General features: G+C 38.5%; 4 protein-coding genes across 7 annotated transcripts; 3 read left to right on the top strand and 1 right to left on the bottom strand.

Moving 5' to 3' along the window:
- Positions 1 to 4,335: 4,335 nt before the first annotated feature.
- ACTR6 (actin related protein 6) lies at positions 4,336 to 13,448 on the top strand. 2 transcript variants are annotated; one of them, XM_063396243.1, is made up of 11 exons: positions 4,336 to 4,683; positions 5,490 to 5,607; positions 7,304 to 7,372; positions 8,471 to 8,594; positions 9,364 to 9,499; positions 9,590 to 9,646; positions 10,298 to 10,396; positions 10,576 to 10,654; positions 11,337 to 11,508; positions 12,064 to 12,223; positions 13,028 to 13,448. In XM_063396243.1, exons 1-11 carry the CDS (start codon positions 4,616 to 4,618, stop codon positions 13,155 to 13,157), a joined length of 1,212 nt encoding a protein of 403 aa, XP_063252313.1. In that variant the 5' UTR covers positions 4,336 to 4,615; the 3' UTR covers positions 13,158 to 13,448. The 2 variants fall into 2 exon arrangements, with proteins under 2 accessions (XP_063252313.1, XP_063252314.1); XM_063396244.1 differs by having other exon boundaries at positions 4,344 to 4,683; positions 12,085 to 12,223.
- Positions 13,449 to 16,212: 2,764 nt separating this feature from the next.
- On the bottom strand, positions 16,213 to 27,228 carry DEPDC4 (DEP domain containing 4). 2 transcript variants are annotated; one of them, XM_063396241.1, is made up of 9 exons: positions 27,095 to 27,228; positions 25,702 to 26,128; positions 24,982 to 25,136; positions 24,283 to 24,466; positions 22,889 to 23,115; positions 21,915 to 22,057; positions 21,596 to 21,721; positions 20,325 to 20,403; positions 16,213 to 17,964 (listed from the first exon to the last, which is right to left on the bottom strand). In XM_063396241.1, the coding sequence occupies exons 1-9, from the start codon at positions 27,177 to 27,179 to the stop codon at positions 17,747 to 17,749; spliced, it is 1,644 nt and encodes a 547-aa protein (XP_063252311.1). In that variant the 5' UTR covers positions 27,180 to 27,228; the 3' UTR covers positions 16,213 to 17,746. The 2 variants fall into 2 exon arrangements, with proteins under 2 accessions (XP_063252311.1, XP_063252312.1); XM_063396242.1 differs by having other exon boundaries at positions 24,982 to 25,133.
- Positions 27,229 to 27,246: 18 nt separating this feature from the next.
- On the top strand, positions 27,247 to 63,374 carry SCYL2 (SCY1 like pseudokinase 2). Of its 2 annotated transcripts, XM_063396238.1 has the most exons (18): positions 27,247 to 27,445; positions 31,554 to 31,757; positions 36,177 to 36,334; positions 40,231 to 40,375; positions 41,040 to 41,189; positions 41,811 to 42,032; positions 42,883 to 42,999; positions 44,341 to 44,466; positions 45,965 to 46,141; positions 50,183 to 50,305; positions 51,565 to 51,678; positions 52,125 to 52,257; positions 54,035 to 54,153; positions 54,767 to 54,867; positions 55,415 to 55,481; positions 55,605 to 55,691; positions 56,796 to 56,915; positions 57,493 to 63,374. In XM_063396238.1, exons 2-18 carry the CDS (start codon positions 31,581 to 31,583, stop codon positions 58,141 to 58,143), a joined length of 2,787 nt encoding a protein of 928 aa, XP_063252308.1. In that variant the 5' UTR covers positions 27,247 to 27,445; positions 31,554 to 31,580; the 3' UTR covers positions 58,144 to 63,374. The 2 variants fall into 2 exon arrangements, with proteins under 2 accessions (XP_063252308.1, XP_063252309.1); XM_063396239.1 differs by lacking the exon at positions 55,605 to 55,691.
- Positions 63,375 to 74,535: 11,161 nt separating this feature from the next.
- On the top strand, positions 74,536 to 105,818 carry SLC17A8 (solute carrier family 17 member 8). Its single transcript, XM_063396237.1, has 12 exons — positions 74,536 to 75,040; positions 82,015 to 82,267; positions 84,752 to 84,870; positions 88,232 to 88,346; positions 88,812 to 88,899; positions 90,746 to 90,832; positions 91,570 to 91,709; positions 93,255 to 93,404; positions 95,926 to 96,058; positions 97,308 to 97,418; positions 98,723 to 98,850; positions 99,485 to 105,818. Exons 1-12 carry the CDS (start codon positions 74,940 to 74,942, stop codon positions 99,821 to 99,823), a joined length of 1,764 nt encoding a protein of 587 aa, XP_063252307.1. The 5' UTR covers positions 74,536 to 74,939; the 3' UTR covers positions 99,824 to 105,818.
- Positions 105,819 to 108,125: the final 2,307 nt, after the last annotated feature.

The raw sequence follows: 108,125 nt of genomic DNA, 5'->3' as shown, positions 1-108,125 counted from the left end.
CTTATGTGTTGATGTTCCACCTGCTTGATTGTCACGTTTGCATGATAACCTGGGCTCTGGGCTTCACTCCATGCCTGTCTGCCTTGATCCCTGGCTGGGGGTGATGTGACAGGCCCTGGCTAGCAGGGCCCTACCCTGCTGACCACAGTATCCCTCCTAGCTCCTGGATTCTCTCTCTCCCGGAGCAGCTGGCACTCATGTCACTGGGAAAGAACCCCACTTGTGAGTATATCCAGGATGCTGAAATGATCTCAAAGAAAAAATTTGTCTTATATTTTCCATAGGTATTTTTAGGGCCTATTTGTGAGCACAACAGAATTTGTGAATTCAATGGAACACCTAAGAAGCCATGGATGGAAAGTTTTCCACCACTCAATGACCAGCCTAGCCTTCACCATCACTCAAATACAAGGAGTACAGTTCATTGATGTGAAGTTCAGGATAACAACCCCCTGTCAAAGGTAACTTCTGTAACTTTGCAGTAACTTCTTCCTCGAGGATATCTTTCTTTGGATGCTCTAAACAACCTGGAAATTGTGTACTTGCTGCCATTCATTCTGAGGCTGCTCGTTCCCGCAGACTGGAGCCAAAAAGCACCTGTGCTTTGTAGAGGGTGTGCAGAGTGAGTTTGACTCTCTCACAGTTTCATGTGTTCTTAACTATAAAAACTGGAATGGAGTTGAGAGGAAAAAACCAAAACCAACTGGAGCTCAAGCAACTTTAGAAACATGAAGATCATAGAATTAAAAAAACCCCAAACCATTAAATAAAGTAGTAGGAGATATAGTAAGAGAACAAACTAAATTTGAGCTAAGTTTCAGTGAGTGCTTTGTATCATACAGAATGAGAAATCTGGCATGCCTTCTTATGGGTAATGCAAAAGATAATGGTCTGTCTTCAAATGCAGATGTACAAGGCTTAAGTATCTGACACACCATTATTTAAAGATAGTTGATATATCAAAATATCAATTCTCACTATTGTAAAGGGCAATGTACAAGTGTTAGAAATGAGACGCTTGACACGGCCAATATATCAAGGAGCAATTCAATTTAATAATTAATTAATTAACACGGTAAAGTGTAAGCAAAGACAGCATGCTGGGTACAGCGGTAGGGGTTTTCCCTTCTGACTGCACACTGATTGCTGGACTTGCTGGGATTTTATTTGCTATATTCATACATATTCATAAGCTTTCTCAGCAGTTTCTATTTCTAGTTTTAATGTCACAATTCAATACTTAACAGTCATAAATTTATAGTTTGTCCTGTATAATTCTGTAGGCTATTGTGATCTATTTTGATATGTCAATATTCCAGGATGTACATCCAGGATATGTTTTTCCAGATGGTGGGGTCTAGCTTCCAAATGTGGGGGTCCGGATTCTATTTTCTAGGTCCATCAATCTTCGATAGTGATTTTAGTTTTCCTCTCCAGGAGCCATAAATCAGTGAGCTGAAATCTTTTTCGTGTCCAGGATGTTTTCCCACCTTCTGTGAAAGGCTTGAGCCCTTTTCTTACTTCCTTCTTTTGTCTAAAAAGCCTTTTTATAATCTAAAACTACAGTTAAAAATTCTTTAATACAAAGCAAGCTTCTAAAGTTATAATTAAAAGACACTTATTACAGAATAGCTTGAGACTTATAATAGGTAATTGCAAGCAAAAGATTTATTCAAAAACTTCTTTCTATGCTTTCTTCAGTTGTTCATTAGAACTCATCTTTATCACTGTCCTATGGCTGTGTTCTACAGCTACAATTACACAGATTTTCTTCATTTCCCTGACATGAAACATAACTTTGTATTTCACACAAGGTTTGCTACCACATGGACTTTTGAATGTCCTATTTGTGTGTTCTTGCTGTGTGGCTGACTTTGTCTGTGTTACATACTCTAACAACAACCCCAAGTATTATCAGAAGTGCCATTGGAATATATGGGTGAATGTGTAAACAATCTCAAGAAATGTGTATGAACTGCCCTGAAGTAGCAGTGACAGTAAATACACCAACTTTAGTTCGAAGACATTTGAAATATTTATGTATATCAACCACTTCACATAAATCTATGTGAACTCTTAAAAGCCTGGCACTTGTCCTACACCCTAAAAAAAGAAAAAAAAGAAAAAACTAACTCCAAATCCAACACAAGTCACTGGACGATAACAGATGAAGTATCACAGAGCTGGAGCTAGTATTTAGAAGGGCAAGAGTAATTTACTAAATTCTGGCTTTCACTTTTATTTTCACAAGGCAAAAGTTAGCAATAGATATTAGGACTTTTTGAATCTAAACAATTATTCTAAGAACTTTATATTTGTAAAAGAATAAAGTAAAAGTTATGCAATTTGAAGAGTAGTATTTTATGTTTAACACTGAATACCTAAATAATTTGTTACCATTCTATGTTTTGTGTATTTTGGATTTTAATTACAACCCCAAAATTTACTATGAGTATACCTGTTCATAGGCAAAGAAAGACAACAATCAACAGTGTTCTTTAAAAAGCACCCAGGAGCTCCTGAACTTGAAAAACAGGCTTTTGATAATTCCTGACCTCTTCTCAAGAATCAAATAATGTATCTGCTAGAGTCAGGATTAAGGAAGCTGTCCTTAAGATACACTTCCTTTACAAGCACATTAAGAGGATTTGCCTAAAAGCAGATTGCCATGTGTTCTAATGAACATCCTGGCTCATGGAAACACATTTTATATTTGCTAGGGTGAAGAGTCATCATACAGAGTAGCAGTTATGTATAAGTTAAGGAAAGTCAATTACACACAAATACAAAACTGTAATGCTCTTTCTGTTTTACTGCCATACAAAGGAACTGGTGATGGTAAGTAAAACATGTAAAGAGAGCAAAATTCATCATCAAGACAAGTGCAAGGTGCTGCACCTGAGATGACATACCCACAGAGCCCAGTGCAGGCTCAGACCTGTGTGAAAGTGAAACAGCCTTGTGGAAAAGGGACTGGTGGTCTGGATGGACATCAGGCTGAACTGGACTTAGCAGTGCACCACTGCAGCAAAGAGAGCAAAGCAGATCCTGGGTTGCATCCACAGGGGCATTGCTAGCAGGGACAGAAACTTGATCATCCCACCCTGCTAGGTGCATTCCAGGCCACACCTGGAGTGCTGTGTACAGTTCTGCTCCCAGCAACTCCAAAAAAATTAGTGGACAACTGGAGAGCATCCAAATTAAGCCCATAAAGATGACAAAAGGCTCAAGACCACACCCTGAAGAAAGACTGAAGGACTTTGTTTTTTCTGCCTGGAGAAGCCCAGGGGAACCTTATCACAGTATTGTGATACTTAAAGAGTGGCTACAATAATGGAAGCTGTCTCTTCACAAGAGGACAAAGGGCAACAAGAGTTAAGTTGTACCAGGAGAGCTTTCATCTTGATATAGGGAACTTTTGCACAGTGAGAACAACCAATCACTGCAAAAACCTCTCCTCCGGGAGTTCCCATTGCAGGTTTTCAAGATGGTGTTGGACAGGGTGTTAAGGTTCCCTTTACTATGAAAGGTTGGGGCAGATGATCTTTCAGCACCCTTCCACCTGGTGCTGTCCTATGTTTCTGTGGTTCTATAAAGGTGTGTGCTGTATTACACAGACTTCAGTAAAACAAAAACTGGTCAGGAACAGAGAATTCCAATAGCACTGTTTTCCATACTATTTATAATAGAAGTGTTAATTGTGCATGCTTTGAAAAACGTTCTACATGAGAGAAGGTTGTAGCTAGTTGGGAGTTGGTCTCTTCTGCCTGACAATCAGGGACAGGATGAGAGGACTTAAGTCTTAAACCACACCAGTGGAGCTTTAGGTTGCATACCTGGAAGGACTTTTTCGTTGTTGTTTCACAGAAAGGGTGATTAGACATCGGAATGGCCTGGCCAGGAAGGTGGTGGACTCACCATCCCTGAAGGTGTTGTAAGTAAAGGCTAGGCATGGCTCTTAAGAGCCATGATCTAGTTTACATCGTGTTCAGTCATAGGTTGAACTCTGTGATCGCAAGTCTTTTCCAACCTAACTGATTCTGTGATTCTGTAACAGTAAAATAATGATGATGGAATTCAGAGTTCCCTCCCTTTCCCTTGTGTCACATTCTTACACAGTCCAGGCCCGTGTTGCTGCGCACTTCCCAATGAGCGTGTCACTCATCACCTTTCCCCCGAGGCGCGGGCTTCCCGCACCGCAGCATACCGAGCCCACAGCGTCACCCGAGGCAGTCTGTGACTTTAAACCACGCCCACACCGTGCTCTCTCCCTAACATCCCCGCCTTATCCCCAGCCCTCGGTGCCTCCCCAGCGGCGCTGACAGCGGCCGAGGAAGCGTCTGCGGCCGGGCCGGGCGGGTCCGCAATGCCGCCGCGTCGCCTCCCCGCCCAGCCGTGTCACGAACGCTGCCGGGTCACGCCCGGCCAATGGTTCCGCAGCTCCGCGAGCGTCACCGGCAGGGCGCGCGCCCCGCGGCAGGGGCGGAGCGCTGCCGGCACTCCGCATCCCGCCGGGCCACGCGCGCGCCGCTCCTCCGCTCTATGGTCACCGTAGAGATCCACGGCGGTGGCGGATCAATACTGGGACGGCGGCGGCCGCGGCGCCGTGGGGAACATGGCGACGCTGGTGCTGGATAACGGCGCCTACAACGCCAAGATCGGCTACAGCCACGCGAACGTCAGGTGAGGGGACGGGACAGGGCGGGGCGAGGCGGACGCTGGGCGTCCCCTCACGGCTCCCCAGCCGCCGCTCTCCGCCAGACCCGCGCCCCTCGGCCGCTCACCGGCGCGCAGGCCCGCAGCGCGCCTGCTCTCGCTGCGGAGAGGCCGGGCTGGCCCCGCCCCGCCCCTGCGGCGGCCGCGGCCCCGCCCCTGCGGCGCGCGCCGTGCCGCGCACCGTGCCCTCCGTGTCACAGCGTTCCCGTCCGTGTCACACCGTGCCCTCCGTGTCACAGCGTTCCCGTCCGTGTCACACCGTGCCCTCCGTGTCACAGCGTTCCCCTCCGTGTCACACCGTGCCCCGCTTTGTCACGCTGTGCCCCTCCGTGTCACAGCGTTCCCCTCCGTGTCACACCGTGCCCTCCGTGTCACAGCGTTCCGCTCCGTGTCACACCGTGCCCCGCTTTGTCACGCTGTGCCCCTCCGTGTCACAGCGTTCCTCTCCGTGTCGCACCGTGCCTCAGCGGCCGGGCTGGGGGGAGAGCCCCTGGCGCTCTCCCCGTTGTGCCGGCGGCAGGCGATGGTGGTTGCGGCTCAGCGCACTGTGCAGCGGAGGTGGAGGGGGGTGTTTGGTTTCCCAAAAGGTGCCTCATGTGCGCTGTAGTTGTCAGAAATTAAAGATTTCCCTCATAACTGGCTCCAGTTAATGGACTAAAGCCAAAATGCAGCAGCAAAAATATTATTGAAAGTACACTGTTTATGAAAGTGGCTTAAAGAAAGTGAATGTGTCTCCTACCATGTTTAATAGGAAACTTCCAAATCTTTTCCAGCGTTATTCCCAACTGTCAGTTCAGGTCAAAGACTGCACGCTTGAAAACCTTTACGGCAAATCAACTGGATGAAATTAAGGATCCCTCTGGTCTTTTTTATATTCTTCCCTTTCAGAAAGTAAGTAAGATATCTTCAGTTTAACATTAAAACCAAATCTAAATGGTTCTAAGGAATAGTTTTCATACTGTGTGTCCCAGCTGCAGGGTTATATGTAGTATCATACAGGAATCAGTCAGCAGCATGAAGTTTAACAATCATAGAATTGTTTAGGTTGAAAAAGACCTTTAAGATCATCAAATCCAACAATTAACCCTGCACTGTCCAGCCCATCACTTAGCAACGTCCCTAAGTGCCACATCTGCACATCTTCTAAATACTTCCAGGGATGGTGACTCTGCCAGTTCCCTGGGCAGCCTGTGCCAGTGGGTGACAGCCCTGTTGGTGAGAAAATGTGTCCAATCTAAAATTCTCTGGTGCAACTTAGGGCCATTCCCTCTGGTCCTGTCACTTGTTACCTGGGAGAAGAGACCAACCACCACCTCACTATAACCTCCTTTCAGGTCACTGCAGAAAGTGATAAGGTCCCCCTTGAGCCTCCATTTCTCCAGGCTAGACAGCCTCTCTCAGCTGGTCTTCATAGGATTTGTTTTCTGAACCCTTCACCAGCTTTGTTGCCCTTCTCTGGACTTGCCTCAGTTGCTCAATGTCTTGTTAGGAGTGAGCCAAAACTGAAAGTAAGATTCAAGGGATGGCCTCACCAGGGCCAGGTGCAGGAGGGCAATCCCTGCCCTGGTCCAGCTGGCCACACTATTCCGGATACAGGCCAGGATACTCGGCCTTCTTGGCCACCTGGGCACACACTGGCTCATGCTCAGTAGCTGCCAACCAGCACCCCCAGGTCCTTTTCTACCTGGCAGTTTTCCAGCCCCTCTGCCCCAAGCTCGTAGTGCTGCTTGGGGTTGTTGTTACCCAAGTGCAGGACTCGGCACTTGGCCTTGCTAAACATCCTAAGATTGTCCTCAATCCATCAATCCAGCCCACCCAGAAATCTTTACAGAGCCTTTCTACCCTCCAGCACATCAACAGTCCTACCCAACTTTGTGCTTTCTGTGAACTCGCTGAGGGTACACACCGGATGCCCTTGTCCAGATTGTTGATAACAGGGACCCCAGTACTGGGAAACGCCACTGGTGATGGGATGTAGCACCATTCAGCACCACATTCTGGCCTGGACATCCAGCCAGTCTTTTACCCAGCAAAGAGTTCACCCCTCCAAGGCATGAGCAGCCAGCTCCTCCAGAAGAATGCTGTGGAAAAAATGATGTCACAGGCTTTACTGACTTTACCAAAGTCCAGGTAGACAACATTCACATCCATTCCCTCCTCCGCTCAGTGGGTCACCTTGTCACAGAAGGAGAACAAGCTAATCAAGCTTTAATAAACCCTTGCTGACTGGACCTGATCGCCTATTTGTCCTGTACATGCTGGGTGCTGGCACTCCAGGTAATCTGCTCCCTAACCTTCTCTGGCACTGAGGCAGACTGACAAGCTTCTGCCAGAAAAAATAATGTATACAGAAAACACAATGTACATTGTTTTTGTAGTGCAGTAATCAACATATCAATGGGGAATATTTGTAACATACCTTAATCCTATGTATCATTTATTCCTTAGTCTAAAAATGTAAATTTAGACATTTTAACGCTAATTTTTTTTAATATTATCAGTCTCAATTGCTTGTTGTTTGACTTTTTTTTTAAAGTACAATTTTATATTTTCTAAATAGTTGAAATTTATTTCTAAATTCCTACAGGGTTACTTGGTGAACTGGGATGTTCAGAGACAGGTTTGGGATTATCTCTTTGGAAAAGAAATGTATCAAGTAAGAGCCTTTTCCTAATTACATATTTTGTGTAGATTAAATACTGACTAGTGGAATTCACAAATACTAAGTAGAACACGTGATCTTACTGTTCTCTTTGCGAGTGTCTTCAATTAGAAATCACAGGGATTTAAGTTTTTGCAAACATTTTTGAGTTCTGGTGTAGAATTTTCTACCCAAGAATAACTTAAATGTATAAAATATAAATATCTGATACTTTATTTTTCATATCACACAAATTTGATTTAGCACAGGAAGTGTAGTAAGACTTTTCTTTAATTTTTTTTTCTTTTAAAAATATTATGTTCTCTGGAAATTCTTGAGTTTTTTCTAACACCTGTGTACTGAGAATGAAAGTAATGCCTCAAATTAGTTTAGTCTCTGTACATTTTTATATTAAAAATATAAAGTGCTGGCTTTTGATACGTAAATTTCATTTTAGTTTTGGAACAGTATTCAGTGTAGTCATGGTTTTGAGAATTTGTTTTAATTCTTCCTCACAAGTGAAGGCTACAGAGAGATACAGCTGGTAATGTTTTTAGGGCCATATCCAGTATGATTGAAGTAACCCTATGAAGTCCTGTCTAAAGGAGTGTTTGAGATACTGGTAAACGTGGAAAGCCCAGAATCTTTTGCTAGCCTCAGTAGAGGTCATTGGGAGTTTTGATTCTTCACTGTACAGGACTTTGGTTATTAGACAAGGAATTCTGTGGTGCAAGTGCTGAGCTGTCAAGGAGACTTATTTTTCTGTAGTTGACAGGATTAGTGTAAAGTATTTTACATTCAAGTTGTAGTGTTCCTTTGTGGAGTCTCTTTAAAATGTTGGGTTACAATTTGTAAGGATGGGAACAGAATCAGGATATGTATGAGAGTGTTCCCTTCTATTATGTTTTTTATCCGTTAATTAGGTAAACTTGTATTACTGCTCATGAAGCCTTTAAAAATGCTAAAACATTCTAAGTGTAGCTTCTACAAACAGATATGGCAAATGGTAGTCCTGTCTTCAGATTTACATGATCTTCCACTGCTACAAAACATGGTAAGGGATTATTAATTTCTGTGTTTTATGCAATGACAATCTTAATGTGATTTTCACAGGTGGATTTTGTAGATACCAATATTATTATTACTGAACCTTACTTTAACTTCAGTTCAATACAAGAATCTATGAATGAAATTCTATTTGAAGAATATCAATTTCAAGCAGTTCTTAGAGTAAATGGTGAGTATGTCTCAGTCTAGTTTTGCATTTATGTATTTTGAAGCTTAACCCTTTAAATAAATGAATTAGCAAGCACACATGCACACACATATATATACATAGTAAAAAAATTACTTCCATTGCTTCCTAGCTCTTGAGTAAAAGTAGATTAAACATTTAAAAAAATATTTATTTTACAAATTCCATCTGTACTCTTGTACTACTTCTTAAAGAGTGTCATAGTATATAAATACAGGAAATTTGAGGAGAGTAAGGATGACAGAAATAACAGATGGATTTTGAAACAGGATAGCATTTAAAGAATTCTACCAAAAAATTGCATGAAGTCTTTATCTGATAGCTTTCCTTTTTTAGGGGGTAGGATTGGTTTTTTGTTTGGTTTTGTTATGGGTTAGCAAATAAAATGCAGCATTACAATTACAGAACATATTGTGTCTCACAGTGAATGTGTAAACAACAATACCACCCTTCTGAAAGATAACTGGACATAGGATACTTCTTTAGATAAATTTGATAAGTTTATAGGATGATCAGTGTGATTAGACTTTAGAGGAAATGGAACATGGACTGGAATTCCTGAAAAATAGGGCCATATATAACACTTAATTTTATCCACTGCCAAAATTAATTAATGCACTGGCTGTATCATTATGTATTGAGGTCTTGAAAGTCTGCCAGAGGCATGTAAAATATGAAGCAAGTACACCTTCATATCACTGTAAATTCTAAAAGTTCATATAACAATGGAATTAAATTTTTTGTATTTCAGCTGGAGCTCTTAGTGCACACAGGTATTTCCGGGACAATCCATCTGAGCTGTGTTGTATCATCGTGGACAGCGGATACTCTTTTACCCACATTGTACCTTATTGCAGAAGTAAAAAGAAGAAAGAGGCAATTATCAGGTATACTGCAGTATATATTTTCTAGAAGAACTGTTTGCTGTGCCTGAAGTTAATAATGACAGAATTTCTCATGTTACTCTTTTTCTGTAGGATTAATGTTGGAGGGAAACTCTTGACCAACCATCTAAAAGAGATCATCTCTTACCGGTAAAGCATGCTAATTTTCACTCTGAAACTTGGTATGAAATGAGCTAGAAGTTTATGAAGTTATCTTACTGGTTCTGTGAATTTTAGATCAATTGCTTTTCAAAGGAGAAGGGAATTTTTTGTCTGCTATATTCTGCTAGCTACCATCTTTACCTTAAGATCGAAATGAATACAGTAAAGAATTAGGCTGTTATTTTTCAAAGTACCAGTGCTTTTGAAGTTGTTGAGGTTACCTGTGTCACCACCCAAGTCTTAACATATTTTCTGAGGTCTCTCAATAGATAATCAGTCAGATGACTTGTATCAATACTGTAAATAAAATGCAGTATGATCAACTTTTAATTGGGATTCTTTAGCTTGGAACTTGATCTAGGTAAGGTGTTTGCCAGAGAGCTACTGGCAGGATTACAGCTGTGCTTGTTAGCAAGACAATGGGCAAATGCACATGAATGTATTTACTGAACTGTGAAACAGGACAGTACTGACTTCCAGTAGGCCAGGAATGCTTTTGTAAATGTAATACAAGTTTAGATATTGAGACAGTAGCTTCCTGTGACTGAAATAAATGGTTGTTCCAGTGGAAAACTGGACAGGCAATAGAACACTTAATTACTCTCAAACTTTTGTGGTTTTGGTTTTTGTTATTCACAGGCAGCTACATGTTATGGATGAAACACATGTAATTAATCAAGTGAAAGAAGATGTGTGTTATGTTTCTCAAGACTTTTACAAAGACATGGACATTGCCAAGTATGTATGCAATGGTACTAAATGTAGCAGTTGGTACTTCTGAATAATCTGTTTGTCCAAACAAAACTATACTCTTAATCAGAAAATTTTCCAGTTAAGTTAAAGAAGTCTTGTCAGTATAAAATGGTTGGAATTTAGAACTCCTTCTTTATTCTATTGAATTTTACATTCCTTTTCAGATTGAAAGGAGAGGAAAATACTGTAATGGTAGATTATGTTTTGCCAGACTTCAGCACAATCAAAAAAGGATTTTGTAAGGTAATGACAGTTCTGAAGTGGTTTTTTTTTTGATTGTTCTCCTGCACAAGTGTAGTTCAGAGGCTAAAAATACTCGCTTTTTTCTAATGCTGTATTGTAACATCTTTCTGTGCTATGCATTAATTGGTAAAGTTTTTCCTCAGTAAGTTGGGATGAACAAAAAATACTGTTTTTCTGGCAAAGCATTTTATGTTCTATTATTTAACAGTTTCAGCTTTCTCTGTTTGTGCTCTGTCATATAACTTATCCATATCATTATTAAGTTTTTTTTAGTTAGGAAATGAATTTTTGGTAAGTTTCTCTGAATTACATTTAAACACCCAAATAAGTTGAAAGTTCAAAGTCATATTACAGCAGAGCTTGAAATACCAGTGAAGACAATTTAACGGTTTTATCTCATTTACTGAGCCAGCCTTAGTTTTGAAAGCAGCCCTATATTTTAAGGCCACTCTCGTGCATACCAGTTTTGTTTTGCTTTGGACAAAACTGCAGTTGGCAAGAGCAAAGTCACTGCAGATGTAATACCAGCATATGCATTATTCTCAAAAGATTTGCTGGTAGATAATATGACAATGCCAGCATACATTGCCAACCTCTGCAGGACATGAAATAGATCAGCTGAATATTCTCAGATGTGATTTCTTTTCTTAAGCACTGGGTACTATTCATGTTTTTAATTTAGCCAAGGGAAGAGATGGTGTTAAGTGGAAAATACAAGACTGGTGAACAAATACTTCGTCTAACAAATGAAAGATTTGCAGTTCCAGAAATACTTTTCCATCCTTCGGACATTGGTATTCAAGAGATGGGAATTCCTGAAGCCATTGTTTATTCTATTCAGAATTTACCTGAAGGTATATCCTAAAAGTATTTTGAAAAGGACAGGGGGGTGGGAGAAGGAGGGATGTTGTAATGGCTTTGTTTCGTTTGGTGTGAAACTGACCAAAAGTCAGTAATTTAAGCATCAAAGAGTAAAACCTTTCTGATTGCTGTTTGTCAGAAGTAATACTAAGGCTTTCATTTCATAGATTATGTACAGGTAATTATTGTTATTATTACAAAGAAGACTTTCATAGGTTTTATGATGCCATGTAAGTATGGCAGCATTTAGCCTATTAATGTACTGTTAAAAAGCCTATGTCACTTAGAATCCCTTTTGAAAGGGGAATTTGTTGGCAAAAATGAAATTTAATAACTATAAGAAAACAGTAATTATCAAAACCAAATTCTGAAATCAGGGAGAACACAGGATGACTGATCACCTTCTCATATTTCTGTTTAACTGATATGCTGATTAGATGATAATAACTTTTTTGTATGCATATTTCTTATTTCTATTGAAATTCATAACAAAATTGGAAAAATCACTACGTTAATCTGTAGATGTATGTTCTGTCTCTTCACTACAGATTTACTTAATTATTTTACAGAAATGCAGCCTCATTTCTTCAAGAACATAGTTCTGACTGGGGGAAACACCCTTTTTCCAGGCTTCAGAGATCGGGTTTATTCTGAAGTTCGATGTCTTACTCCAACTGACTATGATGTTTCCGTTGTTCTTCCTGAAAAGTAAGTCTTAAACTACTAAATAGAAGGGACTTTATCTTCCTAGCAGAACAAACAATAAAGTAGGGTTTCTTTTGCTGATTAAGAAGATAGATGGAGTAAAGGCATTAATTTAAATATTAAGTGAACAAAAATTGTGCAAGAAGGATGTTTTAAATCAATGTATTTTCAGACAAACTAAAGAAACTAGAGATCACCTGCTTGCTCTGTACTTTAGCTAATAAAGTTAAGGAAGTGTTTTTAGGGTCAGCCTTTTTACTGTAAACAGATAAATAAGACTGTATTGTCATTAGGTGGGTATGTAATTATGTAAGATTAGAACTTAGTCTTTTACTTAGAATTTTCAGCATCTGAATGATGCCATGTCATTATTAATGTACCACTTCAGGGATTAGGAAGGGGTAACATCTTTGCAGAAGGAGTGAAGATGAAACAAGTATATTTGAATATACAAAAACATTCTACTTTTTAAAAAGTATTATTAAAGAGTATTTTTAAATACTATTAAAGAATTATTATTGGTGCGAACTAAATACAAAGACATATCCATGTCGTTCCCTCTTCACACCTGCCTTCAAAGATGCCCTTTTTTAAAAACCAAGTCAGCTAGCCCTGCTAAAGTTTCAAACTTTGTCTCATAACTTCTCTGGAGCTGGATGGTTTGATTTAGCAATCAAAAATGTAGTTTAAATAGGTATGGCTAAATAAAAGTCTTGGAAATCATCACTGCATATTTCTATTTTAAATAATCTGTGCAATAACAATATATACAGTAACAATAGTAACAATAACATCGTTCATTTTCAGCCCTATTACTTATTCTTGGGAAGGTGGGAAGCTCATTTCTGAAAATGATGATTTTGAAGACATGATAGTAACTAGAGAAGACTATGAAGAACATGGACACAATATCTGTGAAGAGAAATTTGACATATAGGTGGCATAGTTGGATATGTTATTCCATTGATTCACTTAGAATGGAATTCTTTGAACTACAACCTCTTTTCCATCAGCTAGGATTGTGTTTTAGCTTTCCTGTATTGAATTGGGTTGAGAAAAAATCATTTTAAGAGTTCAGAAGTAAAGTTTTACAAGCATAATACTATTAAATAATATGTTCATTGCAATTTCATTGTTTGTATCTTTTCTGATAGCTTCATTGTATTTTTATTGCAGAACACCTCAGTGCATGAGGCAATAAAAGTATCAAATACTTGTACAGGTGCAAGCATGTATGTATGTATGCTAATACATAGTGAGAAGAAATGGGTTGGGTTTTTTCTTCCAAAATAAGTACCATTCTAACTCATGTTATTTCACTAAAAGGGCATTAAATACATCTCAGAAAGAGCCTTTGATGTTGCCTCTCCTGAAAAGAAATATATGAGTTTTAGTTTTGGTTATTTTAGGGAGTAGCTATGAGAGAAATACACTTGGAATGTGGCCACTGCTACTGACAGTATGCTTAGGTTTTGAGAAAAGAGTAATTTGAACAATTCCTTTTTCTAAAGGGTTTTTAATTTAGTATGTTGTGGGGTTTTTTGTTTGGTTTTTGTTTTAAACAATGCCTAAGCAAATAAACTTCCTGCCACTCCTCTCATCTTTCTGAAAAGAAGGTGCCACAAAGGTGAGTAAATCTTGCAGGTGTGACCTGGGTGATGACCCATCTGTGTCCTCTCCATGCATCCTAGATAACACAAATACCCCAGTACTTGTTATTTCTGGCATCAGAAGCTGTGTTACTTGGCCATCAGTCTGTGCAGCACGGCATGCAGGAGGGGGAAGAGCCTGGGCTAAGAGCCACTAGAAGGGTGGGAGGGCCAGGCTAAATGGGAGTGCCCCACTTGGCTTGCTTGCTTGCTGAGACAGAGACAGGCACTCAGACAGGGTGGATAATGGACACTGGACTATCCTGCTGTGTCTCATACTCCCTCTCTCATCTGCCCCAACACAAAACCAATAAATATTTGTAAGCAGTGCACTTACTAGGCTACCTTGCATAAAGGACATCGAAGAGCAGCCAGTGCCTTGGAGTGGGAGATGATCTTCTTGCATATGATCTTTTTTACTTTGGACTGCCAGCTCATGATTGCTTTCCTCTAGTCTCACCTGCTGAAAGGAATGAAAGGGGTACCTTCCTCCTGCTGTTAGTAGCTATGTGAGCCACACAGGAGACAGCTAGGGTATGAAGGCATGAGACCAGCACCTACAAATTGTTGGACCCCGATTGCATGACTTTTTGTAGGATATGAATAAGTCTGGTACACTGTCACTTTGATAGCCACATGGAGAAGCCCTTGTATCCAAGCTCTAGTTTTTTAACTAACTGCTTCATGAAAGTATCAGCATACTGGACTTAAAAGAAACATACATGTTCTCATGAAAGTACTAATGAACTTTTTCATTGGCAGGAGCAAACACGAATGCTCTGTGAATAGAAGCAAGCCTCCTTCGAAGGTGCATCACTTGTGCTTTGATGCTGTACTGAAAAGTATCTCAACTAAACTCTTCACTCTGAGTATTCTCTACTTCAAACAAATACATACTGGCAATTAATTTGATAGTTCTGTGCTAGAAATCATAAACAGAAATGAGAGACAGGTCCCAAGTTTCCCTACCACATGATTCTGTGTCAAATACTGTTAAAAATACATGACAGAACTTTCTGAAGTCAAATTTTTTTTAATTTTGGAATTTAACTGAAAACCATTAGTCTATAGTTCACCAAACCTGTTCTGTTCAGCCGGCCCTTCCTTAGATGTAAAATAACAGGCTTCTGTCAACAGGAGATGAAAGGGGAGTAGATCCTCCTGTCAGGCTATGTGAATAAAACAGAGCTCTCAAGAGCTATTCCTTTCCTTTGCAGAACTAGATCAGTCTTAGCTTCTTGTCCCATTAACTGAAGGGAACCACAGGGCAGCTATGAACTGCTGCTTGGAACACTTCCTTACTGTTTGATACCTGGTTCTACAGCCCCTGAGCTGTCTCTTCCTTACGAGCACACTATGAAATGAAAGATTCATCACTTTTTGTACAATTCTTTATTATATTTAAATTAGCACAAGAAAATTCTAAATCAAGTCACAAAGTGCAAGTTTGTTTTTCAACAACAGTTTTTCCCAAAGCAATTCCCAGCCCACAAATTACCACGTTACCACCTCTCCCTGTTACGAGGTTTAGTATTTTGAGTAAGACACAGTAAAGGCACTGAAGACTGAGAGAGAGAAAAAGAGAGATTAGAGAAAAAAACCACCCCAACTAAAATCTCTTGCTTCTACTACTCAACACCAGAAATAGTTAGTCAGGAAATACTTTCCTGTTTACAAGTCTCAATAACATGTTTCTGTATATCCTCCCTCTTCTGGGAAAATGACCAAAACCCCTCACAGGGCTAGAAAAAGAATGCATGGCCCTGTACCCCTCTGAAAGGGGAAGCTTGGACATTTTTCCTCCTCTAGAAATTATTTATTTCACACTGGTGAGTCACAGTTAAACAGCAAGTGCATAAACAGAGATTCATGGACAGAGATTTCAACTACATTCCCTGACTTCTAATAGGGCCACATAATTTAAATTAGGCTACTTCAAATATACAAGTTAACCTAAGTGTACAGGTAATAGGTTGTATTGTTTATATCTTATAGTGTAATTATTGCAATTTAAAAATAAAACAGCACTTGTTTTAAGAAAGCTTTGGTATCCTGCTGACTTGACTGTGTTTGAAGCATACAGGAGGATGGAGACACCTAAAACAGCACATTCACAACAACAAAAACAATCATGCTTAGAGTGGAGCTAGTCCAGCATTGGGGCCAAGAAAATGATAAGGAACTAGAGGATCTGTCACACAGGGAAGAGGCTAAGAGTGCTGATTGTTTAGCCCTGAGAATGCTTATGGGAGGGACAGAGCCAGACACTTCAGCAGTGACAGTGAAAGGACAAGAGGCAGTGGAAGGAATTCTACCTAAGCATAAGGTGGTTTATTTTGGTTGGGGTTTTTTTTTTTCTTTTTTGTCTGGAGGTAGGGTTTATTTGCTTGTTTTTAAATACTGTGAGACTGATGAAAGTCTGGACCAGACTGATCCAAGAGGCTGTGGCATATCTGTTTTTGGAGATACTCTAAACTCAACTGGAAACGGCCTTGAGCAGCCTGCACTAATAAACTCCAACCCAAGTGGTACGACTTAGAGCAGAGTCCAGTACACTTCCAATACCAAGTCTTTGAGTCTTTGTCCAATACATGACTAAATGTGTGTTGCAAGGATGAAAGAAGCAATGTAACCCCTATCACACTACATCACATATTAATTTATAATAAAAAAAGGCTGAGACAATTGGGTTTGTTTAGCCTGAAAAAGAGAAGGCTTTGGGGTGATGTAATTGTTGCCTTCCTGTATCTTAAGGCAGCCTACAAAGAGACCTGGAGAGAGACTTTTCAAAAGGGCATACATAATGCAGTGACAAGACAAAGGCTTCAAACTGAAAGAGAACAGGTTTAGATTCAATATTAGAAAAAAGTTCTTCCCTGTGAGGATGGTGAGGCACTGGAACATGTTGCCCAGAGAAGTTGTGGATGCCCCATCCCAGAAAGTGTTCAAGGCCAGGTTGGATGGGGCTGTGAGCAACCTGGTCTAGTGAAAAGTGTCCCTGCCCACTGCATGGGGTTTGGTAATACATGATCTTTAAGATTCATTTCAGCCCAAACCATTCTATGATTCCATGATTTAATGATTTGAATCAACAAATCCTTGTTGATGTAGAGTTAACCATCAATGTGTCAAGACAGGCCAATATACTTTCTAGCTTTGCCCTATGAATTCATAAACATTACCAAAGTATTTATGATAAATAACTGCACACTATCAAAATATCCTCATGTTAAAATAAATTACTTAAGTATACTAAGATCTAAAACAAGATAATTATTTCTCCAGTTTCCTCAAAATGAAACTTGTTACTTGAATTAGCAGCAGCTCAGTCTGCCAGAGTGAGGAGGCAGTAACAACAGGCTGTAATTACTGACTGCAAGCACGCACAGCTCCCCTGCCTAATAAACCGTTCCTGCTGAAGAGTCAAAACCCACTGACCTGATTCCAACATTTTTACACACTTTGTACACTTATAATACCCACAGGAGTCATAACCTACAGTTTAAGATGAGATTAAGTTATTATTAATTAAAGATAGAAAAGATTAAAACCCCCTACTGATTATCAACCCAAGCATGGCTCAGAATATAGATATGGCTCAGAAAGCCATGGGGTTGTGGGACAGATGGAAAAAAGTGCAAAATCCTGAACTCAAGGCAGCCCAAGCAGTGTGCTGTTATTACTTACAAGTAATTAAGTATGTTTTGCTTAAAAGATTAATTAGATTTAATGCTTTTTAGCAGCATAGTAATTTTGATAGTTGTAGCTTCCTGAAACTGAAGATGTAAAGATGCAAGAAAAGAACATTTTTTATGCATAAATTTCATGTGCCTCCTCTACTCTTTTAAAAAAAGATTTAAAAAGGCTGTATTGAAGTCTAAACATTTGAAGTAGAAAATTCACATATAGTTTTACAACCACTACAGTAGACAAAAGAATGGTATTTTTGGAATTCTTTGATTAATTTCTTCTTTTGCTTCGCAGGAACAGTAGGGTTATTGTCCATCTCTTGAATCAGTTCTAGAAGATACTGATTGGTTTGTTGCTTTTGATCTTCATATTCTTTAGTTGTAATGCGCTGACAGAAGGTGAAGCCTTTTTAAGAAATCAGAGGTTCAGATTAGGTTTCATGCATCATGTAAAAGCCTTGTAAAAAAATACAATAAGAAACGTACTGATCCTCCAGTTCAGATGTGATTACATCTACAAGCAATATGAAACATACAGCTTTCCATTGAGAATGGATGGAAATCTAAACATTAATTGCAAAAGTAAAGTTGAAAAGCAGTGTTACAAGTACAGTATCATAGAATATTCTGTATTGCAAACAGGTCTGCCAGACAAAGAGCAAATACAGTTCCTACACAGAAACCACAACGAAGAACATTACACAATAAGAATGGCACCTTGCATTTGTCAGGATCCAAAGATTCCCTGTGAGTAAATGAAATCTGTAACAAGGCTCAGTACCTAATGCAAGTGAATAAATACTTTGAAGAAATAGTTGCCTCTAAACTGCACTACAAAACCAGGAACAGAATTTAGAAGGTTCTACATGAGTCAACAGCTGAGTATGGTTTGGGCACCAGAAGCAGAGGCAATGCAAGAGAGATACTTAACTCAGCACAACTTAGCTATAAAAAGGTTGTGAATCTCTGTAGTGAAGGACTGCCTTGCAAGGCCTCAAGCCCCCTCATTGTGCACGTGAGTTCTGGCCTGAGGGAAGACTAACATACTCCACACTTTTTTTTCCTATATATATTAGAGAACAATTTGATTGAACAAGTGTCAGTTGCCTAAAGGGGAAAATTTTCTTACTAATCCTTCTTCACAAACACCATCATCTTTAGGCTTCACATAAAGAGCGGTATTAACCTGAGCTGTCAAGGGTTTTTCACATGGACCTGTCCTTCCCTTCTTCTACAGTAAGTTTGTCAAACATCAATAATTTTTATGGTTGAGTAGGCTCACATGAAGAAAATAAACAGTTCTTTCAAAAGGGAAAGCTTAACAACTGGCAAAGAGATTAACTTTTAAAACGTCAGCATGGATCTTTAGGTCCGTGGTTTCAAGTGTCTTACTAGATTAAAACCAACCCCAGAGTTCTCTTGCTGGTTTTAGTCTTTTTCATTTCCAGCAGACCTAAGGATTACCTTCCTGCAATTGACAGACCCCTTTTCTTATCTGGGTCTCCCAACCTTCCCTCCTGCTCCCACCCAGATTTAAGAAGTTCACCAGCTAAGAATGCTCAATAGCTCCCAGGAAAGTTTTTGGAAAGAAAAGGGAAAGTGGCACCAGAATGAGGCACACAGGAAAATGGGAATATGCCATGCCAGAGAGTTTACAATCAGATCAAACTGACTATCTCAATGAGTAGATGGAACCTATATGCATTTAGAGATTGGAACCCCAAAACTTAGTAGGAAAAATGGAATATGGAGTTTTTACTTCAGTTCCCTGTTCAGTGTGTTGATGGAGATCATACAGGCTCTGAGAATATTACAGACAGGCAGTTCTTTCCCCTGTTGTTTATCTCTGTATTCTTTGGCTTCACAATATGTGATTCTCGGAACACTGAACCAGAAGGAATTTAGACTCATTCCAAAACCCAACACAGATGGTGAAAGATTCTGTACCAAACTACTTCTTGAGCAGCTGCTGTATTAAATATAATATTACACAGCAAAATAACTTAGTGTAATTTGGTTCCCAAGTGGGTTTTTTTCAGTGTTTAATCACACAATGCACTGGCAATACAGGAGTCAAAGAACATAAAGAGTCAGAGAGAAATTCAATTGTTTAAGCCAACCCTTTTAATCAGCGTTGCAAGGTATTTTTGGCAGCAAGGCCAGATGGAATGTTAGCTCAAAAGAAATAACCTGAAAAGCATTAACCCCATATACAGAAGGGTAGTATAACCTAAAAGGAAGACATTTGACACTTGGTAAGCCCTAAGATCTTAATAAACTTTATTCTTACCCAGAAAAAGGAAAGAGTTCTTCAAAACACTTAACAGTCACAACACTAAACAATCAAAGTCTGTGCTCAAGTTATCTACTAGAACTTTGACCTACTGAGTTCTGTGAGAATTTGTAGGTGTCTTGTGGCAAAAATAAAAGAATACTGTTCCTAATTACAAAGTGCTATCAAATTCACAAACCAAATTAGAAGCAAACTTCAGAAAACACATTTTGCACTATTTCCAGAAGTAATTATTTGTTAAAAAATAAATAATGTAATGTATCCAAACTAGATTATTAATAAAATCTTATTGTCCAATATTCAGACCAGTTTTGCAGATAGCATAAAATTTAATATTTAGTGCATTAGCCAGTGATCCCCCTAATGCTTCACTTCTAACAAAGGAAGAGAACAGTCTATGCACAATTATAGCTACGTGATGATAAACCAGTTTGTATACAGTAATTTATATACAAATTTATCCCATCATCTACCTGAATTGATATCTGGATCTTGCCCTTCTAGCAAACTCTCAAGTCTCCTACTTGTTAGTTCCAGAAGAGTTAAAGGAGTCTGAAAATACAACCCAACAAAGAAAACATTACAAAGGCAATACTTCTGTATTTTGATAATCTAAAGCTTTCAGATAACCAATTTAAGAACACATAGTTAAATGCAGAAGAATCTATGCCCACATTTATTTAGGTACATATTCAAAGTCTCTCACAGAATTGCACTAAAACACATAATTTTACTAAGATACATGTGTTTATTTCTGGTATCTCTGGCCAAACAAATAGGAAGCAAAAAGCTCTAGAAGTTGTTTTCCATGGCAAAAAACTGCACAGTAAAACAAGCTGGTTTCAGCTTTCGCACCAGGCTCTCAATTGCAGCTGTTGGGAGGGAACCATCGTCCACTTGCTGTCCCTGTACACAGCTCTGGCCCAACTCCAGTGGGGAATCAAAGCCCCAACCCTCATAGAAATTAAAAAAGGGGGGTTGGCTGTGTACTAACAAATACAAAACCCTCATTAACTAACTAACCACTTAGTGCTTTTAAACTAAACTGAAGCTAATTAAAAAAAAAAACAAACAAAACTTCCATGTCTCAACTTGAAGTCAGAAGTGGAAATTGATGTGTTGTATAAAAATAAAAACCAGTGTTTTACTGAAACCAAATTTCTGTGAAGCTTATTTTTATAGGGCATAGTAAAGTTTCATCTTTTCACATGTGACAATATGATGGAAGATAAATTAAGGAGACTATAAAAAGCCTGCATATTTACACAACTCATCAAGTTTAATAGAAAGGCTACTAGCATTTTGTGGTTCTATTTGTTTCCTTCAGTTTAGAAGTTAACATTCCAAAATACTGAAGGATCTTTTAAAGTTGCCATTTTTCTATAACTCAATGTATGCCAGTGAGCTTCTAAAGAAGAAAGACACTAAGATACACAAATATTTAGTAGGCATTCATTACCAACAAGGTGCCAAAATGACCCTATAAAAATTATTAATATTTTAAATATTTTCTTAATACAAATCATGCAAATGAAGAGAGGATATAATTTATAAAGGATTGCAAAGCTCTCAAAAATCTGTCCTCCACAGTCTGGAATAGCTTCTCACCCTGTTTGGCTTAGTATTAAACTGTAACAAATGGAACATTAAACACAGTTCCTCAGCCTTGTCATACTCCAAAAAAGGCAATTTATGGCATTAAACATTTAAAATTACAAAGCAAATGATGTAAGGAGAACAATACCTTGAAGAGCTCTGAGTGATTGTCCATGAGAAACTGAGTCAGCAGTTCTGCCTGTGGTTTTGACAGTGTCCTGTTTTGTAAGATGAACTTCGTACAAGTCTTGATGATCACAAATCTGTTCTCAAACTAGAAAAAGTAGTACCCAGATTTGGCATTAGATTGACTTGCAGTGTGCTAGCAAAGACTAAGTATAACAGGGTTCTATCAGTGGGAAACAGATGGCACAGGAAGGCAGTAAGCAGAATTTCTAACTGGACAAAAATGTTAGCTTTACTATGAGAAAGTGCTATTTTTCACATTAAGCAGAACAGATACTTACTTGTTTTTGCAATCTGTAGCTCTCAGATTCTGATGCAATGGCTAGGAATGTAAGGAGCCTGTGAAGTTCTTCACTAATATGTGGTGCTAATAATCTAAGATAAAGTTGTAATGCCTCTAGAGCTTGACCTGTTTTTCCTTTTTCTGCCATGGAGTAAAACAGCATATCCAATGTTAGTATTCATTTTCAGAGTCACGAATACTTATTTAAATCCCAATAGTAATCCCACTTTTGGGGGGGTTTCCTTCCAAACAAAATTTCATGTTGTTCCAGTTATTAAAGGATTCTTTTCTCAACCCACAAGTTTTAATTTTTCCTCCCCCACCAGGGGCAGGGTGGCAGCAGGCAGTGAGTGAGCAGCTTTGTAGTACTTAGTTGGCAGCTGAGGTTAAGGTACAACAACCCAATAGGACTGAGGCAGCAGCAAAAAAGCATATTTAAGTAGGATTAATCTTAAACTTGTGTTTAAATGAAACCCTTCTGGTTTATTTGTATGCATATGATGGGAGGGTTCTCAATAGTCCCTTTCATAATTTTAAATAACTTCTATTACTAAAAAAGACCCTACGTCCATAATTTAAAAACCTTATTCTGGTTAACATGAAAAAACTTGATAGCAATGATTTTAGTTTTATGTTATTACTTAGTAGTAGCAATAAGGCAAATTCTGACCTGGGGTAAGTAACTAACAATAAGAGTAGTTACATATTGAAAGAGTCACTCACAGAGGCTGGTGAATCTCTACCTTCCAGATTTTCAAAATTCAGTTGAACTAGGCCCTAAGCAAATTGATTTAACTTAGAAATGTGTCCTTGCCTTGAGCAGATATTAATAGTGATCTGAAGCATTTCCTTCCAACCTAAAAACTGCATCTACAATGGCATTGCAAATGGTGTCATGATTCACTCAATTAACGCTTAGTGACATCCTCTACACAGCTTTCTTCTATACTTTTTGTTCCAGGTTGCTCTTACCTATGAGTTCTATAATTCCTGAATGAATATCAATATCCTGAGTGGCAAGAAGAGAGTCCCTCTTTTGACTGTAATACTTAATTATAACATCAAAAAGAATCTTCTTGTATGTATTCAGACTGCTGGGGTTGTTATTGCTTTGAGGTAACTGCTGACTAACCATCACCAGAAATTGGTCAGGAAAATACTCCAAGCATTCAATTGCAGCATAGAGCCATCTATCAAGCCTGTAAAAGGAAAAGGTAGTTTTAGCGCTTGCTTCAAAATGCTCTACCTATTTTTATTCTTACAGATTCATAGAATATTCTGAGTCAGAGGGAACACACAAGAATCATTGCATCCAACTCCTAAGTAAATGAGATGGAATCAATAACCTTGGTGTAATTAGCACCATGCTCTAAACAACTGAGCTATCTCAGGGTCCATTTAATCCTTTAAATTAAACTGGATAGAAATAACCATGCAGATAGAGTGACATATATGAACCACAACACTGAACTGGTTTATTAAGCTGTTTGTGTAACTTATTTCACTACAGCAGTTCAAGAACCTGCTCAAAATGAGCAACTTCCATGTTTTTCCTGTGCTAAAGGCAATATACCAGAGATAAACCCAGATCAAAACAATCTGCAATCATGCCAGACTGTCACTGACCCTGGGAATTCAGCTAGTATTTAAAAACCAAACACTACCCCACTAGACACATTGAGAACCCACCAGGGCTAACCAGGGTGAAAAAACCTGATCTTTACAGAAGGGAAAAAAAACAGTTATTTTGAAAAAAGAGGAAAATAAAAGTAGGTTGATCCCAGAAGACTACAGAAGCAGTTTATTACATAACCTACTATAAAGGCATGAGTTTTCACAACCATATGTTGTCTCTATGTCTTAACTAAGGAAAGAAAGTGTAACCTAATTATGCACCGAAAATTCAGGTGCATAATTTATTGTTGAAAGAAGCCAGAAGATCATAGGAAAAATCTCAACCATTTTGTATGGAAGAAATATAAAATCATAGAATGTGTGGGGCAGAGGGCAATCACTTTATCTGATTCTGGATGTAAAATAATTTGATCTGAACCAACGACAAGTTGCAAATATTATTTAAGATCCACAGAATCTTATTTTTATCATGGAGAACAAAACCAAAGATTGTGAAGTTGCAAGCTGCAGACAAAAACTGTATTAATTCGGTGCTCAAGTGTCCAACTCTAAAGATATACTTTTTGTGAAATCACTTACCACTTCTGTAAAGAAGTCAATCACACTAATGCCACCCCTGTCTACAATTACACAAGCATAATAATGTCTATTTGTTCACTTAACACAAATCTTTGATCAAGAGTAAAATAAAAACTTTACCAACATATTCAATTCATAGATATATAACTTACTTGGACAAGTTTAAGCTACACGTAACCTCTCTGTCCAGGAAAGTATTTGAGATAATCATGTCTTCTTTGCCAAAACTGTCTGATTTTGTTTTCACTGAAGACACCAAGATATCTTCTAGAAGGGGAACATCAATTAACTGCAGCAGTCGTAGCAGAGTTTGCTGTTTCCAGACATCTTCTATTACTGATACCATAAACAAACAAAAACTCCTCAGAACAAGATCTTATGTAAACAACTAACCTTTGTTTTTACTCAGCTGAGAATCTTTCAAGTGTTCAAAGAAAACACGGTAACACCATAGTGTGAAGTGTGTTGGGTAAGAAGGTAGCAAAATAGGAATGCTAAAAAAAGCATGTCTCTCCCATCATATTAGAATTCAGAATAAATTACTCTAATTAGTAGAAGAGAAAAAAGACAAGTGAAAAGCAAAGGAAGCACATAATAAATATATTCTTAATTTTCCTTTGGAAGTAGTATTTTCATAAATAGCACCATTATGGAAAAATATAACCCTGTTGTGTCTCCTTCTGTTTAGTTACTACAAGCATTAACTCCTTTAACACTCATTTAGATATTTCGTCATTAGTGACAGGTTAAATTTAGGTCTCTGTGGAGCATCGTTTAACAGAAATGAGGCACTCACTCCAAGATACAGTGAAGAACAATGAGGTTTTAAAAAGAAAAAAGTCAATCCTCACCTCCTTTTGAAAGCAGGTGAGTTGGTTCATTAACCATGATCTTTGGAGGTAAAGATGCATGAACATATATTGATTGAAGAAGCTCCTCAACTTTCTTTTTATCAGCTGCCTCCAATGCTAAGGGGTTTGAAAGTGTTGTGCCACACTTTGTTCTGCTTAGGGAAGGAAAAAAAAATAGTTAGATGTATAACAAATATTATTAGAACATATTCGTCTTTTTGGTACTCACTAAATTGCTTTTAAATCAGAACTTTAGAGCTTCTTTATATCTGGAGTCTGTCCTGCTACTAGAATTCCTATTATCCACATCTACTTTGTGGAAAGGGCAAGGATATTGATTCCAAATACTGTTTGATAGTTCCACTTCATTTACCAGCTTTCAGTAACTAGCTCATTCATGCCAATTCTCCGATTTCAGCACAACTGATAGCACAACCAAATTATTCCTAGGCTTATGCTACTGTGCCAGACCCTATTCCAAATAACAAAGGGCAGATCAAAACACTTTACCCAAAAATACCTAGTAGCATCTACAATTTAGCCATGCTGTTTCTCAAATGGTGTCATGATTCACTCAATTAACTGGATAAAACTGGCACAGACTTTTCAGAAGTCTCCCAACACCTGGTTTAGACAGACATAACTTCATGTAAAGGTAACCCTCCTTAACTTATTAAAAAAAAAAGGGGAGAAAAACTAGAACAGTTCAGAGGAACTCACTTGGAACATCTTTTTGTCTTCTGTTTGCAGATTTGCTCAGGAGATAAGCTTTCATTGTCCTTATTCTTTATTGGAAGAAGAGGCTCAAGACTGCTATTTACAAATCTGTAGAGACTAGTGTCCATGTCTTCAAACTCTGTTTCTTTCCCATTTTTGAGTAAGTAAAGCTTGGCTCCAACTGGCTCAAACACTTTGTGATCCATCAGTGCTTGGCATACACGAACCCCCTTGAGCCGAGAAACATCACTGCAGCTTAGGTACATGCTTTGCATGAGATGGCTCAGTACCACATCAACAGCATTGGAGCCAGTGAAACAGTTTCTATATGTTTTCAGGTGTTGTCTACGTCTTTTGATTTCCACTTGATTGTGAAGGGCATGTATAATACTATTCCACAGCTGAGTTGCTTGAAAAGGACCATCGCAGTCTACAAAATATTTATATGAAAGTTTTACAAATTTATAAACCTTTACCTTAATACTTAAAAAAACCTACATTGTGATTTTAGTTTTATATATTTTAAACAAATATTCAGAAATCAGCTGAATTTTACAAAGACAAAGATAATATTTCATTACACAGTCCTTCTTGTAAGCTGACTCACACCCACTGTGGCAGAGTCAAGGGAAGAAAACAAAAATCCACTAAAAACAGGTGAGGAAGGGGGTTTTTTGTCACTGTTATGACCACACACATTGTATGCATGCGCTGTGCACACACATTAAATTATTAAAGAATCTCAAAACAGCCAAAGCTTGCAGGGACCTCTGGGGTCTATCTGGTCCAACCTCCCTGCTCAAACAAGGCCACACAGAGCTGGTCACCCAGAACCAGACAAACCATGTGCAGACAGGTTTGGAATATTATCTCCATAAGTCGAGATGTCCACACACGATATCACAACCTCTCTAAGTACCACTGAAGTGAGTCTGGCTCCATCCTCTTTGCACTCTCTCTTTAGATACTTGCAGAGACACCCCCGAGCCTTCTCTTCTCCCGGCTGAGCAGTCCCAGCGCTCCCAGCCTCACTGAGGGAGTTGCCCAGTTTACCCTCACACATCGCGTCCAGCCAAAACAAGTGTTCGCAGAGCATTAACCACGCCTGCCTCCGGTCGGAACACCCAGCCCAGCCGCACGCCCAGCCCAATGGTGCCCCCCGGTAAACTCGGCTCCAGGGGTACGGCCAGAGGAAGCTCGGCTGCCGAGCCTCCCTAGCCCCGTTCTGCCCGCCGCCCGGCCATCGGCCTCTCCCGCGGCATCGGCAGCCGGGGGTGCCAACACAAACAACGGGCAGGCGCCGGCCCCTCGCAGCCCGCTCTGCTTCCCGGCCCCTCCGACACTGCGGAGGAAAAGCCGCCGCAGCGGAGAGATCGGGATGATGCTCTTCGCCCACCTCGGCGCCGCCCGCTCCCCCGCCGCGGCTGCAGCTCGCTCTGGCTGCGGATCCTCCTGAAACGCGGAGTCAAATAACCCGCCATGGCCGCGGCCGGGCCGCTGGCGGAAACCGGCGGAGCGCATCACTTCCCGCCCGCCGCCCCCGGCCGCGCCCAGCGCCGCCCCTGCGGGTCGGAAGTGAGCCGAGCTCCGGCCGCCCCTGCCCCGCCGCCGAGGCTGCCGCCGTCGCTATGGAGTAGTAGCAGGACGGGGCCCGAGCGAGAGACGGAGCGAGCGTGACAGGTGGCCCGCCGGGCACACAGGGCGACGGGCAGCCGGGCGCTGCGCCGGCAGCTTCCCGTGGGCTCAGGTGAGAGGCCGCGGCCCGGGTCGAGAGCGGCTGCCCGTGGCCTGGTGGCGCGGCGCGGGGCGGGCAGTGCCGGCCGGCCGGCTCCTTGGGGGCGGTGGTCTCGGGTCCCGGGTGCCCATTGCTGGGGGCTGGAGGGGAAGGGCCGCCCCGGATCGCCGCGCGGGCAGGGCCGGGCGGGGACCGTGGCGCTGCCCGAGCCGGCGGATCGCGGGTCACCTGCCGCCTGTGGCCGCGGCGCCGCCCGCCCCCGGCGCGCTGCTCCCGGCTGCCCCGCGGAGCAGCGAGCGCAGGCACCGGCCCTGCGGCGCGGAGCGATGCGAGTCCGCTCTCGCTGTAAATAAGAGTAAATACTTAGCGAGGACCGGCCCGCAGGAGGCTGACCGGGTTTTGTGCAGCGCACGGGCTGGGTTTCTTTCACTTGTCACCAGACGGTAGACAGAACCCTGTTCGTGGATGTCGTTCCGTGAGGTTTTGGTAGAGATTCAGCTCAGTACCGAAATGGTGCGTGATAGTTAAGAAGGTGACGTGCTGCGAGGGCAGTGCTTCATTGCACAGTGCAGTCAGTGCTTCATTGCATTGACCTCCTCGGTAGTTTTGTAACAAATGCAAAAGACTGGTTGTGTCTGGAAAACGCTGGGAGTTTGTCCTTTTGTTTGCTGTGATCAGTTGTTCCAGCACTTGTTTCTGTGGATTGGTCCTGGCTTGAGGCAGGTGGATAGGATGCGGCTGGGTGTGAAGTAGCTGTGCACCAGCCTGCTGGCCTTGGTTGCCAAAGGGGAATCCCAGCTTGTTGTAGTTCAGAATAGTAGTAGTGTATGTTGTACTGCTGTACACTGTGCACCCACAGGCGTACGTCAGATGAAGCTATGAATTAATTTGAGGATAAATTGATGGGTTTGCGTGATGCAGAGGGGTTTTTTTAATATGAGAATTGGAAAATGGTGGACAGTCTTTGTTTTGAATTTCAGCAGCCTGTATTTCAACAATTTGAATGTTTTGCCTCCTTTCTGAGTTTAGTATTGGTTGTTGCTAAGTGATTGTTCTCATCATGCTGCCGTATGATTGCTTATGTACATCAGCATAAAAACTATTACTGATTATGAGGGGCATTCATGAAAAATGCATACTGAACATTCAGAATTTTTTAGGATTAGGTACAGGTTTCATGGACTCAGAACCAGTAGCATTAATATTCTTCATGAAATTCAAATAGAAAGAGTTCTTAAACATTTATTGCATATCCTGTGTTGCTTGTCCAAACACTGTTACACTTCGGATTTTGCATTTGTCTCATGTATTACCTTTTAACTTGAAATGCAGATTTCATAGTGAGTGACTGACTTTATTGCCACTTGGTGATTAATTTTTTTTTTAAATACTAGACCAGTCTTAACTGAACAAACAAGTTTTCCTGCAGTTGAGAACTAGACTTGCATATTTCAAATGTGGTTAACTTGTCATGATTTGTGATATTATAGATACTATCCAAAACAGATATTTTTGGTGGGGCATGGATTTTCTAGGTACATTGTTCCTCTTGACATATATAGATTTTTTACAAAAGTTGGTGATAGCAATTGTTTTTATAAAGCAAAATATACTATTTTAGCTTACATTCAAATTTTGATAAGAGGATTTCTACAAATTTACTGTTAGGTGGATGTAAACTTTAAACCCCATTTGCTTATTGAGAAATAAGTTTCTTGGTACTTCAGAAGCTAAATTAAACAATAGTTTGCCTACTGTCAAGCTGGAGGGGAGCAAGTTGGACAGGGTTTACCAGGTGCGAATTTTAAATTCTAGCATTTCAGATACTGGAATGCTGTTGACATACGCACCTAGTGGCTTTTACAGTCTACTTACTGCAGTTAGTCTGTGACCCACAGCAGAGGGCACTTCTGTTTTAATGAATACTACACCATTTTTCCACCACCTGTGTAGAAAAGCTTCCTTTCACATTTACACAAAGGAATTTGAACATACATGCACATGCATTTTCTTAGTAATATTCTGCAGTTAATTTTGAAAAGTGTTTATTAGCATTGAGAGTCCTAACACAAAACGGTGTTGCATTGGTAATGGAGAAGATTTGATGGCTGAGAGTGAACAAAACAATGGGAAAAGCACATCTTAAACCCAAGTAAATTAGATTTGGGATTATCTTAAACTCATTAGGTTTGATTTCATAGTCTTTTAGCCTATAGAGCTTGCCCGTGGAATAGCTGCTGAATAAAATTGCTAAGAGCTGGGAATGTCTGTAGCTCCTTTTTAGAGTAATTTGTGATCCTTGTTTGTAGCTATTTATCAGGTTAATGAAAAGTTCCTTTATACAGGGACATTAGCCAGTGTCTTCATAGCAGTTTGGTCTAAGCCTGCACAGTTAGGACTTGCACATGTTTTTCCATATAACGAATCATAAAGTTAAAATAATTTCTTGTAATAAGTTTTCAAATATTAAAATAAAATTAATAAAGGAATTCTGTGCTTCCATTATTTATTTCAAGGTATGTTCCCAACAAAACACTAGATACCAAACAAGTTTGTGGTTAAGATTGTTTTGTTGATTTCAGACACCGCTTCTCATATCTAAAACTCACTGTCCCTATAATTGAGAAACTATTCCCCTTAACAAACTCCACCCTTAATACGCTTGTAGTCACATCTGATTCTGCTCCTGAGTTGCCCTGTTGAAGTCGTAAGTACTGTATCTGATTTAGTTTTGAGTATTTGCAAGATTGAGATCTGTGCAGCTGGATTCTTGTATTTTTAGAATATATTTTCTTAAAATTCCTGGTGGGTTTTGTCATTTAGTACCATGAAGTTGTGTTACTTCAGCTGACATGGAAATTGGAGAAATAGCTATGGAGCCATGGCATTAGTGTGCTCCTGCATTTCCCTAGGGTAGAATACTGAAAGTGGGATATAACTGCACCGAGAATCAAGATAGAGCAGCATACCTGCCCTGCATACAGCACTGAACTAAGGTTTGCTTGGGGCTTGGCTGATACTGGTACTGCACTGGAGTGAATTGTTCCATAACACAGGGAACTTTTTAAGAAGTTTTGTTTAGTGTGTTTATTACCTGTTACATTCACAGACCTCTGTTACAGGTCTGACTTTGAAATTGAAACCTAATCAGATTATTTGTCCTGATTTGTTGTGGAATCAAATCTATTGTACCAGGGAGAGAAGGAATGCACGTCCAGGTACCTTCAGAGTGGTTGATTTTGGTTAAGTTTGACTGAAGCATACAGGTATCTTTACACCTTACGTGAAAGAGAGACTGAAGAAATATCCTTGAGTATTGCTTTTGAATATACTGCATAGTACCCGTTCCAGGAAATAATTTCTTCTTGCATTCCCTCTTTTTCTTTGCTTACACTGGATAAGGAAGATGAATGTCTGTCTCTTTTTTTTTCCTGTTTGTTTGCTGCCTTTATTCTTTCTTGTGTATACGTTATCAGAGAAACAACATGTCCATTGTATAAATGGGACACAGGATTCAGAAGTTGTATCTGGCAGAATAAGCAAGTCAGATTTATTATGAAAATATAGAAAACTCTGAAAGCACACACTGTAGGGGAATAGGAAGTAACTTGGAAGCTGCCATAGTCTTTCAGTTCTAAAATTCTAAAGGTGATGTGAAAAAAACTTCCTTGTACAATTTTGGTAAAGCATAAAAAGATAGCTTCTTGTTTCCTTCCCCTGCACTTAATACTGAAGTTTATTAATAGCTGGATCATATAAATGGTAATGTCAGCAATCCAATGGGCAAAATAGTGAATTTTGAATATGTATTTTGAAAAGCATTATGTAGGAAAGAATATGTTTGTTATTTACTTGCTGTCTGTAAATTCACATCCATTATTTTGCTGGCCTGAGGTCTGAAGCAATCCTTCGCTTCAGACAAGTGAGTAGTTCTGTAAGCACTGGAATTAAAGGAGTTTTCCTGCAGATTTGTTTCTCTTTTTGATGGATACTAATACACAAAGTGTGAACCTTTTGTGTCAGGAGGCAGTTTATAAATCCTTCGCATTATTCCATTACTGTTTCCAGGAAGTGGTTGAATTGAGAGGAGTGTGAAACCTTTCTTTTCTTGCCTTTGTAGGATAAGCTGTTGGTGTGGAGTGAAACCATGGAGTCCATGCTGAATAAGCTGAAGAGCACCGTCACAAAGGTGACGGCTGATGTCACCAGTGCAGTCATGGGAAATCCCGTTACCAGGGAATTCGATGTCGGGCGACATATTGCCAGTGGAGGCAATGGTCTTGCTTGGAAGATATTTAATGGAACTAAAAAATCAACAAAGCAGGTGAGTTATCAAGTAAAAAGCGATCTGACAAGAAGGAAGAAGTTTGCTTTAATGTGGATTGGTTCCCCGGTTTGTTGCACCTTGCAACTTATTTTTGGTAACAATTTTAGCTTTTTACAGTTTAAAATAACCATGAAGTACGTCATCATTTGTTGTCAGAAAAAGACACTGTAGTTTTTTGCTCAGCTACCATACAGAAATTGAGCAGTTAGAAATGTTAAATTACAAGATACTGTAACAGGAAGGCGTGGGATAGAGGAGGAGGTTGTGAAGGAAGTTACTTACGCTTTCCCTGTGCTGCTTTCAGATCAGTATGGTTCCCTTTTAGTTTCCTTAAAGTATTAAAGTTTGGAGCTAATACTCAAACTTTTGACTTGAAGTCATATATATAAATGAATCATGGGACTGACTTCAGAAGAAGGTTTGCGAAAAACAGACTTTAAGAATTATTAATACAGAAAACTATTTTGTTACACTGGAGAAAGAGGAGAAGTCTTTTTTTTAAATTCGAGGAGGAAATACAATTTTCAAAATATAAATAGAAGTGTTAATAGATTTTGGTCTTTAGTTAAACGTAATGCTACGTGATGTGAAGGCAGTAAGACAATGCATCAGCTTGCTGCACATGTACCAAAAAGAAATGGTCACCAAGGAATAACTTTGGAAAATATTTATACAATCTGTTAGATCATAGGCAAATAAACAGCAGCAAATAAATAAATATAATACACAGAATAAATAATTTACAAAGAATGTGTGATCTGATTCTGTGTGACTGAGTTTGAATAAGGCTTAATCAGGTACTTTTGCTGTGTTTCCATGCATTTTTTTAGCTGTTGCAGAGCTCTGTGCATCTTTTCTTTACTGACTTTTCCCTAACATATGAGTTGATTGGGGCTTTTTTTTTGGTCTTACTCAGCTGTACAAAGAAGTGATAACATTGGAAGCATGGTAATTTTGATAGGTTTTATACAGTCTCTGTGCCCAGTAAGCATTTGACCTGTAGCAGGTGTATCCTTGAGGTCTGGAGAGTTGTAGCAAGTTTCTTTCTCTCTATAGTTGACAGAATATATGTAACTAGGTTCCTGCTGATCATGTTTTTCAAGCCTTGAATGGGTGTTCTGACCAATAATTTTACAGAGTTTTAGATCAGGCACTCCATGTGGTCCTGCAGTATCTCTGTACACCCTGACTAACATCTGTGCAGTTGTATGCCATCATTAGTAATTAAAAATACAGCAGCAGTTGTACTGCATGGAATTTTAGATGGCTGGTGTTTTGACATGCAGTTACCATTTATTATTAATATTACCAGTTAGGTAACATCATGTCAACATTCACTTTGCCATTGCAAAACAAAACTGCAGCAATAAAGCTTATGGTGTGTTGTATTGCAATATATGTTCTTTAAAGTTATTTTTTATTTCTCTCCTGTGTATCTTCTGAATGTTCATGGGCCTGGCTGTCATTTTCCAGGTGATAGTAGTCACTTCCATGAAGTTGCACATATTTGCTGTATTACAAGTGTTTATATCTAACTTGAAGCTACAACCTTTTTTTTGCAGTGTGTATTGTAGTCAGACAAGCAGGATGTAAGGGTTTAATTACCCCTGTTGCCGTCACTTCACCACAACACAAGTAATAGCTAAAGTCATTGTAGCCAGATAAAACAGCTAAATTTGGAGGTTTTAACATTACAGCAGTAGATCCCATCAGAAATCTTTGTTTTCAGGATTATTTTTGTTCCTATTTTAAGTCAGTGGGCAGTTACAAATATTCCATCTCTGGTGACCATAGATATCTATAACTTTATTCTTCTTTTCCAAGTTCTGCCTGGTTCCTGCCTGAATGTTTACCTGTTTTTTTTTTTTAATATACCTGGTCTTTCCTTGCTTACTGTGTAGGTGACTGAGTAACAACCTAACAGAATGTGAGGAAATTACTTACTGTGTGCATATGTTTGTCTGGTGCTATTTCATAGCTGATTTGCTGCTGTTTGTTTGAAAGATTTATGAGTCACTCTGGTTGTAAATAGGTGTAAAATTTCACAGTGTGTATTTCAGCTCAGATTTATTTACTTAAACTTTATGCACTTACACTTTTCTGGCATAATATGGCACTTGTCTTCTGCTTAGAAAGTGCAGTGATAATTAGATAGGGTAAGGTCCCACAGTACTTGCCAGCTTAGATGTAAAGTTAGCCTAAGTCCCAATAACAAGGCTACAGACAGCCAAGAGGGACCTAATGGCCTTGAGTCAGCTGGTTAAGGATCTGGAGCACAAATTGTTCTCTTCTGCCAGGTGCAGGGAATTAAGACTAAACAGACCATGCAGGATTGCAGCAAGCACCAATAGAACTTACTTGGATCCATCACAAAATACTCAAACCATAGCTGATTTAAATACTCACTTTCTGATTCTTTTCACTTGTCATCAAACAGAATTTTTTTCAGAAGTGCTATCTGAGTTTGAAATTTTGTTATTGGTCATGTACTGCTCAGTGTATATCTTCTATCCCCTGCCATTGCTCTTCTCTGCCTGGTGTTAATGTTTGATCCATCACACTTAAAAGGTGGAGCAGGGAGTCAATATGGATAGAGGCAGGAGAAGTGTACTTATTTGAGTTATTTACAAGTATTCACCTGCTAACAGCTTAATGCAAATAGCTGAAAAACAATTTTTTGTTTACTGGGCTGAATTTCATATTTTGGATAGCCTATTTCTAAAAGTTTATAGGGGTTTTTAAAAATTATGATGTAGCTGTTCATGTGAGTGTTAATTAGAGTAATGGTTATAAAATGTGCAGTAAAAGAGCATAGAGTTCCTCCTGGGACTGAAAAACTGTATAATCATATCATTTTCTACTGCTTTCTAACCTTTGTTATTATTCATAACGCTGTTGTAGCAGCATATAAAAGTCTGTTTCATGATAAATGTTTTAATTCCTTTTTTAATCTGTTGTTACATTTCACATTAACAACTTCCCAGATGGTTGATGTAATCTAATTTTTTATTTTACATCGACCTCTATAATTTCAAAGTTTCATAAAAATTTCTTAATTTTCTCCTGCTCCAGTTGCAGAATTTGGAGAAGATTTCTCTGTTTTTGATGTTTTTGTGACTCACAGGGTTATTGTTTCCCTGAGAATCTCCTTGGGGTTGCTGGTCCCCAAGGTAATAAGGTTTTCCCCCAGGGTTGCTGTTCCCTGGGAGTTTCCTCTGGGTTGCTGTTCCCAGAGGTAATAAGGTTTTCAGTCTTCTCTTCACCCTGAGTGTTTCACACCAGAGGTAGAGACGACAAGCTGAGTCCGCCGGTGCACATTTCCAAGGTTGTTTATTCCTCATTATTTCAGTCCTTTTCAGCTCTGCCAGGCACTTCCCTGGCAGGGTACCTTATCTTAGTTCTTTCTCAGCTCTGCAAGGTGTCTCCGCAGAGCAGGACACGCGGCAGACTGGGCGGATCAGAGAGCCCCGTACCTTATGTACGGTACCCTTGACCCAACCACTGTCCGAGACGTATTTTTTATTTACAAAATTTTACCAATACCTACTACCTATACTAACATGTCAGTTCTACTCTAAGCCAATCTCTAAAACCCAACTCAGCACAAGATGGGGGACGAGAGCAAGAACAAGGAGGACAGGGGCCACTCCCCAATTCCTCCATCTTGTCTCTTCAACCCCATATGCTAAGAATCCTAATCTCTATATTTATATTCTGTAATAAACCATCCACTACCCATTTTAAATTCTTAGGATTTGTGATTCTTCCTGCATGTGAGTGTTCACTCCCATGGACAGGAATCAGAGTCAGTGTCCTCCTGGGATCTGTGTGGGTCTAATTGACCCCCCTGTACAGATCCCAGACCCCCCTGTCTGGTCTCCAAACCCTCCAGGGTGGCCAGAGGGATGTTCTAGACTCCAACAGTGACTTTTTAACACATCATTAAGCAAAACTCTTAATGTTTTATCATGTGAATGGTCTGATCAGATTAATAGACTACTGTGACTATTTTTTCAGATTATACTGGTTTGAGCAGAACACAGAGACAGGATTTGGTTTAATAAAGCAACACTTAATATATACTCAGAATATTTTAACTGTTCCTAGTTGATATAAATGCTTTCATCCACTTAAAATCAAGCTGATTTCTGACTGTGGATCTGCTGCTTTGTCACTGTGTAGATAGGGGTTATAGTTTACACATTACTGTTTCTACAGTACAGGAACATTAGTACCTTAACTCAAAATCGGTATTTCAGAGTTTGTCTACAATAACCTCTCCCATGACTGGGACTACGTAAGAACAATTGTTTGTTTGATTATTGTATTGGTGGGACTGTACTGTTGATTAAAAAACCACATTTGTGTGTAATTGGCTGTATTATATACTGAGTGAATTCTGTTGCTTATTTTCAGGAAGTGGCTGTTTTTGTCTTTGATAAGAAGCTAATAGACAAGTACCAAAAATTTGAAAAAGATCAGATTATTGATTCCTTAAAGCGAGGTGTTCAACAGCTAACTAGGCTTCGACACCCTAGACTGCTTACTGTTCAGCATCCATTAGAAGAATCCAGGTAAGCTGTAGTAAAGTAGAGAACAGTTATTTTTGATCATTGTTTTGTTATTGGATGTAAACTGTCTGGAACATTCAGAACATACATCCATCTAATGCGATTCAAGTTTAGTTTACTTACTCATATGACAAGGTATTCACCTCCGTATTTCCCCTTACCACCTCCCCACCTCCTGCAGTGCTGGTGTGAATCTAATTAATAATCTGTTGCTTGATTGCGGTCCAGTTGCAGCTGTAAGGCCACACACCACTATTACAGCCTGAAAATTTAGTGCTTTAATTCATTTTGCGTTTAAAGAACTGTCTTAAAATAGTTTTCTCTCAAAAACTTATTCAGACATTTTGTTCCATGTATGAGATGTATTTAGTCTATGTGAGATTAGGGGTTTTTGGTAAATTGTATGTGTTGTAGCTAAGTATCTTGGAAAGGCCTTCAAGTACCAGTTGAGGGAGATGAATTCAGCATGTTCTTCTGGTACTTACTTGATTATGAAAGGTTGGTCACTAGGCAGAATAACTCGTTAGTCTTACAGATTTATTGTTCAACTGTAGAGATAATAGCACATTAAAATCTAACAAAAAATTTCAAAGTTTCATGTTAAAATAGGAAGCTGATACTGATACTACCAAAGAAGATCATGGAGGTTTTAGGGGTTTTTCCCCAAATAGGACAGAGGTTGGACTAGATGATTTCCACAAGTGCTTTCTAACCAGAGCCATTCTGTTATCCTAAATGGTAGCCTGATAAATATTCATTAGATAAAGTCCTTCTTTTCTGTGTTATCCTGAATTTTTCCAAATGGCTTCTAGCAGCAAGAATACTGTAGGAATGCTTCTTCATCTTTGTAATGCCGGCTTTGAGACAAGTTTATTTGATTAAATTGCACTTGTGCAATTTGTATTATATTCATATCTCTCTTTCCTCCAGTGCTAAACACATTTCACATTAACTGCGGTTCAAAGCTGTCATTGCACCTGTGTATGTCCCTTACAATGGCCTAAAGAAAATTGATTAGTTAGTTGAAGAGAGTTCTCAGTACTCTACAACAGTAAATAAACTATTACATGCTAAATGGCCTAAGGTCAATCTGAAATTATAGTGTATGCATGTGAATCCCAGAGTATACCTCAGGCTTCTTCTGAAATTGTCACAGTTTTCCAGTTGACTCAGTAACAGTTTCCCTGAACTTTGCCCTTCATAAGAAAAGGCTGATCCACACCTTTAGGAAAGCGTTGGTGGTGTTCTTGGGAAGCATTTAAGCCTTCTGAGTAAAATTAACAGTGTAGTTACATCAGAGTTCTTGTTTGTGAGTTTTGAGTAATGTCTTACACTTTGCTTCTGCTGCTTTGGTTTCCGTACCCAGTACACTCAGCTGCTGGTAGAAATACCAGAAGCACAAAACCTATACAGTTGCTTGCTGTGCCAGAAACTGATGTAACAGTTTTTGGAGGAGATGAATAAAAGAAAGGCTTATGTTGAGTATATGTGGGTGTAACCTTGTGCAAGCATGCTGTAAGATTGCTTTAGTATGTCAGGTCTTTCCAGAGTGATTATTCTTGAAGAAATCTCTTGTGGGCTTCTGGCTAGGCTGTAGCTGATATTTATTTTCTTCTCTTTTTCTTTTTTGTGTTTCCCCAAAGTAACATTCAGTTGTAGTGAACTGCTTGCAGGTCAGCCATTATTCCTTCTTTATGAGGTAAATAGATTCTTGATGTACCTGGAGGGCTGAAGTAGATATGGAAAGAAAGGCCATACCTTTCCTGACCCTAGTGTGTAGATAGTTTTTCCACTATTAACAGAATGGTTCTGCTACAAATTATTGGTATCCAACATAGTTATGTTTATGTACATAGTACATATAATGATGTATGCATAACTCATATAAATGCATAAGATGCATTTATATTAGTAACTCCTTATTTATACGAAATATTTAATGTTAGTATGTTTATTTACAAATGGTTCTGAATTCCATTAACTGGAAAGCAATATTAATTTATATTTAGCTTGTTATTGAAGAAAAGGATAAAAAACCAAATTGTAGGTTAACTCATAATATCATTCCTACCCCTTAAAAACAGTAGTAGTGTGAATTGCCCTGGTAATTTACTAGACGTTGCATTTGTTACATTGTTTCCCTGTAGAAAGGTTGGGGGTTTTTTTTAATGTTTTCATCTTATTACTCTGAATTTCATATTGGTATTATTCAGGAAACTGTTAAAGCATCTGCTGCACTCTATGGCAGACATCAGCTTCTGCAATATTTTGCTGTTTTAATTAGATTTACCACATCCCTCTGATACTGTGGGTTGGGCCCTTTTTTTAATTACCTCTTAAAGTAAAAAATAAACACCATCTTTCTATTCCCTCAAAACAGCAGTAATGAGAGCGTTTGTTATGAAAACCACCAAGTAACTGTTCCCTTGGTATTTTCTATCATCTGTGCCTTAACCATAACAAAATGGATAAGCTCTGTGGTAAAGCTGAAGTCAGACTGAAAATAAAGGACTTTGTCTTTCTATGTTTTCATTTTGATTTGTGTTTATAACAGAAACAAGTTTTATAGCCCTAGTCATATTAATAGAAACATGAAAGGTATGTCATTAACAGAGCGGTAGGGAGGAAACTAAGCCAAAAAATACTGTCAGGTTGGCGGATACTTAGCAGTCAATGTATTTTACTTTTCAGTTGTTTTTCTTTTAGAGAGGCAGTAGATAAAACTAAAATCTGGATGAATAATAAGAGGTTTGCATATTTCAGCAGCCTTATTTTACTTCAAAGGTCAAGCTCATTAATTATTGAAGTACATAAAGAATACCTGGTAGTTTCATGCTGAGATGTGTCTTCTGATGATTTTATGGAGTGATCAAAAAGTTGGGCTCTGTCTTCTTGCCTGTAACTTAATATTCAAATATATATCTTGGTTACTGTTACTCAGTTTCTGTTTTCTGTGTTCATACTGATGCAGTATTTAGTGTTCTCATGAACCAGTGATCCTTAAAACAGGTATGTGTGCTATCATCCATGTAGTGCTTTCTCAAAAAAACCCCCTCTAAAACAATTAAGGAGTGAATTGCAATGGCTGTCCAGGGCTTCCACCACTGTGTAGAGCAGTATGAAGATTGTGGATATAAAGAATGATTCTGTCTGTGTTGCACAAAGTTTGTGAAATTGAGACATATATTGGTTTCAGGACCAATTTTGAAATTTAAAATTTTGACAGTGTTATGGCCAGTCCTTTTATGTGGAATTTTGCTTCTTCTGTGCTTTTCAAACACAATCGACACAAAAATGCATAAGCAAGACCATTAATTTTTTATCAAGAAAAAAATCAATAAAAATAATTTAGAGAACATTCACTTCATATGCAAACTGAAGTTCATATAACAAACATATTTGTGTTTGCAGATCTTCTCCTCTATCAATTGTCAAAGTAAAAGAATATTCAGGTGCTCCCTTTTATTATATTAATTTAGTTTCTGATCATTGTCTGAGGTCATTAAGTACTGCTTCAGTCAGGGACATGTTGGTTTTAGGCATAGGTAGAAGTTTGATTTTACAAGTTTTAATAGTAGTAAGAATTCAATCAATTTTTCCTGAATCAGGACAAGAAAAGTATTGTTTAAAAAAATATATGAAGCATTGTGTGAATTATTAGTGATTTATGTTAATGTTGGAGAATAACCTAATTCTAGTATTATTTTAAACTTCAGACATTGATGTGTTTCTCTTTACTATAATATTAAAAGATTTCAAAACCCAAAATATAGTATGGCTTTTGGTAGCACCAGGTGCTTTGGCAATGTATAATATGGTGTTTGTATGGTTCTGTATTTGCAGTCAAGAGATATATTACATTTATGTACAAGAAATTTTTTAATGCATTTCCTATACAGGGATTGCTTGGCATTTTGTACAGAACCAGTCTGTGCAAGTTTAGCTAATGTTCTTGGCAGCTGGGACAACCTACCTTCTCCTTTACCATCAGACATTAAAGAATACAAACTTTATGACGTGGAGACCAAATATGGTTTGCTTCAGGTATGGTACAGGTTGTCTTTATAATTTTTTTTCTGCTTTTAGTATTAATGATTTTTTTTAATGAAGTCAGTGCACTGCCGAAGTTTTGTCTGCCTGTAGTAAATCAAGTAGTAGTGAGGTGAGAGATATTAGTGCCCTGATCACTCCAAGTGTAAGAGAGGATAAACACTAGAAGCTCAAAGGTGCTACTCTTTTTTGGATTGTTCTAGCATGTAAAATAGAAAATTCAATTAATTTTTATTTTACATGTAAATGTCTATGCTACAGCTGTCTCTTCCATATGTAAATCTTTTCTTTCCGTTCTGTGGAGAACCATTAGCTCCCAGGTTTTGTTTGGTGAATATGTTGATCAGCTTCATAAAGCATTTTTTGTTCTTCTGAGATGATGTGGCCTGAGGGGAGAGGGGAATGCACCATCACACTTGTGCTGTGACTGACATGAGTAATCTCACCTGCTGATCACAAAGTTTGTGATCAGCAGGTGAGATTGTGTGTGTGTTTTTAATTTCCTTCATGCATATTTTTTAAGGCATAGGCTAAAATAGTGATGAAAAATTGTTTCTTAGTTAACTTAGGAAATTGACTGTGACCATAACTACAGAATTTTTGTAAATAGGATGTTTGGGGAAATATTTAACCTGAAATAACGATCTTTTATGGACAGGTTTCTGAAGGTTTGTCGTTTTTGCATAGCAGTGTCAAAATGGTCCATGGAAATATTACTCCTGAAAATATAATTTTGAATAAGAGTGGAGCATGGAAAATTATGGGCTTTGATTTTTGTATCCAATCAACAAATCCATCTGAACAGGAGGTAATAATCTTTATATTTCTCATCATTCAATTTGAAATCCAGGTCTTTCCCGGAAACCAGTTTCATGATCTTGCATTCCAGTATAGAACCACTTATTTAATATTCACTTCTGTGTTTTGTTGACCAGAAGTTAGAACATATGGCACAGGTCTGGATTGAAGTGCTGCATTTGATCGTTTCAGAAAAAGAGCCTGAGTGGGCTCAGTGGAGTCATAGTAGACTAGTGGTGGTTTCGAACAGAGGCTGGAGCCTGTGCCATTTCTGCTGCCCTTCGTGTTGGATGACATGCAAGCCTACCTAACTTAGAGTGTTGCACCTACTCAATGCCTGGTTGTTACCTCTTAAAATTAATTCCATCGTAGCTCATGTTTCCCCATTACAGCAGTGCTTTGATCTAACATTACACTTCCCAGCTCTAATATTCAGATAAAAGTGATTAGCTAATCACTCTAAGCTACAGACAGAGATTCTTAACAGTTTTGCCTTGCTCTGTTTCTGTTTGATTCATAATGAATTTGAGTGGCTTAATTATTTTTCGCTGCTTGAGTTTCTTTTGTTAAAATGGTCTTTAAAAATCCTTGATAAATGTACTTCATTTTACTTCTCATATTTCTCTTGTAGCCTAAGTTCCCTTGTAAGGAATGGGATCCAAACTTGCCGTCCTTGTGTCTTCCAAATCCTGAGTATCTGGCACCAGAATATATTCTCTCTGTGAGCTGTGAGACAGCCAGTGATATGTACTCTCTGGGAGCTGTTATGTATGCAGTGTTTAATAAGGGGAAACCAATTTTTGAGGTCAACAAGCAAGATATTTATAAAAGCTTTAGTAGACAGCTGGACCAGGTATTTGTTGTTTTTATGACTATTGTTTGTTGATTTTCACATTTGAAAAGTTATTACTGTCAAATAGATTTAAATATTGAGAACACTATCAGTGCTCCAACATAAACCATCTGACAATGGCATCTTACCCTGCATACTGTTGTTACAACAAAAAGAAAAAAGTAGCAAAATATGAGAAATAAAAATACATTTAAAGGAGGTTACATGTACCAACTCCATAAACTAAAAATAGCATTTTTCACCTGATTTCTCTGTAAACCTGTTGAATGCTGGTCTTGTGAAATAGTGCTTACTAGTCAGGGTGACCAGTATGAAACATCTGGCAGTGAATTAACTATGTAGGGCCATTGAGGAGGGCTGGGTTTAGAGTGATTTGATCACTTGACATGGCAGTTGGTATCCACTTTGCTATCACTATTTCACATTCTTTGTGGACTGTGAATATTAACAGGAGACAGTGTCACAGTTAATTGGATCTGCTGACATAATGTCTGTTCATATGCAGGTTTCCTTTGTTGTAACTTCTTTGGGTACCCATTGCCACACAGTATGTACTGTATTTTAATGTGTATAGACAAGTCCTTAGATAATGACATACGCCTGGTTAAAATACCATGTTTGTATTCTCTGATAACCTGAACTACAATGGGAAGTTGAAAAAACAGGGGTGAGACCTAAAACAGATAGGCTCTTGGGAAACAGAGAGGACTGTGAGCAAGAAGGGAGGGATATCAAATGCATGGATAGAGAAACCATCAAGAGAACAAAGTATAGGCCTGTTGTATATTGGAAATAGTTACACGCAGGATTTTCTAACTTCATGGTGTACCTGCCTGAATTACCTCCACAGCTGAGCCGTTTAAGCTCCAATACTCTTCAGAACATCCCTGAGGAGGTGCGTGAGCATGTAAAGCTACTCCTAAACGTAGCTCCAGCAGTCAGACCAGACGCAGATCAAATGACTAAGGTCAGTCCTTGGAAAATAGAGTAGCCATAGGAAACAGAGAAGTTAGTGTTTGATTTGTAGAGCTATTTTAAAGTGTTTTCTCTTAATCATTTTAGTTGAAATGCTAAATATTTTTTAACCATTTAGATGTAATGTTAGTTGATGCCAAAAGTTATCCTTATGCTGACATGTATTTATATGGAAAAAGTGGATACTGAGACAGAATTTAGAAAAAATATTCAAAAATTGTTCAATGCAACACTTTCCATACAGTTGGAAGCTTTTCTGTGCTATGATTTTATACAATTCAGTCTTTAAAATTATATTGGAAAGATTTGAAAATGAGAAAATGATAAAGGGCAATAAACATAAGGATTAACTTTTGGCTTACGATTTTTGATTTATTCTTAAGTATGCAGAACAATAAAGTATATTCAAAAATAATTTGCCCATACAAACCAAAATGTAATTGCAAGTAGAATATAATTTAAGTTTTAATTTGGCAAAAGTGTTGCTCCATTTTCCTATCTGGAAGTAGAACTTAAAGCATTGTTCTTCCCTTGTCTTGTGCCCCACTATTCCAATCTGATAGCCTTTCAGATTCCTGCTTATAGATTTGGTTTGCTAAATGATTTTATTCTTTTGCTATGATGTAAAAGCTGTTATGCAGAGATAGAAATCAGTGTTTTAACTGTTGAAAGAAATAGTGGGTGAAGAAGGGAGAGGGAGCAGGTGGTGGTTTTGTCTGCCTATATGCTGAAAGATGGGAGTGAGGGAACTGGCAGATATATTTCTCAGGTATCAACTCAGTTACTGTCTAAAGGACTACAACAAACAATCAGTAATTGATTGTCTTAAGCAGTGTGGTTTTAGAAGGATGTTGAGTCTCTTTTACCATATCTGCACACTGAATCATAGGGTAGAGATATTGGAGCTTCCAGGGGTTTCTGGAGTTTCCAGGGTTGGGAGCCAGATGTGGATGACCTAGTAGGTAATCCTTTGTTGTAATATAATACAGCATAATTATTCCTAGAAAAATATTTATTTGAAGATTTTATTTTTCATTACATTTTTTGTAAGCCACTTACTGTATATGAAATGATGTTTTAAATTAGATAGACTTAACCTGCATGAGTTTTTGAAAAATGCTAGGAAAATCTTGTCTTAATTATCAACCTGTATCTGAATATTATACCACTTGATATGTAAAAATTTAATTTTCTAATTGTTAGTTGCAGACATGTCATTGTAAAGGCTTACTGTCATGCATTGAAAGGGTAGATAGAGGATTATCTTCTGGAATTATTTAGCAGTGTCAGTGTTGTCCCCCTCCAGATCACAACCTTTTAATCTTATTTTTAGATACCATTCTTCGATGATGTAGGAGCAATGACACTTCAGTATTTTGATTCATTATTTCAAAGGGATAACCTGCAGAAATCACAGTTTTTTAAAGGACTACCAAAAGTGCTGCCAAAACTACCTAAGGTATGTCTGAATTATGATATTTCAATGACTTGAAATAGTAAGTTTGAAAATACATGAACATCTGTTAGCATATTGACTCTTGGAATGCTGGACTTTCTGTAGAATTGTACCATAATAGACTGCCATGAGACTGTCAGAATAGAGTAGAAGGAAATAAAGGGAAATTAGAACATACTTATTCTGGCAGTATTCCTCAGCAATCAGTAATACGGTAAATGGAAAATGACAAATACGCCAAATAAGGAACCAACATTTGCATGTCCTGTTGTAGTTCATCCTAGTTTGAAAGGGAGTTGTCTCCTCTCCACTTACAAGGCTTTCCCTGCATTTCCAGATGCCATCATAGCTCTTTGAAGCCATTTTGCTACCTTTTTTCCTGTAAGATTGCTTCAGGATTTTTCATAGCAAGGCAGTACTTTAATGTTGAACTATGCAAAGCTCCCTTCCTTCATTGGACAAGTGCTTTCTTGTGCTTGCAGTGCTCAGAAATCTCAGAGGGAAATGCCTGTCATTACATATTTCTCCTGTTAGTAGTGTTCTCCTGTAGTGTTAAGCATTATGTCTAGTCTGGGTCCCTTTCCTTTTGTGGCATACCTTAATTTATATAAGCTGTAATGCATATGTAATAGAAAAGTAGTATTAGTTTAATACATAATAGAATAACTGAGCTTCTGAACCAGTGCATTAAATTTCTTTATTTTTAATTCTGTTTTGCACTACACAGTGCAACATTTGGACTGCATATTTAATATTATATTCTTTTTAATTTAGTAATTTTTTCCTTTGATCAGAAATGTTGCTAGTTTGAATTTGGAAATAAGTGGCATGTATTTCACCTAGCTTTAGATAGCCACTGATTGACCAAATCATCTTTAGAACATTCTTTTCATTTTTTTCTGTCTTGAAAGTATATTTTATGAGGGAAGTGACTGTGCCCTTGAACCATATATTTCTGTACTATTGACTTCAAAAGTATTTAAGAATGTCTAATGCTACAGTAGACATCCACAGTTTAAATATCAGTTTCATCAGCAGAATCCTATTTAGGGAACGTATTTGGAGTTTTGCAGAGAGATACAGTATGATTATGTGTTTGTTCAGTGAATGATGGGGTACAGAAAAAAATTACTAATCTGGAGGATTTATAAGGTATTTTTAAGGGTTTTGTTAGGGTCTTTTTTAAAGAAAGCATATAGAGTATGGTTTTCATAACTCGTGTGTGGCTCACAGTCCTCTTTTCTGTACAGTTAGTTGCTTTTTGTTGATCTTCACAGTTGTTAAAATCTTCATTTATGTTTTGAGTGCAAACAGCAAAAATTAAGCAGAGTAGCACAGTGTAAATTAACTACAGTGTACTGTGCAAATAAGGGGTCAAAACTGGAAATCATCTGTCTACTTTATTGTAAATATCTGGCTAATAGAAAAGCTGCTGAACTGGCACAATGGTAACTCACTTCAGTGCAGTACAGGATTCATACTTGTTTTTTTTTTCTTTTAGCGTGTTATAATTCAGCGAATTTTGCCTTGCTTGACTTCCGAATTTGTGAATCCTGATATGGTACCCTTTGTCTTGCCTAATGTTCTCTTAATTGCTGAGGAGTGCACCAAAGAAGAATATATCAAGCTCATTCTGCCTGATCTTGGTCCTGTTTTTAAGCAGCAAGAACCAATCCAGGTATGTTAATATTATTCATATTACAGGTTTTCTCTTTGGTTTTGTTTTCCCTGGAAAAACAACTAATTGTTCTATTTCCCTTTTCCAGCTTCACACACATTGTCCAATCTGCTCTATAGTTGTCCAGGCAGTCAGTATCGATTCATTCAAAATAGATTTATCCAGGAAATTCTCAAGGGTCTACCTCTGCTTGTGTAGATGAGTTCTGAGGGTATATTGCATTTATAGATGAAATGAGATTTGCAAAAGAGGTTTAATTTACCGCTTGGTTTTGGTTGATTGTAGAAGATATATTTGTAAGCATTTTAACACTTAGCTGGGCACTCTGAGCAGGGTTGTACAGTACAATGTTTGCATATGGCCTACCAGTAGATGAACCTGGGGGTTTCTCGGTTGCTTTTTTTTTTTCTTGTAACGAATTTGCTGACATTGGGATCATGGAGTGGAAAAATTGTAGCTTTGAGACTCTCTAGGAAGTGCTATTCATTCATATTAAGAGTAGTATTTATTTGAAGACTGTGCAAAAATTCATGATTAATTTAATTTTTATTTGACAAATGCAATGTGTAAGTAAAATATGCTGTTTTCCCTACTGTTTAAATGTATAAAAGTGTTAAGACATAATCATTACTGTAAAGAAGCAAAAATTTGCATCCTTTTGTCAACACCATGATTATTCCTAAGATATCTGTCACAAAGTGGGGCATTGTGGCTCCACACATACGAGACGGGTAAGCATTCCTTCTAGCTCACTCCTGTGTGTCATTATTTTTCTGCAGAGCACTTAAAGGGCAAGGTAAACATAGCAGACCTTTTATTTCTGGTTTCAGAAAACTGTCGTTATACTGTGGAGGCGGGGAAGGGGACAGCTGTCTAACTGAGAATATCTCAGGGAATTTGAACTACTTAATGCTGTTTACACTTAGTTCACTGAAGCTTTATGTTAGCTTTTTTGTCTTGAAAAAAGTCAATGTTTAACCAACGAAAAGCCAGTGAACATCTCATTTGTGCTGTGTCATCCTAAAAGGCAACGCTGTGTTCTGCTGCGTTTAACATTAGATTTGTGACATAATCCTTGCTGCAAAAAGTTTGTAGCAAAGTTACATCTGGAGCATAATGGACACAAAAGATGGTTTATATCTTGAGAGATGAAGGAAACAAAAGATGAAGGAAGGAAAATACAAACTTGGAGCTTATAGAGATGGAGCTGTGTAAAGCTTTTCTGTGACTATCTAAACACTATTAAATTCTTATAGTGGTATTTTTAATGCAAAGTACTACATGGCTTATTCAACTATTATTTCTATCGTCCTTTTAGAATGGCAAAGTCTAAATAATCTAGGTCATGTTTTCAAAGTTAATATATCAGGAATTCTAGAAGAAAAAAACAAAGGTTCAGAGTGCCAGAGGATAGAATTCCAGGTCTGACTATCCAGGTGTGAGGCACAAATGTGTAGTTTCTGTGTGCTTGTAACTCCCGGAGAGGGGCATTCAGGCAAGATGCCAGTGTTTCTTCCAAACACTCTTTCAAGATGTTACAGATTTTTATGAGGGCCCTGTTGCTTGACTTCTGTAGGATATTCGAATTAGGAAATAAAGGAATCGTAGGAAAGCTGCTCTAATTCAATATGAAGAAATTGTTAGCTAATGTTCACAATGTCTTTTTGTGAAAACGGAATATTTAGATAAACTTTTCCTTGGGGTTAGTGTGGAGTAAGGTGCTGTTAGTAAAATCCTAGGTTACTCTGACATAGCTTCCCAGACAAATTCTTAATTTGTATCTACAGGATTCTATAGACAGTTAGCATAGAATGTGCTGTAACTTCATTTTCTAATTCACTACACAGAAGTATTCCCTGACAAGTATTGGGCTCTGCATTAATGAATGAAGCATTATTAGTTAGAGTGCAATTGCTGTTGATTGCGTATTAAATGGTGTGTGTGAATCTGTGACTGTACCTTAAGTTTTACCTAAGTAGATAAAAAGAATCAAATAGGATCCTAGAAGCTTAAACATAGAAACTGTAATTCCACAATATTACTTTGTTAGGGTTGCTAGAGAAGAACAAGTGCTAAGAGCACATGTAGGTCTTAAAAACTCAAGTTTAGGACAGAGACTGTATATAGAAGAAAACTACAAAATCTAGTTTTAAAACTGATCTCATCCATTTCACCCCGATTGTCCCAAATATGGCATTATTGCATGAGAATCAATGTTGACGGAATGAATGAATGATTTTGTGTGTGTGCAATTTGGGAAATCATCAATATCCAGTAAAAAGCCACATATTAGCTACACTATAGAAATCTATTTTTCTTCTCTGTAAAGAAAAGGGGAAATTAATAAAAGGGGGACATTTATAAGGGGGTCTTGGTACATTTCTGTTTCTGCACTTCCATGCTTCTGTTTATTTGGCATAGAAGTGACGCTCCGAGCCCTGTCCACACCCCGGCTAGCTCCTGCGCAGGTCGGTGTGCTCAAGAGTAGCTGTCCCTAGACCTCTGGAAACTCAGGTCCGAGTGGAGGTATAGCAGGGCTGTGGCTCCTTCAGGCCCCAGCAGCAGGCTGCTTTGGGGAAGGAAAAGCTGCTGAGGGAAAAGGTGCCGAGGATCAAGACAAAAGACAGGGAAGGGTCTTCAGTATGAGTCCAGGAGAATTTATTCTCTAGGGGTGACAGGGACTGAGCAGACAGACCAGCATCTTTTAAAGAGGGTTGGAATAAGGGCAGGATACATAACAGGGACCAGTCGGGGAGAGGTGAGGGAGGGGACACTGGAGGAGTCATAATTCAACATCCAATAACAGAAAACAAGGGGAGGATAGAATTTAAACCAACCTATAGGGGAGCGAACTAAGCAGAACCTTCTGGAAACGGGAGCTGGGACATCCATTAACTGACATTGGAGTAACCCAGGGTAGCAAACATGGGTCGGCTGAAGAGGAGATGGGCCTAGAGGGTTCTGGAAGCAAGGGAAGGAGTTTAAGATGACAATAGAAAAGGGGTGGGGATAACTTTGAGTAGAACGATTCATAAGGGGGGGAACAAGGGCAAAACCATCTGAGAGCAATTAACAGTAGTGATAGTAAAAAATGCACCGCCACACAGAAGTACTGATTGCCATGTATTTTTAGACAAAAATTTAAGTCTTCCTATAAAATACTTGGCTTTTTGTTGTAAATGTAATACTTTTAAACATAATTTATCCATGTAGTTTAATCTATTTTCTGAAAGTAGTTCTGATATCAATGGATACTCGCTGTCCCCTCTAGCACCTGTCTGAGCTGTGATATGAATCTTAGGAGTTACATAGTGCTCTGTGTTTGAGACTGAGCTGGGTGAGTGATTTAGTATGTTTAACTTTTAGATGGCTGATCTTAGGCAAGATGGATCCCACTATGCATAGGTGCTATTCCAGTGTTATTATTTAAGTTTATGTGATGTGAATATTTTGTTAGAGATTTTTTATTTTATGAAACACAATTTCCATGTTAAATGGAATAAAGGTTTTTTTTTTTTTCTATCTAGTAGCCATAGTACTATTTTTATTATGTCCCTGTTTGGATTTTAGACATATGGAAGACAGCTTGTATACGCAGAGTTGTGGTCAAGTGCACTCAGGACAGAATTTGAGTTATAGATTTTTGGAAGTTTAGTTTTTGTAACAGTGATATGTGTATAAAGGTTTTCTGTGGGTGTATTTTAACAAAAGACCATAAAGAGAAACAAGAACTATTTACAAGTTCTTGTAAGTAGAAACAAGAATTTCTTACTGAGTCATTATGATTTGTTTTTTCAGAAGAGTCAGTTTAAAACATGCATATTTTGTTTTATTTGTATTTGCTGTTTTTAAAATGCAATAACATGTCAAAGTGTTTTTTGTCTTCCATGCCTTCAGGCAAGCAACATGGTAAGTAATCACATTTACTGAGTTACAAGAAAACTTCTGAAGTTTTTTTGATGTGATACAACATACTTTAAATTTTATATATATCCTTTGCAGTTAAAACTTTTGGCTTCTGAATTGTCTTTCTTTGAATAGATATTGTTAATCTTCCTGCAAAAAATGGACCTGCTTCTAACCAAAACTCCACCAGATGAAATAAAGAACAGTGTTCTACCAATGGTTTATAGAGCCTTGGAAGCACCGTCCATTCAGATCCAGGTACAGTAGTTGCTGCCTTTATTTAAGACTTTCCTCTTTCAGCTGACATGCCAACTTTTTGTATACGCAGTTTGCTTACTTAAAAAAACCCTATAAAACTGCATAATATGCCTGAATGTTGAAAGAGATGAATGCTTTATTAAAAAACATTTGTTTCTGGTAAAGTAAAATTTAGTTCCCTTGTTTTCCAGGAGGGCAACCATTTTACTGTTGTTCTAATACTCTTATCCTGAATTCTTACTAGGCACCATAGCAGAAAGTAGGATATGCACTTACGTTTCACTGCCTGTGCAGCAGAAACATGCAGGCATGCATGCTCATACCAGTCAGTGAGAGGTGGCTTATTTGAGCTCCCACTGCTGAGAACATCTGTGCTGACAGTTACCTCAGGAGACCTGATATGCTGTAAAATCATATTAATATACATTCTGGTGCCATTTTTATGTATCCTTATCTTTCTCTATCTTTCTAAGGTTATCCTTATCTTTCTCTATCTTTCTAAGGTTCTTCAGGGGATTTTTTTTTAATCATTCAACTGCAATTAACTTCCAGTTATCCAAAAATGTTCATGGGTGGGAGATAAAGAAACAAAATATTTCTCAAAGGCAGTTTTGGATGATCAGATGTGACTTCTGCCTTTGCAAAGCCTTTGTAATATTAGGGACAAAAGTTTTTGTTTCTGTGTACCTGTCATGAGTTTCTTGCTGCATCAGTGCTTTAGTTACTGAGGTGTTTACTTGCAACATGTACTTAGTATTACTGTCTCTTATTTTTGAGATTGGGCTGAAATTGTGTGGGGATTTTTTTTCTCTGTTGCTAAAGTATGGTTAATCTTGACATGATATTTTATCATGCAGTCTGTCATTGTACTGCAGTATTATTGATAGTACTCACTGAAATTTTCTTGATTTATGTATGAGATTGATAGTTGGATGTAGTAGAAGCTGGGTTTTATATAAAGGTGCCTCATAAAAATTCAAGATATTCTTGTTGTATAAATATTACGAATTTACGAATGCTCTTTTTTCTAAAATCCATTTTGAAGATTCTGTATACATACCATGATGCTTTATTATTCTAGCTATTTTTAAGTGAGTCTGATAAATTAAGGGCAGCTTAGTTGAACATATTTCCTTACATATTTCCTTAAGAGGAAAGCTTAAGAAGACATTTCAAACTAACTGGTACTGAGTTACATTAGTACTAATTTTATAATAAATATTCATGTTTCTTTTTACTTCTGTGGATTTTTTTTTTAGGAGCTTTGCCTAAACATAATTCCCACGTTTGCCAATTTAATAGATTACCCATCAATGAAAAATTCATTAATTCCAAGAATTAAAAATGCATGTTTGCAAACTTCTTCTCTTGCTGTGAGTATCATGGGAACGTTCTTTAGTGTTCAGAAAATGTTGTAACCTTTAATTACGTTGGGTTTACAATGTTGTGTCTTTAAAGGAAAGCCCATCAACGTGTTCTGATTTCTTACTGAATTTTTTTTCAAAAAACTTCTTAAAAGTGCAAAAGCACCATTTCTTTGCTCTAACAATTTTTAAAGTTGTTAACAACTTACCATGTTAATAATACTGTAAAAGTTACTGAAGTGGGTACCACAGTAATAGACATTGACAGTGTTCATCATGCAGAAGAGCCAAGTTTTTGTGAGCATAAAAACAAATGCTTTTCCTTCATGATACATAAGCATTTTTTAACTTGTTTTGAATTTTTGAGTACAAAGATTTTCTTACGAGTTTTGTAAAGTTGTTTTGTTTGTTTTCTGTAAATAAAGAGTTGGTTTAATTCTTATCATTCTTCACAGGTCCGAGTAAACTCACTAGTGTGCTTGGGCAAGATTTTGGAATACTTGGATAAATGGTTTGTGCTTGACGATATTTTACCTTTTCTACAACAAATTCCATCAAAGGAACCTGCAGTGCTGATGGGAATTTTAGGTAACTAATGCTTCCAACTTTCTCTTGTGTGCTTTCATACTGTAAATCCGAGCACTTTCTGTGTTACCACTGAACATATTTACATAGTATATCCCTAAAATGACTATTAAAAGTCTGGTTCTTGAGTATGTCCCTGTTCAGTTACCTTGTGTATGACATTTGAGCACTAGTACATATATTTTTAGTCCTCAGGGCCTGGTGCAGTTCTGAGTACTCACTGCAGTTCATGGGCTGTGACACTTACATGGACTGCGTACTCCACAGAGTCAGAGAGGCTGTTTTCTGCAGAAGAGTATATGAACTGCCATCTTTCAGATGCTGGAGCTTTTGAGATGTTACTGTTGCCTTCTTCCACCACTCTTACATAGCAGATGCTATAAATGATGATGTTCAGATCTGCTGTTCTTTACTGCAGGCTTTGTTAGACTCATTTTGTTGGATGTTTAGGCACACAGTTGTGCCTGCGTGCAGAAATGGAGCACAGTCTGGGTGAGGTCTCACAAAATGACTAACAAAACCTAATGGCCTGGTACTTCTGGAAGGGGAGACCTCACCCCCACTTTAGCTTTCCATACTGCCACTTGGTGCTTGCCTGTCTCAGGGTGTGTGATTTTAGCAAATTGAGTGGGCATACGGAGTCCAGATGACCAGAGCCACTGCCAAGAAAGAGGTGTGACTGCCTGGCCAAGTCTAGAAGACTATTTCTCCTCCTGACACCAAAGTGGTGTAGACCAGTTGTAACAGCTGAGCTGCACTGCCAGTAACCATCATTAAACACTCTACTATGTGATGACAGGATTATTTTTATTTGCTCAAAAGCAGCAAGAAGGCATCTTATCTGTACTGATTTAAAGCTGCCTGTTTCCCTTAATCCTTGCATCTTTGACTTTTATTTGCTATCTAAGAATAAGGTACACTATTTTTTTGCTTCAATTGTGTTAGTTCTGAATTCTACTCAGATACAGTGAGTAAGTGAATCTTAGTTTGGAAATGATGAGCTGAAATCAGTTTTACATTCTTGGGCTCTCCTTTCTTCCAGAATCATAATATCATCCTTCATCTTCTTAGTCTTGGTGACAGCTCTGTTCTAGTACCATAGAAAGTGAGGAAAGCTGCTGTCTTTTATGCTGATGTGTTCAGTGTTTGCCACCAGAGCTGGGCTATTTAAGCAGAGGACTCTTCCTGTCAGAAGCACTACAGAACATTTGGGCTTAACACTGGGTCTCTCGTGCCTGTCAGGATTCTTTTTCCAGGGATTTTAAAGATTTTAAGATTCTGCTTGAGTTCTGATACTATGCATAACAGCCCAAACCTTGTAGTTAACAGTGTTTGTAAAAAAAAACCATCAGAGAGCAGGATGGTAGCTAATCCTAGCTACTTGTAGTGTGCCAGGAGAGAACACATCCTTAGTTGATGCAGCTTGATTTCTCAAATGGCACTGTGTCAGCTTGTGGCAAATCACTTACACATGATCTGTTCAAAGACACATTTTCTCAGATAATTGGCCAGACCAATTCATTGACTAATACCAAGTTTCATAACTGCAGAGTTTGACTTTGGACATCCTCTTGTTCTGAACTATAGCAAAGGCTCTTGCTGTTTGTTGTTGTGTGGATCAGTACGTAGCCTTTAAGATTCTCTTGGTCATGTTTGTCCCTGTTTGCACACAAACAGTAGTTGTTCAGATGATCATTACATATATGAGTGTGGTACTTCGAGTTTGTTCACACTGTTTACTAAACTTAACAATTTCTGCTATTTTTATGTTCCGTGTTAGGTATTTACAAATGTACATTTACTCATAAGAAGTTGGGAATTACCAAAGAACAGCTTGCAGGAAAAGTATTGCCCCATCTGATTCCTCTTAGTATTGAGAACAATCTTAATCTGAATCAGGTAGGAACAGTCGTATTGCATGCTTTTCCTTGACAGTTATGAGAATAAATTTAAACTGTTGTCTTAAAAGAATACATCTATTACTGTATGTCTGTGTCTGTTGTAAAAATAAGCAATACCAAAACCCTTCCCAATTCTACTGTATTTCTGTGTTTGAAGCTTGTTATTTTTGGGTGTATTTAACTGATTATGTGTAACATTTCAAAATTAATACTTGTCAACCTTCCAAATACCCTGCAAAAGCAGTTATCTACTAACATAGCAAGTATTCAAATAAAATACTGTGTTGCTATGAAATATCAGGAAAGAGAATAATAGGTTGGTTTGTTGGTTTGAAAATGAATCTGGTAATACTTGTATGTGGAGACTTTGTCTGCAGTGCCCCATTTCAGTTTTTTGTTTTAGTGGCCTGTATTTTTCCCAGTTTCAGTGTGCACTCTGCCTGTAATTTGCTAGCTAACGCACAATAATGAAGGTGGACTATAAATTATTTAAAAGTTTGCACTTCATCTAACATTATGTATTGTAGGTTTGTGAAGTATTACCTGCTAAGTTACACGTATCTGAATTCCATCACAACAAAATTCAAACTTCTTATGTATTTCTTTTCCAGTTCAATTCTTTTATTTGTGTTATAAGAGATATGCTCAATAGATTGGAAGCAGAGCATAAAACAAAACTTGAGCAACTTCATGTCATGCAAGAGCAACAGAAGTAAGTGTTAATGTTTGTGTTGGAGAAATAGTCATTTTTTGGCAAATGTTAGAGAACTCTAGCCATAGCAATAAAAAAATCAGGTAATTCTAAGTTCAGTAGTTGAGAATTACGTCACATAAGCACAGTTGTCAGAAGATCTGCTTCTTTGTGCAAATTGCCTTCCTGTAGTTGCTGAGAAATAAACCATACCAGAGAAACATAAACAGTGCAGCCTTTTAGAAGGCTGTGATATTTTAAAGTATTTGGAGCTATTTTATGGAGCCTGATATGAGGTGAGATTTGAGACAAAATAATTTGGGATATCTGAAGTCTGGGTCACCCTGCTGAAAGGGAGAAATGAAGACCACAGAAAATTGTTAGGAGGCGTTTACTGTTTCTCAGAGAGTATTTGCCAGTCTTCGGAAGGCATTATATAAAATTGGTTGCTCTCATGATGCAATTGTTTGGTATTATTTAAATGCAGAAGAATTATCTGCATTGTTAGATTAGTGTTATGGATGTGATTGCAAAGTTGTCTTGTTGTAATATACTCTGCACTGTGTAGATCCTTGGACATAGCTAACCAAATGAGTGGGTCTGAAGAGGCAAGATCTAGCGGTACAGGCAATCAGGTAAGCAACAATATGTAACTCACACATAGAACACTGAAATTTAAAATCACTTAGTTGATATTTACATAGCTTTAAATTACGGTATTTCAAATAATGAAGGTTTTTTTCTTTGAACTTAAACAGATTGACAAGGTATTTAACAGTGGAACTGACCTTCTAACTAGTGGATCTGATAGTAAAGAGAATGAGATGTCATCAATACAGAGAAAGGTGTGCTTTACTTTATTTTGTTAGTCTTTTTTGTCCATCTGTCCAATACAAGGCTGATAGGGTTGCAGAAGAGTGTGTGTAAATGCATAGCATATTTAAAGCTTTAGTAGAAAAACTAAGTGCTTTTCTATATAGCACACCAACATACATGAGAAGCTCCATGAGAAATGTTCAAATCATATCCTTCAATTTCCATGTAAGCTTTTCCTCAAAGTAGCTTTGTACTAAGTAGGCAGCAATTTTGATTATAAATTTGTGGTAGTTTTCTTTCTCCTTAATTATAGATTTAAATGAAACTAAAATTTCACCACTGGATTTAGGTAGGAAAAGCAAAATAGGGATCCTTATGATAAAATGAAAAGAGAAATGAAGATACAATGTAGAATTTTAAGTAGTAGCAGAGACTAATTTTCACAGTACTTTTCAAAGTTAAGTGAAAACAGCCAATACATGGTTAAATACAAGACACGAAGGAAAAACATAGCATAACATAAAATATAAGCAGTAATACAGTAGACATAAGCTTTCAGCATTGTAAAATTCTTTTCATACTAATAATTATAGAAATGCCTTCCCAGAATCTATATATTTTATAATTCCTATTTCTAGTTTTCTGAATCCTCTCTCTGAGGGGAAATGATTTAATTATTTCATCCTTCATTATTAGCAAAAGTGGAGTTAAAATCCTCATAAGACTCTTGAGCAGTTCTAAAACGAAATTCCCTTTTCAACTCCATGGTCAATTGCATGTCTAGATCAAATTAGTAACCATATTAAAAACAAAAATTGTGAAGAACACTTTTTCTTATGCCCAATATTAAGGAAACAAAGCTAAAGTGGTTTTGTTCATATATATCTCTTTTATTTGAGATCTGCCCAAATTTCTCATTATGCTGCTCTCTTAATATTGTATTTATTTGCTTTAAGTACTTTGTAGCAATATGGTAAATATTATAATAGATTTTGATTATTGGCTTTCTCTTTTGTGTAAATAATTTTATTGTTTACCACATTATTGAAATGACGGTGCTAATATGAAATAAAAATATGAATGTCAGAATAACCATTTTGTGCAACTTACTACCAGTACTTTCCCTTTTAAAGGCCTCACTTACACTGGAAGAGAAGCAAAAGTTAGCTAAAGAGCAAGAACAGGCACAGAAACTGAAAAGCCAGCAACCTCTTAAGCCCCAAGCAACTACAGTGACACCTCCAGTGAAGCAGGTGAGAGAGATCAAACAACTGCACTGTTTCCGTTGGAGCTCTGATGCTTTTTCAAGGGCTGTATGCATTTAGCAATTTTTTCCTCCTGTGAGTTACTTTTTTTTTTCCTAGTGGTACAGTGGCACAGCGGAGAAAAGTTAAATTTTCATGTGCCTTCCAGTTGCATCATTAGCAATACTCCCACTTTTAAAATAGCTGGAATTTCCAAGGGTATCATTATTATCAGAAGGTCATTGTACTAAATACGGGAAAAGGACATAGTAAGAAGGGTTTTTCTTTGAAGAGTTCATTAGTATAAAGGATTTGGGGATGGGAGTGGGGCATTTAAGCAAATAGTCACAGTTGTACTTTGTGTGTAGTCTGAGATGTCAAATTAAAGCTCCATAACAATTAGGTCTAAGTGGCAAAGAACACAAGGTAATTTCTCTTGTATATTATTACATTTCATGCCCAATTCCATGGAGTGAATTCTAATTTCTGAAAAATTATTGCCAGATCTCCAGGGATAATGATAGAATACTGTTGCCAGAGTGTCTGTAGAGGAAGAACATTTAACTGCATTTTGTGTGTTTTGCAGACAAAAGACTTGACAGATACCTTGATAGATAATATGTCATCTTTGACCAGTCGTCCTATCAACCAAGCTCAAGTTGCATCTTCAAACAGCTTCTCTTCCATTCCTTCTATGGGTGTTGGAATGGGATTTTCATCGCCCATTGACAACACAAAGAGAAATATGACAAATGGACTAAATACAAATATGGGGTTTCAAAGTGCTGGATTCACTATGGGAGCAGGTCTTGCTACTCAGAATTTCTTCGGTGGTCCAAGTGCAACAGGAGCAACGAAGATGAACATTGTACCACCTGCCAGTATGCCAAATTACAGCCCTATGAATGCTGCATCTGCACTCTCTCCACTGACACAACAAAACAGACCCCCAGATATGTCTGCTTTAGATAATCTCTTTGGTCCTCAAAAACCCAAAGTTAGCATGAAGCAGTTGGCTCAACAGAAATCAAGCCAGTGGGTTAATCAGTTTGTGCAACCACCAGGGTCCCCAAATACAAGCAATACAGCCTTGGGGCCTCAGATGAACATGATGACACAGCCAGGCTTTGCTATACAGGGTAATCCTTTCTTTTCTCCTCAGAACTTCGCACAACCAGCAAACACAATGACAAACAGCAGCTCAGCTAGCAATGACTTAAAAGATCTTTTTGGGTAAAATGTTTTGTTCTCTTCTTTCAAAGACTGATGAAATTTGGATCATGGGTAAGCTGATTAACATCTTGTTTTGATTAATAAAAGCATGACTTGGGGAAACTTTCAACCCAGAAAAGTAAAGACTTTTGGACAGGAAAAAAGGCTGATGTTTGATTCACCTGGTACTGCAGTGGAATTGTGTAAGTGCAAAGTCATCTTACATGCTAAAGATTTCCTGTCTCTACCAACATGAGAGTGCTGAAGGTGGGAGGCATATGTTCAACTGAAAAAGAAGTGTATCGAAATCATTTAGAGGTGAACTCAATCAGTTCCTATGAAATTTCCTACAAAATTTTGTTTCTTAAGTTCAGCAAAATGCTTAGGGGATAATGATGCTATTGGATGCAAACCTGGAGATTTACTCATGTTGCCTGAATTTGTCTCAAGCCGTCATTTTGTCCCATGATAGTTTGCAAAAAGAAAATTCTTGCGCTGGCCCTAAAATTTTGGTAGCCAAATTACACAGAGAGAACTCTAACCAATAAGTATGGGCGAGACTAAGAAGGAAGCATATTTGACTTTCTTCTCTCATGTAAGCTCATGTAATGAATGTGGTGTAGTAAACTTATAACAAGATTCATCAGGCATGAGAAGTTGTTATAAAATTTGGTTCAAGTTTGGGACAGACTAAGAACACTGCTTCAAAGGTCATGCTGGTTTACAATCTCTTTTATAATGCCAGATCCTTCTTACAAGCCCCATAGCAAAAGCAACATACCACTTAAGCAGGATTTTAAAATACGTGTGGTGATTTCATCACATTTACTATGTTCCATTGTTTTGACTAATATGATACTGCTTCTAACTGATGTTAAAAAAAATTGTAGTTATGGAACCTCACAAAATGAATGTAAGTGTAAAATTCACATGCCCCACTGTGTAACTAAATGCATGTTATATAGTTACACAGAAATATGTTCAATTAATTTTTGGCTCAATTGAGGTGATGAAAAAGGATCACCTTATACAATTTGCACAGGGTTGTGTGAAAAAGCAGACTGCCATAAACTGCCTTGACTAGAATGAACTATTTCATTTTAATTTTTATTTAAATCAAGTCCTGAAGGATAGATTGACATGAAGTGATTTCTCAAATATAGATTTGTAGGCTTTACAGTGTATGATAAATACACAGGTATTTCAGATCCTTTTTATTGTATTACTCTAAATTCAATAAAGGTCTCCAGAAGTCCAAATAGTAGTTTCTTCTACTTCCAGAATGTGTATGTTCAGCTTGCCCATGGTGGAATCTCTGCTCTGTCAGATACTGCTGTTGGGTTTAACTTTTTTTTCCTAAGAATTTCAAGAGCTTTCTTACCTAGTATTTTGAAGACTGTAAATGGTTATTTTGAGAAGGAAATAACTAGTTACCTTTTTATGGAAAGCCTACCTGCTTAATTTTTAAAAGACTTTCACTGAAGAAACTCTTCTTTTGTTTGCTGCTTAAGAAACCAAAGGGCCTTATGCTGTAAATATGACTTGTATTTTGTTATACTTCCACAGTTCTAAGTGGTGATAGCATTAAGCATATTTCTTAAAGAATCCTTTATGTGTTATAGCTGCTGCGTTCGTCCTATTATTTTAAAATACCCGGGACCAATAAATTTGTGGTCTAGAAAACAGTACCTAATACATTGTGATGCTTATGCACTGTTAATATTCATGGTAAGCATTGTAGGTTATGTTAAAATGTCAGTGTAAATTTAGGTACAATACTGGAACTGTTGAACTGTGGAAGTTCATTTGCAGTTGCTGGCACTCTATACTCTCAATCACACTGGTGTCTTCTTTATGTCAACTCTTGGAAGCTGTGTTCTGTTAGGGTAAGCTTTTGAAGAATTACTTGAATCTGTATTCTTCTAAATTATTTGGAAAATAAGATTGTATTAGAAACAGCATCTCATAGGACTTTACAATGTATTAAATTAATATATCTATGGCAAAGGCAGTCTTAAAAGTCAGTGTCCTAATCTGGGGTTTCAGTCACTGATCTCTCTGGACTGGGAGCTTTTCAGAACTGGATTTAGTTTAATCTATTGCAGGGAAAGTTAAGTGAAAAAAAATTGATCTCGTTTCATATACTAGACTTCCTAAGCTGTGTGATTTGGGGTATGTGCTTTTGGCATGGGCTGTACCAGAACATAATGTATTTTGTAAGAACAAAGTAAAAAAAAAAATTCCTACATTTTCAAATTAAAAGAGGCTCTTTTATGAAGTTGTAATGTAATGGAATAAGGTCTTTATCTGATTGAAGCAATAGGACATTTTCCATTTATAACTGAGAACATAACTTTGATTTCTCTTGTTTGCTGCTATTTTCAGAATGCCCAGAGTAGAAGAACAACAAAGAAAACTGAAAAGGGTGCTCCTGAAAAGGGTGCTCAAAATCTTCCAGTTATTTAAAAATTTATATATATATATATATATAACTGTATTTAAAAGTAGTGAGTCCAATCCCTTTTCCACATAGATGCTTCCTGCTTAGTGTGTCAGGAAACTCAGTATGTTTGAAGTTCTCGAATTACTTCTTAAAGGAAAGAGGACTTGCAAGAGGTAAGTCACCATGGCCATGTGCCACTTGGCTCTTGCTACAGTAGTTTTTCTTTAGGAAGCCTTGGCCAACTGATCACTGTACTTCCAAGTCATCGCTCTGAGGCCCTGCAAGAGGCTGGAAGACTTGTTTTGTGGCCAGAGTGAATTGTTTGAGAGCTGCAGTTGTGCTTCCAAGTTGGTTTTTGGGAAAGACAAAGGGGAAGGGACAATATTACAAAATGTGGGTATTCCAGGAGCCTCCTATAGCTAATCTTGGATGGAAAGCAGTGCTACATCTGGCTTGGCCTAAGCAGAGGGTCTGCCTAGTCCTCATGTAAAGAAAAACAGAGAACACAGGTTTGAAACTGGTATCTGATTAAGAAACTACAAATGCTGTTAATGAAATAATAGCTTGGTAATAGGTTATTCTTTACAATGCCTTTAGGAAGACTGTAAATTACACTAAACTTCTGCCCTTCATATTCAACCTAATTTAGAGGAAAAAATGTGAAAGCCTGTCAGGTTATATCATCACAGCACCCACTGTGCACCCACTGTGCTCACCCGCTGTGAGCATGTCTTCATTCTGCTGTGGAAATGACAAGAGGGTCTGGGCTGAAGTGCCCAGCCCGTCTAGTTTACATTCATTTATAAAGGGGAGGTAAAGGGAACGGAGTAAATTCCTATTCTTTAAGCTATTCATCTATTCTTTATTTACTGTAAAAGGAGACGCTAAGTGAAAATAGCTGCACATCTTATATCAGTTGTGCTTTGGCTGCTCTGATGTATGCTAAAAGAACATGACTGCGCTGAGACAACAGTGTTTTCCATGTTAGAGCTCTGGTTCTGTTTGGGTTTAAATGTCTGAAGCATCCTCTCAAAACTCAGTCATAGAAAGCAAACTAATCCTGCTAGAGGGAAGGATAGTATTAAGAGCCTTGAAAAACCTTTTTTGGCTAATGGAGAACCTTAAAACTACTGAGTTTCAGGTTAGCTTAGAAACCCCTAGTTCTGACTCGAGAGAAACTGGGAATGAAATGGCACAGGTGTCACTGGAGGAGGGAGCCCATCTTCTGTTGTTTTCATCACATAAATGGTGTGAATAAGGCACAGAACAGCCCTTGGAACTTGCTTATGCAGCAGGGCAGCAATATCAGAGGAATCTTTTGAAAGGTAAAGGAGCCCACCAATTATTTGGGAGATGGGGAGAGAAATTTTACTGGGAGCATGGGTAGAATGCCCTAGTTTGTTTTAATGAAGATACTCTGTTCTCCTCACTGTGAACAAGAAATGTTATGGGGAAGTTGTGGCCTTACACAGGTGTTGAGCACCCCAAGTAAAAGGGTGAATTTTTGGATATGTAGGTGCACAACATTTCGAGCCTTATTCTTTAAAACGATCCTTTTCTGTTTTGTCTTTCTAGCAACAACTGTTTCACGTGTATGTGGAACCTTAACAAATACCCTGATGCCTTTTAAAGTAAGGAAAGTGTATATTGACCTTTGTATTATAACCCTGTTGTAATGTTATCTGTGTCTATAGATAGCTAAGTGTGATTAGACTAGACTGTAGGATTTTTACATTTTTCAGTTCAACTGCACCAAAAAAAGAGACTAAATGAGACATTAGATTTGAATCAAATTCCATAAAGCTTCCATACAGACTAAGAATTATATGATACTTGTGTTATCCATTATAAATAATACATACTTAGTTTGCCTACATCTGTATGACTTGAGCAGAAAAGGAAAGTTTTTAAAACGTAAGTTTATGAACACTGTATCTTGCATTACTGAATCTTGCATTACAGTGAAGTTTTTGGACTTCGGAGTGACCTTTGCTTATTGATTAGGGTTTTTTATTGGAATTGTGTAGGATGTTACTGATTTGTACCACTTCCAGTGAAAGAAGCATAGAGAGGGGGAGTACAGAAAAAAAAATACCCTGTTGTATATGTAACCATTCTTTTTCTTTGTTAAAAGATATGCTGCATTTTATATATTCATTGTGAACCTTTCCTTTGGAAAGCTGTGAGGAAACCTATCTGGAGAATTTCAGATGAGTGAGCTGATTTTCAAGTGAGGTTCTGCCTTATATCTTCCATTAGGTTTTGACTGCTTTGCAGGAAAATTACACAAGGCAGTAAAAATACACCAAATCCTCTTGACTTTCAGGCCTCACCCTTGTATCAACATAACAAATAAGCCCTGAAGTTGTATTGTCTTTAGGTTCTCTAAAACAGGTCTAACTGCTGTACAGATTTCTGAGATGAAGCTGTAAATCAAAATGTGTTATAGTGAACTCAGGCCTTGTGCAAAATACTTAATACTTGTTTATTCGTCTAATTGTACAGTCTCTGTACTAGTGGCAGTTTTATGTTCTGATTGTAAAACATTAAAATTCTCATGAGATTTATAAAGTGATATTGTTGTTGTGTCAGCCATGATTGATAAATAGAACTGTAGTAGCATGGCATTAGTGTATATCTGGTTTATTGGACAGCTCTTCAAAACCAAAATTATTCTTGTATCAACTTGTAGATCAGTTACTTTAAAGCTATGTAAAAGGTACAGTGACAATTTTGAGAAATACACATCACTTTGTACTCTGAATTAGGTTGCCTATGGAAATAAATGAACTTTTCATATTTTCACAGTGGAAGATATTTTATTGATAATTTTCATTAAATTAACTAATACTAACTTCTGCAGAAAAGTTTTTCCTTGTACATTTTGTTTGAAATACATTTTATCCCATGTATTTTTGAGTTCATTTCTTAAAGATTGCTGTCCAGACGTGTGTAAAATGTCATCACATACTGCCTTCATGTGGTGCATAGAAGTTCTGGGGAAAAACAGCTGCACTAGATGCCTCTAAAAGTAGCGTTCACTTTTTCTGATGACACACAGTGATCTCAGTTTGCATTTGCACAGCTCATGGACCCAGAAGCCAGTCCTTTCTTTATATCTTGAGTTTCAAGATATGCTGCTATGTCAGGTTAGAGTTTGACAGCACTCTGAAGGACCATAATTCTCAGGTTTTTGTATGGTATAAATAGTTCAAGTACAAGACATCTGCTCTGATCTGATTAGAAGCAGCATTGTTGGCCAGAGATGGTGTGGGAGAAGAGAGTAAAAGAACAAAAAGATAGATGAGGGGAAAATGGAAAGGTAGCATCAGGTGGCTTCAGTTCTCTCTTCATTTTCACTTGGTGAGGATGACAGCAGGCCCTTTCCTTCCACAACTGTATCCATCAAGTGAGCACAGTCCTGTCATGTGGCAGCCCCTGCTGAGAAAATGCCTGCCTTAATTTGCTCAGCTAATCACAATCCTGATCTGACTGGTATGTCCTTCACCTTGGTAATGTTCTCTTTGTCTCTCCATTTCTAGATATTGGTAGGATCCGTAAGTCCTCCCTGTTTCTTAAGCAAGAAGGTTTCAAGTGCTGAAATAAAGGTGTTCTGAGTTGATTTGTTGTGGCGTAAAGTTGACATCTTTACAAACTCATGAATCCAGGTAGCCTAAATCTTCAAACAGGGAAGCTGCAAATTTGGAAATTTGCAGTTGGTTTTTCTTTGCTTGGAATCCTTTGATATTGACAGCTAATTGTCTGAATTTCATCACTTAAATATCTCTAGTCCAACCTCTGGATTCATCATACACCTGAACTTTAGATTAATCTATTTTATATCAGCATTTGTAGAGCTCTGTTACCAGCTGGAGACCACTGCAGTTGCTCAGTAGTTTGGAAAATGGTTCACAAGGTAACAAGGTGCATTCTGATTTCCTGTGCCAAACTGACAAAGCAGGAATTCAGCTTATCCTCCCACCTATGCACAAACCCAAGAGCAGCTCAATAAATACTAGTTATTCAAGCTCTGAAATTTACTAAGAATTCGAGACATAACAGTTAAACTCTAGACTTTTAAATTTTTTTTTCTATGTAAGACACCTGCCTATGAACTGTACTCTATTATGGTTCTACTGCAGTTTCATCCTGCAAATTAAGGCAGTTGTGAGTGTGGAATGGTTGGAAACTCAGCAATGGTAGAAGTTTAATGACCTACCTATATTTACAGACCAATTTTTAAAGGGTTTTTTTTCCATGATTTTCTTGTGCCTTAATTATTATTTGGCCTTTTATGATGGAATTTCTTAAAATGCTTCATCTTTTGCACGACATCAAAAAACTCTCCTGCAATAATTAGCCAAATAATCAAAGAAGAACCTCCATTTGTAACTATATCAATGAAAACGTTGTCTTTTACCTGAGAACCAAGGGATTTGGGAGCTGAAGCTATGACACAGGCAGCCTTTGTTCATGTCAGTCTGTGTGTCTCATTGATGCCAACTAATACTTGCAAGAGTAAACAAAATCAAAACTTTGCAGAGCTTACTTTCCAGCATGTGACTTTAGAACCAAACACCACACAGAAGAATAACTGCTTGTTTTCTGAACAGTAAAAAACAAATATTAGAGCAGAGAACTATAAAAACTAGAATTGCAATTCCTACTGTTGCCATGCTGATGAAATAAAGTTACCTATGCCACCAAAGCTGTGAATAAGCATTTTAGACAATGCCACAGCAGTGACTTCAAATATTGCAAATAAGAAAAATGCTGATGAAGTCAGATGCCTCTGCAATTACAGCAGTATATTTCATTTGAAGAATCTACCCTAACTTGACACCAGATAGATATTATTTTTATTTTTTAAGAATTTCTAAAAATAATCATGTCTTACAATGACTGGGACTTACAATGATTGTATCTTATAAAATCAAAGCAGGAGAATCAGGAAAAAATAAAATTAGTCTAGACTATAATTTTCATACTTTCGTTTTTAAATAGGAACTTTATTGGTAGTCCTTCCTCAAATAGACCTACCTTATGCTACAAACCCTGGCTTTACTTGGCTACAAAATAGAAAAAAAATAGTATTTGTAGAACTGTATACAATTTTGATGCAAACTGTGCTTAAATTCTTGATCTGTTCTGTAAAACTAGCAACAGAATTATTTTCTGTGTGATTTTCTGATTTGATAGATACTAGATATCATTTCTGCAGTTGGTGATTTTAGTATAATGTACTAACATTTTCATCATTATTCTGTGGAGGATTAAGTTACTGTTTATCTATTCTTCTTTATCTGGCAAGCAGGAAACTTAAATTAGCTGATTTTTTTCAGTTTGATTGTCCTTATTGGGTTTAGGTTTCCTAAAGGATTCATTGCTTGAGTCTTACTGATTTACAACCATTACAAGTAAAAGTTGTGATTGCCTGCCCATTGCAGAGATTAAGTAAGTGTATCTTAAATGATGTGTGCCTCCACACGTAATTTCCAAGTTAACTGAGCTCAATCCCATGTATAGGACTTCCTTTGTCAGAATTTTCCTTTGGACCATGTGCCTGCTACTTTTCCAGGCCCTTTCTGGTGAAGCCATTTCTTTCATCTACTTTCTCTCTGATTTTTCCTGCATCAGTGCTCCCAAGCAGTGCATGGCTGTAGAAGTAGAAGGGCAAAACAACTCAGGGGCTTCTGACAATCTTTTTTTTTTTCTGGTGATGCTTGGTAAGGGAATGCTGAATTCATGACACTGGCAGCCTCAATTTTGTGCATGTTGCTTTTCAGCTGGAGATTGTTGCTATGCCATGAGGGGCTGCAGAAAGGAACCTGAGGCTCTGCATCTCAGCTTGATGGTCCAGCTCTGGGAAGCCAATGGATTGGGCTGATGAGTAGGCATCTATTTCCTTTGTTACCTATCAGCGTGAGCCTCAAGTAGAAATGTTAGAAGCAGCTGCAGGTGAGTGATCCAAAGGATTACTGAATCCAGATGCCAGAGTGACACAGCAACCCTTTAGTGCAGAGAGGCAGAGTTCAGGGAAATGCTGAGGGGAAAAAAAAAACCCAAACAAACAGAAGGAAGGACAGTGGATACTGTCATCTGCAAAATGTCAAAATGTCTAGTGCCTGCCCTGCAGGGTTGGACCTATTTTCTTTGAAATTGTATCTCCTGCCCCCCTGCTCTCCTCACGTTCCTGTGGCCTGTGCAGGGAGTGCTGGTGGATTGTGCAGGGAGTGCTGGTGGATGCTGTTTCATGGAAGAGCCTAACTGATCCTGACAACTGTTGCTGCTGCTGACAGGCAGTGGTTTGAGCTCTGATTTAATCTAGTCTTAACACTCTTATTGGAATGTTTCATTTTTCTGTTTCTGTGTTTGTTTTTTTGTTGTTGTTGTTGGAAATTACTACTTTGTTAAATTGAATGACTGTGATTAGGAAGTTGAATAATTCACTATTTTTTCCTATTCCCTATTTTGCTGTAGAATACATTTTCTGGTGAAAGGTAGGTCAAATATTCACTATGTAAATATACATAAAGTATAGAGACATTAAAAAGAAGTTTATTAAATCTGTATGTTTTAAAACAAAATTTATTTGAACAAAAGTAATAGTAATTAAAACTACTGTCCTGAACTGTGAGTTACTGGCCACGATATCTTTCAAGAAGCTACAGTTGTTTAAGTTCATTTTTCTTCAGTTCTTTTTAATGAGGCATTAAAGGGATGAGGTTTTGCTTTCTGTGTTGTTCAGTTTCTTAATTCTGAAAAACTAGTGGTTTTAAATTGAAATAGAACTGGTTTCCTTTCCATTCTTTCAAAAGAGCTGCTGGTGATGCTAGGTGTTTGGTCAGTGATTTCAGCTATCTTAGCAATGGAAATACCTTTAAAAATATGGCAAAAGCATGTGGGTTTTAATTTTTTAATTTATAGATTGTAAGAGATTTGACATATTTAGTCATTGACATCTGTTAAAACTTTGAGTATTACTTTTAATTAATATTTTGCTAAAAAATATTTATCATTTTAAGCTGTCTCTATGTCAGTTTTAAACAAGAAAATGTTACATGAAATATATTCTGGAACTTACTTTATTCTAACGTAACTAAGCCCTAACTGTAGTTCAGCATAAACACACTTGAAGGGGGAGCCCTTCAAGTCAACTTGAGCATTTGTAGATTTTCATCTCTGATTTTAAGATTAATGTGACTTCTCAGTCATCCTTCTCCCTCATTCCTTCTCAGCCCTTTGCAACTTCAAACCTGTTGCCCACTTTCAACCCTTGTTTGATGAAAGCATTGTTAAAATACCAAAGATAAAGATGTATGTATAAAGATGCATGTTTTATGGTAACTGTTGCCTCATTAGAGGGACCAACTTTGCACATCAGGTGAGGGAAGGACTGTAGGTAGAGATAGCTCTAGTTAGGCACTAGAAAATTCACATTAGGGAAAGTCCCAGGAGGCAGATTTTATAAATTCTGGTCTTCATGTAGTATCACAATCCTGGACTCCTAAACCCCAGCAAGCTCAGTGGAGTGGATTGTGATAAGGTCCAAAAGAAGTGGGGTGGTGACAGAGGGCTGATAAAGAACCACGCAGGGTCTTAAGGGTTGGCAGTTCCGAAGCACCTTTATTGTCCAAAGGGAGCCGGCACCATAAGACAGAGAACAAAGAAATGCGAGCCCTTTTAAAGAGGGGTGGTACAAAAATCAGGAACCAATCAGTAACTTTCAGGGGTGGGGTATGGGAGCACCCCATAGGGGGAGAACCAATCAGGGAAAGCCCAAAGGTGTGATTTGAACATATTGCCAAATAGGGAACAGAGTTGGGGAGAACATTCCAGAACTAGGAGGTGGGTCTGGGATGATGGACATGGGGTGGGCGTGGGATGAGATAACAGTTGGGTTTGACAGACATGGGGGCTGAACCATGGATGGGGTTTGGAGGAATAAACCATTTTTCAGGGGATACCACAATGTAGTAGTGAGTTTTATTTTCATGTCCCACAGTTTTGGTTTCCAACGGTACTTAAAAGGAAAAAAAACCTTTTCATTAATTTCTGTCATGATGTTTTCTTTTAAAGACTTCAGCTCTAGGATTAGAGAAACACAATGAGCTACATACTATAATTAGTGAATCAATCAAGCAAGAGACTATTCACAAATTGGGTAGCATCACAGGTAGTTATGAATAGTATGTTATAACTGTACTGCCTGGCATAGATTATCTGTCAAATCTGAAGATAATACCAAAGACTACTCCCCTTCCAAATGTGTTTTTCTAGTAAGGGGAAAAGGGAAAACACAAATTTGAAGAGGTGGAATGATCTTTTGAGTAACTTGTAAATAAACAATTTCTAAAAACATCAAAGCAGCTCCTTAGTAATAGTTACAGGCTGTAAAATGTTATGTTAATTTCAAAATTATCTGTAAGATAAAACTGCCATAAGGTGTCACTATAACCCAAGAAACTTTCAAATACATTTCAAACATTATAGAGATGTTCTTGTCCAGGTACAAGACTTTCGTTATACAGCTTCGTGGAAGTAAAAAAGGATCTATTTTTAATTAACAAACTGTATTTCTGTATGCACAGAAATCATCATCAAATGTATCTGTATTAGTGCAATGGTGTAGAAACTCTGCCCTTTTTTATTTTTATAGAGAAACAGACATACTTCACATGGGAACTTTCCACATAGAAATGCTCTAAAGCCCTCATCCAGTATAAGGTAAGAAATGAGTGCTTAATTAGCAGCTTTGAGTAAGGAAAACTATAAATAGGAATTCTTATTTCCATTGTTGTTTTATATGTTATTAGCATCCCAAGAGCCATTATTTTTATTTTGTATCCAACTGTGATCAGATGTCTTTCCTACCAGTGATCTGATCAGGAAGCAGAAACTAGAAACTGAAGAGGAATTTTTTAACCATTTGGAATTAGTGCTGGTTTTGCTGCAGTTATCAGGGAAACAAACATAACATCTGAAAAGTTGATTTGGGCTGACTCAACATGAAGCGTTTTAACGTGGCAGGAAAGCACTCTGTTCTCATATATGGTAAAATAGAAGTCAGAATTGTGAAGTTTTTGAATCCATCTTCATTTATAGCAGAAAATTATAGATGTAAAGCCATAGGTTTCAAAATCTGAAGGATCAGATTGATCATTTACTCTAAACCCTCATATAACATGTGATCCCAGGTCACCTCTTTCATCTTTGACATCAGATGCTGTAGATCTTGAAGGCTGAATTCCTATAGTGCCTGCTTTTTAATGTAATGTTACAATGACTTTTACAGGTGCCAACAGAAATAGGGTCTCCAGTACACCCAACACTGTACAAATACAAAGGAACTATTGGCTTTGGCCCAAAGTTTCGTGCCTAACAATAAAATATGCTTGTTATCTCTTAGACACCGCTTAAGGACATGGTTCAGTGGTGGACTTGCCAGTGCTGGGTTAACAGATGGACTCAACAATCTTAAAGGTCTTTTCCTGAAAGAATGATTCCATGATTCAATGAAACCTACCAGACAACTTTACCAAGGTCTTGTTCTTGTGCAAACCATTGTCAATCTCACGGTGCTGTAAACATTAAAGTCTGCCAACCCTAAGACCTATGTGCAGATGAAACAAATATTCATTATCTCTGCTTCATTACTTTGCTCCATTTGCAAGAAATGGAGGCATTTAAAACTTTTAAAGAGACTTAATTTTGAAACATCAAAATGTTTTAATTCAATTTAATTTAAAGAAATCTTCAGTTAGGAAGAGAGGTCACCCAGGATTTTCTAGCCTTTAAGCTCTTGGTAAAAGCTGAAAAGGCAAAGGCATCATGCTTTAACAAAAGAAAGTTCCTCCAAGTAACTGTGATCCAAAAATCATCTCACAAACACCAGGGATGTGATCACATGGCCTTGAACTAAAAAGAAACTGATTAAAAATTGACAAGATATAACAAAATGTTATTCTTGTGTATTTCCACTGCAGGAGCCTAGCAGCCTTTGGTTATTGTTAAGGTTGATCACTTAGCACAAAGTTAAGCATCTTAATGTTAATTCAGCAGAGACACCAAAAAGTTAAAATTACTTTCTCAGGATCTGTCGGGGTGTCAATTACTGTGATAATTAAATATTTGTAAGGAGATCAAAATTTTATATTTTACAAGCATTGGGAGAAGTGGCTGCTTGCAAGACAATCATCACATGAAATGTGTATGCTATCCAATCTACACTGAAACCAGTAGCAAAAATTTCTTTTCAATGTGGCAAAGACTTTACCCCGTCCATTAAGTTGAGGAATCATCCGTAGGAGTAGCATAAAGATGGTACTTCACGAATTTTCAACAGAAGAAGTTACTGTAGCAAATTAGATAGCCTCTAGGTATACATTTACTTGTACCTGTAGAAACTGCTGTTCCACATAAGTTGTGCTTATTGCTAGTTCTGATATTTGCAAGCTTGGTTTTCTTTTGGGGTTGCTACAGTTCTGAATCAAGCTCTGTGTCTGCAAGGCACAGCTCTTGTTAGGAAGGCACATCTCCTTTATGTGCACTTGACCAGTTTCAAGTTTTCTTGCAGCTCACTTTACTCTTGAACACTTGAGGTAGTGATGGTATATAAACACACAGCAGTGGCTGTCTGCATGCTGGTTTAGGGTCTAAAATATGGTTTTAATGTACTTACTAATAGTCTCTGGGGATAGGAGTCTGTAGTTTCAGGAGTATCTACAAGCTATGTGAACCATACCGTTTTAATTTTGCAAAATATTTCCTTAGAAGTGCAGGCAAATGCTGTGTCTTGGACTTCGCCTCCAGCTTGCAAACAGGAGACTTAAATTATATAATACATTGTGTTTTAAGGAGGTCTGAGATAACAAAAGGAGAATCACAATGTGGTGGAATTTTTGAAAAAGAAGGGGCATAGGTTAAAACAGGAAAGAAGAAAGCAGTAACAATGGCAGCTAGGTCTATTAGGGCTGTCACGTTAGGTCTTATTAAGGAGGAGTTCCTCAGCTGATGCTCCAAAATGTGTGCTGGAATTAGTCTTGTAGGTATTGCTGTGGCCTCAACCTTGGGCGCATTCTTGTTGGGAATTGGGTAGTGCCCCTGTGGATGATGTTCCCACAGGAGCAGAGCACTGCAAAGCTGCTGTGACAGTCTCTGCAGCAGTGTTTTGGCATCCAGGCAGTTTGCTTCTCTGTGAGCCTGAGGAGGAGGAAACAGAGAAGCAGCAGAGCTGCCTCTCTGCAGAGAAGCAGAAGTAACACGCTTTCTTTAGACCTTAGAGAAAGGATCAGTGAATTTTGAACAGGGCTACTGCTGTAGCACTGCAGAAGTGCAGGCAGTGAAGGATTGCAAAGAGTAAAGAGAAGGGAGGGAGGAAAACTGCTGTGAGAAGTGTGTAATTCTGTTAATGGTGAGGGAAGTGGTATTGCTAATGAGAGACCCCTGTGGCCTCAGGGGGAACATACCCTGCCAGTGGCCAGCCAGGGTAGACCTCTGAGGGAGCCACTTGAATCAGCCCCAAATGCATGGAGGACAGACTTCAGTAAATTCAACTAGAGAATGTGTGGATAAGTGACCAAAACACTACAATTTACGCATAACTCCTTTCTTGTGCCTGCTCTGTGCTCTCTTTATCCAAACTAGGACCAGAAGACCAGAAAGATGGGCAAGATAAAACCCTTTTTTCCACAGCTGCTGGCAGGTATGGGTCTTGAACACCACTTTCCAACCTGAGTTCCAGTCTTCCAAAATGAATTCCTTGCACTGGAGTTTGCACCATTTCCAGTTTGGAGCCAGATTTTTCCATGGTTTCAGGTGTTCAGCTGCCATGAGAGCATTCAGGATACTATCTCAAATGCCAGCAAATACATGTTTGTTACATGGAAGACAATCTCATTATGTAGTTTCACATGTATATATTCCCAAACCCATAAACCTCTGGTGTTTGGCATTTGGCCTGCTGGGGTTCATTTTCTGAGTGCCTGGTGAAAATTGGAGAGGCTGCTTTAGTGCACACACGTGATTGTGTTGGGCCTTTCCATTGCGGTGACTTTGCCGCTCTGCCTGTCCGCACACCCCAATGGTAAACGAGGATTAGAAGTCTGGAGTGAGAAACCAGGAGGAATTTCTTCCATTTGCTCAGTTTGGAGATGGCCAGATGCAAGCCTGAGCAGTGTAAGGAGGAGGAAGAGGAGGTGCAGCTGCTCCCAGGGCAGTGGGACGTGGTGCAGGGCTGCTCAGCCCTTGAGTCGGCAGTGAGAGCAGTTGCTGTTCAACCCAGCTAGAGAGAAATGCACCTAGAGAAGCCCTGCTGGAGGCATGTGGGTAGGTAGAAGAGATCTGGAGGTACCCATGTTCTAAATGCTTGCTATGGAAGGACTGTTCTGCAAGGACAAGTGTGTTGGCTGTGCAGAGCCAACACTTCTCTACATCACATGAATTATTGAAAGAGAACGAAACTCTAAACAGCACTGCAACAAAAGAGACTGCAGCAAAGCCAAACTCTCAGCTCCTAAGTGTGCTCCCTCTCTTCTTCTCTTCTGGTTCATACTAGGAATAAAAGATTACAGTGGAAGCTGCTTGCTTGCTTCACATAACCCTGAGAAAATATGTTTTCCAACATGGCCTTACTCAAAGTGGAGCTGGGACAATCCAGACATTTGATGTTTGTATTATGGAGAGTTCTAAACCCCAGAGATTGGGGGCCCATGCAAGTAGCCAGGAGAAGGATGGACTGGTGGATGGGTAGTCCTTGCACAGCTTTGGCCCAGATTTACAACCCACTCAAACCCTCACTCAGTCCAAACACCCAAATGAGGAGTTTTTAAGTGAAAAGAGCTCAGATCCAGTTTGTTTCTCTGGAGAAATCAACTTCTAGATTTCTTTTTTTCTCTTCTCTTCTCTCTCTGCAGAGTCTGGATACACCAAGCTCTGAATAGAAGTCAGGGGGAAAGTGTGGCCCCTGAGTCTGGAAGGATAAGGACAGTGTAGGGCAGGAGGGAGGGTTCACAGCCACGGCCACTGGCTCAGGGACACCAAGTGGCCTGTAGCAAAACAGGAGCTGGGGTTGGTGGGTGGGCAGCTGCCTGCCTTCTACATGGCAATTCTCAGCTGGAGACTTCCAGAGGAAATAAATTCTTATAGTGCTGGTGGCCTGATGAGGCACTGACAGGTTCTTAATTTAACTTTCCTTGTAGGAGTGAGGTAATGTGCCAAACACAAAGCTCTCCATTTTTCTAACCATCTACAGAGTTTCTGCCTTCCCCCTCACCTAAAGGGAGCAGCTGATAGGGGAGGGAATATATGAAATGGTTTGTAGCTTTGGCTTATTTTTCTTTATTTATTTTTTGACTTGTCCCTAATCCAAATCCAATATCTGAAGCCTTGCCAAATGCAAAAATTCTTCATTTGACTCCAGCCAATGTTCAGGCAGGATGAGTGGAGTGGCAGGCTGTATTTCCACTAGGTTTCATTAAGTACTTTCTGCCATGCTAGGAAGAGTGTGTTGTTGTCATGAAGTCACACTGAGTTGGACTGGATCACCTCTTTGAGCCACTTTATGTTTCAAAAATGCGATGGATTCAATTTATGGCTGGTCTTCCATTGCTTGTTCAGACAGCATTGTACCAATGCCCCTCCATGTCTGTCTGCCCAAGGGCCCAGCAACATCAATAATAAATGACCAGGCATGGGAAGGCAGCTTCGGATTCAAACCAGCAAGTGTGCTGGGGCAGGGGGCCTGTCGTGGGCGGGGGGTACACAGTGAATGGGAACTGTAGCTTACAATAATTCCCTCCCTGCAGAAAGGACTCGTAAATATTTAATTAACTTCTGGCCCTTGCCATAGATGAGGTCTTATTAGTGAACTGGAGTGGCTTGAGGACAGGTATTGTGTCTGTTACTATAGCACCACCTTGCACAGGATCTCAGTGTGAAAGAGACAGGGGAGGGAGGGAAGCAGGGAGGGAGGGATGCACCGAGGATGAGCCCCAGCGAGCCAGGCTGAGGTTTGCCTGTGGAGCAGGCAGCACGTCCTGCCCAGGGACGCTGGCCCTCGGCAGCACCTGCAGCTCCCAGCGGCAGCCCCTGGGCCAGCTGCCCCGCACAGGTACCGACCAAGCGCAGCAGAGCTGCTCCAAGGACCACGCCAAGCCCCTGAGTGTTTCTGAGGGGGCTTCACTCCACAGCTTTTCCCTTCTGGCTTTGCAAGGTCTGACTTCTTTTATTACTATTTTTTGATCTGCTCCTGTCTTGAGCAACTGGTTGTTGTTGCGGAGGTCACCGAGGACTGGTGGAGGCTCCTGACTGGCGTTGGGAACTATGACAGCAGAAGTGAATGCTCCTTAATAAGGGATTTACTGAAGAAGAAAGACAAAATGCCTTTCAAAGGGCTTGGTTCACTGAAAGAAAGATTTTTTAACCCGGGAAAGGAAGAGGTGAAGAACACCATTAGTGACTCGCTGGGGAACCTGAGAAGGTAAAACCCAACAGAAAATTCCCAGACAGGTCCATTGATTCAATTTATTAAGAGAAATGCAGTGTAGAAAAAATGTATAAACATAAAACAGAATATAGTGTGGCAAAATTAATATGTGAGTACAGAGAGTGAGATAGCTTGCTGTAAGACAGAAGATGTAAAAGGAGGAGTTACAACAGCATATGAATGTTGATCATAGAATATTTATATTAAACAAAAAAAGATGAAAAATAAATTATGAAATAATGTTCTAATATTAAAAAGAGCTTGCAAAAGTGTTTAATTAAAAACCTTTTTAATAATTAAATATGACTAATATTAAATATGACTAAATATGGCTGTGGTTTAACTTGCATGAGAAAAAAATAATTTAATGGGAATTAACACTCCCAATAATGCCACTCTTGAAATTAGACTTAGTGTTCCTAAATTACAGGTTTGGGTTTTTTTAAAGCTTTTTCCAAATCAGTAAGAGAAAATGTATTGAATAGAGATGTTTATGTGTAAGTTTACTGACTGTGGCAAATTAGAGAGTGAATAAGGAGAGACAGCTGTTTGCTAGCAAAAGCAGAAAAAAGATTAAAGATTTTCACCTTAACCTGATGGTTTCATGAACCAAGAAATGGAGGATTTTTATTTTTAGAGAAATGAAAATCTGATGTAGCAAATGACCAGTTTCATAAAGGGAAAGATATTTCTCATTTAAACAGAAGATTATTTCTGTTAGTAATAGCTACTGACAACACTTATTTGTGTAATCAATAGATGAGAGCCAGGGGGGTTAGTGGCATTTCTTCCATGCTTGATGTTGTGTTTTAAATCTTCATGTGCATCGGGCCAGCATTTTAACTGAAGGTTAGTGACTGAATTGTATTTGCTTTCATATCCATGCCTTTGCCTTCTATTGGGAATGCTATTTTGGGTCAAGAAATAGTTCTTGGTATATCTAAACAAGCCTTTGATCACAAGAAAATGTGTAAGAGTTTACATATATCATACTGCAGTTATTCTTATCATGTGGACAAAGTATCTGTGTTCTACACAATTTTTACTTAACTTCTTTTAATTTACAGTGTTACAGATGAAACCTGATGTTTTGCCTTTTTTACTTTTACAATACCGTAATTCCAGTAAATCTGTTTATCTTTTAGAACATTGATTCAAGTCATTTATTCAGTGATAAATTCTCTTTGCTGTGGGCTCTCTGGCCAATTTGACCAAATACCAGTAAGGTTTGTATCTAGTGAGTACATGATGTGGCAGTACACTGGGCTCACTTCAGGTTATCCAGATTGCTCTCCTCTTGTAGCTGTGTATTAAAGATGTCATTGCTGGTTCCCACACAGTTGATAGTAGAGGGAGCCAACTTCAACGACACTGCTCCTGAATCAAATTAACCCAAATATCACTTGAAATATAAGAAAGTTTGCTGAACTTAATTATTTTCTGTTTTAAACATAGGTATCTCAGAGCCTTCCTTAGATGTACCAATCAGCAGAGGAAATAATCCAAACTATAAAATCTTTTTATTATGTCTGCAGTAAGATCTAAGTAGAAATTGCTTCAACTTGAGCCATCTTGTAGGAAACACAGTCATATTTAAAAGTTTCCATAAATGAATGAAACACATGTGTTTTTAAAATGAACTTCATTCTCTACAGCTTAGTCTACAAATGAGAGCATACACTTTTGTTTTTATATGGTGGTATATATACCTATATACCAGCTGCATGACTTTGCTCCTCATCCAATACAATTGTCTTTAATGTGAGGAAAATCAGCAAAGAATTTGATTTATCTTCTAGCATTCATCATAATTTGATTTATTATTATTATGCACATCCATGATTAGACCTCTGAGTGTGATAGCACTGACTGTGCTGTACTGATGTCAAAACTGGCAAAGTAGGTAGAAAAATACATTTTAGCTTTGGTAAATAGGACTAGTTTATGCCTTCCTGCCACATTTCCTCTGTCTTGCAAACAAGAGAGCAGACCTAGAAGCTGATGCCTGGCAAGAGCAGCTGCTCCGTAGCAATAGTCCACAGTCCAGCACAAGTGCTAAAGCACAAGCAGCATAAAGCAACTTACTGCCTTCTCACGGGTTTGCTTATTTAGTGAGTGCTGCAAAATAAGAGTCTGCTCACAGGTGGTGACTTCAGGGTGTCTGGATCCTGGAAGGGAGGCAGGGGAGACTGAACTGAGAGACCCAAGAGCCATCCTGTCTTTAGGCTGTTGGCAGCTGTTTAATTTGTGAGGTCTTAGAAGATGTTTTAGAAAATGTTGTAAATGCTTTGTATAATTTTTTTTTAATACAAAAGTGGTTTCTTCTTTATTAATTTTATACAGTGGGGCAGTAAAAAATATTAGAGAATTCAAAGCTTGGGTGAATGAATGTCAGAGTTGTGGCTCTGTTATCCTTATGTTTCTCAGAATAAAAATATTTCATGTAGATCTTCTTGACAGACACAAACACTTTGATCCTTCTGTGAACTTACTGCAAGAAAAAGTCAGAGACTGGAGTAAGATCTTAGGCTCTGCCTACTCTAAGGATTTCAGGAGTCTTGGACCAGCTAACAGCAACTATGGGCTTCCTGATGAAGTGGGAAGTGTCTAAGTGGGTTTACAGCCCAATATTGTCTCTTTTAATGTAAAAAGACATATGGGCCCTGCCACTTGGCTGCTGTATGAAGTGCAGCCCTGATAGGTGTAGTTCTGGCTGCTGTAGATGTCCCTTGGTGAATTAGCCTAAATTGCTGAAAACTGCATCTTGAAGCTGGGTGATAGGCGCCTGCATTGGACAGGGCTCCTCTGACTGGGCTGGATCATGGAATTATTCCTCCCAGATTTTCCCTTTGCACGCAAGCAGGGAAAGCTCAGTGCCTCCCAGACCATGCAGGCTGTGAGCACAGTGTGGGGTGTCCAGACCCACCTGATGTAGGAGCTGTGCCTTTGTAGCAGTGCTAGTGCAAGGGCACAGTGCACTCGTGCAGCGCTGCAGGGGCAAACACCCCTCCAGTGCTCTGCGAGTGCGCTGAGGAGAGGCTGCCCTACGGCCCGGGAGTGCAGCACCTGGAACATGCAGTCCCTTGGTGTCTCAGACTCATGGGTTTTAGGGACATACCGTGCAGAAACCAGCAAGACAGATCCCATGCCCTGAGTAACTCAAGAAAGCTTGGATATTTGTGCTGGGATTTGGTACCAATGCATCAAGTACATGATTTATTATGGAAAATTATCCCCTGGACAAATCCCAGAAGAATTAATAATCTCTCAGGAGATTTTATCTGCTTTTGGATTAATGATATTTTTTTATAATTACTGTATAGGTTTCTGAAGTTACACAGAGATCATTGTAGTTACTGGATATATAGGTGTGAGTTTTGAACATTGTGTGTGACTGTGCTCCAGCTGCCTGTGAAAAACTGCCACATCTGGTGAAATCCATGTTAAAACACAACAAAAAGTAACATTTGCCTGTTACTGTAGAATTGATGAGTTTTTTATAAAATGAAATTAAATTCTAGTACACCTAATTTATCCTTTATGGAAATAACTAATTCCTCTGCTAAAACCCCCTTAAATACAGAGTGCTGCATGTATATGTACTCCAGGACATATATATTTATTTATTACTGATAGGGATTTTTAAGATTTCTTTGATTCTCTCAAAATTCTGTATATGGCAGACTAGGTATTGAATAAAAAAGAGACATTTTGCATAAAGTTATTATGAGATTTGGGCATAGAATATGGATGCAGATTCAAATAACTTAGCTCTTCTTACTTGCCAAGTGTTGTACATTTGCTGAAAAAAGGAAAAACAGATCTAAGGAGTGAACATTTCCTGTGCAGAAAAATGCACTCCTGCATCTACTGCATGAGGCTGATAATTAAAGGAGAGCACTGGCCCTGAAGCAGTTTTCTTCTGAGTCATTGGCCCACAACTAGTAAAAATTTTCACTGACACTACAAAAATGCATGGATCAATTGGAAGATAAATTTCTCATCATTTCATGGAGTTGCCATATTTCATTATGTACCTGTTCAATAAAGTAAAACAAAAAAACCCCACTGCAGACACTGTGTGAATGTCTGCACTGCTCTAATACCTGTGTGTTTGGACTGCTACTGAAAAATAGTTTTCTCCAAGACAAACCTGGTATAGAGGCATTGAAATTAATCTCTGGGGATAGGAAATAAACTGTGCAGATTTGGGGTGATCAGTCCTCAAATTGCTTCTTTTACTTAGTCAAATACAATAGCAGAATAATTAATTTGTCTGCAGAGACAATATTGGTCCATAGTTCTAGTCCTAGGTCACCACTTTTAGCACTGAATTTGGAGCAGAAGGACATTTTCATGCATATCTGAATTGACAGCCAGCTGAAAATGTCCAGATGTTTTGGCTTTGCATGAAGTGTCTAATCTTTGCCAGCTGCCCAAAGTAATTGATGTCTCTTTTATAAATAGAGCCTAGTTAAGGTACAAATATTTGGAAAATTGTTAACTGACTCAATTCCATCAATATCTTATATTCTGTTAGAGGAAGAAAAATTATTTCTTTTGGCTTGTTAAGAACACTTTGGAGATGACAATAGTTCTAAAAAAAAAAATATTCAATTATTTTTTCACTTACTGAGGTCTTTACTTTTGGTGTCTCATTCTGTTTACATCTACCTCTGTTAACACATAGAGCGTGGATTATATGGTGTCTTCTTTTTAAAGTGCCTGACTGAATTAGTCTCTGTACTCCCATTTCACTAACAAATGCTGTTTCCCTGCAGATGAATCATAAGATCTCAATCACCCCTAATAACACCACAGTAAGATCATGCTTTCTGTGTTACCTTACTTGAATGGAAAGTCTTTGCTCCAGTCTGACAATGAACTAAGGACCTAACTTTGCAGTGAGCACTGGTTTGAGAAAAAAATTAAATAAAATAACCCCAGGAGTTCTCTTCTGACCCAAAACACTGTGCTTCTAGTGTTTCTTGAAAACGTGAGCTGTATTTTGCTTATTTTCTTTTTGCTAAGACTATGGCTGAAATAATGGGTTTAAATTGTGATGTAAAAGAAATAATATAGTAAATGATGCTCCAGTTAGCTCTAAAGCCTAAAATGATTAGATTTTTACGTGGAACTTTGTATTGTAAAAATATATTTAAGTGCCCAAGAAGCCATACTTACCATCTATATCTGCAAACTGTCTAGTGTAGAGAACTAGATTGTGTTAGATTATGGGTAGTACATTAGACTTACAGTAACTGGGGAAAACTGTGATTAAACCAACACTGTCCCAAAAAACCCAGCCTAGTCAGATGTAGCCCATCCATGTATGCTTTGTTAACATGTGTTTACAGTTGATTTTCATACTGAAAATTGAGGTTTCAAATACATTTCAGATATGTATATTAGATTTCAAATACACTCAGCCAGATGTGTGAAAGAAGGAAAATAAGTTATTCCGTATCAGAAAAGAGTGAATGAAATAATTTCATCATTTTACATCACAGGCTGGGCTTCCTTTAGATTAATTAGCTGTTCAAATTTTCACAGTACTCTGTGTCAGGCACAACAAGAGCTGAATCCTGAGCTCCATGCTTCAGAGTGATGCCAAAACTGAAAGGCTGCTGATCAAGGCTTCTCTTAGTAAAGGCTTAACCTTGAGCTTGTGGTTGGTATTCAGTGGGTTAGTCAAATATTCACAGTTAGCCACATCCTTAAATGTTTCATCATGTCAGAAAAACCATAATCTGCATTTTAAAGTAGGCCTAGAAAGGTAATGTTAGAAAAGGAATTATCTAGCTCTGGTGTGGTGGGTGTGTCTAGTTCTTTCTTACCTCACCTTTCCTAACACAGACTTTGCCTGGTCCTGCAGCATAATGTTAATAGCCCTAATCAGACTGAGAGACCAAATTAAATTTTAATTGCACTATCATGCAATTCCAGATTGCATGGAAGTGCCACTTTGTTTAATATGAATATCTTAGCTAGATTGCCTGTAGGAAAAGGAAAGGCTGGATATGCAAAGCCTGAGGAGCTGCACTCCTGTGTTAGTTGGTAGCCGATGGACAGCCTCTCACAGGCTGATAGGACTGGGTGCCGTTTGCTCCCATTCAGGCTCCATCCCTGGCACCTTCCCTCCCAGTTCTTCCCAACTGCACTGCAGTTGCCACACCAGATTTGATCCCAGGCAAAAACCTTTCAGCCTCTACTGCTGAGGAATGGGGAATCTACTGCCCAGACACCCCCTGTCTGCCTTCAGATCTCATTCCATAGTGAGTATTTTACACAAAGGGCAACACGTTCCACAATAGCAGTTGTAGGGGTTCACTTTGGAGCAAACTAAGTCCTTGCAGTGGCAGGATAGTTCAGAGAAGAGGGAACGTGTGACTTCAAATGCCTCCAGGCAGAGAAAGTCTGGGCCTGTCTCCTTTGCTTCTTTAATAGGGGATCTGATGCTGGAGACATTTCTCTTCTGCTGTACAGCCCTGATTTTTGCTCCTCAGGAGAAAATAAATTCCAGGGAGTTTGGGGCTGAGTGAAACCATGCTTTGTGTTGCATTTTCCATTTTTGCTTGAAACCTACTGGCAGCTCTGCTTAGTAGATCTAGTTAGAAATTATGGTTAATTTAATCATATGTAAATTTTCCAAGGAATCAATGGAATTTATCACAACAGACCTCCAGTTAGATCTCATAGTTATGCTCATGAAGCCTGTGAACATATTTGCAGGCGGCTGTCTGGCTAGATGGCTCAGATGTGCAAACTTCAGAAGTCAGTCAGGACAAAGTGTGGTCTCTGCTAATCTTTCACAGCCTGTCCAGCATTAACTCACCTCGCTACCAGGAGACAGACACCTCACAACAGGAGTTAGCAGATGACCGGAGCATGGAGCTGTCCATCCACGTTCCAGCAAGTTTTAATGGGACAAGAGGGCACCTCCATTTTTTCTTTCTCCATCTGTTCAGGAAGATCGATGGCACGCACGTGGAGGAGGAGTCCCTCGAGCTGACGGCGGAGGGGCGGCCCGTGGTGGCGGGCGGGCGCCGGCCGGCACAGTGCGAGTGCCGCTGCTGCGGCCTGCCCAAGCGCTACATCATCGCCATCATGAGCGGCCTGGGCTTCTGCATCTCCTTCGGCATCAGGTGCAACCTGGGCGTGGCCATCGTGGAGATGGTCAACAACAGCACTGTCTATGTCGATGGAAAGCCAGAGCTGCAGGTGAGACAATACCTTCCTTTCACTCCTCTGAGCAGATACCGCTGCAAAATCACCCGAATGCCACATAGCGTTGTCCTGTGTATACGTAGATTAAAAAAAACATGTCAGTCTTGATGCACATAGATGTGCAGGCACCTAATTCCTATTTATGTGATGAAGTGACATTAAAAATCTTCAAGATCTGAGGATTTGCAGTGTCAAAGAGAGGATATAAGTACCAGAAATGAGAACTGAATTAGTTTGCATGTCTCCCAGGTCCCTGATCTGTCAGTTGTAGACAGATTTTGCTGTGGTGGCAGAAGCTTTTGCTTTTTACTCTCTCTCAGGGAAATGTGCTCTGATGCTGCTGCAGAAGGAATTCTCAAATATTTTATGTAGGGCTGCAGCTGCTACATTCATATCAGTGGATAGTTTTCAAGATCTTTAGGCAGTCACTGGCAATAAGGCATCAGGATTTTGACAATGTGGGTTGTTGTCTGGATCTGTTAAGATGTAGGTGCCAAAGCATTTCCAAATTTGTGGTGGATGGCATGTGGTCCACAGCAGATCCCCCACAGCTTTATCAGTGCACCCCAGCAGGTTCAATCCATGCCTTAGTGTCACCCATCCTCCCTCAGTATTTGGCTGTGATGTCAAGTGTCCCTTTATGGATTTTATCAACTTGGATCTCTATATTTGCTCTACTTGTTGACTTATTTTTGGATATCTTTTGAATGTTTTTGTCCTGACGAATTCACAGGAATCTTGACTCTTGAATGAAATACTCTGCAAATATGCATCAGCTTTTCTCCTAAATATTTTAACTTTTGGTAAAGAAGAGTACAGAAAATATCTAGCATAAATTTACAATGTTAAAAGTATGCCTGTCTCCATTACTCATGATCATCAGAGCCATGCTTAGACTTCCTTCTGAATTTGTATTTATTCAGTCTAATCCCTGCTCCCCATGGTCCTGCTGGGTCTTCCAGGTTCTGTACTTAAGCAAGAGAAAGTATGTGCCAGCATAGGTTTGGGAGCTCCGAAGAGGAAATTTCAGAAAATAGGAGTGAATTCCTTCCACAAATCTAAACTCGTAGTGTTTGGGCACGAACACCTCCTGAATCAGGAAGAACCTTCTTCCAAATCTCATGGTGTTTCTGCCTTCAGAAATTAACACTACCTAGAAACTCAGCTGGAAATTGCTAGTAGAAAATTAGGTGTTTAAACAGAAGTGCTTCAGCATAGGAAAGTGGGACACATCAAAATGCATATTGAGGGGGAGGGAAACCCTTTAGCCTTTGTGAGTAAAAAAATCAATGTAGTGGGAAAAACTGTTTCTCTTTTAACATGCAGAAAGTAATATTGAAAAAAGAGATGTTAAGGCTTATCACTACAGTTGCCAATTCTCTGTGGTATTTTAGAGATAGTTTTAATTTTGAATTTAAAAGATATCTGTGCTGCTTCCTCACAGAATGCTTAGCCACCTTTCCCAGACATGTGATTAACATGAAAATGATAATAAAGCACAACATTGTGGTTTCTTATTACTCCGAAAGAGTTCTTCAGCTGAGGGCTCATGAAGAAAAAGTTAACACTGACCGTACACTAGTGTTTGTACCGATTCAGGCCCAGAATGGAGGGCAGAAAGGGAACCCTCTCTTTGCTTTATTTTCTCTATGTTTTGCCCTGGGTATTGACTACCCCTCTTCTGAACAAGGTATGTCAAAAAATGCCATCAGAAAATAGAAAAATCCTTGTTCAGGAAGAACCTTAAGAAGACTGAAACTGCTTGGTATTCAAGGATGAGGTGCATGGTAAAAGCATTTATCTTGGCTGCAGGTGTTTTTGACTAGGAACCACCTATGACCAGCCTAAGGCTCTCCTTGTGTATCCAAATGCAGCCCTACAACTGGCATCACTTCTCACAAAAGATAAACTAGTCACTGGCTAGTGTTACCTGGTTTTATCTTCAGATTGCTTTGTCTTCAGATGTTCTCCTTGCCCCCAACTCTTTTCTGCTCCCATGCCATTTAACACAGACAGTAAATGATCAGAGTTCAGCCCTGACAGGGAGAATTATGAACAAATCTGACCAGGAAGCAAATCAACTCAAAGGACTTAAGCAACCTTGATAATCTTGGGAAAATGGATAGGTCCACTGAAAGGCATCAGGTCTTTCTTATAACTCTGAGCAGTCTTGAAAGGAAAAGCTTCAAGTTTAGGGAGCCCAGGGGGAAGCAGTGGCAAGTGGCAAAGTTGAAGGTCCAGCATTAGCTACTTTATGGCTGAAACCTTTGCTGCTCCTAAGAGCAAAACCAGTAATTTCACAAGGGAATTGAACACCCTTTTGCCTTAACTGAAGGTTTTTGAGCTCAGCAACCCTGAGCAGCCAGTGTAAAGAGGCTTGATTTGGAGCACAGGGTGACTTTTGTGTGATTTCTAAGCAATAGTTACCTTACAATGAGTGTGCCTTACCTTACAGCACGTGTCCCAATTCCTTTACAGACAGCCCAATTCAACTGGGATCCAGAGACTGTAGGACTCATTCATGGCTCTTTTTTCTGGGGTTACATTGTGACACAAATTCCAGGAGGGTTCATCTCAAACAAATTGGCTGCTAACAGGTAAGAAAACAACAAGCAAATGAATTAAGCTTTAGAGCCTGACAACTGTTTTACACTGTGTAAATGAGAATACTAAAATAGTGAATTAATGTGTTTCAGAAATGCACTTCTGAAGCTGAACATTCAGTATTTATGTCTGTAATCAAAAATTATTTCAGAGGACAAGACTTCCATTACGAATCTATGGCTGATTCTTTCAATTTAACTTGTTCATCTCAAAATTTTACACATTTCTTCTCTAAACAATAATGCATTCTGGAGAGTTCAAGGAAAATCACACCTAATGCTTCCAACAATGGTTGAAGCATTTGTCTTTACGAAGTTGCTTTAGTGCTTTTTAGCTCAACTTAGCACCAAACAATACATTTTCAGCAGTGTTTGGTCTTCCTCTTTTAAAAATTCCCTGTGGATTGAAGCTGGGCATAAAGGAATTACAGAACTATTCATAATCTGAAGTCACAAATCTATCCTCATTCACACAAATATCCTTGCCAAGGCTGGATACAGTACTGACTGTAAGATTGCAAAGAACTTCTAGTATAGCCTCTTGATTTCTGCTTGGTGAAGTCTGAGAATCTGTACAGATTTTTCTTTTTTTATGATCAGTGTTTGTCAGCCATTTTTATTAGGTTTTTTAAAATTCAAAATTTTGATTTTTTTTAAATTCAGTGTACTTTTGAGAATGTGAATAAGAAATGTAGCTAATTTTGTCAGTGTTAACTTCAGTTTTGGACTTTACTTCAAAAAGTCTTCAGAACTTTGAACATGATCACAAGAGAGAGGGAGGTTTTGTGAAGATAGGTGGTTGTGAATGAGATCATCAGATGTGCATATTAAGGGTATTTAGGATCTACAGATTAAAATAAAAAAATATGTCTGGTAATAACTTTATTCTCTGCAAACAAGACGTGACTTATCTATAAATAATATCAGAATTGGAAAAGCTCTTTAAGACCAGTTATACTTTGTACTTTGCCTCAAATCAAAGTACTTTGCTTTCTGCATTCTGCAAAGAATTATAGGGATTACAAGACTGCCTGGGTGTTCTTCCCCCCCATATGCCCTTGTGGAAATTTCTCCAGAGCAGAATCATCCCATAGAATTGCCCAGACTGGTCAGTCCCACTATCTTCTGCGCTCCAAGAGAGTCCACTCTCTTGTCCATAACCAAAAGTTACTCAGAGTTTGGTTTGCACTGCTTCAGTGCTTCAGCACTTCAGCACATCCTCGGTTATTAATTTCTCTATCACAGCAGTGCCTACCCAGAATATGTTTTCCATCTGCCAAGTAAGCCAAACAAATTACCTAAGCTTACTCACTTCTCCAGCCTTTCTAGTCTTGCCATCAGCTTTTACAGCAGAAGGGCTCCAAAACCCAGATGTGCACACTGTTGGCTGAATAATTTAGCATATTATTAGCTTTTTTCCTTAATTTACTTGCAAACAGTAAAATCAACCATGATTTCACTCTAACTTGATGTGTTCTGTCAGCAGAGTGTTTCCTTAAGTTCAGGCTGTGCACAACAAGCACAGAAAGCTCTGCATTTATCCCCTTGAGAGTCTCCAACTCAATCTAATGCTATGCTACATCACATTATAGATTTACAAATCATAACTGTGTTTAGGAGTAGAATTTGCTGAGGATAGGTCAAAAATAGGTCAAGAGCTGAGTTCAAACAGAATTTCTATTTGCAGTAATAGGATTCACTAAGTTCATGTTTTTCCTTTATTCCTTATTTAGCCAACCAATTTCCTCTTAGGCAGATTCATCAGTAGTGCCAAGTTTAAGTTTCGGAGGGGTTGTTTGCTAAGACACAGGGCAGAAAAACAGGGGTTCTGTGGCCAATGAACCTACCAACCCTAGAAAGAGGAAAAACTTTCTTTTGTCCCAGTGGCACTCTGGAAATGAGATTCTATGCTATTGCTGACCTTACAGATTCAGGCAAAGACTCCTTTGCCACTTGTTTAGACTGTGCAACCTTGAACATATGCATGGATGACCCACCCTTAGGCACTTCTCTAATGCACGTAATTATCTGTAATAGTGTGGGATTCAAATGGATCTCATAATGGCTGAAAATATTGAGTGCTTTGTAGGTTTGCACCGAAACCCTCTAACACTACGTAATTCATTCAATACATTCATCCAAATTGATGTAGATCTGCATTCCACCAAAAAGTTCATCAACAATTTACTGACACCATCCCTTTAACTTGCTGCGTATCCTCAAACATGCATCTAAATGTGATTTCAGCATTGTTTGGTGGATGCACGAAACATGAGGCACCTCTTGATATCAGTTTCCAGTAAGAGCACCCTGCTAGGCAGAGCAGTCTGTAGCTGAGGAAGTCTGTTTTGATCCAAAAGTGGCAGCTGCCCAGGGATCGTGGTGGGAGGACAGAAGAATATGTGAATGAACTGAAAAAACCTGGAATATTTCTTGTCAAAGTGGAGACCAACTTCTTTGGGATAAATGGCAGAACTGATGAAAAGATGCTGCCTCTGTGGAAACAATACTCAACCCTTTAAAAGGTAGCAGAAAAGTGATTGGTTCTAACTCAGTATAAATTATGCATTTACAACCAGGCATATTAAGAGTTAGCATTAAAAGAAGTAGCAGAGATTGAAAACTCAGTCTTTAGAGATAGCTGTTTGGATAATTGTGTTCTCTTTGTTACAGTTTCTTCTTTCACAAGGTTATTAATTCACATGGTTTGCTGTAGTTCCCTGAGTCAATAGCGTTATGATAACAGACCTGATATTTCTATTAGTGGTAAGAAAGCAAAAGGCAAAAGTCTTTTCTTCAGGGATCAAAACAGAGAGATAAGTAGTACTTATTTCTCAGTTAAATGTTTACTTGACTTTTAAAGCAGTCTCCTAAATGTCAAGACATGACTCTGGGCTTTGTATTCCAATTCATATTTTCAGACTGTTTTCTATATAAATCAGTTCCTTTGTCACTTCTCTCTGCCAGCCTGCTCAGCTCCTTTGCTTTTGTGCTCATCTGTTCAGTGCTTTCTTGTCATTCTGTTAATGAGCTGTCTAGGCATGGGTTGTTGCTTTTGTCAATAGGTGTAGAGAATTTAAACAGTGTTGTTCTCTGACTGTAAATTTTTCATGGTATAACACAATTATTAATCCTACTGTGAATAAGACCAGACACAAAAATGAAGTGATGTATGTTTCTTGTGAACAAATTTTCAGGGACTGAAATGCAAACAATTTAAATACTTACTGAAAAAAAGAAGAATTGTAACAAAACACTTTAAAATAAGTTTATAAATATTTTGAAGTGGAACATGAAAATACTTTTGAAGAATAGATAATAATTGTATTCCCTTTCATGCTACTTTTCTCCATAGGGTATTTGGGGCAGCTATCTTTCTAACATCTACACTGAACATGATCATCCCTTCTGCAGCAAGAGTGCATTATGGCTGTGTGATGTTTGTAAGGATTCTTCAAGGTTTGGTGGAGGTAGGAGCATGCACCACTTTCGTCCTTTCAAACAGTTTGATTTTGAGATTTGGTTCTAGAAGCTGTAAGATCTCTTTCAATCAGGGTTTCTGATCAATATACAGTTTTACTTGCTACCCATTTTGAGATGATAATTTTTAAATTATACTGATTTATATTTCTGAGTTTACTTAAAGAAAAATGTATATTTCTGGTTCTGCAATTACAGTTATTTTGGTTTTCCTGTGCCATCAGCTGCATATACTAAACAGTTTTTTACTCTAGAACATATTACTATTCAAGTAATAGGTAATTCAGATTAGTTTGACATCTTCATATTAAAACAATTGAGCTCTTCCAGACTTACCTAACCTTTCCTATATCATTCCATGGTGACAATCAGCTAGGCAGTAGGAATAGTATCAGCAACTACTTCAATTGGAATGCAGTGAAAGCAAAACATGTGATGTGTGAAATGTCTGCCAGGGCGTCACGTACCCGGCCTGCCACGGGATGTGGAGTAAGTGGGCCCCGCCACTGGAGAGGAGCAGGTTGGCTACCACTTCATTCTGCGGTGAGTTGATGGGCTTATATGGTTTATGTAAGCATGTATCTCTATTAGATCTATCAATTTCATTATTTGAAGGGGATGCACAAACCCTCTGCCCTTTGCTACAATCAGCTTGTACCCTAAGCTTAGGAACTTGTGAATTCTTTTTTGTTTAATAGGTCATCATTTTATCATTTAAAGCCAACACTCAAAATGGCTCTCATAATTAACTAAAATGGGTCCAGAGGATCACACGAGAGAAATTATATTGTATTTTTTCATTTGCTTCATCCTTAGGAAATCCATGTATTATACATACTCAATGTACGCTCCTAAACAAGCACACACTTTAAAATTATCTGAGAAGGACTTCACTATTTTAGGTTGGTTGCTCAATATACTGCAGTGGAGGTGATGTAACTTCTTGCCAGTAGCTGTTTTGCTTCATTCTGTTTTGAGTTATGCTCAGACATTTACTTTGCTCTCTTCTCTATGTCCCTTTCCAGTGCTGACAGCTGAAGAAGAATGTCTGTAGGAGAAAATGTTCAGTAAAAATGTAAAAGTCACAGGAAAAAAGTTCTGTCCATTAGCAGTAGAGTTGTATGGCTGGGGAAAATACATCAGTAAAAAACAATATAAAAGATAAAAGAAGGAGTGAAGCAAGTGGAAAAAGCCCCATGTTTTTATATTTTGGGAATTTTATTTTTACTACAGGTGGATTCATGTTTTAATTATTTAGTTGTTTTCACTTCCTTCAGAAGAAAAGATCCAAAGAAAAGCCTCTCCACCCTCAATGTTCCCTCCTTGAAATTCCTAGTGCTGGATTTCTGGAGAAAGATCCATCCTTCGGTTTGACATCTATTTTAGTGGCTACAAATCACTGATCCTTGCACTTGAAAGGTGCATAGGAGCAGTGGAAAAGTTAGGAAAATCCAGGTTAAGCAGGTTCCTGGTTCTTCTATCTACATTCTGGCCTAGGGCTTTTCTGTAGGCAAGCTGTGGGAAAAATGAATTACATCAAGATGAGGGAGAAGGATCACTGTGAACCATTGCAGAGAAATATTTGCTAATGAGTAGAGCATTAACAAATGTTTATTAACAAAACATGTAGCACTCTCAAAACCACAAGTATCTCATTTCCTAGAATAATTCAGAGCAACACTCTTCACATGTAAAGCCATTGGCACTGTCTTGCACTGATACCTATTGCCTAGATTGCACTTAAATACTCATCTCTTTCCAGAAGACACTTAGAAATATATTTCACCACTATTATGTATTTCCCAATCAGAAACCTTGGCACAGACCACATTTTTGTCCTCTTTCTCCCCCCGTCAACATTTGCCTATTTATTCCAGCTGTTTGTTTATGCTGTTGATATGAATTAAACATGGTTGGTTTGAACACCCTCTCTGCTGCCAGTGCTTGTGTGATTGTGGATCTAGGGCCATAACAAGAACCCCCAAACATATCTGCAGTCAGCACGATTCCTTCATGAAGCTTCTGAAACTTGGTCCATTATCTTCTCCAAAACTCACCTCATACACCACAGTACCAGGTGGGATTTCCCACTCAAGTGCACGCATATGGCTTATGCCTCTATAGTGGTTTGTCATTAGTCTTGGATTTGCAAATCCTATTTCCTTACAGGATACAACTCTGCAAAATGAGACTGGTGACCCACGAGGGGTCAGTGCTTCCTGTCACCCCAATCAAAATTTTGCAGCTTCCATCCCATTCTCCAAGTTCATAAAAAATCAAACGCATTCCTCCAGTTCTGCTCTCCTGAGCACCTGTCTGGATCATCTGCTCTGAAAGCAGGGCACACGTACCATGGCTGACATGTTTTACTAATCTGTTTTCTCTTCAGGGTCTTACGCAGGTGCGGTGGTGGCCATGCCCCTGGCAGGTGTGCTGGTACAGTATATAGGATGGTCATCAGTCTTTTATATTTATGGTGAGTTGCCCAACATGAAGGATCTGCCACTAGATCAGTACTGCCAGTCGTTTACTAAAACCTGTCTAACAAGGATGGATCAAAGTTGTTTTGATGAATGAAGAGGTTGCAAATGAGTGTTCCAATTTATTCCCTACTCATTGCAGATTCTGAGAGCTTTCATTTCATAATCATTTGTTACAAAAGGTTGTACAATTGTTATGATCCCATGCTGCTCATCTTTAATAAAGCACGGCCACCTTTACAAAGTGGTCCCATGGGTATGGCCTTGTGGCTGATCTGTGGTGCATCATTCTTCCCCTCACAGTGCATGGCAGAGGTGGCTCCAACCAGCCTTGCACATCAGCAGCCCAGCTGAAGTGGGTTTTCTCTGTCTTCCCCGGAGATACAGAACACACCACAAGATTTGCAATTACCATCTTTTGGTGAAATCCCTTCAGGCAGATTGCAACTACATTATGGCCTGTCTGCTTTTTCTTTCCCTAGGTTCTACAGAGAGCTTTCCTCCTGCCTTTTCTTTGCCCCATGCATAACGTGATAAAAGTGACAAAACACTCAAATGCTGTGCAAGCAGGCATACAACATACACAGTTAGTTGCCATATCTTGTTACTTCCCTGGGCATAATTTCTATGCGAGTTTTGTTTAACTGGCACTTGAAACAAACTTTAAGGCTTGCAGGTACAGAGGTGTAACTTTACTGGCTTTGAAAGCCAAGTTGCTTTTCTGGCTCTTCAGGAATGTTCGGGATAGTTTGGTACGTGTTTTGGCTGCTTCACGCCTATGAGAGCCCTGCTGCACACCCAACAATAACCAATGAAGAAAGGATATATATAGAAACAAGCATAGGAGAAGGAGCCAGCCTATCTAATGCAAGTGTAAGTAAAAATAGGCTTTCCTTGTTGGCATTTTTGAGCACTTTGCAGAAGATGGACATATGCCTGGATGGATACTGTTAGCTGGATAAGAGGGGCAGAACTAGGGGCTTTTCCTGTCAAGAAAATTACAGAATTAGGCTCTTGCAGCTGGACCGGATGAGTACAGGAAAAGACGTAATGCTGTTTAAACTCTTGGCTTATGGAGCTTCTCAGATCTAGGGGGGGAAGGGCTGGGTTGGGAGGGAGAATGGCACATTCTGGTCTCCTGCTCTTGAGTAACTGTCATGCTTGTTCTAAAAAATATTAATGGATTTAGCTAAATAAGAATGTGACTGCAGATGTTAAATTGTCCAGCTGCCTTTTGAACTCCTATTAAGGATGATTGCAAATCTAATAGTTTAAAGACTGGGTTTCTGCCCTGCTCACTCTCTCAGCAGCTCAGGTCTTTGAAGACTTCACATCCTCTCTCTGAGAAGATCCTGTCAGAAGATCCTGGAAACTTTGAGTTAAACCTATTTTCCCATCAAACTTCCTTCCATTCCCTTAGGCAATTTTTTTTTTTGCCTGTAGTGAAAAACAAAGGTGTTTCTTGATAAACCAGTCATTCTTAGCTTTCAGTTTTGAACATTCTGGAAAAAAGTAACTCCAGTTCTTTCCTCTACATGTTTTGGGTAACAGCCTTGCTAGGAGTGTAAAATACCAGACTGTCTTTTTGGGCATGCATTTGAAATTTGGCTGGTCAGGTCTTGACTGGAGACACACACGCACTTGTTCCGGGTCATGGATTTTCCTTGCAGTACAGTGATTTTACTGCAGAGAAAACTGATACCAGCTTCATGGGTGCATGCATAACTGCAGGCATACGGTGGCCTGTAGAACATAATTAACACTTTTTTTAAAAAAAGGAGAATATCAATGTGTATTGCCATAGCTACAGATTTCAGCTTCTGATTGGAATTCTATTAAAAATCAATAGGTCTCTGAAGTATGTTTCTTGCTCTATGGAGTATTGAAGCATTATAGTAATTGAAAATGCCGAAAAACAAGTTACAGAAAATAAATTCTGTGGCATGGGCCTTTTTTTTTTTTTTTTTTTTTTTTAATGAAATTAATTAGGTCAAAGCAGGTAGCTGCTTGTTGCTGCACTGCATGTGTCTTAGCTTGGACAACCCTCTTTTCCTACTCCTTTCAACAGATGCCTCAAACTGCATCATGCCAGAAAGTGGGGAATGGCACAAGGTTTTCTCTAGTTTTCTTTGATTCTTTTACTAATCCTATTATCCCAATAGCATGATTCCAGAAGACCTCATGTAATTTCAGTAAGCAAGGCAATAGTAGTGCAGTATCCACCTTAAAAATCCTAACTGTTCTAAGAAAATGTCTCTATCTCTTTTTTGCCAGTAATTCAAGAGATGCATTTCACTTGCATTTTAAGTGATCTGCAGTGTAAATTATATGCAATGTACTTAGTAGGCTTGATAATAAAAGATACTGGTTCTTTATTTTGCCTCTGTCTACCCAATTTTGTGGGTTTTTTTCCCCTAGAAATTTAGTACTCCCTGGAAGAGATTTTTCACTTCAATGCCAGTTTACGCAATCATTGTGGCAAACTTCTGCAGAAGCTGGACCTTCTATTTGCTCCTTATAAGCCAGCCTGCTTACTTTGAAGAAGTCTTTGGATTTGCAATAAGCAAGGTAAATATCTGAGAATGAGCAGTAACCTAGGAGATGCAGCAGGGGAGGTTCAGGTTGAACATCAGAAAGAATTTTTTCCCTGAAAGGGTAGTTAAATACTGGAATGGTCTGACCAGAGAGGAGGTGAACATTCATACCTGGAGATGTTCAAGAAATAACTGGACATGGCACTTAGTGTTATGGTTTAGTTGTTTGAGGAGAACCTGATAGACCTGGAATCATTACAGTAGATTATTCACAGTATTTGGGATAACATACTTCTGCCAACCTGATAGAAATAAAAGTATGCAAGCATCAAATTATTAGAAAAAGGAGAGAATGGAGAACTTATTTTGGGAAATAGTTGATTAAAATTCCCCACATATTGTGAAAAACCACTAAGTAAGTAAGTAAATAGAAATACACATTTTGTTTAATGTTCACTCTTTAGCATTTAACCAGGTAATTTTTATCCTCTTCTTGATTTTTGTGACTTTTCATTAGCAATGGAGATCAAATTCTTTATAGATTTATATTCCGTGCCACCACCATTTCATTAAAATCAGAATTGTTACACTCCCTCTTTGGAGTATGAATGAGGAATACAGAATAATTGTTTTAGGAAAGTTTTAAACACTCTTTCAATTAACATACATACTTGCTATGTGGTAATTAGCAAGCAAGTCTAAGGCTGATAACAAAGAACATCATTGTTTATTCTGGGAGCACTGTGTGCCTAGGTTCTGCAAGAGAAGCAATGGTTGTGGCATGGTAGCAATGACACTAAATGGCCAAGTATACCGTGGAGATGAAGGAGAGGGATATTAAGATAAATTACATCTGTTTATTCTGAGCTGCTTTTCAATTATTTAGAGTTGCCTCTCTGTGAACCTCACTAATTTAAAACCAGTGTAAAACTGACTGTCAATGTAATGAGGTTGCACACCCCAGAAATAAACTCAAACTTCTCACTAAATTACTGCTTCAAATAAAAGCTTCTAGAAGATGACATGCTGATCACTAAAACTCTGCCTCAGGTGTCATACTGAGTCTGATCCTATTTGACATCTTCATTAATGACCTGGATGATGCAGCAGAGTATACCCTCAGCAGGTTTGCAGATGACACAGAACTAGGAGCAGTGGCTGATACACTGCAGGGTTGTGCTGCTGTGCAGAGGAACCCCAGCAGGCTGGCAAAGAGGGCTGACACGAGTCTCATGGAACCCAGTGAGGGAAAGTATAAAGTCCTGCAGCTGGGGAGGAGCAAGCCCAATGCACCAGTATGTGCTGGGATCTGCCCAGCTGGAAAGCAGCTTAGCAGAAAAGGACCCGGGGGTCCAGCTGAACACCAGGCTGGACACGAGCCACCAGTGTGTCCTTGCAGTAAAGACTAAAGGGCTGCATCATGCAGAAGACACCAGGTGAAAGGAGATGATCTTTCCTCTCAGCACAGCACTGATGAGAGCACACTTGAAGTACTGTGTCCAGTTCTGCACTCCACAGTACAAGAGAGACATGAGAAATTCTGGAGAGAGTCCAGTGAAGAGCGGTGAAGGAATGGAAATATTTCTCCTATGAGAAAAGGCTGAGAGAGCTGGGACTGTTTAGCCTGTAGAAGAGAAGGCTCAGAAGGGTTTTATCCATATGTACAAATATCTGAAGGGAGAGTGTAAAGATGAAAATAGGCTCTTTCCAGTAGTGCCCTGGGCACAAACTGAAACACAGGAGGTTCCTTTTGAACATGAAGAAACACTTTTTTACTATGAGAATGACTGTATACTGGAACAGGTTCCCCAGAATGGTTGTGGAATCTCTATCCTTGGAGATACTCAGAAACTGTCTGGACACATTTCTGGGCAATGTTCTCTAGGCAATCCAGCTTGAGCAGAAGGAGCCTCCTTCCAAACTCAACCATTCTGGGATTCTGGGATTCTATGAAAATGAAAAGAAGATGAACATCAGTTTATAGGCTTTAATCTCACAAGCATAAAAATGAATCCATGTTTTTACATATATGATTATTTAATAATTTGTAAAATTGTATCATGATGTCGGGCTTTATGCTGTATGGTCTTCAGTCCCTATGCAATGTGCAGGTGCTTCCTTCCTTTACACAGAGGCAGGTAACAGGGGTTGATTTGTTATTCAGGAAGGAGGTCCTTAAGAACACAAATAACAAAAATATATAAATGCAGTTGAAAACAAAGATAGAGCACTCCAGTATCAGGACACATATGACAGGACTTTGTGATGTCTACAATAGAATTTAATATAAACAGTCTTCTGTGCAACTCTTTTGAGTAACCATGAGTACTAGGGATATTGCATGGCATTTCTAAGGTGAGATTCTTACTTTTGCTCTGGTTTCTCCTCCTGGGCCACATGGAGATGTTTCTTCCCTTACCTGGTTTTGAGCATCTGCTGTAATCAGATAAAGTGATGCAGGGGAAAAGAGGTGAAGAAACATTATGGTTCCTGCTCTCTTGCCCCTAAATCTTGAAGAAGAAATGACAGTTAAGCTCTCATTTGTCTAATTGCAGGTTGGCCTTTTGTCGGCAGTTCCTCACATGGTCATGACAATCATTGTGCCCATCGGAGGGCAACTGGCTGACTTCTTAAGGAGCAGGAAAATCCTAACCACTACCACTGTAAGGAAGGTCATGAACTGTGGAGGTACTATTGGATTTTGAAAATATGACGTTTCAATTGTGCGCTGCAGTCGATGCAAGTATCATAGTTTCGCCCATGTTCAATTGTAACACGAGACAATTTACTCAAGATTGCATTTGTAGCTGGTTAATCTGAAGCAGTAAGTGGAGAGCTGATGTCTCATGACATAAATCCTTACTCATATAAGCATGCTTTAAAAAAGGGAGGAGACAAGAAGCCTGGTTAATAATTGAATTGGCAATAGAATGGTATGATCAAATAGGTCTCACCCTGCAAACTCGTACAAAGTTAACCCTGTACCTTGGTTCTGGAGAGACCTTTTCCCAGTGGATACATCTTAAAATAACTGGCCATGTTCCCATTTGCCAGTTCCAGCAGAACCCACTGACCAATTTAGGCTGAAAGGTTTAGAGTGGGGGCTAAAAAGCAAAGGATTTACAGGATAATTTTAACTCAGCACAAAATAATTTATTTCCAGTTCAGTCACTGAACTGAAAAATCAGTGACATGTAGGGTTGATATTGAATTAGAGAAAAGATTTCAAATCAGGCAGCCTGTGGACTAGTTAGTTGCTGGATTGCATCATTTATAGATGGCACGGGCTGCTAGAAATGGAGATGCCTGCAGCCAGTGATACCACATAATTTGGCTATGCATCTTCAGAAAGGATGATCAAATTTATTGTATTTTCAGGGCGTACTAATAGCGTCATTAAAACAAAACAAAAGAAAACAGAAGGGTTGTGATATTACATATTAGAAAATGTTAATTTCCAGCAATGGAAGTTCCCTGTGATGCTGAGGGATGTTCTGTTGTGTTGGTAGTACAGTTGTATGTAAAACCCTCTTTTGTTCCATTTACTAAGAAAATCTTACATCACTACAACCATGAGACATCAAAGGCAAGTCTTTTTCTCCTTTTCCTGTAATGTTTGTGTATTTGTGAATTTTTCTGGCTTTTGCACAGAGTCATCTTCTCATTGTTTTCCTCTATGGCTCAGTGAATTAACTTTACCAACTGCTTGGGTCATTTATACAGCAGTGAATGAGGAGAAAAAAAGAATATATTCTCAAACAATAAATATATAAATATTTCTGCAAATGCACAAGGCTCTCAAGTGTGTTCAAGAATAGCTAAAAAGTACAAAAGAATTTTCTTTCATTTAAAGCTGCTATTCTGGGTAGTACTTATTAGTATTTTCATGGCAACTAGATATTTAACTGTAATTCATTCTCATGTGTTTCATTTGAAGGCTTTGGGATGGAAGCAACCTTGCTTTTGGTGGTTGGTTATTCTCACACAAAAGGTGTGGCTATCTCCTTTCTGGTGTTAGCAGTAGGCTTCAGTGGCTTTGCAATTTCAGGTAAGGGTTAAACTTACTCTTGCTTTTACTATTCATGATACAAGTGATGTTATTATCCTCACTGTTCTTCTATCATAATTTCTATTATTTTGTTTGCTCCTAATGTGGCAACTTACAGGGTGTTTGCTATTTCTTCCCATATCAGAACTAATTTACTTCAGTATCTATGAAACAGGTTGCACACAGGACATGAATCCTTGAAAAGAGCCTTCTCTTTATTGATTCCAGTTTACATCAGCTTTCTGCTGTTATTGTCTAATATTCTTTTACACTGTCAGGCATCTTTTCATCCTGTTTAACTGTATGCCTAAAAGGAAAGAGAGAGAGAATTACTTTGCAGTCAATAGTTGCACAAGGGCTATCAGCTGCAATCCTGTCCCCAACCCTAGCACTCGGTTTCTGCTTTCTGTGTCAGCCCTCCCTATATTCCCTACAACCAGCCCTTCTCCAGAAGTTCACGAGTCTCACCCACATTTTATAATCTCAAGCTGTTTTGTGGCACCATGAGTATCAGCATCACTGAAAAAAAAAACCCCTTTTGTCATGAAGATTAAAGATTTTTTTAGAAGATTGAAGATATTCCAAGAAGACTGCCAAGAACATGGATCTAATGAACAAAATTGACCAGCAAAGTAACTGCTGGTCTTCAGTTATTTCAGGATTCTGCAGATGGGAAGCGGTTTTGCTGCTCACTTATGAGGTCTTTGCATAGCTGGCCATTTCTGTCAATCAACTTTTACTACAGGATTTTCCCAGTAGTCTACTTCTTACCTTATTTATTACCATGCACTTGGAACTCATCGTCACTTCTTGTGACCAACCATAGTTAATATGACTACTTTTCATTACCTAAGGAATGATAATTACCTGAACTGATATTTAATATTTGTTTTTATTTCTTAATAAAATATGTGCTCAGAAGACACACTACAGTAAGTATAGTTATTTTTCCAACTGATTTATGTTCTATTTTTTTTATCATGTTGTTAAACTGCTACTTAAAACACCAAAAGAAATTAATTATAAACACTACTACATAAAGAGATAGAAGACATTTCACTAATTTGAGGCATTGATTTGTTAATTGAAAATATTTGCCAAGTTCACTGTTTCAGTATGAGAAAATGGAAAGTACAGACACTTTAAACAGGGCCAAACAAATTTTATTTTCTATACAGAAAAATCTTCAGAGGTGTCGTAGGGAGGTTGCTACTCTTTTCGGTCTTCTTCAGCCAGAATGGCTGTGGAAAGTCCTGTTGGCCTGGTATTGCAATGCTGTACAGCTGTTTCTCTCATTTCTGTAGGCTTCAATGTGAATCACTTGGACATAGCTCCTCGTTATGCCAGCATTCTGATGGGGATCTCCAACGGCGTGGGGACGCTGTCGGGAATGGTGTGCCCACTCATTGTTGGTGCAATGACAAAACATAAGGTAACATTTCTCCATGTTTTCTGGGAAAAGGGTTAGGTAAGGCAACAAATTTAAGACATTTCAAAGATTCCTGGGGATTCTATTCCATCATTGGTGTCTGCAGCTGCTTTTTTTTGTCTTAAACATGCACTTTTTAAATACCACCTTGGCCTAATTCTCAGCTATTATAATTAATTATCTGTGTAGGTAGATATTATTTAATACCAAGTAAACCTGAGTCTCTGCAATATCTCTGTACAACTGTGCAATGCCTATAGGACTTGGAAAACTTCTCTGCAATGCATCTATACCCCCATGGTAGGGTTCCTCAGCAAACATTGATGTACAATAATATTTATGTAGTTGTTAGAGAAATCCCTGCATTTCCAAATCCATAAATATTTCACATGCAAGAGAGAAACTTCTCTGTGAGAAAAAAAAAAACCACACAAAAACCCCCCCCAACTTTTATTATATTTGCTGCTGTTATTAAAAAAAAATCTTTACAATGATTCTCATAAATTTTTCTATCTTTAGCATCAGGAATCAAGCAGTGATCACAGTCATTCCTCAATATGTGCTAATTCATGGTGTAATTCAGAGGGTGATATTTCTTATTACTGGAAACTTAATGAGACCTGCCCCATTCTTTCAGACCCGTGAAGAATGGCAGAACGTCTTCCTGATTGCAGCCCTGGTTCATTACACTGGTGTGATATTCTATGCTATCTTTGCTTCTGGGGAGAAGCAGGAATGGGCTGACCCCGAAAACCTCAGTGAAGAGAAATGTGGCATAATTGATCAGGATGAACTGGCTGAAGAAACAGAGATGAACAATGAAACTTTTGTAAGCCCAAAGAAAACGTATGGTGCTACCAATCAAAATAGTGAAGTACAGAGAAGGGAATGGAGGAAGCAAAAACAAGTAACTCAAGACATGGAGGAACAGACTTCTTACCATTATGAAAATGGAAATTTTCAAGATTTGTCTTAATACTTGAAACTGTAAGATTTGTATAGCTACTCTCCCATGACTCCTGCCTATCTGCCCCAAATCAACAGGTATCCATGTTTATTGTCTTACTCAATTATTTAACATCTAGTCCTGTGGCTGGATTTGAGGGGTGACAGTTCCCTCCCAGTGGTGTCTAAGAAGGCTAACAACAATGGGACTGGGATAAGTGATCCTAAATCCTATCCCAGCCTGCATGGGTCAGCCAGCATGACCTTGGGAGATCAGCCCTGGCAGGGCTCCTGCCTTATGCAAGCTGTAGAACTGTAGACTGTAGAATCAAGGAGTTCCCTCCTCACCTCATCTGAACAGCGAAAGGACAAGTGATATCAGATGGTGGATGGGCAGTGATCTATGTAATCCCTGGGTCTCCAATGGTGTCACAGTCTGTAGGGAGTGGCCCTGCTTTGCCTTTTTAGGATTCCTGTAGAGTGGCATTTGAACTGCTTAATCCATGTCAAAACACAACCTCATGCTAAAAGATAAGAGCAGAGGGAAAAGCAGATTTATGACAGTAGGCTGTAATTAATTACTAATAGTCACTCCACAGGGTGGAGAGGAACATGTGGCAAAGGTGGCACAGGATTGCTTCAACAGTTCCTACAAATTGATTAGCAGATATCTTTATATGCACACCCCACAGAGTATGGAAAAGACAATAAAATGGATACTTTAAAATTTTCTCCCCCTCCAAAGATTTTGCTCTGGCATGAAATAATTTTGAATACAAAATCATCATTAGTGACGCAATATTATTAATCCTTATGAAAGGAAATGGAAATCTTAGCCCTGGTTTGATTGGGATTTTCACTCAATTCATTATTGTGAAGTAATTTGCATATATTTTTCTAGTATTATACTGATAGAGTTCCTGATCTCAACAGTCCTCGTTTAGGTGAACGAGCTTACTTACAGGATTAAAGTATTTAGTTCTTGATCTGTAAATTTTCAATGCCTCAGTCTTGTTCTTGCTATGAATGAAGCACTGTACCATTTGAGAGTTAACAGGGTACCTATGTATAAAAGTAATTATTCTCTGCCATTGGTACATATTTTACAGTATAAAGTGGCTTTAGCCTTTTTCTACCATTTTTAGAATCTAAAAGTGGAGCATGCTATATCATCTCAAACTAGTTAGCTGCAACTCAGAGACTCACTGTGGCATTAATACTCTTTTCAGAATGGATAATTTCAATAAGCTGTGATTTAGTCTCTCATTATAACTACTGCCTCATTAAATTCAAGTGAAAGCTATCTTGTCTAGCCTACGCTGTGCTTTGTGATGTTTCAGTATTATTGTTCTCGTGTACCATATGCAGCCACTGTGATGCACATAAGATTTGAGCGTTTCTCAGATCCATTTTGCTATTTTGTTGAAGTGCAATTGAATAGTATGAGTGCAATTACACTTGTACACACATCTGACTGGATGATTTATCTTCCTTACAAACAGGTATATTGGGAAGTTAGCTAATTCTCTGTTCATGTCCCTTGTTTCTCTTCTACTCAGCAAAATCCAATCTGCAACTGTATATGAGTAAGAAGGAAAGTGAGTTCGATGGATACATGCCTAATTTGACTGCAGTGAAGAATTTTTAATTGATATGAGCACATAATTTAATGAAAGGGGTAGTTTTATAGTACAGCTCAATCCTGTTAAAAACCCCCAGTTTATTAATAAGCCATTCAAAAAAACTTGTCACTTTGTTCTGTTAAGTCAGAAAATAATATTTTTTAAAAATTCAAAACTTCATTTTAGCTAGAGTTGCTTATTTAACTACTGGTATTTAGAACAGGTATAAGAAAAATACCTTATTTCTTTCATGTGATAGCTTTTGGGGATTTAATTGGCAGGAACTTGGGTGAAATATTCTTATCAGTCTATCACAACAGCAGGACCAGCTGCTGTCAAGCTATTTTGCAACATCCACCACAATTTACAAAAGAAAGAGGTCCACTACTTTTTATATGTGCAAAACAAACAGCTTCTTCCTCCCTCTCCAGTAACATAGCATGCATATAACTTGCTACAGGTAGTCTGATAAGGAAAACCATAATATGAAAGGATTCAATATAAGAATCTGTGTAAGTATAATCTGGTGGAGAAAATAGAAGATCATACAATGTATTATTCTAGAAACAGTAACATTTGCTTAGAAGCAGCATCACTTTTCCAGTAATGATGAAAGGTAACTTTCCTGTCGTTAAGAGGGATACAAAGAGAGTGAACGTTGCTGTTGTGACAAAGAACTACAAACATCCCAACAGTTTGGGAAATGGCCACCTGGCCCATGAGGGTTCAGTTGCCTCTCTGGTGAGAGTAGCTGCTATTTTTTCCTGTTGCAGATGCACCCCAACTGTCACAAATGACAAGCCACAGCTCAGTTTAGCAGAATCCACAAATAGACTGATTTAATTCAGTGGAAGTTTGACCTCAGTGGACATTTGAGCATTAATACATTGAAAGAAATGTCTTAAAAACATCTGGACAAGCTTTTGCATTTAAAAAACCCCTCTCTTTCTTTTCTAAACTTAACTGTTTGCACTAACCCTATATATAAACTCTTACCAGTTGAAGTTACATACATGCCATAGTGCTTTTCCAGGCACTCACGGGGAGATGTTTGGGCTTTCTCCCTTTCCTTTTCATTTGTTTAAATATTTCAGGTGCATTGCTTGAAGTGTAAACATCAGCACTGGTTGGAAACTAGGTTTTTTTCCTGGAAATCTCTGCACTTAATCAATTCTTTGATTTACACAGCGGCTTCCACAATCCTGTATGACAAAGAATAAAGACAACCTGTTGAAAACAAACTGACTTCGTAGCTTCAGATTTGCTGGATGTTTCTATCTGCAACTTGCTCCAACAGAATTGCTAGTGGAGTCTAAGAAAATACAGTCACTGAGGGTGTTTTCCCTACAAAATGACTTCCTAAAATATGTCAGAACTTGGAACATTTAAACAGTCAGGGAAACTAGGATATCCCACTCAGGCTTCTAAAAAGTCCTATCTCAAATAGTAGTGGATGTGAATAATTCAAATGATATTTTTTATGGAGAAATAGTAGCCTGATTACACTTCACTTATCACGTTGAATATTTTTCTGTCCCCATGTCCAAAATAATTTTGCATCTTTTCAAATATGACAGAGGTCATACAAATCAGTTTGATTTAGAAATGGCTTTCTGATTGCAGGAGAAAGCAAAATTTACTTTACATTGGAATAAAGATCTTAAGTAAGCCAGATTCAGCTCTCCATTAGTTGAAACGGTAGGAGAGTCCACAGGAATGAATTCAAATCTGAGGAGAAAAAAAGCAGTACAGTAAGTCCCAGGAATATGTTGTTCAGTGTTGTTATCTACTGATCTCTCTTAACAAAGAAAGCTGTAGCTTTTATTTCTTTGACAGTTTATATTTTTAGACACTACTAGAAAACCATATTTAATGATAAATAATACTTCTATTTTTGTAAGAGTTAAACAAAATGCTCCTTGTAGTGAAAAAGGACAAATTAATGACAGAAATTATTTAAAAATTCACCTGAATAGGAATTTCTCTGGGGAAGTAATCACTTAGTCCAAAAGAATGTACATTATAGAATAGATAATGTACATATAAGAATATACAAATAAGAATAGAATTACCTTTGGGGTAAAATATGTAACAAGGGCATCCAGATATTAACAAAGCACCAGGAGGAGTCTCATGTGTAACATCATTAACTGAAAGCAAAAAGGTAAAAATTAACTCAAGGTCAGGCAAAATGCATGAAGGCTTCATGTGTGTTTCCAACTGATTTCTTTTGACAGTTACAGAGATCTGTAAGTTTAATCATTATTTTAAGAAACATTTTATAAAACACCATATTTGTTATCTTTCTTTTTATTTTCCATTGAAGATCTTAATTTTAGACTACTAATTAATTATTCCTATTTTCAGAGAGGAGTATTTTTTGTGATTCAAAGAGTAGAAAGGAGAATAGAGAAAAAGAGAAAGCAAATTGCAACCACAAGGCCATGCAGACAGAGGGCTGAGGATGGATAAGAAATCAATTTTAAAATCCTGGAAACAGAACTTGAAGTTCTCTAGATTTTGGAGTTAAAAACCTATAGGATGTGCCAAGACCTAATATTCTGCATCATCCTAGGGTCCAGGGAATTGAGGTCTCATGTCAAAGCTCAGGTCTCATGAAATCAGGAACAAAGGAGATATTAAAAACTCCTCATTCCTATGTCTTTCAAATGCTTATGTTGGATTAGATAATACTGCTGGAAAGGTAACACTGCTAATACCATTGCAGCTCTGTGTGTCCATGCAGAAGACAAGCTTCCTAGGAAAAATGCTTTCAACTACTTACTGGTATCAGTTATTTCTTAACTTCCATTTGATAACAGTGTTCAGCTGTGACAGAAAAAATTGTCTCTTTTTTATCTCAACTTGGTTTTGTGTTTATACTGCTTAGTGTTTATACTGCTTATCATTTATTTGTCCATGCAAAATTACATAAGTAAAGAAGGAAATTTATGTAAGAAATACAGTAAGATTGTGCTTCTTCATGCTGAACTACCTGTCGCATAATAAGAGCCAACATATTTTTTCCACAGAATAATTTAATATAATAGGAATTTCCACAGGGTATTTTAAGTCTTGGTCACAATAAAACTTGACCCATTTATTTTGTTGATCCCATCCCATATTTTCATGTACTGCCCCTCAATTTGATTACTCTATTGGATATCTGCAGTAGCTAACAAACTACTTTTGTTTATGTATAACCATATTTATCTGTTCAATAAACTCAGTGTTCAGACACTTGCTGTACAATTTTTCACAACTATTTCCCTGTTTTAGACTTAGTTCTGTCTGCATGACAAATTTAGAACTCCTCTGAGCAGGTCATGGCTGTTTTGTTAAATATGCGTCAGGAAAACACTGGAACTCATGAAAAATACATCTCCATTGGCTCGGAGTTATAGTTGCCCAGAGGTGTCTGACAGATCTTTAAAGCATCAGCAAGGAAGGCAACATTTGTAAACCAGGAAATATTTGAGTACCCCCAATAAAAATACCTCTGCTCTCTGAAGCTGACAGTCATCACCAGAAGCAACATGCCAGGTGCTTTCTCTTGGCTGGGAATAACTGTAATGAACAGCAGCAGAATTAATGGGAGAAACTTGCTGATACAGTGCTTAAGATAAGGAAAACAGGACTTTCTCTTCTTCTGGGGAGGGGACTTCAGTCCCATCTGCTTGTTCCCTGCACCTCCTCTGATATGTAATCAAAAGAAAAATGTCTGCAGGTCCTGAGAGACCCCATTTATTTCTTGGCAGTGATCAGTTGTGTAGTTTGTACTGGTACAAATCTGCAGGGGGCTGGAAGTGGTTTATGGGCTCTTGCTGATTTATGTTGGGCAAGGGGAAATTATAGCACTAACATGAAACTTGAATTTAAGTGTGAAAGAGATTAACATTAAAGATGAATAAGTGAAGGACAATCAGTGTGAATGGATGTAATATTACTTTTGTGGAATAATGCTGCTGTGTGGAGCAGACATGGGCAACTGGGAGTAACTCCAGCAGGTAGGTTTTCTCTCAACAAGGGAGTGTAATGGAATTACCTCTGTCCTGCACTCTTCACTTCCCATTTCCCAGTGCCCTTTACTGGCTGCAGGTTTACCTGCTACAGTCCTTGGATGGAGTGCAGAAAAGTGCTGCAATCACACCAGACCCCTACCTTTACCTTGTATTTTCTTGTTTTCATGAGTGGCTTCCCTTGACCCTTGCTAACCGATGGAATGGTGAACGAGAAACCAGGGCAACCCAAAGTCAAAATTAGCCAGGGTTTACATTTTAGCATATTCCTTATTTTATTTTATTTTATTTTATTTTATTTTATTTTATTTTATTTTATTTTATTTTATTTTATTTTATTTTATTTTATTTTATTTTATTTTATTTTATTTTATTTTATTTTATTTATCTTATTTTATCTTATTTTATCTTATTTTATCTTATTTTATCTTATTTTATTTATTTTATTTTATTTTATTTTATTTTATTTTATTTTATTTTATTTTATTTTATTTTATTTTATTTTATTTTATTTTATTTTAATTTTTGCTAGCAAGAGGCAAATTTTGTGCCAAGGTTGCTGGCAGCAGAGGCTGGAACCGTGGGTCCTTGGTGGGCAGCTGGAATGTTACCCTGGCTGGTGAAAGGTCAAGGCCATGCTGGCCTGTCCTGCTCCCTCTGCTCTGCCAGAGCACACAGCAAACTGTCATGCTTGTAGGGGGCTGAAGGGCAAAGTTGCTGAAAAAGCTGGGAGGGGAAGTGCAGTCAGGATCTCTGTCCCCTACCCTGGTTGGCTGCCTGGGTACAGGAACTGTCAGACCATGACAAACATCTGGTGTTTCTAAGAATTTTTCTGGATTCCTCATCCACAATCTTACTATTCTCAAGGAACCACCTTTAGTCCAATTTAATGGAAAATTGTGAGCATCTTAAAATGCCCCTTGTCAACTGGCATCTTCTGCTGTTGTATTTGCCTGAGACAAGGAGTAACCCCACAGCGAATTCCTTCTCTCTCCCAAGACATATCCCAAGCCTTGAGCTCATTATGCATCAGTCCAACCCTCCTTCACTGCCCTTGAGCTGTACCTTTGGTCCATGAACCTCTCTTTCTCCCTCCTTTTTCCTCAGAGGGGTGGTAGGTGCCCCAGCCCAGAAAACATTCAAGGTCAAGGTGGAAGGGGCTCTGAGAAACCTGGTCTAGTTGAATACGTCCCTGCTCGTAGCAGTGGGGATGGACTAGATTACCTTTTAAAGGTCCATTCCAACCCAAACTATTATTCTATGATTCTTGGGCAATTTTATGTCTTTCAAAAAAGATATGATGCTGACTCATGCCAGGGTTTGGGAAAGACTTATCCCAAAAAGATCTGCCTCTTCAAAAAAGCACATAGTAGAAGTTTTCTAATGGGTTGTTCTCTGTGTCAATGGCTGGAACTGATTTCAGAGGACACAGAAACACATTAGTTTGAAAAAAAAAATCACAAAGTTTTCTTGAGCCATCAATTCACTGCAAGAGCTGGAGGTCAGCAAGGCTTCCAGCCCAACACATCACACATGCAGATTTTCCCATCAGGAATGCCTGGTACAAACCCTACTAGGAAGCAAAGCATTTCCTTCGGTAATGGTTTCATTAGTGCTTCCCCCAAGAAACTATGCAATATCTAAGAATGAGCAACTAAAGTCCACCAAACTTGAGTAGAGTTTGAGTTTCCCCACCTGGTGTCTTCCCCAAATTGTGGCTGCGGCTTAACATTTTAATTTATTCAGTGATGCCATATTGTCTTTGGAGAGATAGGTTTCTGTAATTAGTGTGTTAGTGAAAGATCCACAGGTCAGTTTGGCTACTCCACAGGGCTAGTCCTCCTCAGCTACAGTATTTGAAATTCCCTTTGTTGAAATTTGTAGGATACCTGTCAGGCCATTTCTTAAACCTGCCAAGGCCCCTCTGAGTGGCAGCGTGGTAAGTTATAGTACTAACCACTCCTGCCAGTTTTGCATCATTGGCAAAGCTGTTGAGGGTGTGCTCTGTCCCATCATACAAGTCATTACTGACAGTATGCTGGTCTTAGTATTCAGTCCTGGCATATACCACAAATTACTGTCTCTAGCTGGGCTTCCTGCTGCTGATCCCAAACCTTTGAGAAAAATAGTTTAGCCAGTTTCAAATCGAACTCACTGTGTACTTTTTTATTATGTGCTTTATGATTTTTCAATGAAGACAGTGCTGAAAGCCTTGTTAAGTTCAAGCTCTGCCCTTGTTCACTGTGCCTGTCTTCTTGTCACAGAAGGCTGTTGGGTTCCTTCCCTCCCTAAAGACCAGAGTGATGTTTGATTTTTTTCCATGTCATCATGAATATTTCCCAGTTACAACCCTTCAAAGCCAATTGAAATTAGCCTTTCAGTGCCATCAGCAGCTCCCTCAACACTCTTAGTACATTCTATCAGAACCCATAGACCTATGCATGTCCAGTCTGTGTAGATGCTCCTCAAACTTATTCTACTCCATGGAGGGCAAGTCTTTCTTGTTCTGAATTTTTATACAGGTTTCAGGTACCTGGAATTCTTAGAGGCTGCTCTTATCAGTGGTGAGAACTGAGGCAAAGGTAGCATTGAATACCTTGATTTTCTCTGTATTTGTCAGCTAGTCCCCTATCCCATTCAACAGCAAGCCCAAATTTTCCCTAATTTTCCTTCTGCTGCTCATACAACTGTA

This window comes from Prinia subflava, chromosome 4 (genome assembly GCF_021018805.1).
Source record: "Prinia subflava isolate CZ2003 ecotype Zambia chromosome 4, Cam_Psub_1.2, whole genome shotgun sequence".
In the NCBI taxonomy this organism is placed as follows: Eukaryota; Metazoa; Chordata; class Aves; order Passeriformes; family Cisticolidae; genus Prinia; species Prinia subflava.
Note: the sequence above shows the minus strand (reverse complement) of the source record. Positions and strands in the feature narration are given on the sequence as shown.

Coding starts and splice junctions, on each gene's coding strand:
- ACTR6 (XM_063396243.1), top strand. CDS start 4,616: ATGGCGACGCTGGTGCTGGATAACGGCGCCTACAACGCCAAGATCGGC. Junction 8,595..9,363: donor AGCAGTTCTTAGAGTAAATG/GTGAGTATGTCT, acceptor TTTGTATTTCAG/CTGGAGCTCTTAGTGCACAC. Junction 12,224..13,027: donor TCCGTTGTTCTTCCTGAAAA/GTAAGTCTTAAA, acceptor GTTCATTTTCAG/CCCTATTACTTATTCTTGGG.
- DEPDC4 (XM_063396241.1), bottom strand. CDS start 27,179: ATGGCGGGTTATTTGACTCCGCGTTTCAGGAGGATCCGCAGCCAGAGC. Junction 25,137..25,701: donor AAGACAAAAAGATGTTCCAA/GTGAGTTCCTCT, acceptor TCCTTCCCTAAG/CAGAACAAAGTGTGGCACAA. Junction 24,467..24,981: donor TCACCTGCTTTCAAAAGGAG/GTGAGGATTGAC, acceptor TTATGGTATCAG/TAATAGAAGATGTCTGGAAA.
- SCYL2 (XM_063396238.1), top strand. CDS start 31,581: ATGGAGTCCATGCTGAATAAGCTGAAGAGCACCGTCACAAAGGTGACG. Junction 31,758..36,176: donor CTAAAAAATCAACAAAGCAG/GTGAGTTATCAA, acceptor GCTTATTTTCAG/GAAGTGGCTGTTTTTGTCTT. Junction 40,376..41,039: donor CCAAATATGGTTTGCTTCAG/GTATGGTACAGG, acceptor TTTTATGGACAG/GTTTCTGAAGGTTTGTCGTT.
- SLC17A8 (XM_063396237.1), top strand. CDS start 74,940: ATGCCTTTCAAAGGGCTTGGTTCACTGAAAGAAAGATTTTTTAACCCG. Junction 91,710..93,254: donor CCAGCCTATCTAATGCAAGT/GTAAGTAAAAAT, acceptor TTTTTCCCCTAG/AAATTTAGTACTCCCTGGAA. Junction 93,405..95,925: donor TTGGATTTGCAATAAGCAAG/GTAAATATCTGA, acceptor GTCTAATTGCAG/GTTGGCCTTTTGTCGGCAGT.